Genomic DNA, 129294 nt, shown 5'->3' on the forward strand with positions numbered 1-129294 from the left:
TGCCTGAAGAACTATGGACTGAGGGTTGTAACACTGTACAGGAGGTGGTGACCAAAACCATCCCAAAGAAAAAGAAATGCAAGAAGGCAAAGTGGTTGTCTGAGGAGGCTTTACAAATAGCTGAGGAAAGAAGAGAAGTGAAAGGCAAGGGAGAAAGGGAAAGATATACCCAACTGAATGCAGAGTTCCAGAGAATAGCAAGGAGAGATAAGAAGGCCTTCTTAAATGAACAATGCAAAGAAATAGAGGAAAACAATAGAATGGGAAAGACTAGAGATCTCTTCAAGAAAACTGGAGATATCAAGGGAACATTTCATGCAAGGATGGGCATGATAAAGGACAGAAACAGTAAGGACCTAACAGAAGCAGAAGAGATTAAGAAGAGGTGGCAAGAATACACAGAAGAACTATACAAAAAAGGTCTTAATGACCCAGATAACCATGATGGTGTGATCACTCACCTAGAGCCAGACATCCTGGAGTGTGAAGTCAAGTGAGGCCTTAGGAAGCATTACTACAAACAAAGCTAGTGGAGGTGATGGAATTCCAGCTGAGCTATTTCAAATCCTAAAAGATGATGCTGTTAAAGTGCTGCACTCAATATGTCAGCAAATTTGGAAAACTCAGCAATGGTCACAGGACTGGAAAAAGTCAGTTTTCATTCCAATCCCAAAGAAGAGCAATGCCAAAGAATGTTCAAACTACTGTACAATTGCACTCATTTCACATGCTAGCAAGGTTATGCTCAAAATCCTTCAAGCTAGGCTTCAGCAGTATGTGAACTGAGAACTTCCAGATGTACAAGCTGAGTTTAGAAAAGGCAGAGGAACCAGAGATCAAATTGCCAACATTCACTGGATCACAGAGAAAGCAAGGGAATTCCAGAAAAACATCTACTTCTTCATTGACTACACTAAAGCCTTTGACTCTGTGGATCACAACAAACTGTGGGAAATTCTTAAAGAGATAGGAATACCAGACCATCTTACCTGTCTCCTGAGAAACCTGTATGCAGGTCAAGAAGCAACAGCTAGAACTGGACATGGAACAATGGACTGGTTCAAAATTGGGAAAGGAGTATGACAAGGCTGTATATTGTCACCCTATTTATTTAACTTATATGCAGAGTACATTCATGTGAAATGCCAGGCTGGATGATTACAAGCTGGAATCAAGATTGCTAGGAGAAGTATCAATAACCTCAGATATGCAGATGATACCACTCTAATGGCAGAAAGTGAAGAGGAGCTAAAGAGCCTCTTGATGAGGTGAAAGAGGAGAGTGAAAAAGTGGCTTAAAATTCAACATTCCAAAAGTAAGATCATGGCATCTGGTCCCGTCACTTCATGGCAAATAGACGGGAAAAAGCTGGAGAAGCAGTGATATATTTTATTTTCTTGGGCTTCAAATTCACTGCAGACGTTGACTACAGCCATGAAATCAAAAGATGCTTGCTCCTTGGAAGGAAAGTTATGATAAACCTAGACAACATGTTAAAAAGCAAAGATGTCACTTTCATGACAAAGGTCCATATAGTCATATATCTACTACTGTGGGCAGGAATCCCTTAGAAGAAATGGAGTAGCCATCATAGTCAACAAAAGAGTCTGAAATGCAGTACTTGGATGCAATCTCAAAAACAACAGAATGATCTCTGTTCATTTCCAAGGCAAACCATTCAATATCACGGTAATCCAAGCCTATGCCCCAACCAGTAATGCTGAAGAAGCTGAAGTTGAATGGTTCTATGAAGACCTACAAGACCTTTTAGAACTAACACCCAAAAAAGATGTCCTTTTCATTATAGGGGACTGGAATGCAAAAGTAGGAAGTCAAGAAACACCTAGAGTAACAGGCAAATTTGGCCTTGGAGTACAGAATGAAGCAGGGCAAAGGCTAATAGAGTTTTGCCAAGAGAATGCACTGGTCATAGCAAACACCCTCTTCCAACAACACAGAAAGACTCTACACATGGATATCACCAGATGGTCAACACCGAAATCAGATTGATTATATTCTTTGCAGCCAAAGATGGAGAAGCTCTATACAGTCAGCAAAAACAAGACCAGGAGCTGACTGTGGCTCAGATCATGAACTCCTTATTGCCAAATTCAGACTTAAACTGAAGAGAGTAGGGAAACCACTAGACCATTCAGGTATGACCTAAATCAAATCCCTTATGACTATACAGTGGAAGTGAGAAATAGATTTAAGGGACTAGATCTGATAGAGTGCCTGATGAACTATGGATGGAGGTTCATGACATTGTACAGGAGACAGGGATCAAGATCATCCCCATGGAAAAGAAATGCAAAAAGGCAAAATGGCTGTCTGAGGAGGCCTTACAAATAGCTGTGAAAGGAAGAGAAGCAAAAAGCAAAGGAGAAAAGGAAAGATATTCCCATTTGAATGCAGAGTTCCAAATAATAGCCAGGAGAGATAAAAAAGCCTTCCTCAGTGATCAATGCAAAGAAATAGAGGGAAACAACAGAATTGGGAAAGACTAGAGATCTCTTCAAGAAAACTAGAGATACCAAGGGAACATTTCATGCAAAGATGGGCTCAATAAAGGACAGAAATGGTATGGACCTAACAGAAGCAGAAGATATTAAGAAGAGGTGGCAAAAATACACAAAAGAACTGTACAAAAAAGATCTTCACGACCCAGATAATCACAATGGTGTGATCATTCACCTAGAGCCAGACATCCTGGAATGTGAAGTCAAGTGGGCCTTAGAAAGCATCACTACGAACAAAGCTAGTGGATGTGATGGAATTCCAGTTGAGCTATTTCAAATCCTGAAAGATGATGCTGTGAAAGTGCTGCCCTCAATATGCCAGCAAATTTGGAAAACTCAGCAGTGGCCACAGGACTGGAAAAGGTCAGCTTTCATTCCAATCCCGAAGAAAGGCAATCCCAAAGAATACTCAAACTACCACACAATTGCACTCATCTCACACGCTAGTAAAGTAATGCTCAAAATTCTCCAAGCCGAAAGGCTTCAGCAATACGTGAACCATGAACTTCCAGATGTTCAAGCTGGTTTTAGAAAAGGCAGAGGAACCAGAGATCAAATTGCCAACATCTGCTGGATCATCAAAAAAGCAAGAGAGTTCCAGAAAAACATCTATTTCTGCTTTATTGACTATGCCAAAGCCTTCGACTGTGTGGATTACAATAAACTGTGGAAAATTCTGAAAGAGATGGGAATACCAGACCACTTGACCTGCCTCTTGAGAAACCTGTGTGCAGGTCAGGAAGCAACAGTTAGAACTGGACATGGAACAACAGACTGGTTCCAAATAGGAAAAGGAGTATGTCAAGGCTGTATATTGTCACCCTGCTTATTTAACTTATATGTAGAGTACATCATGAGAAACGCTGGGCTGGAGGAAGCACAAGCTGGAATTAAGATTGCCGGGAGAAATATCAATAACCTCAGATATGCATATGACACCACACTTAATGGCAGAAAGTGAAGAGAAACTAAAAAGCCTCCTGATGAAAGTGAAAGAGGAGAGTGAAAAAGTTGGCTTAAAGCTTAACATTCAGAAAACTAAGATCATGGCATCTGGTCCCATCACCTCATGGGAAATAGATGGGGAGACAGTGGAAACAGTGTCAGACTTTATTTTTGGAGGCTCCAAAATCACTGCAGATAGTGACTGCAGCCATGAAATTAAAAGACGCTTACTCCTTGGAAGGAAAGTTATGACCAACCTAGATAGCATATTAAAAAACAGAGACATTACTTTGCCAACAAAGGTCTGTCTGGTCAAGGCTATGGTTTTTCCAGTGGTCATGTATGGATGTGAGAGTTGGACTGTGAAGAAAGCTGAGTGCTGAAAAATTGATGCTTTTGAACTATGGTGTTGGAGAAGACTCTTGAGAGTCCCTTGGACTGCAAGGAGATCCAACCAGTCCATCCTAAAGGAGATAAGTCCTGGGTGTTCATTGGAAGGACTGATGCTGAAGCTGAAACTCCAATACTTTGGCCGAACTGACCTGATGTGAAGAGTTGACTCACTGGAAAAGACCCTGATGCTGGGAGGGATTGGGGGCAGGAGGAGAAGGGGACGACAGAGGATGAGATGGTTGGATGGCATCACTGACTCAATGGGCATGAGTTTGAGTAAACTCTGGGAGTTTGTGATGGACAGGGAGGCCTGGCGTGCTGCGATTCATGGGGTCACAAAGAGTCGGACATGACTGAGTGACTGAACTGAACTGAACTGATGGTTTCTCCAGTAGTCATGTATGGATGTGAAAGTTGGACCATAAAGAAGGCTGAGTGCCAAAGAATTGATGCTTTTGAACTGTGGTGCTGAAGAAGACTCTTGAGAGTCCCTTGGACTGCAAGGAGATCAAACCAGTCAATCCTAAAGGAAATCAACCCTGAATATTCATTGGAAGGACTGATGCTGAAGCTGAAGCTCCAATACTTTGGCCACCTGATGCCAACTCACTGGAAAATACCCTGATGCTGGGAAAGATTGAGGGCAGGAGGAGAAGGGGACAACAGAGGATAAGGATGGCATCACCAACTCAATGGACATGAGTTTGAGCAAACTCTGGAGAGATAGTGAAGGACAGGGAAGACTGGCATGCTGCAGTCCATGGTGTCACAAAGAGTTGGACATGACTTAGCTACTGAACAACAACAAAATCTCCCAGACTGAGAATGTCACCTGAGACACAGGCTGTTTTATTTCCCTGTAGCAGAGCTGAGCTGGAGGTTCCCTGAAGACAGGGCCCAATATTTGGTTTTAACATTTCATCAAATGCTTCTACATGCCAGGCACTGTGATTTGTCTCTCTCTCTCTTTTTTTTCCAAATTAAAAAATAATCACAGAAAGTTGTGAAGATACTACAGAGAGTTCTTATGTATTTTTTGCCCAGTTAGTCCCAATGGTTAAATCTTTTGTTCCTCTAGTAGAATAACAAAATTGGGAAATGGACACTGGTGCAATGTGTGTATGAGTTCAATGCTATTTCATGACAGGTGTAACCACCACCTTGGTTAAGATCCAGAACTATTCCACCAGCACAAAAATCCCCCTCTAGCTTCTGTACAGTCACTTACTTTCACTTCCCTCCGCCTTCACTCCTAACCCCTGGAAATGACTTATCTGTTCTCCAACTCTGTACTTTTATCACTTCAAGAAAGTTACACATGGAATCAGGTTGTGTGTAGCCTTTAGAGGCTGGTTTTTTCCATTCAGCATAATGACTTTGATATCCATCCAAGTCATTGCATGTCTCTATAGTTTCTGGTTTTTTTTTTTTTCCATTGGTAGCTAGTGCTTTTGGTATCGTGTTTAAGAACTCTATCAAGTCCCTGGTTCTGAAGCTTTTCTCCTGTGTGTTCTCACTCCCCACTCTAGAGAATGGGAGAAACAAACCTTCCCTTCCCCCAAGTTCCACAGCTGATCCATCACAATGTCAAAGATGATCCCACCTCCTAACTGGGCCTGGTCCCTGGCCACCACTCTGCATGTTCACCGCCTGCATCACAGGAGACTTTCGTCATCACCTCCCACCTGAATGCCTGGAGCAGCTTTCCAACTGTCTCCCCATTTTTACTCTTGGCTGCCCCCCAAACTCAAGGCAAACTTGATTCTGTGTCCTGCCAGAAGTCCTTAAGTAGCTCCCCAAAGCTTTTAGTGAAGTGAAAAGTGAAAGTGTTAGTTGTTCAGTCATGTCTAACTCTTTGCAACCCCATGGACTGTAGCCCGCCAGGCTCCTCTGTCCATGGAATTCTCCAGGCAAGAATACTGGAGTGGGTTGCCATTTCCTTCTCCAGGGGATCTTCCCTACCCAGGGATTGAACCTGGGTCTCCTGCATTGCAGGTGGATTCTTTATCATCTGAGCCACAGAGAAGCCCAAGTTCTTAGGCCGCACCCTAAATCCTGTGGTCTGTGAGGCCCCTGTTCTCTGGTCCCTCTTTGCCAATCTCCCAGAACTCACAGAGCCTCTCTTCCCACTTCCCTCAGCCCCAACCTCTGGCCAGCTTTCTGTTCTTTGAAAGTACATGCCATCTGGCCTCTGGGCTCCCACGTGCAGTGTCCTCTCACCTCTCCACCTGGCCTACCTGGCCAAATTCTTCTCATTCTTCACGTTTCAGCTTTAAATATCACCTCTGTAAAGGCTTCCCAGACCCCTCCACTGAATGAGGGCCTCCCTATCAAAGTATTTAGCACAATCGTAATTAATTAGTTATTCACGAAAGGAATTAATCTCTGTCACGTCTACTGATTAGACTCTAAGCTCCCAAGGAAGCCATGGATATCCAGTTCACCCTTGAATTTCCAGCTCCCGGAGAAGTATCAGCTCTTAGCGGCTGTTCAGCAGATTCTTCTTGAGTACACGCATGAAGTAAAGTTGAAGCTGCTGGCCCTGAGTTACTGTAACTTTAAAAGACAGGGAGGGACTTGATGGAGCTATTGGGAGGCAGGGATGACTGAATAACACACTGGCTGAACAGCTGGTTGTTCGAGAGGCCTCCTCACTGTAACCTCAGCCCCCTCTTTCTTCCCTCTTCCAACCTCCCTTTACTGGTGAGAGGCCCCGAGAAGGGAGAAGGTTTTTATGAGGTGCTAGGGACCCATTTTTTGAGACTTATATGTCTGCAAAATGTTGGCAGTTTCTTCAGGACACTTAGATTTCAGGTTTGGCAGCGCTAACTGGAAAGCGTCCTAGGATCTTTAGGAGGTGGGGCGTGGCTTCTGGGTAAGAGAGGCCTCTTTTACTTACCCTATCCAAACAAGTCCCCCCTCTTCTCTGCTCCCCCATGAGGCTGTAAGCTCCAGAAGGGCAGACAGCCTGCCCTGTTCACCACTGTGCCTCCAGGGCCCAGCATGTGATAGGCGCATCACAAATATTTATTAAGTGAAGGAATGGGGAATGAATGAATGAACAAATAAATGGTTAGCTGAATTGCTGAAGGGACCACAAGTTGCCTGGAAGCCAAAACTGACTGGCCTGATTATATGCTCTTGTCCTCCTGTTTTTCTTGGGACCTCTGCCTTGTTCTCTCATCCCAGGCTGAGGGCATCCAGAGGGTGGGAGCAGTGGCCCCCAGGCCATCCTCGGGGAGGGTTGGCCCTGAACAGTTCAAGGCTCCTTGCTGCAGCTCCCCTCTCCCCCGACTCCCCCATTCAGCCCTTCCTGGCCTCAGAGTTGCTCATAGCTTTCCAAGTTGGCAACTTGCAAATGGATGAACTAATTCCAGCAAATAGTTTCTTATTCCCTCCCTCCCAAGCAGCACGTGCATTTTCATAGCTCAGTTTTATCACTGGAGACCTGGGGGTGGGGGCAACTGTGGAGAGATGTGGCGCTTGGGAAAGTGTCCAGACCGTCCCTCCCCCTGGCCGAGTGGGAGGTGGGTGTTGCTACCCACCCCTCCCCCGCAAGAAAGTAAGAAGAAAACACCCTCCCCACCTCATCCCAGCTGGAGGAGGTGACTGGGAAGGCCCTGGAGAGCCACCTGTGGGAGGCGCCCTCTTGGAAGAGACCCAAACCCCAAACTTGTTTCTCTGCCTTTAAATAGGTCACTGAAATGTCAGAGCTGGGAGACAGGGAAGCGGCCTCCCTGGGCAGCACCCCTCCGGGACAGGCCAGGCTGCCAGCAGCTCCTGAGGCTCAGCTTGGAAGTTGTGTGGAAAGGCCTGGCAAGGCCTTGCGCCATTCCCTCAGGAGAGGCTCCAGGTTGGGGTGGGGAGGGGCTGCATTTCCTTCATCTTACCTGTTACATTTGGACACCTCTGTGCTGTGGGACATGTCCAGCCCAGAAGCCTGGCCCCAGCTGGGGCACTGACTCATTCTCTGTGTGAACCTTACACAGGTCTCAGCCCTGTCTGGCTTTAGGGTTTACAAACGTAGAGCGAGCATGCTTCCTGCCCTGTGTGCTTCCAGAAGGCAATGGGAAGCAAAGGTGATAACAGAAAGGAAAGTCCGTCATCAGAGTGAGAAGCTTTTCTTCTCTCCCATCACTGCTGGTTCCCTGAACTGGCTGCTGGCCTGTTCCATGGGCCCAGGCGGGCTCTCTTTCCCTGGTGTCTCAGAGAGGAGTTTCATCCAGGGCAGGGAGCTCTCTACATGGGAGGCTACAGAGGGCCCTTCAAAGTCTCACCTTTGTCCTGGTGAGCTCTGAACCTTCCTTCTCCCCCACTGGAGCTAACCCCTGGCTTTACACATCCTTTCACTATCAGCATGAATGTGCCTGTGAGAGCTCAATAGCCCAGTCGTGTCTGACTCTTTGCAGCCCCATGGACTGTAGCCCACCAGGCTCCTCTGTCCATGGAATTCTCCAGGCAAGAATACTGGAGTGGATTGCCATTGCCTTCTCCAGGGGGTCCTCCTGCAACCCAGGGATTGAACTCATGTTTCCTGCATTGGCAGGCAGTCACTAGTGTCACCTGGGAAGCCCTGTCAGCATGAACAAGCGTGAACAAAACACTTGCTGGAGCAGTGACTCAGGCTAAGCCATGGCCCCCTCCTCTGGTCAGTAGCAATGAGGACAGGAAAGGAGAGAAACAGGGAGGAAGACCTTCCTTTTTGTGTACTGCTTTACAACTTACCAAGTGTTTCACATTTTCATTTAATCTTCAAATTTTATTTACAGTGATGAAATGGAATTTCAGAGAGGCTAAGCAATTTGTCCAAGGTCACAAAGCATACTAGAGACCAGGCTTCAAAGTATCTTGATTTTAAATTCAAGGAAGTTTGTCTATAAAAAGTTGCTCTTCTATCATCCCCAGCAAGCCCTTTTTGAGATATAATGGGAGACAGATTATTTCAGGGCCTTGACTATCCACTAACACCTCAGCATGGATTACTATAGTGGGGCCCATGAGAAGGGGACAAATAGAGCAACAGAAGGAACTTTTCTTTTTAAATGGCATTTTAAAAAAGTTTGAGAAAGGTTGACATGCCCCTGCAAGAAATAATACCAAGATCCCATTTACTCTTTACCCAGTTTCTCCCAATGGTAACATATTGCAAAAACTACAGGATAATGTCACAACCAGGGTATGGCATTAATACTGTCAAAAGATACAGACTATTTCCACTGCCACAAGGATCCCTGATATTGCCCCTTTATAGCCACAGCCACTTCTATCCCACCTCAACCCCCTCCTCATCCCCTGGCAACCACTTACCTGTTCTTCATTTCTATAATTCTGTCATTTAAAGACTGTTACCTGAATAAAATTATACAGTACGTGTAACCTTTAGAGATTGACTTTTTTTTTCACTCAGTATGATTCTCAAGAGATTTGTCCAAGTTGTTGCACCTATCAAGACTTGATTCTTTTTATGTCTGGGTAGTAATCCAAGGTATGGATTTTCAGTTTGCTTTTCCATTCACCTGCTGAAGGACATCTAGGCTGATTCCAGATTTTGGCTATTAAAAATAAAGCTGCTATCAATACTCATGTACAAGTGTTTGTGTGACTGTAAGTTTTCATTTTTTCAGGACAGATGCCCAACAGTGTAAGAACTGGGTCATATAGTAGCTGCATGTTTATCTTTTAAAGAAACTGCCAAACTGCTTTCCAGAGTAGCCAAACAATTTTATAGCCCCACCAGCAATATGGGAAAGTCACTCAGTCATGTCCGACTCTCTGCAACCCCATGGACTGTAGCCCACCAGGCTCTTCTGTCCATGGAATTCTCCAGGCAAGAATACTGGAATAGGCAGCTATTACCTTCTCCAAGGAATCATCCTGGCCCAGGGATCCAACTCAGGTCTCCTGCATTACAGGCAGAGTCTTACCATCTGAGCCACCAGGGGACGACAGAGGATGAGATGGTGGGATGGCATCACCAACTCAATGGACACGAGTTTGAGCAAACTCCAGGAGATGGTGAAGGATGGGGAAGCCTGGCGTGCTGCAGTCCATGGGGTCACAAAGAGTCAGACACGACTTAATGACTAAACAACAACATGCAACATATGAATGACTCTATTTCTCTAAATCCTCACCAACATTTGGTGTTGTCACTATTTTCTTTCATTTTAAACTTTCTGATGGGTATGTCACTGTGGTTTTAGTTTTCATTTCCCGAATAATGGCTAGTGATATTGGGAAAGTTTTAATGTACTTGTTGGCTATCTGTATATCCTTTTGGGTGAAATACCTGTTCGTGTCATTTTGGCCATTTTCTAATTGGATTGTTGTGTTTTTTTTCTGAAGTTGAGTTTGAGAGTTCTTTATATATTCTTGACACTAGTCTTTTGTTGGACATGTGCTTTGCAAATATTTTCTGCCAGTCTGTAGCTCGTCTTTCCATCCTTTTAACAGGGCCTTTCCTAGACTAAAAGTTGTTACTTTGATGAAGTCCATCTTACCATTTTTTAAATGGATCATGCTCTTGGTGTCAAGTCTAAGAACTTTTGCCTCACCCTAGATCCTGAAGATTTTCTTCTATTGGTTTTCCTAAAAGTTTTTTAATTTTACATTTTATACTTAAATCCATCATCCATTTTGAGTTAACTTCTTTGGGGGGGGGGGCCATGAATATCTACTTGCTCCAGCATCATTGCATCTTTATCAACAATCAGTTGACCATGTTTGTGTGACTAGTTCTAGGTTCTCTATTGTGTTCATTAATCTATATGTATATTACTCTGATTCCATCCACTTGTTATTTTTCTCTGCCTTTCCATATAAATTTTAGAATAAGCTTGCTGGATTTTTCATTAAACATATACATAATTTGGAGGAGATATGACATTTTTATTCTTTTAAATCTTCTAATTCATGAACACCCCTATATCTCTCCATTTATTTAGACCTTCAATTTCTTTCATCAGTGCTTTGAAGTTTTCAGCAAAGAAATGCTGTATATATTTTGTTGGATTTATACTTAAGTGTTTAAATTTTTGAGCAATTGTAAATGGAATTGTATTTAAAAATTTTTGTGTCCTTGCATTAATTACTAATATACGGGATTTTGTGTCCATGCATTCATTGCTAATAAACAGGAATATAATCAATATTTTTATTTTACTCTTCTATGTCATGACCTTGTGAATTCACATATTAGTTCTAGATTTTTTTTGTAGCTAGATTGGGATTTTCTATTTAGACAACCATGCCATCTGCAAATAGGGACAATTCTTTTTTCTTTGTTTTATAGCTGTGTACCTTCCCATGTGGCAGAGCCTTCTTACTGTTGGGCAGCAGAAAATTCCTCATTTTCCATTAGGTCTCCTCTGATGCCATCTTGGTGGGAGGTGGGGGCATCTCCTACAGCCTCCTGAGGGAAGAAGTATGGTCTCCTCACTCAGCCTTTGCTGCCTTTAGTGGGGATGGGGCCACAGTTTTTCTGTGCTGTCTGACTGGAGTAGAGTATTTATTTAAAATTGTTTTCTATCTTATGGCCTCTTCCTTTCCTGGTCCTTTGGCTAGCGAGAGCAGGGGCTTTTTTGGACTGTGTCTCTTGTCCTTTTTCAGTTGTCTTCTTTAGTCTAAAGTCTGAGATACCTGAGGCAAAAAGAAAGTCCAAGGAACTCCCTGCCATTGTTGTTCCTCATGTCTGAAGGCCTCCAGTCTGCCGTTTTCTCTCTATCTTTGAGTCTTTCTCCCCCTCCTCCTCCTTCTTCATAGTGTCCAGCATTCTTATTTGCATTTAGTTGGAGGAATAATGTTCATCTACTCAATCCTCCTGGAAGCAGAAGTCTCCACAGGAAGGTTTTAAAGTAGGCCTGAGAGAGAGGGGAAGAGATATGGAATTCGGATTTTATAGCTCCACCTAGGTATTGCGGGCCTGCCTCTGGGCTAGGTACATCAATCGGTCCAGGTCATCCCAACGGTCCCGGTTGCCTGAGGTACAAGGTATTGAGAGGAATGTATAAAAAGGCAGCTGGGAGGCCCCTAAACATGGCCCAGATCCCAGTTATCCAATTGCACTGTGCTGAGACTTCAGAAGGCTGGGGCAGGCCCCAAGAGCAGCTTTGGCTGGGATTCCAGAGTGAATTGACCAGACTCCCAGCAGCCTGTAGGTGGCACCTGGCATCAAAGAATTCAGATGTGGGCCTTCCAGGGAGTCCAGTGACTGTGGCCATGACAGTGTTGGTCCCAAGTGTGAGCTCAGCTGATTCAACCAGGTCTCCTTCCTTTAAGTCCACAGGGCCCTGCAGTGAGACTGAGTTCCTCCCTCCAAATGCAGAGACTACCCGGGACGTGGCTGCTCGGAAAATGGGAGCTTCTCATTTCAGTTTTTTTTTTTTCCTCTCATTTCAGTTTTAATGAAGGTTTGTTAAAGGAAAATGTCTGATTCATTGCAAATTAACTCATCAAGCACCAGAGCCTTTTGGTGTGGCTCCTCTTCCTTTATCCATCAGATATCATTTTGTACCAGGCTCAGTTGTAGACACCGTGGATATAAAACAGACAAAATTCCTTTTTCCAAGGAACTTACCAGTGGAATTATTCTTAAAAATTTTACGTATTTATTTTTGGCTGTGCTGGATCTTCGTTGCTGTGTGGGGCTTTTCTCTAGTTGCAGCGAGCAGGGGGCTACTCTTTTGATCCGGTGTACTGTGTGCTGCAGTTAGCAGTGGATGTTTGGGGATCAGAGAGAAGCTTATCTAGAATTTTTGTTTTCTAAGGAATTGCTTTATTTTTATTATTTTTAACCCCCCTCCCAGTTTTATTGAGATAGAGTTGACATACAGCACTGTACAAGATTATAGTGCCCAGATAATGGTTTAACTTATGTGGATCATGAAATGGTTATCACAATAACTTTAGTGAGCATCCATCATCTCACACAGATACAAAATTAAGGAAATACAAAGATATTTTTTCTTTGCGATGAGAACTCTTAGGATTTACTCTCTTTTTAAAAAAGTCTAGAAGTCTTCCCAGGTGGCACTAGTGATAAAGAACTCACCTGCCAATGCAGGAGAGGTAAGCGACCTGGGTTCATTCCTTGGGTCGAGAAGATCTCCTGGAGGAGGACATGGCAACCCACCCCAGTATTCTTGTCTGGAGAATTCCATGGACAGAGGAGCCTGGTAGGCTACAGTCCATAGGGTTGCAAAGAGTCTGACATGACTGAAGCAACTTAGCACACATTGGATTTGTTACAATATTGCTTCTGTTTATATTTTGGTTTTTTGGCCACAAAGCATGTGGGATCTTAGTTCCCTGACCAGAGATTGAACCTGCACCCCTTGCATTGAGAGGCGAAGTCTTAAGCCCCGGACCATTAGGGAAGCCCCCAGATTTACTTCCTTAACAGCTTTCAGTGATATCATACAGCAGTGCTAATTACATTTACCATATTGTACTTACATCCCTAGTACTTATTGATCTTATAAGCAGAAGTTTGTATCTTTTGACCACCTTCATTTAGTTCCCCTTCCCTCACCCCCACCTCTTTTTCTATGAGCTTGTTTGTTTTCAATGGATAAATGATGAACAACAGTATGTTAATTCCTCCTTCTGAATCACACAACATAGTGATTCAGTATTTCCGTACATTTCAAAATGATCACCACTAGAAGTCTAGCTCTCTGCTGTCACAATACAAAGATATTATGTAATTATAATTGTTTTAATTATTGACTAGATTCCTCATACACAGTGATCTACAAAGCACATGAATCCCACCTGCCTAAGGAAAAATGGACTTGGCTGCATTTCTTGCTCAGCTCTGTGCCTTTCCTCATACCCCTCGCATTTGTGGCTGGATCCAGATTGCCCTGAGGAATCTGCTGCTTCGCTAACACACGCATTTCTGGTTGTGCCCCACAGTGTGGCTACCCTTTGGCATCTGGCACCAGGCTCAGGGTCCAGAGGCAGGGATAGAAAAAGGATTCCAATAGACAATGGACTGTGTGGCTGGCAGGCAGTGAGTTGGTGGCGAGCGACTCTTTCTTTGCCACAGGTCAGACGGCTGGGATGCCGAGTACGCCTGCTGTAGCGCCCTCTGTAAGCGCAGCCCAGAGTGCATATGCCTTCATTTCCCATCTGTGGTTTCTCACAACCGAGCCTGTTCATCAAAGCCAGCCAGAGCCTGCTCCTGAAACCCTGGGTCCTGGGCAGAACAATGCAATTGAGAGAACAACAGGGCCAGTGTCACCCAGAAGGACTACTGTTGGAGAGATATTAATAGGCTCTTTGGACTCTGGGCCCAGATACACTTTGTCATCTGTTGACCCCTGCTCACCAGGCCCCCAAAGCCTGTGGCTCCTTGCAGATGTGGTCTTCAGGTTCCCAGAGGAGTGTAGATGTGACTAATGGCAGTGACTATGGCAGTGGGATCTGTTTTCTTGTGTAGCTGGACTTGGCCTGAGCTTGCTAGTTACTCCCTCCTTGTGTTTTTTGTTACATTCACTAAAGAAGTGTTTGTTTCCTTTTTAAAAATTTATCAAAGAGACACTCAAGTTTCTATGTAGGGAAAATCAGATGCCCCTTGTTGCTTATTTCCTAGGAGTTATGGAGATTTCTTTCCATCTTGTTTGTTTAACTGGCATTGTTATTGAGAACCACTTACAGGAAATCAAAGTAAGTTGCAGTATATATGTTTAAGAGCAGATTACAGGGTTCCACTCACAGAATTGCAGACTGGCTGGACTTCAGAGGGCATCCTTCGAGGGTCAGGCTGGTTAAAAATGTCTTAATACCATTCTGGATAGAAAAATCACTTAAAGAAATAACTAAAGTTATTAAAAACAAAACTAATTAAAGTGTAAGGATAGAGAAGAAGTAGGTTTCAAGAGGAGGTCATCTCTTCTCTATTTGTAGCTGGTGTAAGATTTCCATTTGGAGAATTTCAGGAAGGAATGAATTGCCATTTGACCATGAGGTGATCGTTCAGTGGAATCCATCTAGAGTTTAAGGCATTGTACTTGAAGTGTTGGCCACTGGATGCCCGCCCCCTGGTGAAGATTGGATGGGGATCAGTGGTAGGAGTGGGGTGGGATGGGGTGGGGGATGGGTCTTTGGTCGCTTCCCCTAAGGCCTAATGCACATCCACATGAACTTTGGGGGGTTGTTTATAGTCTAGCCAGCCAGAGAAAACAGTATGAATGAGAAAAACATTTACTGAGTACTACTTCTGTGCCCAGGTCTGGTTCCGAGGGTTTTGACCTAGATACAGGCACATCTTATTTAACTTATTTAACATGCTTATTTAACTTATATGCAGAGTACATCATGAGAAATGCTGGGCTGGATGAAGCACAAGCTGGAGTCAAGATTGCCAGGAGAAATATCAATAACCTCAGATATGCAGATGACACCACCTTTATGGCAGAAAGCGAAGAAGAACTAAAGAGCCTCTTGATGAAAGTGAAAGAGGAGAGTGAAAAAGTTGGCTTAAAACTCAGCATTCAGAAAACTAAGATCATGGCATCTGGTCCCATCACTTCATGGGAAATAGATGGGGAAACAGTGACAGACTTTATTTTGGGGGGCTCCAAAATCACTGCAGATGGTGACTGCAGCCATGAAATTAAAAGACGCTTGCTCCTTGGAAGAAAAGTTATCATCAACCTAGACAGCATATTAAAAAATAGAGCCATTACTTTGTCAGCAAAGGTCCGTCTAGCCAAAGCTATGGTTTTTCCAGTAGTCAAGTATGGATGTAATAGTTGGGCTATAAAGAAAGGTGAGTGCTGAATAATTGTTGCTTTTGAACTGTGGTGTTGAAAAAGACTGAGAGTCCCTTGGACTGCAAGGAGATCCAACCAGTCCATCCTAAAGGAAATCAGTCCTGAATATTCACTGAAAGGACTGATGCTGAAGCTGAAACTCCAATACTTTGGCCACCTGATGCAAAGAACTGACTCATTGGAAAAGACCCTGATGCTGGGAAAGATTGAAGACAGGAGGAGAAGGGGATGACAGAGGATGAGATGGTTGGATGGCATCACTGACTCAATGGACATGAGTTTGAGTAAGCTCCGGGAGTTGGTGATGGACAGGGAGGCCTGGCATGCTGCAGTCCATGGGGTCGCAAAGAGTTGGACACGACTGAGTGACTGAACTGAACAAGCACATCTCGGAGAGCTCTCCGGTTTTGTTCCAGATCACCTCGATAAAGTAAATATTGCAATAAAGTGACTCACACCATCTTTTTTTTTTTGTTTCCCAGTGCATATAAAAGTTATGTTTATACTATACTGTTGCCTATTAAGTGTGTAATGATAGCATTATGTCTAAAAAACAACGTATATACTATTAGTCACTCAGTTGTGTCCAACTCTTTGCAATCCCATGGACTGTAGCCTGCCAGGCTCCTCTGTCCATGGGGTTCTCCAGGCAAGAATACTGGAGTGGATAGCCATTCCCTTCTTCAGGGGATCTTCCCGACCCAGGGATTGAACTCGGGTCTCTTGCATTGCAGGCAGATTTTTTTTTTTTTTTTTTTTTACCATCTGAGCCACCAGAGAAGCCCTAACTAAAAATTACTTTATTGCTAAAAAAAAGTGCTGACCAAATGTTGTTGGCAAAATGGCACCCATAGTCATGCTCAATGCAGGGTGGCCACACATCTTTCATTTGTTAAAATCACAGTGCCTGCAGAGCGCAATACAGTGAGGTACAATAAAATGAGCTATGCCTGTAATCTCATTGAAACCTCACGTCAGCCCTCTGAGGGAGGGTCCACTGTCATCTTACGAAGAAGTTACAGTAACAGAGGGATCCATGCTGTAAAACCTGAAGGTGTGGCTAGGCCAGCTCTGCTGACTGTTGTAGGTTTAGTCACTTGCCAAGCAAAGGCTACAGTATTTTGGGGACTCATAGGAGGGGCTGCTTCAAGCTTCATAGGCATGAGGGGAGGTGAGGAAACTGTGCAGATGTTTGCATGTAGGCGGTGCATCACTCCTTAGCTCCTCCCCCCTGCAGGCTTCTTTATGGAAAGTCTGTTGGTGATTATTCTGATGTCTGTCTTGTTAACAAACCTCATGGCCAGTTGTTAGCTTTAAGAACTATCTTCCTTTAAAAAAAAGCATTCAGGAGATCTCTTTCTTTTTGCAAGCTTAAGACAGCAGGAAAGCAGGTCTGTTCATAGGATATCTGCTATATTTGAGTTTCTCTTTGTAAAGTGCTCTGAACATGGAATATAGGTGATAATTATCATTATTGTATTCATATTAGCTGAGTAATGCCTATTACTAGGATCAAATAAGTAGGCCTCCAGCTTCTGGCCCTTTATATACAGTAACTAGTTAGACACCCCTTACTCCCCTCATCCTCACCCCACCAACTACAACCTGCAGGGGCAGATCCTGACATCTTAACAAGACTATGAGTTCTTGACTAACTGTTCTATGACCTGAAGGAAAAGCAGGCAGAAAAGTAAATTGTTCTCTCTTGGCCTTTAGTGTGTCCACTGGCAGATTTAAGCGGGTCTAGGACAGTAGGCTCGGAGAAGGCAATGGCACCCCACTCCAGTATTCTTGCCTGGAAAATCCCATGGACGGAGGAGCCTGGTGGGCTGCAGTCCATGGGTCGCGAAGAGTCGGACATGACTGAGCGACTTCCCTTTCACTTTTCACTTTCATGCATTGGAGAAGGAAATGGCAACCCACTCCATTGTTCTTGCCTGGAGAATCCCAGGGACAGCGGAGCCTGGTGGGCTGCTGTCTATGGGGTCACATAGAGTCGGACACGACTGAAGTGACTTAGCAGCAGCAGCAGCAGCAGGACAGTAGGCTAGTTTAAGAAAAACCCAGCAGCTTTATTGAGATAATTTCTATGCCATGCAACTCAATCTAATTTTTTATAACTTCTTATTATGGCCATTTCTAAACATAGACAAAAGTACCTGGTGGCTCAGGTGGTAAAGAATCTGCCTGCAATGTGGGAGACTCAGGTTTGATCCCTGGGTCAGGAAGATCTCCTGGAGAAGGGAATGGCTACTCACTCCAGTATTCTTGCCTAGAGAATTCCATGGACAGAGGAGCCTGGCGGACTGCAGTCCATGGGATTGCAAAGAGTTGACTGAGCGACTAACATACACACACACACTCATATACATAGAAAACAGTAGAATGACTCCCCATGTACCCATCTCCCAGCTGCAACAATGAACAACTACTGGCCGATTAATCTTGTATCCATCCTGACACTCCCCACCCCCCATATACCCAGGAGTATTTTAAAACAAATCACAGAAAACATTTGAATTCACCATTAATATTCCAGTGTGTATCTCTAATACAGGAAAGATGAAAATAAAATAAAACCACAGGAGCTGATCTGGGTTCAGATTTCTATACTGGAAGTTTCTGTAATGTGATGGGGGGTTGGTGGTGGTGGTGGTGGGAGGGGGTGTTCGTGAAAGGCTTGGGAGGATCTATGTCCTCCCTGAAGCTATGCAAAACACTGTGTGTATTTTGTGAGGGGGCCACCGAAGGAGTATAGGCTTCTGTGTGGATATGTCTCAGGGAAGGAGGGGCAAGACTCAGACTTTCAACAAGTGTCAAAGTGGTGTATGACTCCATAAAGGCTTGGAGTCCCTGGTCTAGGGAAAGGGGCTAAGTAGACCTGGCATGGATAAAAGAGTCCTAGTTTTCAGTGGCCAGTAGTGGGCGGCAGAGTTGTTGGGAAGAATGCCACAGCATCGGGCCTGGTGTGGAGGCTTTAGCCTTTCGGTCTGCGCTCTACGCCAAACTCAGGGAGTAGCGTCATTTTGAGTGGGGCCCTAAATCTTCCTGGTATCTCAGAACCTCTTGGTGTGGTGTTTTAAGCATGCAGATTCCCTGGGCCCACCCGCCAGCCTTCTGAGTCAGTGGGTCTGAGATGGGGCCTGGGAATCTTCTGTTCACCAAGCTCCGGCTTTGAGAAACACAGGTTCTGTGGCTAAGAGCACCGGCTTTGGAGTCCCACAGCCTTGGGCCTGAACCTTGGCTGTACCTCCTATCAGCTGTGTGGCCTTGGGCAAGTCATGAGACCTCTCCTTAAAGTGGGCCTACTTATAGCTCCTCTGCCCCATGGTTGCAAGAAATAGGTTAGATAATACACATAAAATATGTGCATGGTGTCTTACATGAAAAATGGCACTCAATTTGATGGTAGTTCTTTTTCTTCTTTTTTTGTTAAAAATGACCAATAGTGACTGGGGCTTCTCTTGTGGCTCAGGGATAGACTCCGCCTGCCAGTGTGGGAGATGAGGGTTTGATCCCTGGTCTGGGAAGATCCCATGTGCCTCGGAGCAACTAAACCTGTGAGCTGGAACTGCTGAGCCTGTGCCCTAGAGGCCATGTGCTGTGACTACCGAAACCCTGGCACCCTAGTGACAGTGCTCTGCAACAAGAGAAGCTACCACAATGAGAAACCCTCACACTGCAACTAGAGAGTAGCCCCCACTCACAACTAGAGGAGAGCTCACGCAACAATGAAGACCCAGCACAGCCATAAATAAATAAATATTATAAAAAATAAAAATGTGCTACAGTAACAGGCTTTGAAAAGGCACTCCTTACAGCCCCCAGGATGATAAGGGTTTACTGTCCTTCTCATAGAATTGCCTAGATTTAAAAAGTATCAAAGTTTATATGATTCATGGGCTCTGCTGACTTCAGCTGATAAGAATGAAGCTGAGAAAACTGATGGGCTGAGGTGGTATTATCAAACTGCCTGGGCCAGAGTGGAACTGGAATGGTTTTTTTTCCCTAGGCACCTTCCTGGAGTTGGTGGTCATCTGGAGCATGGTGCATGGGTCAGGAGACCCTCCATAACAAAGCCAGCCTGATTTGGCAAATATGTTTCCTGGGCCACACTGAAGACTCTAGGAGAGAATGTGTCTGACTCAGGGCTGGTCCCTCTCACTTGGAGAAAAGGAATTCAAAGCTCACATCCAGCTAAAGGGGGAGTGGGGAGCAGTGCTGGGGTTGTCTCATTGTGATACCAGCGGCCTTTTCTCACTTCCAAACCCTGGTGGTCTCTGGGGACCCAGGGCTGGGAGGCACCAGCGCTGGGTCTGTATTTCTTTATACGAGGGAAAGGCCCTGCTAGGCTTCCAACTCTACGAGGGCAGGGCCCTGTCTAGGCCTCACCAGAAAACTGTAACTTCTACTCAGGTCCCCTGGCCTTTAAAACAGGATAATCTGCCCATGAACACTGAGGCCTCAACTCCCCTATGTCCAGCCTTTTTCAAGGTAATTGGGCTTTCTCACCTTGCTGTCACCCTTATTTTGCCAAGCTAACCTCCATTCTGGTGTCTACTTGGTGTCTGACTTTCCAGGTCCCATCTCTTGTTTCTGGCTCTGTGCAAGCCCTTGGAAATTAACAACCAGACACAGTCTTCTCCCCTCACCCCTGACCCCCACAGACCCTCTGATTTCCTGGGACATAGTTCATACTTTTTTAGGGACTTCAGGTAATTGTCCTGCCTCTGCTCTGCCTGGGCCTCCTGCTCAGGAGAGCTGGCCTGGTCACCTCCATCCCCAGACGAGTGGCCATATAAGTTGTGAATGCAAATGAGTAGTGATGGGCTCCAGAGAGCACTGGCTGTCCAGGTTGCTGTGAGTGGATGGCTGGTGAGGGAGGGAGTGACCCTTCCTTCCTCAAGCCAGTGCTTCTGCCTGTCAACTGTGCTCACAGGTCCAAGGACAGGCTGGTGGCCTTTTGGTCATGGAAGGAACTCTGGGGCCAGGTTGGGGCTGACTCCGGTTCTGTTCTCTGATGGCTGTCAAGCATGTAGGCCACTTTTCTGCCCAGAGGCCTCTGGCTGCAGGGTCTGTGGAGCCAGTGGGGAGCTAACTTGAGCTATCTCTGGCCTTCTCAGCAGATGGAAACTTGGACTGGTGAGAATCTTGGGGAAGGGACTTTGTGGAAATTTCTGGGAAACTGAGGCTCAAGCAGAGAGCCTATTTTGTCATCCTCCGTGTTGAAAGAGTTCAAAGTGTCTGAGGCCTTCTTCCTGAGTTCAGCCTAGTGGCTGTCATGAGCGTTTATGTGGTGCTTAAGCTTCCCAGCTAGCTGGGATCACTGCCCAGGCTGAGGAAAGACACCAGCAGTGTGTAATACTGTGACCCCAGCAGATGTCGAAGTAATTATGCATGTGTGTGTGTTTATGTGCACGCTTGTGTTTTGGAATGTTGCATTTTTTTTTCCCCTAAAGCAGAGTTAAAGAAAATGTTTGCACAGGGAACTCTGTTCAATCTTACGTGGCAGCTTGGATGAAAGGGGAGTTTGGGGGAGAATGGATACATGTATATGTATGGCTGAGTCCCTCTGCTGTCCACCTGAAACTATCACAGCATTGTTAATCAGCTCTACTCCAATATGAGCTCTCCATTTTGGAGTTATAGGAAGATAGGGAAGAAGGAATAGTTAGGGACTTTGGGATGGACATGTACACACTGCTATATTCAAAGTGGATAACTAACTAAGACCTCCTGTATAACACAGGGAACTCTGCTCAATGTTATGTGGCAGCCTGGATGGGAGGGGAGTTTGGGGGAGAATGGATACATGTACATGTATGGCTGAGTCCCTTCACTGTTCACCTGAAACTATCACAACATTGTTAATCAGCTATCCAGTTCAGTTTAGTTCAGTTGCTCAGTCGTGTCCGACTCTTTGCGACCCCATGAACCGCAGCATGCCAGGCCTCCCTGTCCATCACCAACTCCCGGAATCCACCCAAACCCATGTCCATTGAGTTGGTGATGCCATCCAACCATCTCATCCTCTGTCATCCCCTTCTCCTCCTGCCCTCAATCTTTCCCAGCATCAGGATCTTTTCAAATGAGTCAGCTCTTCGCATCAGGTGGCCAAAGTATTGGAGTTTCAGCTTCAGCATCAGTCCTTCCAATGAACACCCAGGACTGATTTCCTTTAGGATGGACTAGTTGGAACTCCTTGCAGTCCAAGGGACTTTCAAGAGTCTTCTCCAATACCACAGTTCAAAAGCATCAATTCTTCTGTGCTCAGCTTTCTTTATAATCAGCTATACTCCAATATAAAATAAAAAGCTTTTAAAAAAATATTTTTAAAAGGAGAGCTAAGGAAAATGCTCGAGGAGGCCCAAGTAATTGATTGAGCCTGTGTCCTCCTAGGAAACAGACTCTTCTGACCCAAAACTGTTTCAGCCAAGGATAATTTGGAAAATCAGACAAAGCAGCATTTAGGGAGGGCTGCCAAAGTCACCCCTCCCTTGGTACCATCAGCCAGTCTAACTTCAATGTGGCTTTCTGTGTTCACTTGAGTTTTCTCATGGAGAATAGCCCAGGAGCTAATCACTGAAGAAAACTTGATAGGGTGCTGCTGTGCTGAATGCTATGGGGTACACAGAGATTGAGGAAGAAAGAGCCCTTGTCATCAAATAGCCTCATGAGGAAACATGACAGTAGTGTGATACAGGGTAGTTTTGGGCTTATTCAGAGGCTTTTTCTGATTTTATGGGTCTAGGGTAGGGGCCCAGGAATCTATTTGATCACACTGCCCAGGAGGCTTGGCATTTATGGCCTGCTCTGATACTCTGAGATTCCCTGAAAAGCCAATTCACTAACTCCACACGGGGGCCTATAACGGGTACCAGACTTACCCAGACAGATAGCCTTTCTAGGAGCTCTGAGGATTTGGAATCCTTGTTGAATTGGGGGTGAGAATGGCCTTTCCTTGTCGCCAACAAAGGTCCATCTAGTCAAAGCTATGGTTTTTCCAGTAGTCATGTATGGATGTGAGAGTTGGACCATAAAGAAAGCTGAGCACTGAAGAATTGATGCTTTTGAACTGTGGTGTTGGAGAAGACTCTTGAGAGTCCCTTGGACAGCAAGGAGATCCAACCAGTCCATCCTAAAGGAAATCAGTTCTGAATATTCATTGGAAGGACTGATGTTGAAGCTGAAACTCCAATACTTTGGCCACCTGATGTGAAGAACTGACTCATTTGAAAAGACCCTGATGCTGGGAAAGATTGAAGGCGGGAGGAGAAGGGGATGACAGAGGATGAGATGGTTGGATGGCATCACTGACTCAATGGACATGAGTTTGAGTAAACTCCGGGAGTTGGTGATGGACAGGGAGGCCTGGCATGCTGCAGTCCATGGGGTCGCAAAGAGTCAGACATGACTGAGCAACTGAACTGAGCCGATGGCCTTTCTTCATGGAGACATTCCAGATGAGGCCTCAGAGGGTGGAATGAGGATTTGGAGAGTGTGGTGAAACTATGTGACCAAAGGTTCAAGGCTGTGCCGTGCTGCTCCTCTGTTTTTCTTTGTGCTTCTTATCGGGGACTGGCAATGGAAGAGTTGAGCTGGGGATAAGAAAGTCACACTGAGCACTGCTCAAGGCCAGATCTCAAGTCCCTTGAAATTTCTCAGATCCTGTTCCTACCGAAAGTCAGGGGACCCTCATTAGGTACTGACTTGTTGTTACTGGGGGGGTATTTTATGAGGTCATTAATTCATTCCATAAACCTTTACTGAATGCTTACTTCAGCTAGGTCTTTTTTTTTTGAGATATAATTGACATACAATATGATAGTATTTTCAGTTGTACAACAAACTGATGTGATATTTGTATATATTGCTAAATGATCACCATCATAAATCTAGTTAACATCTGTCACCATACATACAAATTTTTTTCTTGTGATGAGAACTTTTAAGATCTACTCTCTTAGCAACTTTCAACTCTGCAATACAATATCATTAATTATAGTCACCACGCTGTACCTCACATCCCCAGGACTTATTTATTTTATAACTAGAAGTTTGTACTTTTTGACCTCCCTGACTTGGTCTTGTGTTGAGTGCCAAAGCTACATAGATGAATAAAATGTTGTGCCCATCCTTGAGAGGCCTCAGTTTGAGCAGTCAATTACAATGAGATGGGTGCATCCAAGACCTTACATGGACATTAGTGAGCAGAGAGGCTGTGGTGGGGGAGAGGTGACAAGGAAGACCTCACAAAGGAGGTAGATATGATTCACCAGATTGAGGGAGGAAGAGGGGAGCACTTTGGAGTAGAGGTGGTCACTGCTAAGTCACTTCAGTCGTGTCTGACTCTGTGCGACCCCATCCCTGGGATTCTCCAGGCAAGAACACTGGAGTGGGTTGCCATTTCCTTCTCCAATGCATAAAAGTGAAAAGTGAAAGTGAAGTTGCTCAGTCATGTCCGACTCTTCGCGACCCCATGGACTGCAGCCTACCAGGCTCCTCCTCCTCCGTCCATAGGATTTTCCAGGCAAGAGTACTGGAGTGGGGTGCCATTGCCTTCTCCGGGGGTAGAGGTGGTAGAGAAGTGTAAAACCATATGGCACACCAGTGATGAATTAGCACAGCTTGACAGCTTGTAGGCCTATCACCTGTTCCTCCTCTAGTTGATATAAATGGTTTGAGGGCCCTATGGGAATGTTGGGGTGTTGAGTACAGTATAGCAGGGGCCATTGCTTGTGTCTCACCAAGTTTTCCCACTCTATCTTAAAAGCCCTAGGGAGGCAAGGGAGTGATTTGAAAACAGACATTGCCTTGGATGAATTTGAGTTTTAGAATTTTCCCTTTGGTGGTTTTATAGATGGTGGGGATGGAATGAGTTGAGTAATAGCCAGAAAACTATTGAGAATAAATTTCTCTGGTCCACTGAGAGTTGATGAATTGGGGCAGTACCCAGGAGACTGAGCTACAGGTAGACTGGAGATCTATTTGGTAGTTCAAATCTGTAGTTTATTGATTAGTTGACAGTGGGGGTGTTGAGGGAGAAGATAGAGCTGAGGATGACTTCCCAGTTTGTGACTGGGATCATTAGGTGGGAGGGGAAGGTTTAGGGGATTGTGGATTAAGGAGAGAAAACAAGTTCAGTTTTGGACAAGCTGAATTTGAAGTGTCTATGGGACATCCAGGTGGAGATGTCCAGTTGTTTTTGTTGTTTAGTCACTAAGCCGTGTCCGACTCTTTGTGATCCTATGGACTGTAGCCCACCAGGCTCCTCTGTCCATGGGATTTCTCAGGCAAGAAGACTGGAGTGGGTTGCCATTTCCTCCATGGGATCTTCCTGACCCAGGGATTGAATACACATCTGCATTGGCACGTGGATTCTTTATCACTGAGCCACCAAGGAAGCCCAGATATCCAGAAGGCAGCTGGATAGTGAGAGAGGTGCAGCTGAGAAATGTTTCTGAGGAGGGATTGCTGGATCCTGTGTTTATTTCCCCCCATATATTAAAAAAACAATATTTTTACTCTTAATACACTTCTAAGGACAGATTTTGGTGCTATATAAGGTTTAACACTTTCTCCTTCCCAATATCTACATATCGACCATTCATAACACATCACGTATCCACTCTTAAATTCCCATTATTTATATAAAAATTCCCCTAAATCATGAGGGAAATTAAAAGATCTCAGATCACTTCTTCCCTCCTTGCAGCCAAGTGTGGATATTCCAAAAGTCAACCAGGTGTTTTTTCAAGATTCTAGAAGGCATTTGTAATTTTCATGGGCTTATTGGCTGTTTGTATATCTTCTTTATAGAAATGTCCATTCAATTCTCTTGCCCATGTTTTAAATTGGGTGGTTTATTTTTTGTTGTTGAATTGTAGGAGTTCTTTATATATTCTAGATATCAACTGCTTATTAGATATACAGTTTGCAAATACTTTCTCCCATTCTTTGGGTACATTCATTTTTATAGAATGACTTTTCTTTGAACAAGGATCCCAGTCCTGTTCCCATAGTTCTACAATTGACTAAAATGAGGAGAACACACCCTGCCCTGCCCAATAATAATAACAAACACTTATCAAGCACTTTGATAAATGTCAGACACTGTTCTGTTTACACATATTAATTCATTTAATCTTCAAACAAAACTGTCAAGTAGGTACTATTTTATTTTCATCCTTATTTTATAAATGGGAAAACTGGGTTATAGAGAGTATGTGACTTGTCTGAGGCCAGTAGGTGACAGAGCTGAGATGTTACCAAGCAGCCTGGCTTTAAAACCCATACATTCATGTCTCAGGGAACTCAAACAGGGGCTTTGTATCAACCTAGAGGGGTGGAATGGGGAGGGAGATGGGAGGGAGGTTCAAGAGGGAGGGGACATATGTATACCTATGGCTGATTCATGTTGATGTTTGACAGAAAACAACAAAATTTTGTAAAGCAATTATCCTTCAATTAAAAATAAATAAACTAAAAAACAAACAAAAAAAAACCCATACATTCACCCATTTCACCAGGCCACTTCCCTTACTGTGCTCTTGTGAGGAGCCAAGGTGTGAGGAAGGCCAGAAAACTGGTAAGTGCTGTAAAGAGACAAGAGATGGTTTTCATTTCTGGGCATATTCAGAGAATAGTGAGGGTTCATTGACCTGGACAGGCCAGTTTGGGGGCACACTAAGATCATGGGGAATTAGGGAGAGGCCTGTGCCAGGCACAGGGCCCTTGGTGCAGACAGACCATGGGCTTTGGAGTCCAGCCACAAGACATGAAGAAAAAAGATGTGCCCTTCACATTGGACTCTCTCTGCCAGGTCTCCAATTGTTAATGTTCATTCCCTAGGAATGTGGGTCGCTAAGTCATGTCTGACTCTTGCGACTCCATGGACTGTAGCCTGCTGGGCTCCTCTGTCCATGGGATTTCCCAGGCAAGAATACTGGAGTGGGTTGCCATTTCCTTCTCCAGGGGATCTTCCCAACCCAGGGATCAAATCTGCATCTTCTGTGTCTCCTGCATTGTAGGCAGATTCTTTACCCTCTGAGCCATCAGGGAAAGCCCCATGTCCCCTAGGAATAGTTCCTTGTACCTACATAACACTTAAAAATTAAAACAGAGGTTTACACACATTATTCCACCAGATCCTTGTAATGACCAGTCAGACAGAAAGGGTGGGGATTATTGTTATTATTTTACCGATGGGAAAATTGAGACGCAAAGCTTAAATGCCTAATCAAAAGCCCCAGTTGGTGGCCAAATCAGAAATAAAACAATGATCCTTGAATCTTTTCATTCATTCAGTCAGTTCAGTCACTCAGTCATGTCCGACTCTTTGTGACCCCATGGACTATAGCATCACCAGGCTTCCCTGTCCATCACCAACTCCTGGAGCTTGCTCAAACTCACATCCATCGAGTCAGTGATGCCATCCAACCATCTCATCCTCCGTCGTCCCCTCTGTCATCCTCCTGCCTTCAATCTTTCCCAACATCAGGGTCTTTTCCAATGAGTCAGTTCTTCGCATCAGGTGGCCAGAGTATTGGAGCTTCAGCTTCAGCATCAGTCCTTTCAATGAATATTCAGGACTAATTTCCTTTAGGATGGACTGGTTTGACCTCCTTGCTGTCCAAGGGACTCTCAAGAGTCTTCTCCAACACCACAGTTCAAAAGCATCAATTCTTTGGCACTCAGCTTTCTTTATGGTCCAACTCTCACATCCATACATGACTACTGGAAAAATCATAGCTTTGACTAGATGGACCTTTGTCAGCAAAGTAATGTCTCTGCTTTTTAATATGCTGTCTAGGTTGGTCATAGCTTTTCTTCTAAGGAGCAAATGTCTTTTAATTTCATGGTTGCAGTCATCATTTGGAGTGATTTTGGAGGCCCCCAAAATAAAGTCTCTCACTGTTTCCATTGTTTCCCCATCTATTTGCCATAAAATAATGGGACCAGATACCATGATCTTAGTTTTTTGAATGTTGAGCTTTAAGCCAACTTTTTCACTCTTCTCTTTCACTTTCATCTAGAGGCTCTTTAGTTCTTTCATTCTTTCTTCTTGTCATTCATTCATCAATAAATCTTTTTGCACACAAAGGAGCCTCTTCCTTCCCTAGCTCGGGGGCCAAATAGACAGGAAAAGCTATGTGTGCTAACCTCTCCCTCTCCCAGAGAGAGGTGAGCCAGAGCCTGACCCCCGGTCTCCCACATGAAAGCTCTGTAGGTCACTAAGTGTTTCCTTTTCAGCCCACTGTTCATCAGCTGGCTAGGACTTTGGTTCTGAGGGTCAGTAACCCAAGAATTTATACACCCCTCTAGGTCGACATTGTCTCCCTTGTGTGATGCAACAACTCTATGAAAGAAGTCCAGAGGACACTATTGCCTCCATGGATAGATGTGGAAACTGAGACCTGGGAGGGTAAGTAACATGCCTGAGGTCATGCTGCTAATAAACGCTGAAGGATCTGCCTTCAATATCAGTATATTTTTTAAATCACTACAGCAAGTTGCTAAAAGGCCCCTGGGGTGGTTAATGGTTACAGACTTAACCATTAAAGTTCTGTATTATGATGTGGTTGTGCCAGTTCAAGTGCGCCAGTATACACATTCTGGGCTGCCCTGGCCAATAGCACGTAGCAAGCTTGGAGCAGGCAACCAGCAATGTGGTATGGCATTGTGTAAATAAACAAACACCACCTAAATGAGAACCAAAGACACTACTGATTCAGTGCTTACTACACCAGGGAGTCTGCTATCCTCATCTGGCAGAGACTCTGAGGTAGGCAGGGGAGGGAGAAAGCTTTACAGTGAAAAAAGGGGAAGGCTTCAGGTACGACCTGACTGGAGGCTGTTTCAGTGGGGAAGCTGGAGGTGGGCTAACTAGAAGCAGGACATCCTATACAATTGGTTTGTGAAGCCTATTTGGCTTCCTCTGGCTATTCCTGAGTTGGAAGTGTTGAGGGTGTCGGGGGTGGAATAGCGGCAAAAATAGGGAATATGGGCTGATTATTGAGAGCTCGTGGTTTGATGTCCCAGGTGGTTGTTACAGAGGTGTGGGTCACAGTTCTATTGTCATACACCATATGATCTGGCTATTGTCTGTTTACATATTCAACTTTTCAATATAAGGGAGTGAAAAATTGCCCTAACTGAAAAATCTACTGTAGTGGCTAAAATGTCCATTGTTGCTCTTCAGTCACCAAGTCGTGTCCGACTTTTTGCCACCCTATGGACTGCAGCATGCCATACCTCCCTGTCCCTCACCATCTCCCGGGAGTTTGCCCAAGTTCATGTCCATTGAATCGGTGGTCTCATCCAACTGTCTTATCCTCTGTTGTCTCCTTCTCCTCCTACCTCCAAACTTTCCCAGCACCAGGGACTTTTTGAATGAGTTGGTCTTCGCATCAAGCAGCCAAAGTATTGGAGCTTCAGCTTCAGCATCAGTCCTTTCAATGAGTATTCAGAGTTGATTTCCTTTAGGAAAGAAAGGATTTCCTTAAGACCCTAAAGTGTGTCTTTTCCCATAGGTTTAAGGTACTGAGATTTTGGACCTTTTTAACACCAACCCTAACAGGGATTTTGTTATTTCATTGATTTTGATTGACCCATATGTGCTTGTCACTGTCACCCATCAGAAGCTAGTTTGTTGTGTGTATAGGAAAAGAGAGTTCAGATAAAAAGTTTGGTGCAGGAGGGTGCGGGCAATGTCTGGACTCCTGAGGCTATGCTCAGTCAAATAAGACCAGGCTGGAGATCGGAGGAGGGCACTCAAGAGTGAGCACCCCCCAGATTAAACGGAATAGGTGTGAAAGAGCCTCCAAGACCTTTTTTCAATAGACGCCCTCCATTCAGAACACTTTTGCAGCATATCAGTTGTTTTAATTCACCCATACCACTTTCCACTGTGACTTTTTCCCATTTATTTTAATTAGTTTATTTTTGGTATAGACTTCCTTTTTTAAGAGCAGTGTTAGGTTCACAGCAAAATTAAAAGGAAGATACAGACATTTCCCATATACCCCCTGCTGCTCACATACACAGCCTCCTGCAGAGAGGTACATTTGTTAACGTTGATGAACCTACACGGACACATCATTATCGCCCAAAGACCATCATTTACATCATGGTTCACTCCTCGTTTTGTACATTCTATGGGTATAGACAAATGTATAATGACATGTATCAACCATTATAGTATCATACAGAATAGTTTCACCACGCTAAATATTCTCTCTGCTCTGACTGTTCACTGCTCCCTCACTCAAATCCTGGCAACCACTGATCTTTCACCATCTTGAAAGTTTGCCATTTCCAAAATGTCATATTGTGGGAATCATGAATCATACAGGATGCTGCCTTTTCAGATGCTGCCTTTTCTGCCTTAGTCCATTTGGGAAGCTATAACAAAATTCCAAAAACTGGGTGGCTGATGAACATTTCTCATAGTTCTGGAAATCCAAGACCGGAGTGCTAGTATGGTTGGGTTCTGGTGAAGACCCTCTTCCAGGTGGCAGACTGCCGACTTCTTGGTCTGTCATCGAACATGGAAGAAGGGTTGACCTAGTCCTGGGGCCTCTTTTATAAGGGCACTAATCCCATTCATGAGGGCTCTGCCCTCATGACCTAATCACCTCTGAAATGCCGCACCTCCTAATACCATCACCTTGTGCTTTAGGTTTCCAACATATGAATTTGGAGAGGACACAAACATTCAGACCATAGCAACTTACTTCATTAAGCAATATGAATTTAAATTTCTTCTATTCTCTTTGTGTATTGGTAGCTTATTTCTTTTTAGCACTGAATAATATTCCATTGTCTGGATGTACCACAATTTATTTATCCATTCACTCATTTTTTAAAAATATATTTTTTATTTGGCTGTATTGGATCTTAGTTGCGTCATGTGGGATCTTCCACTGCAGCACACTGACTCTCTAGTAGTGGTACATGGGCTCAGTAGTTGTGGCATGTGGGCTTAGTTGCTCCACAGCATGTGGGATCTTAGTTCCCCAACCAAGGATTGAACCCACATCCCCTGCATTGCAAGGCAGATTCTTAACCACTGGACCACCAAGCAAGTCCCCCCATTCACTTATTGAAGGATATCTTGCTTGCTTCCAAGTTTTGCAATTTTGGGTAATGCTGCTATAAATGTGTGTGTGCAGGTTTTTGTGTGGATATAAGTTTTCAACTCTTTTGAGTTGTATCCTACAATCTATAACAATAAGTGAAATGAAAGTCGCTCAGGCATGTCCAACTCTTTATGACTCCATGGACTGTCCATGGAATTCTCCAGGCCAGAATACTGGAGTGGGTAGCCTTTCCCTTCTCCAGGGGATCTTCTCAATCCAGGGACTTGAACCCAGGTCTCCCACATTGCAGGCAGATTCTTTACCAGCTGAGCCACCAGGGAAGCCCAAGAATACTGGAGTGGGTAGCCTATCCCTTCTCCAGTGGATCTTCCCAACCCAGGGATTGGACCCAGGTCTCCTGCATTGCAGGCAGATTCTTTACTGACTGAGCTATCAGGGAAGCCACTGCTTTAACTATAATTGCTTGTTAATTCCAGTAGTCTTTTTGTCAATTCTTTCAAATTTTCTACCTAGACAATCATGTTATCTGCAAACAAAGGCAGTTTTGTGTCTTCTTTTCCAATTTGTATACATTTTACTTCCTTTTTTGTCTTATGGCATTTAGCTAGTACTTCCAATATGATGTTGAAAAGTGGAGGTGTAAGAGGACATCCTTGTCTCATACCTGATCTTAGTGGGAAAGCTTTGAGTTCCTCATCATGTATGATCTTGGATTTAGGTTTTTTGTAGGTATGCTTTCCACAGTTTGTTGTGATCCACACAGTCAAAGGCTTTGGCATAGTCAATAAAGCAGAAGTAGATGTTTTTCTGGAACTCTCTTGCTTTTTTGATGATCTAACAGATGTTGGCAATTTGATCTCTGGTTCCTCTGCCTTTTCTAAATCCAGCTTGAACATCTGGAAGTTCATGGTTCACGTACTGTTGAAGCCTGGCTTGGAGAATTTTGAGCATTACTTTGCTAGCATGTGAGATGAGTGTAATTGTGTGGTAGTTTGAACATTCTTTGGCATTGCCTTTCTTTGGGATTGGAATGAAAACTGACCTTTTCCAGTCCTGTGGCCCCTGCTGAGTTTTCCAAATTTGCTGGCATATTGAGTGCAGCACTTTCACAGCATCATCTTTCAGGATTTGAAATAGCTCAACTGGAATTCCATCACCTCCACTAGCTTTGTTCATAGTGATGTTTCCTAAGGCCCACTTGACTTCACATTCCAGGATGTCTGGCTCTAGATGAGTGATCACACCATCGTGATTATCTGGGTCGTGAAGATCTTTTTTGTATAGTTCCTCTGTGTATTCTTGCCACCTTTTCTTAATATCTTCTGCTTCTGTTAGGTCCATACCATTTCTGTCCTATATTGTGCCCATATTTTCATGAAATTTTCCTTTTTCTCCTTTGCTTTTTGCTTCTCTTCTTTTTACAGCTATTTGTAAGGCCTCCTCAGACAGCCATTTTGCTTTTTTGCATTTCTTTTTCTTGCATTTCTTCTCCTATACAATGGCATGAACCTACATCCATAGTTCATCAGGCACTCTATCAGATCTAGTCCCTTAAATCTGTTTCTCATTTCCACTGTATAGTCATAAGGGATTTGATTTAGGTCATACCTGAATGGTCTAGTAGTTTTCCCTACTTTCTTCAATTTAAGTCTGAATTTGGCAATAAGGAGTTCATGATCTGGGCCACAGTCAGCTCCAAGTCTTGTTTTTGCTGACTGTATAGAGCTTCTCCATCTTTGGCTGCAAAGAATATAATCAATCTGGATTTCGGTGTTGACCATCTGGTGATATCCATGTGTAGAGTGTTCTGTGTTGTTGGAAGAGAGTGTTTGCTATGACCAGTGCGTTCTCTTGGCAGAACTCTATTAGCCTTTGCCCTGTTTCATTCTGTACTCCAAGGCCAAATTTGCCTGTTACTCCAGGTGTTTCTTGACTTCCTACTTTTGCATTCCAGTCCCCTATAATGAAAAGGACATCTTTTTTGAGTGTTAGTTCTAGAAGGTCTTGTAGGTCTTCATAGAACCATTCAACTTCAGCTTCTTCAGCATTACTGGTTGGGGCATAGACTTGGATTACTGTGATATTGAATGGTTTGCCTTGGAAACTAACAGAGATCATTCTGTCATTTTTGAGATTGCATCCAAGTACTGCATTTTGGACTCTTGTTGACTATGATGGCTACTCCATTTCTTCTAAGGGATTCTTGCCCACAGTAGTAGATATAATGGTCATCTGAGTTAAATTCACCCATTCCAGTCCATTTAATTCGCTTATTCCCAGAATGTCGATGTTCACTCCTGCCATCTCCTGTTTGACCACTTCCAATTTGCCTCGATTCATGGACCTAACATTCCAGGTTCCTATGCAATATTGCTCTTTACAGCATTGAACCTTGCTTCTATCACCAGTCCCATCCACAACTGGGTGTTTTTTTTTGCTTTGGCTCCATCCCTTCATTCTTTCTGGAGTTATTTCTCCACTGGTCTCCAGTAGCATAAGGGCATCTACTGACCTGGGAAGTTCATCTTCAGTGTCCTTTTCATACTGTTCATGGGGTTCTCAAGGCAAGAATACTGAAGTGGTTTGCCATTCCCTTCTCTAGCAGACTGGTCAGAACTCTCCACCATGACCTGTCCGTCTTGGGTGGCCCTACATGGCATGGCTCATAGTTTCATTGAGTTAGACAAGGCTGTGGTCCATGTGATCAGATTGGTTAGTTTTCTGTGATTGTGGTTTTCAGTCTGTCTGCCCTCTGATGGAGAAGGATAAGAGGCTTATGGAAGCTTCCTGATGGGAGAGACTGACTGAGGGGGAAACTGGGTCTTGTTCTGATGGTGGGGCCATGCTCAGTAAATCTTTAATCCAATTTTCTATTGATGGACGGGGCTGTGTTCCCTCCCTGTTGTTTGACCTGAGGCCAAACTATGGTGGAGGTAATGAAGATAATGGCGACCTCCTTCAAAAGGTCCCATGCACACACTGCTGCACTCAGTGCCCCCAACCCTGCAGCAGGCCACCACCAACCCATGCCTCTGCTGGAGACTCCTGGACACTCACAGGCAAGTCTGGGTCAGTCTCTTGTGGGGTCACTGCTCCTTTCTCCTGGGTCCTGGTGTGCACAAGGTTTCTGTTTGTGCCCTCCAAGAGTCTGTTTCCCCAGTCCTGTGTAAGTTCTGGTGGCTCTATGGTGGGGTTAATGGCGACCTCCTCCAAGAGGGCTTATGCCATACCCAGGTCTACTGCACCCAGAGCCCCTGCCCCTGCAGCAGTCCACTGCTGACCCATACCTCTCAGGAGACACTCAAACACAGTTCTGTCTCAGTCTCTGTGGGTCTCTGGGTCCTGGTGCACACAAGGTATGTTTGAGTCCTTTGAATGTCTCTGGTAGGTATGGGGTTTGATTCTAAATGTGATTTCGCCCCTCCTACTGTCTTGCTGTGGCTTCTTCTTTGCCCTTGAACATGGGTATCTCCTCAAAGTGGGTGTACCAATGTACATTCTTACCATTAGCATGGGAGAGTTCCCTTTTCTCCATACCCTCTCCAGTATTTATTGCTTGTCTTTCTTTCATTTCTGATACTAGTAATTTGTACTCTCTCTATTTTTCTTAGTAAGCCCTAGCTGTGACTCTGAGAGTTGTCCACATGAAGCCACCAATAATTTGTTCAGGTTTTCCTGCCCCAGCACTGGTTCCTGGAGCAGTTTATACCTATGAATCTTGGCTTTGGGGAGCCATCACTCCATGTACTTGCTTGTCTGTCTCTCCAGTCTTGGGGGCAGCAGTTTGTCCTGAGTCCTCCCCACTCTTATGGATCTAGGAAGAGTCAGTGATTTTATAGTTTGTTCAGCTTTCTACTTGTTAGAACAGAGTGGTGACACCTAAGCTTCTTATGTGCAGAACCAAAAACCAGAAGTCCTGTTGTATGATTTTTTTCAGTTGTATTGTGATATAATTGATATATAACATCATGAAAGTTTAAGATGTATTATGTGATGCTTTGATACATGCATATATTGTGAAATGATTACCACAATAAAGATAATTAACACCTCCATCACCTCACATAATTGCTTTTTTGTTTGTTTTTTGGTGAGAACATTTATGATTTACTCTTTCACCAACTTTCAAGTATTTCCATATGATGGGATTGAAAACCCAAACAAACTTTTTGGCCAACCCAATTTCTAATACAGTATTGTTAACTATAATCACAATGCAGTACATTAGATCCCCAGAACTTATTCATAAAACTGGAAGCATGTACTCTTTTACCACATCTCCCCATTTCTCCCACTTCCCAGGCCCAGGCACCCAGCATTCTACTCTATTTCTATGAATTCAACTTTTTTAGATTCCATATATGTAAGATTGTATGGTACTTATTATTCTCTGTCTGCCTTATTTTGCTAAGCATACCTTCAAGATCCATCCATGTTGTCATCAATGGCAGGATTTCCTTCTTTTTTCATGACTGAATAATATTCTTGTGTGTGTGTGTGTGTGTGTGTAACATTTTCTTTATCTATTCATCTGCTGGTGGACCCTTAGGTGCAGATATTTCTTTGAAATAGTGATTTCCTTTTCTTTGTGTATATACTCAGAGTGGGATCAATGGATCATATGGTAAAGAAAGAAAGTGAAAGTGTTAGTAGCTCAGTCGTGTCTGACTCTTTGTGACCCCATAGACTGTAGCCCACCAGGCTCCTCTGTCTGTGGAATTCTCCAGGCAAGAATACTAGAGTGGGTAGCCATTCCCTTCTCCAGGGGATCTTCCCAACCAGGGATCAAACTGGGCCTCCTGCATTGCAGGCAGATTCTTTACCATTTGAGCTACCAGGGAAGCCCAGATCATATGGTAGCTCTATTTTTAATTTTTGAGGAAACTTCATACTGTTTTCCATAGTGCTTATACAATTCTGTATGATTTTATTTATATAACATTCTCAAAATGACAAAATAATGGAAATGGAGAACAGATTAGTGGTTTCCAGGGCCTGAGGTAGGAGATGGGGTAGAAGGGAAGTAGATGTAACTGTGAAAGGACAACATGAGGGGTCCTGGTAGTGATGAAAATGTTCTATACCTTAATTGTATTGTTATTTCCCTGGTTGTGACATTATACTGTAGTTTTGCAAGATGTTACCATTGGGGGAAACTGAGTAAAAGATACATGGGATGTCTCTGTATTATTTCTTAAACTGCCTATAAACCTAGCTCAAAATAAAAAAAGAAAAGACCTTTTGTTCCTGTGTTTATCCCCTTCTCCTGGGCCCTCATTTGGGTCAGCATTGATGTGTAAAAGCTAAGTCATCTTGAGGCTGGTGGTAATTCACCAGAGCAGTTGAAGCTGGCAGTCAAGCAGGTGATGTATAGGAGGTGGCCTGAAAATCAACATCTTTCCTTCATTCCACCCTAACTCAAATAGCTTCTGCACTGGACCTACCATGATACCTAAGCCTCCCACCATTGATGTCACTCTTTGGGAACATCTCTTAGCATGCCTATGCTCTTTGTGGCTGAGACAAGTAACGTGTTTGTTGGCATGATTACTTTTACTAGCTATTGTCACCTTTCACACAGTAAGGTGTTGAGTAAACAGGACAGACTTTGGGACTGAGTATGTGAGAGAGGTCACCATGGCAGTTCTTAACTTCTTATTCACAAGGGTCATCTGAGAGTCTTCTGGTGAGCAGTTATCAAAGAAGGAGGGACAACTTCTTGGCCTGAGAGGGAGAGATTGCCAAGATTGCTTGTGTGCGTGCTAAGTCATTTCAGTGGTATCTGACTCTTTGCAACCCCATGGACTATAGTCCACCAGGCTCCTCTGTCCATGGGATTCTCCAGGCAAGAATACTGGAGTGGGTTGCCATGCCCTCCTCCAGGGGATCTTTCTGACCCAGGGATCGAACCCGTGTCTCTTATGTCTCCTGCTTTGGCAGGCAGGTTCTTTACCACTAGTACCACCTGGGAAGACCCGCGAGATTGCTTACCAGGTGGGAAAAAGATGAAAAAGCAGGGTAGAGCATGATTCATTTTTGTGTATTTGTTTGCTCTTTGTTTTTGTAAATAAAAAGAACACAAACCATATATGCAAGGAGGAGTCCAAGAAGTAGGATATGGACTTGCTGGGAATGAAGGGTAGAGAGGGGCTTGTAAGTTTCATCATTTTATACCTTTGTGTGCCATTAGAACTTTTCAACCACTTTTTCTTTCTTTCTTTGGAGTCTTTGGAGGCCAGCTGCCCTGGCTACATGCCTTTACTTATCGCACTGACCAGTCATTCAACTCAGGATGCCAGGGGCCTAGGAGGGAAGGGTTAGGAACCTCCCTCTCCAGGATGTTAATTAATGAAAGAAATAAAATGACAGCAGGAGGCTGTTTGGGTTGGCCTGTGGGAATCACTGATTCCAGACTGAGGGGTCGCTTTCTTCTCAGCTGCCCAGGCAAGGAAGCCAAAGCAGTTCCCTGCCTGGCTAGGTGGTGAAAATCCCACTTTCTGTGCCAAGCAAGTCTCCTTCCTCCAGTGGGGGTGGCATCTCTGGGCTGATGGCAGGGTGGAAGGGGGTTGCAGGCTCTGGACCATGATGCTTGTAGGGGAGGTGCAATTTGGCAGTGCTTCTGACCCCGGAGGTGGCAGCCAGGTGCCTCACACCTCCCAGCTCTGGGCTTATGAAAGTGTGAGTGATAAATGTGTGTGCTTTCTCTTTCCCCGTGATTTTCAGGTTGGAGGTCATTATTTTGGCCAAAAGGGAAGTGAGGGAAAAGAAGATTGGATTCCTCCTCTTTCCTGAGCACTGCTGCAATTCTCAGACTTGAGGGCCAGGGAGCTGGGGGTAGTGAGAAGGGGTCATTCTAGAGTTTTCACACAGTCAGGAGAAAGGAAATGAAGGCATCCAGTAAGAAACTGGAAATGGTCTCCCACTTCCTAGCAGCTTTGCTCCCAACACCATTGGCCCCATCCGAGCTCCAGTTCCCACTCAGGAAAGGGAAAATCTGAAACACAGGCAAATCAAGCAGGCAGGCAGATGGATGGGTGTACATTTAGAAACATTTTACAAAGCGTCTGTTTACAAACTCTTCTCATTTCCGCTCAGCCAGGAGGGTCTGCTAGGACCACACCTGGAGACAAGTTTGTGTTATTGGATACAGAGCCTGAAAGCAATAAAACTACATTCTAAACAGTTTATGCAGTACAGACTTCCTCCAAATCTGGAGTGTGGCAAGCGATGGTGACTTTCTTGGTTGTCCCCTCCTTCAGTCTGAGGTGTTGAGAGACAGAAGGAGATATTCAGTGACTCTGAAGACTGCTTGATGGGGGAGGAAGAGAAGGAAGGTGAAGGGGAGGGAAAGTGGATGAGGATTTGAAGGAAGAAGTTGACTACGGTCTACCATTAGCCAATGGCTTTTTAAGCATCATTATGTACTCATGCCTCCCTTTCAGCCCTCCAATTCCAGGGAGGCATTCTTTCCTCCCCCAACTCCCATCATAGTATCTTTCTGGCTTGCCCCTCCCCATCCCTACCAGCTCTGCCCTGAATGTGAATTTTGAACCTGTTTAAAAATGTTGAGGACTTGGGGATGTCCTTGCTCCACCAAGTATAGTTTCCCTCCGTTCATCTCCCTCAGAGATAGCTCTGGCTCTGTTGGTCTTTGATTCCTGAATCTCACCTGCCCCTAGACTCCCTAGTGTGTTGTGAGGGCAGATTTTCTGAAGGCACTCAGATGTCCGGGTGGATGTCTCCATAGAAGCCGTAAGTCAGCACTTTAGCTTATCCTCCCAGGCTTTCTGAGGTGTCACTCCATCTGAGATGCTGTGGTCAGCAAGTCATGTGGACTCAGACTCTAAACTGCTTTGTCTTTCTCTTTCCCAACCCCTAAACTCACCATTTCTTTGCCAGTCTTAGTGAGAACACATTAAGTGAGACACAGAAAATAGAGGGAAGAGAGAAAGAGCAAGGGGGGAAACAGAAGCCACAAGCCACAGGGACTGAGAGGAACCTTCTGAATGGTTTGCATCTGCTCAGAAGTGAGTGAGTCTCACTATTCTCTGTTTAAGGCCTTAGTGATTACAAATTTTTTTTTTCAAGAGCAAGATGTTTAAAAGTCTTGGTCTGATTTTAAAGTCCATCCTGAAGGTTTCAGCTGAATGTACCCAGCATGTTTTAGACTCACTGGAATCACTGATTAGAGCCAGGAAGCTCAGATTCCCTCCCAAAGCGATGGAGGCATTTATCTAAGAACTGGGGGAGTCACTTGCAGTGTTTGCACCCCTCTTTGGTGGGGAGGGAGCAGTTGTGCCCTGCTACCCCTGGAAACCTGTCTTATTGACCTGGCATCCTAAGGATGTGCCCACCTTGCTTAGCAGAAATCATCCTTATCCTGAAAGCCAAGTAATGGAATGCATGTCTTCCTGGTATTTACAAAAGGTGACACTTTCCCCCAAAGTCTGGATATGCATGAAGGTATCTACCTTCAATTTTAAGACTTAAAAAAACATCTATTTCCCAAATTGTTGTTTTTATAGTCGTATCTTCTTACTCAGCTCCCCTTTCTCTGTCTCTGCCTTATACATACACACACACACACCCCTACACATTTTTTCTGAACTATTTTAGCATAAATTGCAGACATCATTCTACTTCACCTCTAAATACTTCAGCATGAATCTCCTAAGAACAAAAGACATTTTCCCACAAAATGACAATACAGTTATTACACCTCAGAAACGTAGCCAGTCAGAACTTGACCCCAGCTCTGACTCCAGAGCATGAACAGCAAGTTCTGTGAGAGTTCAGCATAAAGAACCATCAGTGCAGTCTGGGAATCACAGGATGGATTTTCCATGGACTTTCTCCTCCTAATTATCCACAGTAAGGGAAGAAAGGAGTTGGCCAAATAGCTGCAAAGCATGTATAATCAAAAAACCAAAGTCCATGGTTTTCAGAGTGTGTTCTACTTGGGTGGGAGGGGAATGACACAGATTTGCCTTCCTAATTAGCTTCTTCTCTGGCCAATCTTAAAATTGGTCTTTCTCAACCACCCACTGACATTACAACTGGGGTAGCTACCCCAGAAGTTGTTCTTTGATGAAAACACAATAGCAGAAAATCCCCTAAGTGGGTAAGCCACATAACAGAGAACTGACCACAAATTCCAGCTAAAAAGGAATTCTAGCTAGACATGTTAGCCACAGATCAGGATTCAGTATCTACAATGCATTAAATAGATCTAGTCCTTGGTTAGTTATGTTAAGAAGAGAGGGTTCCATGCACTCCCCTGCTCACCCAGTGAAATTCCAGAAGCAGGCTGTTGCTCACTGCAGACTGAAGGAGAAAGCAGGCCCGGTGCTACAGATCAACCAAAAGCCTCTGACGGATTCTGACCTGGCTTTCTTCTCTCTGTTCAGGGAAGCCAGATTTAGACAGACTGTCAGATTAGCCCCAGTCCTGCGGTGCTTACTGACCTCCCTGAATGCAGGTCCAGGAGAAACCTTGACCTTTTAAAAATCCTTGATTTCGCTCAGTAATTTTAAGCAACCAAAAGCCTGTGTCTGCACTTGCTTCACTTTTCACGCTTTCACCAGCCATTTCACAAGTGAAAATCTTGCGGATCTCTGCATCTCTGATGCCAGGACGGAGATTCACAGAACTGGGATTGGGAGAGATACCCTCTTGCACTTTCCAGGTAGCCAGCATTAGGTCACACTTTGGGGCTCTCTCCAGACCTTTCGGTTTGGGGCAGGCACAATCTGATCAGCAAGTATTTCTGAATCCACTGAGCCACGATATAACTGGGATCCACTGGGTATATGCACTTTTTGGTGGGGACTTTTATCTCATGAGCATCACTTGAGATCGCACAACATTAAAGACATTTTTGCTCTTAGTGTTTGTGACCCCAGACTTGCTTAGGGAGTAAATGGTTTTCCTTAGGATTAAACAAGAACAAACGGGTCAAAAATAATGTTTTGGTTGAGATGAGAAGACTTGCACCCTTGCTATTCAGCCCCTTTGGGGCTTCACCTCTCTCTCCCTTCCTCTGTCCCTCCCTCCCCTCAGGCTGCAGATCTAAAATGCCAGAAAGCGACTTCTTTCCATTTTCTCCCCAAAGCTGTGGAGTGTCCTTCCCCGCCTGGATCAAAGTCTCTAACTCCTCAGGGCTTCCCCTCCGATTTACTCCTTACACACGTCAGAGATTCAGGGAGGCTAAGAAAGAGCATCTGGTGTCTTTCACTAAGGATGCTGTGGTTGTGGGATGTTGGAGGCAGAGGAAAAAGGGAGTTAACGGTTCCTAACCACTAAGGAACAAGCTCGGCCCTTTTTGGACCCAGTTCAGAAGACAGCAAGAAGCCTCTGAGAAGAAATTTATCTGTCGCTGATAGCGCTGGCCGACCTGTCTGGGGCTCCGTGCGCGTGAGCACGGGCGTATAGAGCTGCCCCCAAGGGCAGGCCCCCAGCGCTGACTCCTAAGCGCCCCAGCGGTTAGGGCGCGCAACTGGTCTCCGGCTCCCTTGGAGGCGCCAAGGCTATCTGTTCCTACTGCCTGAAGGCTGCAGAGTAAGTGGTGGGCGCCGTAAATGCTGCAACTGGACTGCACGGAGTGGGGAGTGGCACAGCGCTGGCCGTTGGTGCGGGCATCTCTTCCCGCCTGAGCCCGGCGCCCGCCGCCCACCGCGAAGCGCGGCCACTGCCAGGCACCCGAGGGCGCGCGGCGGGGAAAGCGCAGCCTCCGAGGCTCGAACTCGCGTCGGGGAAGAAGCTCCTGGGAGGGCTCATTCAGGTTTGCGTACCTGGGCCTGTGCGCGCGCGTGGGAAAGCGGTGGTCTGGGCGCGCGGTGGGCGCTTCCAGGACTCTGAGGTCTTTCGGAGGGGGCGGGACGGGGTGGGGCTCCACTTGCAGACTTTCTCTTTCCCGCCTCCCACCGCTGTCCCCACCTGGCTCACCTGAGTGTCCCCCCCCCCCCCCCCCCCCCCCCCCCCCCCCGGAGCTCGGGAGCTCGGGCTCCCCTCGGTAAAGAGAGGAGGGGAAAGGAGGAGAGAGGGATGGAAAGAGTGAGGGGGAATTTGGGTGAGTGGAGAAAATCACCTCAAAGTTTCTGAGCCATCTTCATTTGTGAAATCTGTTCCCGGCTGTACAAGGTGCAGCCTCCCAGTTACTGGACGTGGCGTTAGCTCCAAGCAGTTTAATCTCACTAGGTGTTCCTGGAGGTGTTTTTTGGATGTCATGTGTGCGTCTTTCATGCGCTACTGGACGTGGCGTTAGCTCCAAGCAGTTTAATCTCACTAGGTGTTCCTGGAGGTGTTTTTGGATGTCATGTGTGCGTCTTTCATGCAGTGACAACAGGAAGAAGCAGAATGGATCTAGTCATATGATTGATTTGTGGATGTGCAGTTATTTTGCATTTTCATTCAGGAAGCTAACACTCCTCTCCCTCGGCTCTCACAATCCAGAACCACGCCAGAAACTCACCTCACTCATGGCAGGTCTCCAATAGTCCAGAATTGCCGAGGGGGTGGGGGTGGCGGGGTGAGAACGCGGAGGGTGTGGGGGAGGTGGGGGGTGTTTGGCCTGGCCCCTGGAATCCTCTGTCCTTATAGAAAGGCACAGTGTGGACAGCGACTGGCGGCCTCTGGCCCGCAGGCCCACAGTTGTACTCCATGTGACTTTTAGTGGCACTCAATTTGAGGCACCCGAGAGGGGAGATTTAGGCTTGGAGGTGTGGGTAGGCTGGCTGCCCCTGTTACTGCTTCTCCAGATGGGTACCAGAGCACGCTCCTGTTCTTTCAATGGGGAGTGGACCTGGCCTCTTGAAACTTGAAAAGCATCCTTGCAACTGTTTTATCATCCCAGCTCCTGGGCTCACTGTTGTCCCCCTCAGCCTAGGGCCTCAGATGGATGACATGGAAATGACAAGGCTTTCTTTGTGGTACTCGCTGTAGCACCAGATCACGGACAGGTAGACGGCAGAGGCTTTAGAGTAGGAGAAGACGCTAACGGTGTTGTTATTGCTCCCAGGTGGGTGAGCTCCTTCCTCCGTGGGGCTCAGTGCTGGCTTCTGTTCGATCCTCCTGCTTGCAAACACACATGGGGCCCTTCATCCTAATGTCCACTTTCCATGCAGCCTGAGGTCTTTGGGGTGGAAAAGGGGGATTTAGTGGACCAAATGACCTCTTCCTGTGGCCACCATTAGAGGCCCGAGCTCATCTGATGATTTATGGAATCTGGGCTGAAGGCATAGGGGAAATGATGAGAGCATTTGAGGAGATAAAGGAGTTAAGGCTTCTATAAATAAGAAGCTTGGGGTCCCTCATAGGACCTATGGAGACTCAGGAGCCATTCAAAACAACAGTGCACCTGCTCTGTAGCAAGCTTTGTGCTGAGCATCGTGGAAGAAACTTATGCTTTGCCTTCCTGGAGCCAAGCAAGCACAGTGCCTGGCACTGATATTCATTGAAGGAACATTGTTGAGTGAACCAAGATGCTCTTGAGGAGCTTGCCTTTTGCGGGAGTGGTCAGCCTAGTCAGCAGCAATTTGCCAGAGGTGGGGTGAGAGACATAGGCTCCCTAGGACAAAAGGTAAAGGAGGACAGGAGTCTGGGGTGAGAAGTAGGGGCAGGGAGGACTGGAAGAAGGAGATGAGATGAATAGCAACAGAGAGCAGAATTTGGGTGAGTGGAGAAAATCACCTTACATTTTCTGAGTTGTCTTAATTTTCCAAATTTGTTCCAACCTATACATTATGCAGCCTTCAATTTATTTGATGTGGTGTTAGGGTCCCTTTTTTGAGCTTTTTCAAGGGCTAGGGGGAGAGACAAACCAGGAAGGAGATTGGGCTGCTGGAACATTCACTGCTCCTCCTGTGAGCCTTGGGTTTCCTGTCACTCTCCACACCTCCCTCCCATATGCCCCACAGAAGGGTTTCCTAGAATCACAACTTGGCCACCTTAGGAGGGTGGCACCCTTTCAAGGAAGCCCAGTAGACTTTGAAAGCTGAATTTGGGTGGAAACACAGGGTTAGTTCACAGTCTCCTCTGCAGATCACAGTTGCATTCTAGATATTTTATACAGGTGGGTACATTTATGATATGAGTTGGAGCTGTTTGGCCAGTGTTGGAAAAATGTTCAGAGCCATCCACATCCTTGTAGGCATGGCTCCATGCCACCAACCCCACTGGCCCCTCGCTCTAACCAGGTGAGTTGCTAGGGTACCAATTTTGGTGTTTAAATTCAGATCTAGCTCTTGCTTGAGATAGCTAGCTATTAGCTAGCTAAAAGTTCTATTCTTTTCATAGACAGAATGACAAGAGGTGACAAGTGAATTATCAAGGGAACAGTGGGTGTGCTTGCTGGTAAAGGGAGAAAGTAGTAGGCATCTTGAATTATGTGAGATTGTTTTGTGCAAGTACATGAGGAGATGGAGCAAAAGTGTAATACCTTTCTTAACCAGACAAGATCCTGTGATGGTGCAATGGGTGAACAGGTTTTTATTTTAAGGGTGAGAAAACCAGACACTAAAGTTGGGTCACACAGTCAATGACAAGTGTAAGATTAGAATCCTGGGTACCCTGTCTTCCAGTGTAGAGCTGTACAGTCGGTGAAAGAGGAAAAACCATCTTCTGAGCAAAGGATGAAAAGCCTGCATCATGGTGCTGTGACCCCTCGCAGAGGTCAATTCAGCCCAAAGCAAAATAGTGAGCTAGAGCAGCTTGGGTTTTGGCAACCTCAGTCTCCCCTGTCACAACCATTTCCCATTTCAGCCCCTTCCCGCTCTGGGTGTTCTGGGCCTGCACCTTGCCCTCCTCCCCCAGCCTCTGGTGTCCCAGGTTGTGGGACCCTCTAGGCTAACACACTGCCATCCTGTGGCCCAGGGGCTAGCTCCTGGCCAGACTGGCCAGTGGATGCTAGGTTGGTGGGCCTGGATGGATTACTCCTGATGATGTGCATTTCGATATGACCTGACTGCGTTTGTGTCACTCTGACGCTCGGGGCTCAACCGGAGGACTTTGCAGGTTGCTGAGTGCCTCACATCGTGCTGGGCAGCTTCTCCTACTCTCAGACAGGATGCAGGAAGCTGAGCACTTTTGCCATAAACCCTGACCCCTGACCAGAGAAGAACTATTGTAATTGATGGGCCCGTCTTCTCCCCTTGGCTTCAAAACTTCCCTGATGTCCCGCAAAGCAGTGGAGGCTGCTATATTTGAGATTAGAGGTCACACATGTTAGCTCTTTCTGAGTTCCAGTTGTTGGTATTCAAGGAGTCCATGCGTTCTCTTTTTTAAAAATGTATTTATTTTTGACTATGCTAAGTCTTCATTGCTGTGTTTGGGCTTTCTCTGGTTGAGGCAAGCAGGGGCTACTCTTCATTCAGTGCCCGGGCTTCTCACTGCAGTAGCTTCTCTTGTTGCAGAGCATGGGCCCTAAAACATGGGCCTTCAGTAGTGGTGACTCGTGGGCTCTGGAGCACAGGCTCAGTACTTGTGGCTCATGGGCTTAGTTGCTCCGTGGCATGTGGAACCCTTGCATTGACAGGTGGATTCTTAACCACTGGACCACCAGGGAAGTCCCACGCATTCTTTCTTGGCCCTGAGCACCCAAGTACTAGAGGAAACCCACCCCGGGTCCCTCCAGTGGCTGATGATCTCCAGGCTATCTCCCCTCTCACCTGTAGCCTGTTCTCCTGAACCCGAAGCTGACAGGCACCCGGGGAGCTGTGATGAACATGAAGCCTGGCTCCCTTTGACCTTCCAGTTGGGGAAGGCAAACATGGACGAGCAGAAAGCTCCTGAAATGTTTGTGGAGCTGCAGTCATTCAGCTTGCCAGCTCAGATCCACCCTCCACTCCTCACTGTTATTAAGAGTTTGGTGGCTCAGTGGTAAAGAATCTGCCTGCCAAGCAGGAGACTCGGTTTGATCCCTGGGTTGGGAAGATCCTCTGGAGAAGGGAATGGCAGCCCACTCCAGTATTCTTGCCTGGAGGAATCCCATGGACAGAGGAGCCTGGCAGACTACCAGTCCATGGGGGTCACATAGAGTCGGACACAACTGAGCGACCTAACAACAACAACAACAACAACAACAACAACAACAATATGGTCATTAGAGATCCCTGTGGCACTTTGCTTCCTTCTCTCCTTCACTTCTTCCATTTTTTTTTCTTCTTCTAGTTTTAGAAGAAAAACTATTAACTCCAGTTCCCCTGGCAAGGGGTACAGACTGGCTGTTGCATTTTGCTAACCTGCATTCACCCTGTGGCATCTGCCTGAGGGCTTCCCTGGTAGCTCAGCTGGTAAAGAATCCACCTGCAATGCAGGAGACCCAGGTTCGATCCCTGGGTGGGGAAGATCCCCTGGAGAAAGGAATGGCAACCCACTCCAGTATTCTTGCCTGGAGCCTGGTGGGCTACAGTCTATGGGATTGCAAAGAGTCAGACACGACTGAATGACTAAGCACAGCATAGCTTTCTAAGGAGTGCTGCATTTGTTGTAGGGAGGTTTAGTTTCCTTAGGCATGTATGAAAAATGTGGAAGAGTAATATTATTTCATCAGTAAGCAAATTTTCAGCATTTTGTACGGGAATGTTTACACTAGTTTCTTTTGAATCTTTGAAAGCCCATATTCTGTGGGGCCAACTTTAGAATTTTGGGGATTCTTTCACCAGTTTCTCAAACAACACAGCATTTTGTTATTTCTGGAAGTTAGTAGCCAAAATGCAGTGTGTGATGTAATTGCTCCTATTGTTTCCTCATTGATTTTCTATGCTGACAGTCCTTTAGCTTTTTTTTTAAGATTTTTTTTTTTTTTTGCTGTGGGCCATTTTTTTAAAAAGTTTTTTATAGAATTTGTAATAATATTACTTCTGTTTTATATATATATATATTTTTTTGGCCTTGAGGCATGTGGGATCTTAGCTTCTCCATCCCAGGGATCAAACCTGCACAACTTGCATTGGAAAGTGGTCTTAACCAGTGGACCGCCAGGGAAGTCCCTCCTTTAGCATTTTAAACCAATTCATTCCTTATCCTACCTTGACAACTTCATAGTCACGGTTAATGGAGAGGAAATTGGAGGGACTCATCATACAGTACATCACAGTGATCCTCACTTGGCATCTTCACACTCATCCTGCTGCTTTAAATGGTCTTCCTCTTTTAGGAAATCTTCAGTAGCTCTTAAACCCACTCAATGCAAATTACTGTAGACTGTGATTTACTAGAAAAAAATGAGTGTCAGTGAAATGGCTTGTTTTCAGGAGGCTAAGGTAAGGTCGTGATAAGATTTGCCATTTGCTAACCTTAACCTTAACCCAGAGGTTCTCACCAGAGGTGTGGGGAGCACTTCGGCTCCCCCAGGGGATGGTTGGTCATATCGGAAGACTTGTTCTGTTGTCAGAACGAAGGGCAAGGTGTGCTGCTGACATCTAGTGGGTAGAGGCCAGGGATGCTACTCGGCATCCCGAAGTGCACAGAACTGCCCCCACAACAAATTCTCCAGCCCCAAATGGCAGTAGTGTCAAGGCTGAGAAACCCTGCCTTCAATGAATAATATTTTAAGTAGAAGTCTGCTGCTGCTGCTGCTGCTGCTAAATCGCTTCAGTCGTGTCCAACTCTGTGCGACCCCATAGACGGCAGCCCACCAGGCTCCGCCGTCCCTGGGATTCTCCAGGCAAGAACACTGGAGTGGGTTGCCATTTCCTTCTCCAGCGCATGAAAGTGAAAAGTGAAAGTGAAGTTGCTCAGTCGTGTCCGACTCCTAGAGACCCCATGGACTGCAGCCTACCAAGCTCCTCCGTCCATGGGATTTTCCAGGCAAGAGTACTGGAGTGGGGTGCCATTGCCTTCTCCAAAGTAGAAGTCCAAGGAGGGGTACTATCCAATAAAAGTTTCTGTGTTGATGGTAATGTCCCCTGTTTGTACTATTCAATTCAATAGCCACTAGCCATGCACGGCTGCTGAACACTTGGAATGCAACCAATGTGACCAAGGAACTGAGTTTTTAATTCTATTTCACTTTAATGAATTTAAAGTTAAATAGCCCCATGTGGCTGGTGGCTTCTATATTGGACTCAACTTTATTTTTAAAAATATTTATTTATTTATTTGGCTGTGTTGGGTCTTAGTTGCAGCACTCAGCCTTTTTATTGCAGCTTTTGGGCTTCTCTAGTTGCAGTCTGTGGGCTTAGTGGCCCCCTTCTCTAGTTGTGACATGTGGGCTTAGTGGCCCTGTGGCATGTGGGACTCCAGATCCCTGACCAGGGATTGAACTCACGTCCCCTGCATTGGAAGTTGGATTCTTAACCACTGGACCACCAGGGAAGTCCCTGCACTCGACTTTAAAGGTTCTATAGTACAGTGGAGCATGGTTCTGGTATCAGACAGTCCTGGGGTTGGGTCCCTGATCTATCACTTTCTAGCTTTGTGGCCTCATGTATGTCATCTAAGCAGCTGAGCCCAAGTTTCCTCATCTGTAAAATGGGGGTAATAATGGGACCTAGTCCTCAGAGGATTAGGATAGCCACTGAAATAATGCATGTGATATGAAGCATGTAGTGCAGTGCCTAGCACAGCAAGCATTTGAGAGATGTTAATAGTTATTGCCAGAGATTCATGATTAATATAGTAATTGGCATCAAGGAAATGGGGCTTCTGCAGGGCTTACAAATGAGTCCTCCCATGGGATATTACTTAAAGGCCACTTTTGAGGCAGAGTCCTGACTCTCAGCCCTCATAGCATTACCACAGATGTGTCCCCATGCCTTTTTGGGGCCTTGGTTTTCTTATCTGTAAAATAGGAATAGTGAAAATAATGATGCTACTTCCCTTTTAAAATTATTTATAGTTATCTTCTTATTTATTTTTGGCTGTGTTCAGTCTTCACTGCTGCATGGACTTTCTCTAGTTGCGGTGCTTGTGTCTCATTGTGGTGACTTCTCTTGTTGTGGAGCGTGGGTTCTAGGGTGAGTGGGCTCCTGTAGTTGCAGAATACAGGCTTTAGAGTACTGGCTTCAGTAGTTGTGGTGCATGGGCTTAGTTGCCCTGTGGCATGTGGAATCTTCCTGGACCAGGGATCAAACCCGTGTCCCCTGCATTGGCAGGTGGATTCTTAACCACTGGACCACCAGGGAAGTCCTGCTTCCCTGTTTATGTCACAGAATTGTCTGGACAGTCAAATGGTTGTAAAGGTGCTTTGAGGAGCACAAGGCCCTCTCTAAGTATATGATTTATGAGTTTGCACACAAGTGTGCTTTTGCTTAGATTGGGTGCAAAATTCTGCCTTGGTAGAACTGTCTTCAGTTTGGGATTGGAGTGCCTGAATCGGGGCATTTGTATTGGGGAGCAGTACAAGCCAGGAGTTCCACACAATGTCAGGGCCTCCTCTGTCCAACACCTAGCCAGTAACGTGACAGGAAGCCCAGGTACCACTTTAAGGGTATGTGGAAGTTTGGTGTTTGGGATTGGGTCATCAGAGCAATGTGTAGACTGGCCTGGCTTGCAGGAAACTAATGAAGGATCAAGGCATCTAGCCCAAGGGAAGAGAAGAAGGCCCCTCCCAGCAGCTTACCTTGTCCTATCAAAGGCCATGCTGCCCCAAGGCTCGGCCACCTGGCATAGTATGTGGCTTGAGAGATACACATGTACAATTACTGAAAGTATTCGGCACCATATAGTAGAAAGAACATGGGGTTTTGGAGTCAGACATGGGCTTGCATCCTTACAGTGCTACTTACTAGCTGTGTGGGCATGGGTGAGTACCTGAGCCTTCCTGGGCCTCAATTGTCTCATCTGTAAAATGGAGATAATGACCCTACCTTGTAGGGTTGTCACACGGATCCACTCAGGTAACTCATAGGCACATAGGTTGCCCTCAGTAAATGTGAGTTCCCTTGCCACCTAATGTTGACAAACAAAGAACAGCTTTTAACCAACTAACGAGTCATACTCCCGTTTTTGTTCTTCTGAGATATAAGGAAAATGAGTTTTCTTCTCGTGACCTGGGAGAATTGTTTAGATTTTTTTTTTTTTTAACATTTTCTTCATGTGGACCATTTTTTAAAAGTCTTGATTGAATTCGTTATTATATTGTTTCTGTTTTCTGTTTTGGTTTTTTGGCCATGAGGCATGTGAGATCTCAGCTCCCTGACTAGGAATTGAACTCGTACCCCCAGCATTGAAAGGCGAAATCTTAACCACTGGACTGCCAGGGAAGTCCCTTGATCTTTCTTAAGAAGAGGAAAAGGGGAAAGGATTCTCCTTGCTGTGCTACTTCCCTGTCTGGAAGAGCAGTCTGAACTGTTTAGGGGTAGACGAGGATGAAGGCCAAAATACAGGGCTCTGAGTTAGTCATGAAACAGTATAAATGAGAAGCCTGAGCAGCCTCTCCTGGGCTGGGGAGTCCCCTGAGAGAAGTCATCATACTCTGTGTGCCAGAGAAAGGCTTTCTGAGGACAGTAGGTTTCCCAGGCATTTGGAATTTAAACTCAAACCATATCTGTGGCCACTTGACGCAGTGATGGCTAAAGAGCAAAGGACACAGGTTGGATGCAGTTGGCTTTGTCATCACATGGCCATGGCCACAGCCCCAGGCCCTAGGTCCCAGTGCACAGAGCCATTTGACAATGCTACTGGTCACCAGGGGGCTGGCTGCTGGAGAGTATGCAGATAATACAGGGAGCCTCATCACCTACTTCTGGGAAACCAGTGAAGACATAGGGGGGTCTTAGGTTATTAACGCCATGGCAAGGACAGTTTTCCCATGAAGAAGGGAGGGTAGTAATGATAGTTGTTGTTTAGTTGCTCAATCATGTACAACTGTTTGTGACCCCATGGACTGCAGCATGCCAGGCTCCTCTGTCCTCCACTATCTCCTGGAGTTTGCTCAAACTCATGTCCATTGAGTCAGTGATACTATCTAACCATCTCATCCTCTGCAGCCCCCTTCTGCTTTTGCCTTCAGTCTTTCCCAGAATCAAGGTCTTTTCCAAAGAGTTGGCTCTTTGCATCAGATTGCCAAAGTATTGAAACTTTAGCTTCAGCATCAATGAATATTCCAGGGTTGATTCCAATGAATATTCAGGGTTGATTTCCTTTAGGATTGACTGGTTTGATCTCCTTGCTGTCCAAGGGACTCTCAAGAGTCTTCTCCAGCACCACAATTCGAAAGCATCAGTTCTTCGGTGCTCAGCCTTCTTTATGGTCCAACTCTCACATCTGTACATGACTACTGAAAAAACCATAGCTTTGACTAGAGGGACCTTTGTCTGCAAATTGATGTCTCTGCTTTTTAATACACTGTTTAGGTTTGTCATAGCTTTTCTTCCAAGCAGCAAGTGTCTTTTAATTTCATGGCTGTAGTCACTGTCCACAGTGATTTTGGAGCCCAAGAAAATAAAGTCTCTCACTGTTTCCACTCTTTCCCCATTTATTTGCCATGAAGTGATGGGACCAGATGCCATGATCTTAGTTTTTTGAATGTTGAGTTTTAAGCCAGCTTTTTCACTCTCCTCTTTCACCTTCATCAAGAGGCTCTTTAGTTCCTCTTCACTTTCTGCCATTAGAGTGGTATCATCTGCATATCTGAAGTTGTTGATATTTCTCCTGGCAATCTTGATTCCACCTTAGCTACCATGTATTGAGAGCTTAGTATGTGCTACCCCTCGTGCCAAGAGCTTTATATGAATTAGTTCATCAAACTGTCTGTGAGAGCAAGCCCTTCTCTTTTTTGAGCACTATTCTGATTTCTTCTTAGTACATAGTAGGTCCTCAGCAAACAGTTATTGAGTGAAGGAATCCTCAGTTAACCGATGCTGAAGGTACTCTTAGCCCCACTGAACATATAAGGAAATTTCATTTCTGAACAGTTCAGTGACTGGCCCAAGATCACAGGCTAGTCATTGATAAGAGCCAGGATTCACACCTAGATTTGTCCTACTTTGTGGCCTAATCCTTTTGCCACTATGTCATGCTTCCTTCTCAGAAGGTCAAGGTGCCAGATTTCTCTCTCTGCGACAAAGGAACATCTGCTAAATTTCTTAATATGACAACCAAAGCATGATTTGCCAAAACATTTGATAAATTGGACTTCATTAAAATTAAGAACTTCTTCTCAGTGAAAGACATTGTTCAGAGAAGGAAAAAACAAATCCAGAACATGAGAAAATGTTTGCAAAACACATTTCTGAAAAATCATTTGTTTCAGAATATGAAAAGAACTCAAAACTCAAAAACAAAAGAAACTACTGGAGCAGAGACTCCAGGCCACTGCACAAAGACATGATACTGTGACAGCCATATTTCCTTCATCCCACCTACTTCCTCAATCACCCCAGTTCTGTCTCCATACAGGTTCATTTTGTGGATAAGGAAACGGAGGCATGAAGAAATTATATGAGTTGTCCAAGTCACACAGCTTGTTGGAATTTTATTAGTTTGGTGTTCTAGCCCTCAAAAAAAACTTTTTTTTTTTTATTATTTTTTTTTCCATTTATTTTTATTAGTTGGAGGCTAATTACTTTACATCATTACAGTAGTTTTTGTCATACATTGAAATGAATTAGCCATGGATTTATATGTATTCCCCATCCCGGTCCCCCCTCCTACCTCCCTCTCCACCCGATCCCTCTGGGTCTTCCCAGTGCACCAGGCCCGAGCACTTGTCTCATGCACCCAACCTGGGCTGGTGATCTGTTTCACCCTAGATAATATACATGTTTCAATGCTGTTCTCTTTCATTTTTACATCAATAAGGTCATTATCCCCATCCTATAAGCTGTGGGTCATGGTTACTTCCCCTTCCTTATTGCATCCAGCTCTCCCCTTTCCATTAGCCTGAATGTTCTGGAAAAATGGAAAGTATGTCAAGGGGAAACTCTTCTGAGCCCTATGGGGGTTGGGGAATAGAAAGGGTCCTCAGAATCAAGGCAGACCTGCCTGTTCACATTTTGAGCAGAGCCTAGTAGATAAGGCAGGAAAAGTCTACTCCTCTGGGTTTGCATAAAACATATGAACAGATTTCTGTATTAGTTCAGTGTTCATTTGTGGTACTTGGAGGGGATTTCTAGAAGCCCTTTAAGAGAATTAGATGAAAAAAAATTCCCACTAAATCTCCATCTTCTATTTTTGAAAGACATAATATTACTTTCACTTGTGAAGAATATTTGTTTCTTCTGTGCCTCTGGCTTCCGTAGCCAAATGTCAATGATCTAAAGACCTTATTTCATGTAGAAATGGCCTATGTTTGCTTATTCAGAGTTGGAGGAAACTCTCTGAGATGGGATAGTTAATTCTCTGATAGGGATTAACGCCTGATCTGAAAAAAAATTTTAATGTTTCACTTAAAGAGAAAGAAAAAATGAATGGGGAATTTTAAATCAGGTCTCCTGCAACTGTGTGTATTTTTAAAAATAGGGCAGTAGCTTAGGCTTCTGTACAAGTTAAAAGTAGGAGAGTTTTTTGAAAAAACAATAAGCTGCATTGCAGGCAGATTCTTTACCATTTGAGTTACCAAGGGAAGCCCAGATCATATGGTAGCTCTATTTTAATTTTTTGAGGGAACTTCTGAAGGCAGGTCCCCAGTTGGCAAACTCAAGCAAGGCTTATGGGGGCCTCTGCAAAATCTAGCCTCTCTAGGTCTGAACTGTGAACCCTGAGTGATTATCTCAGTGAATCATAGAATCCTGGAATGCCTGGGTTGAAAAGACCCCTTGATTCAAGTGCCGCCCAATCTCTTGCTTCTTAGGTGAGGAAACTGCAGCCCAGAGAGAGGACTGGGACTGCCTAAGGCCTCACAGTTAATTAATAGCAGGACTGAGGTGTCAACTTTCCCTAAGTTACTCTAGGACTCCTTGGAGGTTCAAGTCTTAAAGACATTCATTAGAAAAACAAAATGTCTTCCCTTGCAGTCTCAGTTCTCTCTAGTATCATTCAAGTTGCTTTTTCTTCACCACCATGTCCATTTCTTATGGCTCCCCATTTCAGCTTCTCTGTTCCAGCCAGGCCTGATGGGCACCCCTGATTTACAGTGGGGTTTCCTTAAAGTGAGGTGTTTGGACTCTGTACCTCTGTACCCAGGAGCTTACAGAACCTGCAGATCTCTGGGCCCCACCCCCATGGAAGAATCAGAATCCCTGGGGGCGAAGACCCCAGAATCAGTGATTTTTCACGTAGGTTGATAACTTCCAGCTCCCTCCTTGAATCCATTTTTTGCACCATGGTCCATGTATCTACTAGTAGTTTCAAAAAATGTACTATTTCTTTTTTTTTTTTTATTGAAATACAATTGCTTTATGAAGTTGTGTTAGTTTCACGTGTCCAACAAAGTGACTCAATATATATATATACATTCTTTTTCAGATTCTTTTCCATTATAGGTTATTACAAGATATTGATTATAGTTCCCTGTGCTATACAATAGGTCCTTGTTGTTTATTTTATTTAATCCCAAGTCCCCAATTTATTCCTCCTCTACCCCCTACTATTTCTTGAGTGTTCTCTTTGTACCAGGCGCTGTGCTATTTTTTATTCATTCCTCATATGCTGGCTGTGTGCTCCCCTCTCATCCTCAAGTGGACCACCTGGGAGGGGCCATGTGAGTGCCCGTACTGGGCACTGCTCCCACGGTGGCTTTTCCCCCGCCAGGCCATTCTGATCACAGATTCTTGCACCTTAAAGTTGAAGAAAGCCTGGTAGATTTTTGTCCTCCTGGGTCTCACTGCTACTTTTCTTTTCCCATGAGGTGGTTACCCTGCTGGGAAGAGCTTTGTTGCACACATCATTTACCTCTTCTTTTCTAAATAGCCTATTTTAAAAAATATTTTATTGGCATATAATTGCTTTATGATGTTGTTATTTTCTGCTGTACAACGAAGTGAATCAGCTATATGTATACATATAATCCCCCCCTCTTGGACCTCTCGCCACCCCCCACCCCTCTAGGTCATCACAGAGCCCTGAGCTGAGCTCCCTGTGCTATACAGCATGTTCCCACTAGCTATCTATTTTACGTATTGTACTTCTTCAAAGTAACAATCATTTTCTCTCTGCTGCGTGGGGGTGACAGCAGCCAAATGAGGGAATGAGCGTGACAATGCCCTGAGCACTGTGCCCGGGGATCTTCTCTGCATCTGAGGCCTGCAGTGAACACAGATGAGGACCAGAAATCTCTCTTCTGCCCTTGGCCATCTTGGCCTTTTTCTCCTCCTCTACTAGCCACCATCTAGCCTGGCCCAGCTCCAGGCTGTCTTTCAGGGGGTCCCTCTTTCTCCACCTTCTTGGTGTTCTGTTTAGCCTCAGGCTCTGGGACACTCCATTTTCCAATCCATTGCTATCTGATGTCCCTTGTCCTGGCATCTCCCTCCTGTGGCCCTGTCAGCATTTCTCTGGAAACTTCTGGGTTCTTTTGCAGGCACTGGACCAAAGAGGTTTGAGAGTCACGTGTGAGAGCAGACCTGACCTTAAGCGAAATGGATGTAGGTGAGCCAGGTACCACCCAAGCCTCAGTGCCCCAAGCACATCACTTTAAGCCAGAGTCCTCAGGCTCTTCCTGGTCACCCCAGGCTGGTGACTGTCACTTGCCCTCTCTGCCCCCACCCCCAGCTCAGCTATGCTGACACTCAGTGTCTCAGGCCTCAAGCTGTCAAACTTTTCTGCCTAGCAAATGGGCTTTCCGAATGTGGGCTTCCCCTCCCAGGCTTTTCATGACGACTCCAGCCCACACCGAGAGGTCCCTTCCAGTCCCTTTAGCTACTTTAACATGGAACCACCCACAGAAGTGCCCTCTGGAACCTCCTATGCTGCACTGCCTCCCACCTGTGAATCCTCCCCTCTGAGATTCTCCTTCACCACTCTCACCCTCCCTCTTCCTTGACCTTAATTACAGCTAGATCTCAGCTTTCTAGTACTGCCTTGCTGCTCCCTGTCCAAGTTGACTTTGTGATGTGTTCTGGACATACTTCTCCAGCTTAACCTTGGCTCTCTGCCTCCTTTCTGCCCCTCAGTCCCCTGTACCACACACATGTGCAGGCGACACACACTCTGGCTTCCTGTGCCATGACTGTTGGGCCCTGCAGAAGCCTCCTATATGGAGTCAATACCCAAGAGTTTATTTAGCCTTTGAGTCCTCATCTTCTTATGAATTCTTGTCCTAAAATATCATGAAAGAACACAAGACCAGTTTGTCTCACCTCCTCATTTTACAAATGTGGGAACAGAGGCCCAGCTATGGCTGAGGCGAGGCCGCAAAGATGAGCTGTAGAAAGGCAGAATCAGGACCCAGGCCTTCTGATTCCCAATCAAGCCCTGCTTTCCATTTTTCATGTGCATCTTTTTCTTTGTAATCAGGGAATGGGTCGTTTTAGCGTAGCGCTTATGGGCTCTGGAGTCAAATGACCTCAGTTCAAATCCTGCCCTCACCATGTACCTGCGTGTGACCCCCGGGCAGTTACTTAGCCTGTCAGTTTCCTCATCTGCCAAATGGGAGAGGCATGAAAATAAATAGCACCTACCTCACAGAACTGCTCTGAGGATTAAAAGGGACAGTGTCTGCAAAACACTTCAGACAGTGTCTGTACATACTGAATGTCCAGTAAATGTTCACTGTTTTATTTTATTATTGTCTCCATAGAGCCAAAACAGGACTGAGTACATAGTAGGACTGCATGAAGACTTTGTGGTACAAAGAGAGAGGCCTCGAGAAATAATAGTCTGACTTTGTTGTCTGGTCCTAATGGTGGGTTTAATGCTAATGGTGCTAATTCTAATGGTGGCTGTTTAAGGCCACAGAGAATGGAAAGATCTGGGGACCAGAGAGCACTTGGATAATTCTCCCTGCAGCTTTAGGTAGGCAGCTGCTTCTTTGCTCTGTTGCAGGGCTGTCTGTGGGACTAAGGGGTAAGGAAATCTGGGGCTTTAAAGATACCCCCAAATATGACTTTGACTGAGATTGGCCAGGACTCTCATATTCTTGGAAGCATATTTATTTCAATGGTCCTGGACCGCTTGGTGATGGCAGCATCACCCTTCCTTCTGTCCATTCCCTTCCTGTGGAGACATGGGACCTTGTTTTATTTCACTCCGGAACTGGGAGGCCAAAGGCTATTCATCATAGCCATGAAGTGATTGCCTCTCCAGCTCCACCCTGTGGGCTAAGGGGCCTTAAGATAAAACCCAGAAGTTACAAGTGGGCTTCACGAAAGTCACAGATAGTTCAGCTTGGGCTGAGGTGAGGGCCTATTTTTGTGGCTGAGTTCTCTTCCTTTTATCTCCCCTGCCTCCCCCACCAGGGAACCACTGCCAATGCAGGAGCCAGCCAGCCACAGAGAATTCACAGCCTGCCCCAGCATCACTAACCTCTTTTCTTCTTCTTTTGCCTTTTTCCCCTCCTTGAAGATTTTTTGACCCCCCTCCACCCACCTGATGGATTACTGACTGCTAGGAGCAATAGCAACTGCAACAAATACAGGATAAAATAAAAAGCCTCAGACACACTCTGCTTGGGACGCACTTGAGAGCTGGAGGGGAGTTGGGGTCTAGATCTCTTGGCACCCAACACACACTTAAAGCTGTGAAATCTATCCTCAGGGTCCCTTGACTCCGTTCTGGCTCTTCCTTGAGTCTCCCAGTGTTTCCATGTTTCCTGCTCCCCTTGCTGGTAACCCACTTCAGCCTGGCCATCCATGCTACAGACCTATCCTCTTAATATCGTGTGATCTCGTATCACAATATATGTACAGTGAGCCATTTTTGGCGGGACTCTGTTGTTAAAATGACCAGCAAATCTTTGCAAAGATATTAGAGGCTGATAATGACTTAGCAAGTTATCCTGTTTTCAAGTCCTATAATGAGCTAAGATGTGAGATTCTTTGGGGCAGGAGCAAGTGGGCATTTAATACCAGATTTTGCTAATTAAGGAGGGAGCAGCATGTAGTGGTCAAATCATGGGCTCTGAAATCCACCAGAACTCGGTTTGAGTCCTAGCTCTATTAGTTACTGCTTGTATGGCCTTGCCCAGATTACATAATTTCAGCGAGACTTGGTTTTCTCATCTGGGAAATGGGGGTGAATTTAAGAAGAACAAAATAACACAGCCTACTTCATAGGGCTCTTGTGATATTCAATGAAATAACGCATGTAAAACCATTTTCAGAGTCAACCTGGCACAGAGTAAGGACTCAGCAGTTTGATTGTATTAATTGTGTCATATGAATTGCCCCCTGACTGTGCAAGAGCAGAGCTTTTAATCATAGTCTATGTAGATTGACAAAACAGAATACAACTCAGCTAGTCTCTGAGGCCACCAGGGAGATAACAGAATGAACTTTGAAGCCAAGTTCTCTGCCTTTTTATTTACTTATTTTTGACTGCACTGGGTCTTCGTTGCTCCGTGGGGGCTCTTCTCTAGTTTCAGAGCATAGGCTTCTCATCGTGGTGGCTTCTCTTGTTGCAGAGCATGGGCGCAATGGCTTCAATAGCTGCGGCATGGGCTCAGCAGTTGCAGCTCACAGGCTCTAGAGCACAGGCTCAATAGTTGTGGCACATGGGCTTAGTTATTCCACAGCATGTGGGATCTTCCCAGATCAGGGATTGAACCTGTGTTCCCTGTGTTGATAGGTGGATTCTTCACCACTGGATCACCAGGGAAGCCCAATCTCTGCATTTTTAACCCGCACCCCCAGTGTGCTAAGTCACTTCAGTTGTGTCTGACTCTTTGTGACCCCATGGACTGTAGCTGGCCAGGCTCCTCTGTCCATGGGATTCTCCAGGCAAGAATACTGGAGTGGGTTGCCATGCTCTCCTCAGGGGATCTTCCCAACCCAGGGATTGAACCTGCGTCTCTTACATCTCCTGCATTGGCAGGTGGGTTCTTTACCACTTGTGCCACCACGTCCCCAGCAGATCTAAGATGTTAGGAGCCACATGAGTTGGGTCTTTCTGTGATTCTCCTGGTTTACTAGAGGGGTGAGGTGCAATGAGGGGGAAAGGAAGGCAGAACCAGAGCCTTTTCAAATGGAAGTGCTGGAGGAGGAAAAGACACAGAGAAGGAAACAAAACAAAGAAGAGGAGGGTGGGGGATGGAGAACCTGCAGCCAGTGTGGCTGTGGCAGCTGTTTCTTGGAGATAAGGAGCGGATCTTTCCAGTTCCTCTCTTCTCCCACTGGAGAGATGATGCTCTGCAGACATTTTGAGCAGGTTTCCAACCAAGACAACCTCTTCTTTTGAGGTTGCCAGGATAAAGACATGCACTCTGGATGACGGCGATCAGGGTGTTGACAGGTATTCCTGAAATGGGCTTCCATGTGATGGGGCAGTGGAGAGTGGTGGGTTGTCATTTTCCTCTGGCCTCCAGGAGTGGAAGAAAGGCCTGGGGGATAGTTACTCTGGATCAGGTGTCCGAGGCAGGAGTCCCCTAGAGGGTGTGTCTGGGTGTCTGCTTGATGGTTCTGGTGGCCACGTGCCCACGAGTGAGGGCGTGGAGTGTGGAGGAGCAGCCCTCTAGCCCTTGAACAGCTTCCTGTTGACATCCGTGGGCATTTGCAGGTTGGCTTCGCAGAGGCTGCTGAAGAGGTCTTTTCAAATAATGAACCACCAAAGCTTCCCTGGTGGCTCAGATGGTAAAGAATCTGCCTGCAATGTGGGAGACCCAGGTTTGATCCTGGGTCAGGAAGATCCCCTGGAGAAGGGAATGGCAACCCACTCCAGTATTCTTGCCTGGAGAATCCCATGGACAGAGGAGCCTGGCAGGCTGCAGTCCATGGGTCACAAAGAGTCGGACATGACTGAGCAACTGACATATTCGTTTTCAAAGCCATGTATCAGTTTCTGCTTTGGGCAGAGACCCACCCAGGGCCCTCAGAGCCAGTATAGATGACTGTCAAGATTGTTCTCCTCAAGTGTATGGGCACCAAGTAGGGGAAGAGGGCGGGTGGGATGAATTGGGAGATTGGAATTGACATATATACACTACTATGTATAAAATAGATAACTAATGAGAACCTATTGTATAGCATGGAATAGAGTGCTCTGTGGTGACCTAAATGGTAAGGAAATAAAAAAAGAGGAGATGTATGTATATGTACAGCTGATTCACTTTGCTATACAGTAGAAACTAACACAACATTGTAAAGCAATTATACTCCAATAAAAATTAAAAAAAGAAAAGATTTCTCCTAAGTTCAGCATCCCATGAGGGGTGGGATGGGATCCTCTGCACCCAGGAGCGTGAGCAAACAAAGGTTCCAGAGCTAGCTGGTTGGCCTCGAGCCTGCTGAGACATGCTGCCACCCTGGCCCCAGCTGTGAAAATGCCAGTCATGCTGATGACCTCAGAAAGCCCTGATTCGTGCATGGAAGTAGTCAGAGCCTGGGTGGAACTCAGCATCACAGCTGCACTACTCCGAGTGAGTGCTGCCAGTCAGTGGGGTGACTGGCCATGTCAGAGTCATTCTGATAACTGGTGGGCTTGCTAGGTGGGACTTCTAGAGCTCATTATGTGATTTGAGGGGCAGCTGTCTCCATCATGGAGTCCAAGGGCCACATTTCAAGAATTGGCCAAATCTTTGGTTTTCTCCTGCCAATCTCATGCAAGGAAAAGAGGAAGGGGGAATGATCACGCTCCATTAGAGGTTAGCTTATTTTACAACTAGTAAGGGGAAAGGGGGCCCTTTTTCATACTTTTATTTCAGGGGGAGCCCTGGTTCCTCAATGAGTTGGCATCCTGGCAAAAGACATTTACTCTAGAAGTAGCTGGGCACTTCCCCTCCCCCTTCCCGGGTCATGCCTCAGAATGATTGGCCCAAGACTCTACATCCACTGGTTGGTGGTTACACAATACACACACCTGGCTGAGGGGACAGAGTATAGACATATTTGAAAGAAGTTGTGACATTCTCTTACTAAGGTGAGTCTTCAGGGTTTTCACCTGTTCTAATATTTGGCAAGGTCTATCTAACCTGCTCAGCCGACAGGCCACTTGAGAGAGTGGTAACCTATGTTCTTCATAAAGAAGTGCTTGTGGTGAAATGGGTTGGGGAAGGGGATAAACAGTCCCCTCATGGACCTCTTACCAAATTCTGCCTTGTGGCTTACATGGCTCCAAACCTGCCCCACTTTTTACTTCCTTCTCCATTAGAGCTGGGGCCCGTAGGACTTGTATTTGTATTCTATTCATATTCATGTTCATTGCTGTGTAACAAATGCCAAAAATTTGAGTGTCTTACCACACAAATTTATTATCTCTCAGTTTCTATGAATCAAGAGACTAGGCATGGTTTATCAAGCCCTCTGCTCAGGGCCTCACAAGACTGCAGTCAATGGATCAGAGAGGGCTGAGGCCCATCTGAAGTTATCTTCCAAACTGACTGCTTGTTGGCAGAATGCAGTTTCTCTGAGGCTGTGGGGTTGAGGTCCCTACATCCTTGATAGCTGTCAATCAAGGTTTGCCCTTAGCTGCTGCCATTCTCTGCCACTTGGTCCTCTCCACAAAATGGCAGTTTGTTCCTTCCAGGCCCACAGGAGAGTGTCCACTGCAGATTTTAATCTCTCTGACTTCTGTATGTGATCTCTATACCCACTTCTTTTTTTTTTTTTACTTCAGACAGCAAAGAACATTTATTCACTAAAATAAATATATTGGTAAAGATGCTTTCAGATTTTTAAGAAATTATTTCCAATCATCTATCTGAGACATTTAATAATTGTTAAATGTCTGTTAAACAATAAATAATTGTTACATATATTATAGTGTACAGGTAAATCTTACCACTGTATCGCATGCGTACATGCTAAGTCTCTCAGTCGGGTCCAACTCTTTGCAACCCCATGGACTGTAGCCTGCCAGGCTTCTCTGTCCGTGGAATTCTCCAGGCAAGAATACTGGAGTGGATTGCCATGCCCTCCTCCAGGGGTTCTTCCTGACCCAGGGATTGAACCCAAGTCTCTTGCATCTCCTGCATTGGCAGGCAGGTTCTTTGCCACTAGGGCCACCTGGGAAGCCCCTACTGTATTAGCTATGTCATTTTGAAAGTATTATTGTGTAACCTTTTTAACAAAAGTTCTGCTAGAAAATTATGCCCTAATGTCCTAAGGCACACTATATAAAAAGAATCCCATGGCTGATTCATGTGAATGTATGGCAAAAACCACCACAATATTGTAAAGTAATTAGCCTCCAATTAAAATAAATAAATACATTTTTTAAAAAAGAATTAACTTCTTATGATCCTCAGGGGAATTGATAAAATAGCCATTCAAACATTGTTTGTAAGGCTTGTTTCTGGCTAAATCCCAGTTTAGAGGGTCCATTGATGACCAATGACTTTGGTACTGTTTCTTCTAAGCTATCTAAAAGTAAAGATCAGCATCAAAATATTGGGCAAGCCAATGTCTTATTGACGATATTGTATGAAATATGAAAAACTTTTTAGCTATACCTTTGGGGTGAAGGACTGAGATCTAGAAAATGAAATGTGGAAACACTAGTCAAATTTTATGATCACATTCATAGACCCACTGTTTTTTAATTGGAGGAAAATTGCTTTACAATGCTGTGTTGGTTTCTGCCATATAACAATGCAAATCCAGTCATAATTATACATATATCCTCTCCCTCTTGAGCCTCCCTTCCCCCTCCTATCCCATCCCCCACCTCTAGGTCATCATAGAGAATGAGGCTGGGCTCCCTGTGCTACATAGTAACTTCCCTCTAGCTATCTATTTTACATATTGTTGTTCAGTTACTAAGTTGTGTCCAGCTCTTTGTGACCCTATGGACTGCAGCATGCCAGGCTTCCTTGTCCTTTACTGTCTCCTGGAGTTTGCTTAAACTCATGTCCATTGAGTTGGTGATGCCATCTCATCCTCTGTCACCCCTTCTCCTCCTGCCTTCAATCTTTCCCAGCATCAGGGTCTTTTCCAATAAGTCAGCTCTTTGCATCAGGTGGCCAAAGTATTGGAGCTTCAGCTTCATTATCAGTCCTTCCAATGAATATTCAGGGTTGATTTCCTTTAGGATTGACTGGTTTGATCTCCTTACTGTATAGGGGATTCTTAAGAGTCTTCTCCAGCACACATGATAGTGTATATATGTCAATGCTACTTTCTCAATTCGCCTACCGTCTCCATCCTCCACTGTGTCCACAAGTCCATCCTCTATGCATAGATGCACTTTTAAAAGAGATCACCTGATTAGGCCAGGTTCACCCACACTCAAGGGGTGGGGTTTTATAAGGCATGCAAACCAGGGAGGCAACAACCTTGGGGGTCATTGTAGAATTCTGCCTACCACAGACTCTATGAAAAACATTTTATTCTATCAATTTTTTAAAATGAGGCCAGCTGCTTCTCATTAGCATTCTCCACTCTGGGAAGGCAGCAAAGCTGTCTAGCAAAGTCTACTGATCCTTAAACATGACCAGGCTGTGGTTAAAACATTTCAACAACCTTGGAAGACAGGCCTTTTTACTTGTTTTTTCTCTCCTCCCCTCATCTCCCCAGAGCCCTTGTTCAGCTCTTAAGTCAGATGGTTTGAAAAGGAAAAGGCTGTTCTGGGGCTTCAGCATCTGGGACTGGCCTAGAGAGATGTGTGTTAGTTGCTCAGTCGTGTCCAACTCTTTGCAACCCCATGGATTGTAGCCTGCCAGGCTCCTCTGTCCATGGGATTTTCCAGGCAAGAATACTGGAGTGGATTGCCATTTCCTTCTCCAGGGGATCTTCCCCAACCCAGGGATCAAACCCGGGTCTCCTGCATTGCAGGCAGATTCTTTACCATCTGAGCCACTAAGGTGCTAGGTGCTGGGAATCTCCAGATAAGTGAAATGGGGTCCCTGTCTTCAAGGGGATATCAACCACGACAGACACGTCCAAGGGGCAAGGGGCAAGGGGCGAAGGCAGAGGGGCAAGGGTGTGGGGTGAGGGCAGTATCTTTGAGTTGGATTTTGAAGAATGTGTAAGATTTCAAGGATGCGGGACCAAGGGAGGTGGTGTTCCGGGCCAAGTGGACAGCTTGTGCAGAGCACAGACAATGCAAAAGAACACAGTGTGGTCAGGCAGTGATGAGTGATTTGGGGAGGTCAGATCATGAGGGTGTGAGTGGGGGTGGACTACTGGAGAACAGAGGGGGTGGGGAGCACCTGCTAACTGAGAGCTGAGCACCTGCTAACTGAGAGCTCTGAGTGTTAAGATCTTGGCTGTGATCCCGCAGGCAACAGGAGGGGGGTGAACTCATCTAAGCTCATGGTCAGATTGAGATAGCACTGAGGTGACAGCAATTTTTGCTAAACGTCATAAATAAAACTATAGACAAGCCGGGAAGCAGTGCCAAGGCCACCGTTAAAGAGCACCGGTATAATTAAGGAACACTTTAAACTTCTATTAGCCATAATGAGAAACATGAAAGAAATGCAGTCTGGGACTCCCCTGGCATTCCAGTGGTTAGAGACTCTACGCTTCCACTGTGGGGGGACATGGGTTTGATCCCAGGTCAGGGAACTAAGCTCCTGCATGCTACGCAGTGCAGTCAGAAGAAATAAATTAAAAAAAAAATACAGCCTTTCTGCCTCTCTGAAGAGATACTGGGGAAACAAAGCTCTGGTTAATAAGCTCAGCCTGGGGAAACTGGAAAGAAGTTTTGCCTATGGTGGTGGCTGGGAAGGAGGATGAGGCAGACTATGTTCCCCTGAAATCTCATCAAAGAGGACCTGGGCCTCGCCTGACTGAGTGGGGCTCCACACACAGGCATCTCGTGCCTGGGACACCTGGGAGCAGAGTCTCTGTGACAAGGACAAGAGCACTTGGTTCTGTGCAGGTGGATAACCTAGTGGTGGGGCCTGTCTTGCTGGGAGCTGCTAAGCTAATGAATAAGAAGTTTCCTCTCCCAGGACAAGTCTTCCCTTGCCTCCTGTAGCATGCTTCGACTTCTAAGAAATTTCTGACCAAAAAGATGGTTCTTTTGTTACTTCTCCTTTTATTAAATCTAGGCATTCACTCCACAAACATTAATCAAGTGCCTTATATATCTGCCTGTGATGCAGGAGACCCAGGTTCAATCCCTGGGTGGGGAAGATCCCCTGGAGGAGGGCATGGCAACCCACTCCAGTATTCTTGCCTGGAGAATTCCATGGACAGAGGAGCCTGGCAGGCTACAGTCCATGGGGCTGCAAAGAGTCAGATACAACTTAGCGACTAACACTTTCACTTTATATATGTACCAGGTACATTCCAGGTGCTCGGAGATCCAATGATGAACAAAACAGACAAGGCCCCTGCCCTAATGGAATTTACACTCTAGCAGAGGAGACAGATAAGACATTGTAACTAAATTAATATAGAATATAATTTCAGATAGTGATGACTGCTATAAGATGTGAGCAAAGGATAAAGTGACAGAGAGAGACTAGAGGCTTTAACTAGAATGATCACAGAGGTTCTGTCTGAGAGGTAACCTTGGAGCTGACTTGACTTCTATAAAGGAAGCATTCATGCAACCATCTGGGGAAAGAGCCCTCCAGGCAGAGGGAGCAGCAAATCAAAGACCCTGTGATTGAAAGAGGCTGGGCATGCTGGGGATTAGCATGAAGGCCAGTGAGGCTAGAGCGGAGGAAGAAAGTAGGAGGGTAGTAGGATTGGTGGTCAAGAGGGGCATGGTTGTGGGACCAGAGCACATAAAACCCAGGAGGAATGTGAGGGGACCCAATCATCTGATACACACTGTTAGGTGGAAATGTTGGCTGCATGCATGCGTGCTTAGTCACTTTGGTCATCTCCAACTCTGTCTGACACCCTGGACTGTAGCCCACCACGCTCTTTTGTCCATAGGATTCTCCAGGCAAGAATACTGGAGTGGGTTTCCATGTCCTCCTCCAGGGCATCTTCCCCACCCAGGGATTGAACCCATGTCTCTTATGTCTCCTGCATTGGCCAGCAGGTTATTTACCACTAGCACCCCTGGGAAGCCCCTGGAAATGTTGGCTACACAGATGCTATAGGAATGTGGAGTTCAGGGATGAGGCTCAGTCTAAAGACAGAAGTTTTGGATTCTAGTGTCTACATAGTATTGAGAAAGTGTGAATGAGATCATCTATAATATGGATGGTGAAGGAAATGGCAGCCCACTCCAGGATTCTTGCCTGGGGAATCCCATGCACAGAGGAGCCTGGTGGGCTATAGCCCATGGAGTCACAAAGAGACACAACTGAAGTGGCTTAGCACACAGAGTATGGTAGTCAGTAGCCCCATGGGACTACTGAACATTTGAAATGTGGCCAGCCCAAATTGAGAAGTGCTAGACGTGTAAAATACAAACCAGATTTCAAAGACAGTATGAAAAAAAAAGAACATAAAATACCTCATTGATATTATTTTTATAATGATTACGTGTTAAAATGATAAGACTTTGGTTCTAAGTTAAATACAATACATTATTAAGATTAACTTCAAAAAAAAAAGATTAACTTCACCTGTTTCTTCTTGCTTTTTAAAATGTGGCTACTAGAAAATTTTAAATTACCTCTGTGGCTTGCAATTGTGGCTCCTGTTAACATTTCCATGTGATGGTGCTGGTTAGAAAATCACTGTAGATAAAGGAAAGGACCAAGGGTAGAGCCCTCAAATGCTACAACATTTCACATTCAGGGAAAGGAGGAAGATACAGCCAACGGGGGTGAGAAGGAACAGCCAATGAGGTAGAGGAAAATGAAGGGAGTATGATCTGATGTTCAGAAAGGCAAGTGATAAAATTATTCAACAAAGAGGGAGTGTCAGATGCTGCTGGGAAGGCAGGTCAAGCAGCAGATTGTTGGATTGAACATGAGCAGTTTTACTGCAGTGGTTTGGAAGTAGTTGGATTTGGAAAGCTGGTTGGAGAGAGCACAGAAGTGAAGACATAAGAGTGGTAAGTTAAGAGATCTCTTTAAAGTTTGGCTTTAAAGAAATGCAGAGAAATGGGTGGTAACAGGAAGTGGATTTCAAATCTAGAGGAGGTTCATGTGTTTGGTTGTGGTTGTTGGCTTGTTGGTTTGGAAGGGGAGACAGCTCTGCTGATGGTGGTACTGCCCTTGGGGCCCTCAATTGGGGAAATAAGGCAAGTATGCCAGAAAGAATTTGAGACAGTTGAAACTCAATTATTATTTAGATTGAATGATTTTCTTAGACCTCTAGGAACACAGATGCCGGCAGGACGCTTTCTTTCTTTGTTTTACCTTTGTCTTTCATCTTTTTCTTTTTGGTTGTCCTTCCCCTTCCTTCTTCTACCCCTGACAGGGGTGGGTCAAAAGCAACGTTAGCCTGCTGTGGCCTGGTATTTTGGAAAATGGTCTCCTTTTCCATGGGCTTCTTTAAAGCTCAGAGATAGTTTATTTCCCAAGTATCTAAGAAGCCTTTCTTAGTTGCAAGGGAAAGGGTACTTCCATGTTTATTAAGACGTCACAGGGACTCATCAGTGATGTGAATTGTTCCTGGCCTAAGGAATTCTCCTGTTCTCCTGTTGAATTTCTGAGGGGCTTCTGAATTTCTCTATCCCTTTGCTCCTTCCAGATCTCCAGATGGAACTTGTGTGTGTGTGTGTGTGTGTGTGTATGTGTGTGTGTATAGTTTGTGTCATAATTAGTGAGTACTGTGTGGATCTGGAGTTGTCATCTTCAGGCAGAATTGTGATATTGGATCATAGAGTTTGAGTAACTTGAATAAAATGTCAATACCTTTCAGTCAAAGCCCTGGAACACATCTGCCATTGAACAAGCTGGTTTTATTATTCATTGCAGTGAGAAAGAACACACACCCCTGGGGAACCATGGGACTTCTCAGTGAGAAAGTCTCAAGTCATTTTGATACCAGGACCCTGTCAGCTTCCCATGTGGTTTGGAAACTTTTGCTTGCCAAGGCCTCAGTCACTCTCAGTGGGTGACCGTTCAAGTTCGCCTTCACCTCAGAGCCTGTGGTCACCCCTCTCTAGCTCCAGAGAAATATCAGAGCTTACAGCTAGAGGGCAGTGCAGGCTGGGCCTGGAGCCCATCCATGAAACAGCAATGGTGGCTTGACTGTTTCTGGAAGCAGAACAGATCCAGGGTAGGGAGAGGGGATCCACAACCTACTTAATTCAACTTGATGGCACTTGAATCAAGACCCCAAGGGAAGCTATGATAAGGAGCTATGATAAGTCTCTGCCTGCCTCTCCACAGTGCTCCTGCTGTATGTGAATATAGCATCCTTTCTCTGGGTTATGGTACTGATTAGAACCCTTCCCCTCCACACACCAACTCCCATTAAAAATGTCAGTATAATTTAAAAAGTGCAATTATCAATTGACATGCTTCCCTAGACGTATCATCTCTAGCTTTGGCTAGAAAATGTGAATGGAAAATGTATGGTATTATGATTGAGGTTAATATACAGGAAAAAAATCTAAAGCATTATATTGTTGTTGTTTTAGTTGCTAAGTCATGTCCAACTCTTTTTGACTCCATGGACTATAGCCCTCCAGGCTCCTTTGTCCGTGGAATTCTCCAGGCAAGAATATTGGGTGAGTTGCCATTTCCTTCTCCAGGGGATTGTGCCTACCCAGGGATTGAACCTGGGTCTCCTGCATTGGCAGGCAGGTTCTTTACCACTGAGTCACTCGGGAAGGCCAAAGCATCACATAGGAATACCTATATCTTGGCAGCAAAAACAGTACAGAAGATGAAAAATAATACGAAATTTTAGAGTATTATTTTTAAATATGTAAGTAATTCCTTATGCTTTTGAGTCAATAGAGGCTAAAATTTAAACAAAAAGCTTGTTGAAATTATTGCTATTATGCATTATTTCTTTAAATAAAAAATTTGAGACTTGCCTAAAAAAAGAAAATGTACAGTAGACTCTCAGTTGATTATCTGCACTAATGGAAAGGAGGCCAGGGACAGATAATTCTCCTATGACATAGAATCAGAGTCAAGGGAGAATTATACTTTTGATGGTCACTTTGGCTGTTTCTCATTTTGGGCTACTTAAAACAATGCTGTGAGAAGCATTCTTGCATGTATATTGTTGTCTGCAAGTGTGAGTATAGTTACAGGGTAAAGTTCCAGTTGTGATGTTATTGTATCGAAGTTATTGTGTATTTTTTTACTTTGATACTGTGAAATTGCTTATTCAGAGAGCAATTTATACTCCATAATGTATGAACGTGTCTATTTTTCCCATCTTTGTCAGCATGGAACATCAAAATTAAAACTTCTTGACAATCTGACAGGTGAAAATGTTGGCTTGATATTTTTATTTACATTTCTTTAATTATGAGCATTTCTTTATGTATTTCTTTTTTGATAAACTTCCGATTGTATCATTTGCCCCATTTTATATCAAGTTGTTTGTCTTTTATTGATTTATATGCACTCTTGACAATTAAGAAAATCGACCCTGAAGTCTATATTTGCTGTAAGTATTACTTCCTAGTTTGTTATTCTTTTGCTGACTACTTTTTTTGGCCAAAAGTTTAAAATTTTTATGTAATCAGGTATCTCAATTTTTTCTTTATAGCTATCTATATAGCTATAGCTATATCAATACAATTCTGTCTGCCTGGGTACACCCATGAATAGTAAAAGGCCTCCAAATCTAATGGGCCCACACACAAAGCAATAGATCAGGTTTTGTATATTTGTCTTTTATTTTTTGGTAACAGCTTTATTTATTTATTTATTCTTGGCTGAGCTACATGGCATGTGGGATCTTAGTTCCCCACCAGGGATCAAACTGCACCCCCTGCATTGGAAGCATGGAGTCTTAACCACTGAACTGCCAGGGAAGCCCCAGTAATAGCCTTACTGAGCTATAATTCACATATGATACAATTCACTCTTTTAAAGTATGCAATTCAGTGCTTTTTAGTATATTCAAAGATTTGGAGACTTCCCTGGTGGTTAAGAATCTGCCTTCCAATGTAGGGGACTCAGGTTTGATCCTTGGTTGGGGAACTTAGATCCCACATGCCACAGAGCAACTAACCTGCAAGCCACAACTAGAGAACCCTCACACCACAGTAAGGATCCCAGGTGCCACAACTAAGACCCTAGGCAGCCAAATAAATAAAATTTTTAAAAACCAAAGATTTGTATGACTATCACAATTAATTTTAGAATATTGTTATCACCTCAGAAAGGAATTCTGTGCTCTGTCACTCAAAAAAAGCACCTCTAGCCCTAAGCAAAACACTTTCTGTGTTTACCTATCTTGTACATTTCATGTAAAATGGAATCATTGTCTTTTTTAAAGGACAAATAGTTCTCTCTAATGGCAGTTCCCTTTGTATATCTTTTCTTGCATAGTTTAAGAATCTAACTGGAGGATAAGGAGTCAGGTAAAATGATTGTGTAATATACTGGATATTGAATGTTTTTTTTTTTTGGTTTCTTACTCTATATTTTATTTTAGTGAACCAATGATGGCTGAATCACTAAGTGAAGTTTCTGGCAGTGTGGAAGTTCTGGAGACCAGTGATGAGGGTAAGTAACCTAGTAAAATCTTGATAACTAGAACTAGATTTGTTTAGTGTGCTTAACCCCTAGAGGAAAGAATCAAGTCACAAGAAGACAAGTTCATTTCAAATTTCTAATGACAATAGACTCAGTCCATATTTACTTTTCCATCTTCTAAGCTCTTCTCTTTCATCTCAATCTCTGATAGTCTAAAAAGTTTTGTCTATACCGTCCAATCTTCCTTGAAGATGGTTGCCAAGTTCTGTTTACTAAGGCAAGAGAAGCATTTCTGCTTAATCAGAAAAAGAAATCAGAACAGGCCATGATCTGAGAGGTTCAATTGAGGTTTTGCCATAGATAGTAATCCAGATTTAACCAATAGATAAATTTGTAATTTTGAAGTGTAAAGGGGGTATAGTAACAAAAGACACCATCATAGGCTTCTATTAAATGGGAACAATTTACAAAAATTTCTTTTGCAAAACCTACTTAGATGTGTATACATTTAAATTATAATTATAAACTATGAATAACCTGTGAGTGATAGGAGACCATGAATGGGGTAATAGGCAAAGGTCACTAAAAATGATAAGTTTAACTGACACTGAAAAAAACTGTGGGGGGCGGGGGAGGAACCCTAAGATATAAGGTGAGACATTGAATTTAAAGACAGAACTGAATTGAACAGTTCACTGGGTTGTTCTTCAATGACTGCTGAGTTTTCTTAGTAGTATGTGGGGCAGAAGACTTGGTCTGGAAAGACAGAGAACAGGGAACCTTCTTGTGGCTTCCCAGAGGCCTGACTTCACTAATGAAGTGAGTAGGAGGATGCTGAACATGGTGCATGGATCCCTGAGGGCAGGGCTTGGGTCTTCATATCTGTGTCACCATTGTTCAGTATTGGGCCTCAGAGAGCGTGATTAGATACTCAAAAGTTTTTAAGAAATGAATGAATAAATAAATGTATGACAGGCCCCCTCACCAAAGCAGCCCCAACAACCAAATGAACTGACCTATCCTTTTGGATACGAGCTAGACAGATGTCTACCAAAAAAAAATGGCAATGCAGTGCATCTTGATGAAGAGTAGAGGTAAGGAAATACCCTTTCTCTGTTCACAATCCTTTTTAAGAGACCAAACATTTGGGTACATTTGTAGTATGAGTCATTGCCAGACAGAGAATACAGTGGCTGTTGGGAAGTTGAAGGGAAGAAAGGCTAATTAGAAGAATTTTCTTTCCAAGAAGCAATGCAAGAGAACGAGGGCACCATTATGTGCCTTGCATTTTGAAAGCTCATTAAGTTCAACTCAGAAGGGCTGCCTGTGTGCATGGTAGATAAGCCAATACACAACCCGAGGCAATAATTTCTTCATTGGAGTTGTGTTTTTTTCTCTGGGGGAAGATCGGGGGATGGCTTCCATGGGCTGTTTCCTGGCATGTGACATACTGCCGGCCCTCAGTGGATGGGGATGTTGAAAGCTACTGCCTGTTTGGAAATATGTAGTCCTTGGACTTGGACAGGGAGGCCAATGGCTTTGTTACAGGAGAAATCCAGACAGCTGTCAGCTCACTGACCACCACCGCTGTGCCTTGTAGGGGAATAAGTTACCCAGTGTGTAGGTGACCTACATAAGTGTTGTTGTTGTTTAGTCACTAAGTCATGTCCAACTTTTTGTGACCCATGGACTGTAGCACACCAGGCTCCTCTGTCTATGGGATTTCCAAGGCAAGAATACTGGAGTGGGAGGTGGGCAAAGCTAGAGGATTTCAAGTTGCAAACCTGCTTCTTACATACCAGCAAAGAGAGACAGGAGAGAATCAGCAGGTGGCAGCTAGATCCGTGACACAATATACAAACACTTAATAACTGAATAAAAACACTTCCAATAAACTTTTCAGGCTGTAAAACTGAGGTGGCACTGCCCAGTTCTTTGTCACTGGGCAGGAATTATTTAGTGGTCTGTTGGAGCTGGCTCATGCTGACTTGAGAGGCTGTGCATGTCTGTTCCTAAATGTCATATTACTAGCTTGAAATTGACCGCAATGGGAGTATTTACACCACAGTTCAGTTCAGTTCAGTTCAGTCGCTCAGTTGTGTCCAACTCTTTGCGACACCATGAATCGCAGCACGCCAGGCCTCCCTGTCCATCACCAATTCCCGGAGTTTACTCAAACTCATGCCCATCGAGTCAGTGATGCCATCCAGTCATCTCATCCTCTGTCATCCCCTTCTCCTCCTGCCCTCAATCCCTCCCAGCATCAGGGTCTTTTCCAATGAGTCAACTCTTCGCATGAAGTGGCCAAAGTATTGGAGTTTCAGCTTCAGCATCAGTCCTTCCAATGAACACCCAGGACTGATCAGGGCATTTACCCTGAGATCTAATTGGTAAATACATCCCAGTAAAAAACTGAGTATAGTCCTTAACAGAGTATAGTAATCGGGATTTTACATAAAAATCTCCCCATTTCATGGATTTTAGAAATCCTTAGGGGGTGGGAAGATTAAGAAAGCTGGGGAGCAAAATGCAGATTATTTTAGAGCCAGCCTACTCTGTCCTGTATACTTTTCAGCACTTCCATGTTGAATCCTCACAGTAGTTCTATGAGGTCAAACATCATTTTAAATAATTCATTATCCTAGAAATTCATTTAATTTTCTTCCTTAAAAAATTAAAGAATGGAACTTGGAAACATAAATATTTCCTAATGTGTCTTCATGCTTTATTCTGTCTGTCTCAAGGTACACTTGCCAAATTTATCCTAACCATGACCCTATGTAGGTATATCCTAGTAAATGAGAGATTCCTCAGACCATTCAGAACTGAAGTTACTTAAGCAGCGATTATCAAGCATACATACTACCATCTTCCTTCATTGCCCCAATGGCGCTTCTCTTTATCTATAGATGGTTAGATGGTTAGAATTGATAGATCTGTTTTACAGATAGAATTGAATCTGGTCTTTTTTTGTCATTTATTTTTATTAGTTGGAGGCTAGAATTGAATCTGGTCTTAATAGACAATTATTGATTCCTTAATTCTAGCTCATTTATTAGCATTTACTAGATGCCAGATCTTATGCCAAACTCTTTACCACATTATTTACAATTTGTATCAATCCCGATAAGGGCCAGTATTTAAATGATAGGATGCTTAAGAATGGCTCTGCACAGTGATCTCAATTTAAGGGATGTGGCAAGCTATGTTGGTTTTCTGCACCCCTCAGTGGATTCAGTTGTCTCTGGAGTGTCACAGTGTGTTTGCACTGTGCTAGTTGCTAAAAAGGATGCTTAAGAGGGCCTGGCTACAGCCCTGAGGTGGGGGACAGTAGCTAAGACATAGAACCGCATTTTATTCCTTTCTCATTGATACGCAAAACATAGTAAGTGCTTGACCTTAATAAATGTTCGCTGAATAGTTGAATGAATGAATGAATGCACAGACTAGAGAACATTCAGATGCAAAATGTGTGGTGCCAACAGTCAAGTTTTAAGTGTGCAAAGAGGAGCATGAATTGTAGTGGTGGTGGAAAATTGGACTTAAGGCAGGCCTTGAGGTTTAGAAACCTTTCTAAAGTTTCTATTCTAGGCAGGCCCAGGAGTAATCAGTACACAGACAGGCCATAGTATTTCAGCACTATAAGGAGCCCTACTTCAGCATTTGCCTAAGTGTGTTTTGCTAGACGTTCTGCATACATGCATTGGGGAGACAACATTGTTACCCAGTTTCTTGGCACTTCACCATCCACATAGGCATGTTGAAGTTTCAGAAAAGTTTTGTTGGAACACAGACTGCTAAACTGTGTTTAATCAGCATTTTCCAGATTGACTAGACTGCAGACCCCCCTTTTCATGCAACAGACCTATGAGCATCCCTCTGAACACACTTTGGGAGACACTGATTAGCATGATCCCCTCATTTTCCAGCTGAGCCCCAGAGAGGTTGAATGACTTACCTGAGGTTACAGAGCTAATCTATAGCAGAGCCAAACCAAGCTCAGGATTCTAGAGTTTTCTTACTCTCTGGTGGTGTTTTCCATCACATCACTAAGCCTATGTTGTAACAGTCTTGTTGGCTTCTAGAGACCAGGCTGTTGGGAATTGGAATGAGACACCTGAGTTGGTAAATTACTGCATGTGAAGCAGTAAGAGCAGGTTCCTTCTCACGGATGAATGCAGCACAAACTCCTCTCCCCTTCCCCTCTTCTGAGCCTGGAGAAGGATATATGTACTTATTAGGAAACTCAAGAAAACCCAGAGAGAGCCTGAGGAGCATTGAAAGCTGCCCTGGTTTTTTGTGTTTTTTTTTTAAATGATAGTAGAACAAACTTTCAATTATCTGCATGTGCAGAGGGCAGTAGCCCTGTAGCTAACCTGAACCAATCAGCAATAATTGAGGAACAGTGCACATAATTCACCCACACATACACACACACACACACGCACCCTCCCTTGCAAAATTCTTTGGTTTCGTTGTCACGCCTTTTGCACAAGGTGCTTCTTTGCCCAGCACCCCTTTCTTCCCAATTCCCGGCCCTCTCCCTTCCTCATAAAGCCCTTCTTAGAAGACATCTTCCATGACCACACCAACCCCCTGCACTTGTTCCTTGGGTCTGCATCCTTGCAGCACACAGGTTGGGCAATACCAGCTCCCACATGGATTTCCAAAGGTCCTGAAGTATCTGTCACATATGGAAGCTTGGTTTCCCAGCTGGATCACGAAGACTCCAGTGATCAGGGTACCAAGTGCTTATGTTGGCTCAAAAGTTGCTGCGTATGAATGAACTTCTTAGGACCAGGAAAGAGGTGTGTGTTAATGGTTGAAATTGAGAGGCAAGTGAATGCAGAGTGAGTTGAGCCTGAATAGAGGCTGCCCAGAGGCCACAGGCTGGGGTCTGAGCTTCTGCTTTCACCAGAAACTTGGATATTTTGTTGGTGAGTTCCTAAGAAGAGAACAAAGCAGATGAATGATGCCAGGGGCACTGGTGTGAAAGCTAGGACCCACAAGGCCTCTGGGATCCTACTCCTCATTCCCATCATGAAAGCCATTTCCTCTCCTGTCTTCCCTTCCACCATCATACTCTGCCTCAATTGCATTTCTAACTTCCAGGAAAAAAGAAATCCAAATTTAAAGTCTTCAGGAGCTTCTTTGGCAAGAAGAAGAAGAAAGAGTCCAAAGATGCCCAGGGAGGGATACGGCTCAAACAAAGCTTGTCCAGCAGCAGTATTGACATCTCTTCTCTGAAGTCAGTTCAAGAAGGTCAACAAACCAAGGCAGGGTAAGCTCAGGAGGGGTGGAGGCCAGGGACAAGGCAAAGGGCAGGGAGCTACATCCAGGTCCTCCTTTGGTGGCTGAATCATCACTGGCCTTTGGTCCCCAGGGGCTCTTGGTCACCCTGCCTGTGGGAGGTGGGTCTGCAGCCATTGCCAGTGCAGCCACATCCTGGGGGGTTTCCCCTGTGCTCATAGATATATGCTTGCTGTCTGGGCTTCACAGCTCAGTGGGTTGGATGGGGCATACCAAATGCATACCCCACTCCCCTAAGAGCACTGGGTGAGAGGGTGTGGGTAGATCAGGGCAATCCTGCTGTGTCACAGTTACAAGCACTTGAGATGTGGAGCCTACCACTAGAGAGGAGCTGGTGGCCTCTGTTTCATAAGTGAAGGATAGTCTCCATCATTTTGGAAGCTTGATCTGATTTGCTTGCCCAACCCTCAGACTCCAGATCTCACAATGTGTGATTAAAATCTTAGATGGTGAAGCCATCTAGCTGGGTTGGGACATAAGGATGAAATCACTGTGTTAATTTAAAAAAAAAACAAGCAAGCAAGGAACCCAAGTCTATTTCTCCCTCCATCCCAAGAGACTAGGGGAAATGCTGTAACTGATCATATAAAGTATGGGGAAGACTGTTTCTCAGCCACCTCTGCCACTCCTATTCTTATTTTCATCTTTGAAGACCCAAATTCCACATCCTAGAAATGTGGAAAATCTGGATGCCCAGTATCCACCCAGCTCTTTCTGGATCAATTGAATTCCCCTCTATGGAGTTCCACTTGGGCTTGTTCCCCTGGCCTTAAACCCCAGACTTATCTGAAATCCCAACAGAACTCAAGTGTCCTGCTATCCATTGCCTCAAGGCTTTGCTTGGAGGTAATGAAAGCTAGTAGAGGTGATGGAATTCCAGTTGAGCTATTTCAAATCCTAAAAGATGATGCTGTGAAAGTGCTGCACTCAGTATGTCAGCAAATTTGGAAACACTCAGCAGTGGCCACAAGACTGGAAAAGGTCAGTTTTCATTCCAATCCCAAAGAAAGGCAATGCCAAAGAATGTTCAAACTACCACACAATTGCACTCATCTCACATGCTAGCAAAGTAATGCTCAAAATTCTCCAAGCTAGGCTTCAACAGTATGTGAACTGAGAAATTCCAGATGTTCAAGCTGGATTTAGAAAAGGCAGAGGAACCAGAGATCAAATTGCCAACATCCGTTGGATCATAGAAAAAGCAAGAGAGTTCCAGGAAAACTTCTGCTTTATTGACTACGCCAAAGTCTTTATGTGGATAACAACAAACTGTGGAAGATTCTTAAAGATGGGAATACCAGATCACCTTACCTGCTTCCTGAGAAATCTGTATGCAGGTCAAGAAGCAACAGTTAGAACTAGACATGGAACAATAGACTGGTTCCAAATTGGGAAAGGAGTACATCAAGGCTGTATATTGTCACTCTGCTTATTTAACTTATATGCAGAGTCAGTTCAGTTCATTTCAGTTGCTCAGTTGTGTCCAACTCTTTGCAACCCCATGGACTGCAGCACACTAGGCCTCCCTATCCATCACCAACTCCTGGAGTTTACTCAGACTCATGTCCATTGAGTTGGTGATGCCATCCAACCATCTCATCCTCTGTCGCCCCCTTTTCCTCCCACTTTCAATATTTCCCAGCATCAGGGTCTTTTCAAAAGAGCCATTGGAAGAGACCCTGATGCTGGGAAAGATTGAGGGCAGGAGGAGAAGGGGAAGACAGAGGATGAGATGGTTGGATGATATCACTGACTCAATGGACATGAATTTGAGCAAGCTCCAGGAGTTGGTGATGGACAAGGAGGCCTGGAATGCTGCAGTTCATGGGGTCGCAAAGAGTCAGATGCAACTGAGCAACTGAACTGAACTGAACTAATAAGGCAGTTAGCAAATGTGTTATACTGCCTACTAACAGCACAGAGGTCTCTTTAAAATAGACCTTAATGAGTGCATTGAATGTGAGGAATTTCAGATAGCTTTACTAGGGAGGGAGATGGTTTTGCACTGAGGGGCTTGCTTCATACCTCACAAACCATACATTATAGACCATTGCCTTATAGGTCTCAGTCAGTTCAGTCACTCAGTCATATAGATATAAGGAAGACTAAGATTAGCTCTACTACAATCCAGAGGGTGGGGTGGAAGAGGGAAGATCTTTTATAACTTTCACCTTAATAATAGCAAGACTCGGAGTCTTCCTTCCCCTTCCACAGTGTTGTCACTGCTGAACTGTATACTTTCAGTGGTGAATTATATGGTATGTAAGCTATATCTCAGTAAAGCTATTTATTAAAAAATGTGTGGATCATTTGAAAACATTAAAATTATGCAGAAGTACATAGAGTATAAAATGAAAGTACTTCTGCTCTTCCTAGTGCCATTCCTCAGAGGGAAACACCGCTAACAAATTGGTGGATATCCTTCCAGACTTTTCTCTGTGATCACAAACTATATATGTATGTAGTATATGTGTGCTCAGTCACTTCAGTCATGTCTGACTCTTTGTGACCCCATGGACTGTAGCTCTCCAGGCTCCTCTGTCCATAGGATTCTCCAGGCAAGAATACTGGAGTGGGTTGCCATGCCCTCCTTCAGGGGATCTTCCCAACCCAGGGATCGAACGGGAGTCTCTTATGTCTCCTAAACTGGCTGGCAAGTTCTTTACCACTAGCGCCACCTGGGAAGCCCATGTCATATATGTATATATATTAAATGGGACCATACTATTCTTTATTTTTTTCACTCAACATCTCACGGAAGACTGTGTGTGTAAGCACATATGCTTCTGAGGTGTCTGTGGTAGGCCATAGTATAGATACACATGTATCTTTGGTTCCCTTGGCTGCTTTCATAAGACTTTTTCCTTCCTGGTCAGGGCCAAGAACAGAATTGGGACCAGAGCCCTGTCTCATGACAGCATCTTTGTGTTGAAGCCTGACGCTGAAAGATCAGAAAGGAAGCTATACCCCTCTCCAGAGATCCCAAGAGGCAGACCTTTGCAGGTAATGGTGAACTCGAGCAGCAGTGCATACTTGTACTACTCCTGACTCCACCCCCACTGTTGTAAACGCTGAATGAGAGAATATCTAAGTATATGATGTGCTTCCCTAGGTCCTGACACACAGTATTGGCCAGGATCACCATATTCACTTCTCTTTATGCTCCCCAAAAATGCTCTGAGTATTATAATGGTGACATTAATGTGCAGGCATTCCAACCCCCATGTTTTTTCTTTCTTCCACAGAGATCTCCTGTTTTTATTACTCCGCCTAGAGCTGAGATTGGTAGCATGCATGAAGCTGTGTTTGGAACTGTGCCAAGAGGTAGAGCCAGAAGTGAATTGTGTGTTGCAGGCTCCAAGACCACCGAGGTAATAAAGTAGAATTGTTCAAAGTCAAACAGACAGACCTATGCTTGAATCCCTGCTCTATTATTTATTGGCCCTGTGACTTTGGGCTGATTACTTAATCTCTCTGAGCCCTCCTTTCTTCATCTATAATGGGTATATATAAATATCTAGTTCAAAGGGTTGCCTGTGAGGATTGAATAAAGACTCAGAGAGATTAAAGAAATTGTTCCAGCTTACCATATAGTTAGTGGTAGCCCTGGAACTCTGATTCAGATGTGTTGACCTCCAGCCTTTAGTCTTTCCATTAGCCCAGTCTGTAAGATAATGAAATTCTCTGGCCCTGCCTCAACAGGAAGGAGGGTACATCTTTGGTCTCCATTGTCTGAGGAGGCCTCACAAATAGCTGAGAAAAAAGAGAAGGGAAAGATAAGGGAGAAAGGGAAAGATATATCCATCTGAATACAGACTTCCAGAGAATAGCAAGGAGAGATAAGAAAGCCTTCCTCATGATCAATGCAAAGAAATAGAGGAAAACAATAGAATGGGAAAGATTAGAGATCTCTTCAAGAAAATTAGAGATACCAAGGGAATATTTCATACAGAAAGATGGGCTCAATAAAGGACAGAAATGGTATGGACCTAACAGAAGCAGAAGATATTAAGAAGAGGTGGCAAAAATACACAGAACTGTACAAAAAAGGTCTTAGGTAACCACTATGGTAACCACATTGGTGTTACCATCTATCGCCTAAAGATAGATAGATATCCTGGAGTGTGAAGCCAAGTGGGCCTTAGGAAGCATTACTATGAACAAAGCTAGTGGAGGTGATAGAATTCCAGTTGAGCTATTTCAAATCCTAAAAGATGATACTGTGAAAGTGTTGCACTCAATATGCCAGCAAATTTGGAAAACTCAGCAGTGGCCATAGGACTGGAAAAGGTCAATTTTCATTCCAATTCCAAAGAAGGGCAATGCCAAAGAATGTTCAAACTACCACACAATTGCACTCATTTCACATGCTAGCAAGGTTCATGCTCAAAATCCTTCAAGCTAGGCTTCAACAGCCTGGAATTTCACACTATGTACTCCGCATATAAGTTAAATAAGCAGGGTGACAATATGCTGCCTTGACATATTCTTTCCCAATTTGGAACCAGTCTGTTGTTCTGTGTCCAGTTCTAACTGTTGCTTCTTGACCTGCATACAGGTTTCTCAGGAGACAGGTAAGGTGGTCTGGTATTCCCATTTCTTTAAGAATTTTCCACAGTTTGTTATGATCCACACAGTCAAAGGCTTTAGTGTAGTCAGTGAAGCAGAAGTAGATGTTTTTCTGGAATTCTCTTGCTTTTTTCTATGATCCAATGGATGTTAGCAATTTGATCTCTGGTTCCTCTGCCTTTTCTAAATCCAGCTTGAACATCTGGAAGGTCTCAGTTCACATACTGCTGGGGGAGAAATGGAAACAATGACAGACTTTATTTCCTTGGGCTCCAAAATCACTGTGGACAGTGACTACAGCCATGAAATTAAAAGATGCTTGCTCCTTGGAAGGAAAGCTATGACAAACCTAGACAGTGTATTAAAAAGCAGAGACATCACTTTGCCAACAAAGGTCTGTATAGTCAAAGCTATGGTTTTTCCAGTAGTCATGTATGGATGTGAGAGTTGGACCATAAAGAAGGCTGAGTGCCAAAGAATTGATGCTTTTGAACTGTGGTGCTAGAGAAGACTCTTGAGAGTCCCTTGGACTGCAAGATCAAACCAGTCAATCCTAAAGGAAATCAACCCTGAATATTCATTGGAAGGACTGATGCTGAAGCTGAAGCTCCAATACTTTGGCCACCTGATGCGAAGAGCCAACTCATTGGAAAAGACCCTGATGCTGGGAAAGATTGAGGGCAGGAGGAGAAGGGGGTGACAGAGGATGAGATGGTTGGATGGCATCACTGACTCAATGGACATGAGTTTGAGCAAACTCCAGGAGATAGTGAAGGACAGGGAAGCCTGGTGTGCTGCAGTCCATGGGGTTGCAAAGAGTCAGACACAACTTAGTGAGTGAGCAACAAAAACCAAGTAAAGCCTTCCGTAAAAGTTAGCTGCCATTAGTACAGTGATTATTATTATAATTGTGCTTTGGAATTGTTAATCCCCAAGCTTTGTTCTTAAGAGCCCCCAGAGGGGCCTAGTAGTCATAAGAGGGCACCTTAGACATTGGCCAGGAGTACCCCACAGGCGGAAACTCAATGTGGCCCCTTTTCTTTGGCTTTGAGAGTTTGATACCCATCTGTCCTGAGCAGGAGCAGAACCTATGATGGAATCAAGCATGTCAGTTCCATGTCAACGAGGATTTTGTTTTGTTTATTGCTGTAGACCCAGTGCCTAGAATGGGTGTGGCACATTGTACATGCTTAGCCAGTATTTGTTAAAGATAAAATTGGGGGTTCTGATACACATCAAGAGGATCATGGCAGGGGCCAGTGCCTCAAATTCAAGTATAACATGAACTCCTAACTGGAATCAACTAAATCAGCCTGCTGATGCTCAAGGTAAAACCAAATGAACAATTTTTATCCCCTTCAGAAAACTAGTCATCCAGTTCTAACCAGGAATAGTTGTGTAGATTTTCTAAAATTGCCAGAAAGTCAGTCTCAACAGGCTTAAGATAAGCAACCAACACAGTCAAGATTCCATCCAGACAATTCCTGGACAGAGAGAATGATAGAAATAAAGATTGTAGCCTGGATGCCAAGCCCAGAACATAACCCAAAGGCTCACCTCCCCAAGATATGGACTTCCAAAGACAAGACCAAAATCAAAACAAAGATCAGACTCAAATAAGATTTCTAGTTGGCATCAGTAGGAGATAACACCAGAATTCTGGTTTTGAGCAAGGAAGCAATTTAAAGTTTCTGTCTTTGGGATTGGCAAAAGTGTGCAGCAATCCAGAGGGTGAACCCAGGCTATTTATTAGTCTTTGGTTTGAGTAGGTACTAGAAGTGAAGACAAGGAAGTGGGAGATTCTTTCCTTGGCTCATTTTTCTTTTTTCCCACTTTGGGTTCTTAACCCTTCAACCTTTGAGCAACAGGTAGTTTAGGGGAAGGCACACAAGTTTTTAACTTTTTCTTTCTATACTCTTCCTTGACAGATCCCACTACTGCGTCCATGCCAACGCAGCATCAGCTCACATCTCATTCAATCTGACACCATCTCTAAGGATCTTGAAGAAATGTCTGTTGATTATGAGCCACTTAAGAAGAGTTCATCATACAATATCTTGACATGGGAGAAGGTGAGTGTTAGTTCTGGCTGAAGTTGCAGGTTATGGGCGGCGGGTGCACAAGTCAGAGGCATAATTTCTTCTTGCCTATCTTTTTTCCTGCTGTAGCTCAATACTAAGGGGATGTTTGGGGAAGGAGCTGCCATTTTTGGCTTTTAATTTGCTTGTTGGTTTACATTTTCTGTCCAATTCTAAAAACCAAATAATCAGCACTCTAATTTATAAGGTATGGGAGACAGTATTTCTGGAAAAAAGAGTTTGCAGATATATTCAATTCTTTCATGAAGAAAACTAATAGAGATTTTTATGGAAGTAAAGCCTCTACAATTTCAAATGCCAAAAATCCCAAAGGTTAGGGCACATAGTTTGGTTTGATAAACACATATCCATATGAAAAATCATTTCATATGAGAGGGCATGTATGTATATTTCATGCATCTAGCTTTGCCATCAACAACTGGAAAATCAGTAGACTGTCCTCATTAACACTTCCATTCACAAACTATTGTGTGGTTAATTGGATTGGCTTTTTCTACATCAATTGTGATGATCATATTATTTTTCCTTCATTCTTTTAATATGTTATATTACATTTGATTTTCATAATATATTATATAGTGATTTTCATATGTTAAACCTCCTAATTCTGGGATAAATCCCAGTTGCTCGTCATGTATAATTGCCCTTAAAATGCTGTTGGATTTGGTTGGCTAGTATTTTGCATGTGTATTCATGAGGGATATAGGTTATAGCATTCATTTCTTGTGATGCCTTTATCTGGCTTTGGAGTCATGGTAATGCTTGCCTTGTAGAATCAGAAAGTATTCCCTCTTACATGTGTTTTGAATTATTTGTGAAGGATTGGTATTATTTAAAAGTTTGGTAGAATTCACTAGTGAAGCCATCTGGTCCTGCTTTTTTCGTTGTTTAGAGGTTTTGATTACTGATTCAATCTGTTGCTATAGGTGTATTCAGGTTTTCCATTTCTTTTTCATCCAATTTTAATAATTTGGATATGTCTAGGAATTTATCCATTTCATTTAGGCTATCTATACAAGTATTCATAGTACTGTTTTATAATCCTTTTTATTTCTGTAATGTTGGTAGTAATTGTTCCCTTTCAATTCTGATGTTAATAATTTGTGTCTTATTTTTTTCTTAATCAATCTAGCTAAAAATTTGTCCATTTTGTTTTACTTTTCAAAGTACCGACTTTTGGTTTCATTGATTTTCCTTATTGTTTTTCTATTCCCTATTTCATTATCTCTGCTTTAATCTCTATTATTTCCTTCCTCTTGGTAGCTTTGGGTTTAGTTTCATCTTTCTGGGTTTCTTAAGGTGGAACATTAGGGTAGTGATTTGAGAGCTTTCTTCTTTTTTTAACAAGCATATACAGCTATACATTTCTAAAGACTGTTTTTGCTGTACCACATAAGTTTATGTTGTGTTTTATTATTAATTCATGTCAAAGTATTTTCTAACTTTCCCTTTGATTTCTTCTTTGATCCATTCATTGCTTAAGGGTATATTGTTTAGTTTCCACCTATTTGTGAATTTTCTAGTCTTCCTTCTGTTATTGATTGTATAGTTTTGTTCTGTTGTGATCAGAGAAGATATTTTGCATGGTTTCAATCTTTTAAAATTTATTAAGACTTTTTTGTAGCCTAGCATATGGTTTATACAGGAGAATGTTCCATGTGCATTTCAGAAGAATACATATTATGCTCTTGTTGAATGGACTATTATATATATATATATATGTTAAGTTTGCATTATTGTTTCAAGTCCTCTATTTCTTTATTGACCTTCTGTCTAGCTGTTTATTCATAATTGAAAGTGGGATACTGATGTCTCTATTATTGTATAACTGTCCATTTCCTCCTTCAGTTCTGTCAATTTTTGCTTCATGTATTCAGGAGTGGGTCTGTTGTTCTGTTTATGACTGTTCTATCTTCCTGATGGATTGACCCTTTTATCATATATATTATCCTTCTTTGTCTCCTACAACAATTTTGACTTGAAATGTTTTGTTTGATTTTAGTATAGCCACCTCAGCTCTCTTTTAGTTATCATTTTCTTGGAATCCCTTTAATCATCCTTTCACTTTCAACTTGTTTGTGTTTTTAGATCTAAAGCGAGTCTCTTGTAGACAGCATACAAATAGATCATGTTTTTAAAATTCATCTTGCTAATTTCTGCCTTTTGATTGCAGAGTTTAATTAATTTACATTCACAGCAATTACTAATAATGAAGGACTTCTGCCATTTAGCTCTTTATTGTACCTCGGTTCTTCCATTACTACCTTATTTTGGATTTTTTAAAAATTTATTTATTTTAATTGGAGGCTAATTACTTTACAATATTGTAGTGGTTTTTGCCATACATTGACATGAATCAGCCATGGGTGTACATGTGTTCCCCATCCTGAACCCCCCTCCCACCTCCCTCCCCATCCCATCCCTCTGGGTCATCCCAGTGCACCAGCCCTGAGCACCCTGTCTCATGCATCCAACCTGGACTGGCGATCTGTTTCACATATGATAATACACATGTTTCAATGCTATTCTCTCAGATCATCCCACCCTCGCCTTCTCCCACAGAGTCCAAAAGTCTGTTCTATACATCTGTGTCTCTTTTGCTGTCTCACATATAGGGTTATCATTACCATCTTTCTAAATTCCATATATATGCGTTAATATACTGTATTGGTGTTTTTCTTTCTGACTTACTTCACTCTGTATAATAAGCTCCAGTTTCATCCACCTCATTAGAACTGATTCAAATGCATTCTTTTTAATGGCTGAGTAATATTCCATGGAATACTTTGTACAGTACCACAGCTTTCTTATCCATTCGTCTGCTGATGGACATCTAGGTTGCTTCCATGTCCTGGCTATTATAAACAGTGCTGCAATGAGTATTGGGGTACATGTGTCTCTTTCAATTCTTGTTTCCTTGGTGTGTATGCCCAGGAGTGGGATTGCTGGGTCATATGACAGTTCTATTTCCAGTTTTTTAAAGGAATCTCCACACTGTTCTCCATAGTGGCTGTACTAGTTTGCATTCCCACCAACAGTGTAAGAGGGTTCCCTTTTCTCCAAACTCTCTCCAGCATTTATTGTTTGTAGATTTTTGGATAGCAGCCATTCTGACCAGAGTGAGATGGTACCTCATTGTGGTTTTGATTTGCATTTCTCTGATAATGAGTGATGTTGAGCATCTTTTCATGTGTTTGTTAGCCATCTGTATGTCTTCTTTGGAGAAATGTCTGTTTAGTTCTTTGGTGCATTTTTTGATTGGGTCGTTTATTTTTCTGGAATTGAGCTGCAGGAGTTGCTTGTATATTTTTGAGATTAATCCTTTGTCAGTTGCTTCCTTTGCTATTATTTTCTCCCATTCTGAAGGTTGTCTTTTCACCTTGCTTATAGTTTCCTTCATTGTGTAAAAGCTTTTAAGTTTAATTAGGTCCCATTTGTTTATTTTTGCTTTTATTTCCATTACTCTGGGAGGTGGGTCATAGAGGATCCTGTGTTTTGCCTATGTTTTCCTCTAGGAGTTTTATAGTTTCTGGTCTTACATTTAGATCTTTAATCCATTTTGAGTTTATTTTTGTGTATGGTGTTAGAAAGTATTCTAGTTTCATTCTTTTACAAGTGGTTGACCAGTTTCCCAGCACCACTTGTTAAAGAGATTGTCTTTTCTCCATTGTATATTCTTGTCTCCTTTGTCAAAGATAAGGTGTCCATAGGTGCGTGGATTTATCTCTGGGCTTTCTATTTTGTTCCATTGATCTATATTTCTATCTTTGTGCCAGTACCATACTGTCTTGATGACTGTGGCTTTGTAGTATAGTCTGAAGTCAGGCAGGTTGATTCCTCCAGTTCCATTCTTCTTTCTCAAGATTGCTTTGGCTATTCGAGGTTTTTTGTATTTCCACACAAATTGTGAAATTATTTGCTCTAGTTCTGTGAAAAATACCGTTGGTAGTTTGATAGGGATTGCACTGAATCTATAGATTGCTTTGGGTAGTATACTCATTTTCACTATATTGATTCTTCCAATCCATGAACATGGTATATTTCTCCATCTATTTGTGTCCTCTTTGATTTCTTTCATCAGTGTTTTATAGTTTTCTATATATAGGTCTTTTGTTTCTTTAGGTAGATATATTCCTAAGTATTTTATTCTTTTCGTTGCAATGGTGAATGGAATTGTTTTCTTAATTTCTCTTTCTGTTTTCTCATTGTTAGTGTATAGGAATACAAGGGATTTCTGTGTGTTAATTTTATATCCTGCAACTTTACTATATTCATTGATTAGCTCTAGTAATTTTCTGGTGAGTCTTTAGGGTTTTCTATGTAGAGGATCATGTCATCTGCAAACAGTGAGAGTTTTACTTCTTTTTTTCCAATCTGGATTCCTTTTATTTCTTTTTCTTCTCTGATTGCTGTGGCCAAAACTTCCAAAACTATGTTTTGGAATAGTGGTGGTGAGCATGGGCACCCTTGTCTTGTTCCTGACTTTAGGGGAGAGGCTTTCAATTTTTCACCATTGAGGATAATGTTTGTTGTGGGTTTGTCATATATAGCCTTTATTATGTTGAGGTACATTCCTTCTATTCCTGCTTTCTGGAGGGTTTTTATCACAAATGGATGTTGAATTTTGTCAAAGGCTTTCTCTGCATCTACTGAGATAATCATATGGTTTTTATCTTTCAATTTGTTAATATGGTGTATTACATTGATTGACTTACAGATATTATAGAATCCTTGCATCCCTGGGATAAAAAACCACTTGGTCATGATGTATGATCTTTTTAATATGTTTTTGGATTCTGTTTGCTAGAATTTTGTTAAGGATTTTTGCATCTATGTTCATCAGTAATATTGGCCTGTAGTTTTCTTTTTTGTGGCATCTTTGTCTGGTTTTGGTATTAGGGTGATGGTGGCCTCATAGAATGAGTTTGAAAGTTTACCTTCCTCTGCAATTTTCTGGAAGAGTTTGAGTAGGATAAGTGTTAGCTCTTCTCTAAATTTTTTGTAGAATTCAGCTGTGAAGCCATCTGGTCCTGGGCTTTTGTTTGCTGGAAGATTTCTGATTACAGTTTCGATTTCCATGCTTGTGATGAGTCTGTTAAGATCTTCTATTTCTTCCTGGTTCAGTTTTGGAAAGTTATACTTTTCTAAGAATTTGTCCATTTCTTCCAAGTTGTCCATTTTATTGGCATATAGCTGCTGATAGTAGTCTCTTATGATCCTTTGTATTTCTGTGTTGTCTGTTGTGATTTTTCCATTTTCATTTCTAATTTTGTTGATTTGATTCTTCCTCCCTTTGTTTCTTGATGAGTCTGGCTAATGGTTTGTCTATTTTATTTATCTTCTCAAAGAACCAGCTTTTAGCTTTGTTGATTTTTGCTATGGTCTCTTTTGTTTCTTTTGCATTTATTTCTGCCCTAATTTTTAAGATTTCTTTCCTTCTACTAACCCTGGGGTTCTTCATTTCTTCCTTTTCTAGTTGCTTTAGGTGTAGAGTTAGGTTATTTATTTGACTTTTTTCTTGTTTCTTGAGGTAAGCCTGTATTGCTATGAACCTTCCCCTTAGCACTGCTTTTACAGTGTCCCATAGGTTTTGGGTTGTTGTGTTTTCATTTTCATTCATTTCTATGCATATTTTGATTTCTTTTTTGATTTCTTCTGTGATTTGTTGGTTATTCAGAAGCATGTTGTTAACCTCCATATGTTGGAATTTTTAATAGTTTTTTTTTCCTGTAATTGACATCTAATCTTACTGCATTGTGGTCAGAAAAGATGCTTGGAATAATTTCAATTTTTTTGAGTTTACCAAGGCTAGATTTATGGCCCAGGTTGTGATCTATCTTGGAGAAGGTTCCATGAATACTTGAGAAAAAGGTGAAATTCATTGTTTTGGGGTGAAATGTCCTATAGATATCAATTAGGTCTAACTGGTCCATTGTATCATTTAAAGTTTGTGTTTCCTTGTTAATTTTCTGTTTAGTTGATCTATCCATAGGTGTGAGTGGGGTATTAAAGTCTCCCACTATTATTGTGTTATTGTTAATTTCCCCTTTCATACTCATTAGCATTTGCCTTACATATTGCGGTGCTCCTATGTTGGGTGCATATATATTTATAATTGTTATATCTTCTTCTTGGATTGATCCTTTGATCATTATGTAGTGTCCTTTGTCTCTTTTCACAGCCTTTATTTTAAAGTCTATTTTATCTGATATGAGTATTGTGACTCCTGCTTTCTTTTGGTCTCCATTTGCATGAAATATTTTTTCCAGCCCTTCACTTTCAGTCTGTATGTGTCCCTTGTTTTGAGGTGGGTCTCTTGTAGACAGCATATATAGGGGTCTTGTTTTTGTATCCATTCAGCCAGTCTTTGTCTTTTGGTTGGGGCATTCAGCCCATTTACGTTTAAGGTAATCATTGATAAGTATGATCCTGTTGCCATTTACTTTGTTCTTTGGGTTCGAGTTTATACACCCTTTCTGTGTTTCCTGTCTAGAGAAGATCCTTTAGCATCTGTTGGAGAGCTGGTTTGGTGGTGCTGAATTCTCTTAACTTTTGCTTGTCTGTAAAGCTTTTGATTTCTCCTTCATGTTTGAATGAGATCCTTGCTGGGTACAGTAATCTGGGTTGTAGGTTTTTCTCTTTCATCACTTTAAGTATGTCCTGCCATTCCCTTCTGGCCTGAAGAGTTTCTATTGAAAGATCAGCTGTTATCCTTATGGGAATCCCCTTGTGTGTTATTTGTTGTTTCTCCCTTGCTGCTTTTAATATTTGTTCTTTGTGTTTGATCTTTGTTAATTTGGTTAATATGTGTCTTGGGGTGTTTCGCCTTGGGTTTATCCTGTTTGGGACTCTCTGCGACCCTCCAGTCGGATGTCAACTGTCTAGAATCCCAGGAAGTCTTGGTTAGCAACTGGGAGCCTGCTCGCAGTTTGGTAGAGGATGCTGTCTCTGGGGCCAAGTTTGCCCCTGCCTTCAGGCTCTGGCTGCCCCTGCCTGCCTCCCTGCCTCTGGTGGGGGATGGGCCAGTCCACAGCCAGCTAGCTCTCCTCTGGTATTTGCTCAGTCCTTTGTTCTGTGAGTGGGCCTGGCAGTGCCTTAGGTTAGGGGTTTTCGCAAGATAGCTCTGTCTCTCTCTCTCTCTTTTTTCCTCTCTCTCTCTGGCTATCCCACAGTTTGGGTTGCTATCTCACGTTAGCTCCCTCAGATTGCCCTCAGGGCATTCAGGCCCAGTCCTTACCCTAAGCAATGCAGCCCGTGCCTCCCTGTTCAGCCCCCGGCTTGCTGGTTGGTGGATGCGAGCGTCTGGGCTACTTCTCTGCTGGGAGTTGCCATTAGGCACATAATCTGTGGGTTTTATTTATTTATTTATTTATTTTTTCCTCCAGTTATGTTGCCCTCTGAGATTCCAAAACTCCCCACAGACCCGCTGGTGAGAGGGTTTCCTGGTGTTTGGAAACTTCTCTTTTAAGACTCCCTTCCTGGGATGGGTCTCCATCCCTAACTCTTTTGTCTCTCTTTTTATCTTTTATATTTTGTCCTACCTCCTTTTGAAGACAATGGGCTGCCTTTCTGGGTGCCTGATGTCCTCTGCCAGCGTTCAGAAGTTGTTTTGTGGAATTTGCTCAGCGTTCAAATGTTCTTTTGATAAATTTGTGGGGGAGAAAGTGGTCTCCCCGTCCTATTCCTCTGCCATCGTAGGACTGCCCTCCCTTATTTTGGATTTAATTAAAAGGTTTAGTGTACTGTTTTCATTCCCTTATCATTTCCTTCTTTATATATTTTTAAGTTATTTTCTTAGTGGTTACCTTGGGGATTACACTTAAGAAAATTAACATTTTAAAACATGTAGTTTTCTCTTTTTTTTAATTTGAGTAGGCTAACTATATATTTTATAGATTAATGAATAGAATTAAACTATTTATAGTCAACATTTCCTAACATCAGTCTAAACATTTGTCCTGCTTAATGTAGTAAACTCTCTATTAGTAAATTCAAGAATTGAGTCAAGTTGTTATGGGTTAAATATTGGGCTTACAGGCAGAAATTCTAATCTTTGATGTTCTCCCAAGCATGAGAGTTTCTTAGCTATTTCTGCTAAGTTATTGCCCTGGTTTATTAGTTCAGGAGAGTGAATACAAGGAGGGGGCATGTGGCAGCAACAGTAGCAATAGCAGCAGCAGTAGCATCCCATGAAGGAGCTTTAATCACCATCCCAAGCAGATGTGCTGGCCTGGATGCTTCTCTGAGCTTCTCATAAATTATGACACCCCAATCTCTTATATCCCCAAAGGCCTCCCCACAAACCCAGCTCTGACTGCCTTCTCACTAAACATCAAGTAGGGAGCTAGGCAGAAAACCAAATCAAATAGATAAGTCAGACTAAAAGATGACCAACTCTCTATCCTTTCAAAGAGTCTGCCTGCAATACAGGAGAGCTGGGTTCAATCCCTGGGTTGGGAAGATCCCCTGGAGAAGGAAATGGCAACCCATTCCAGTCTTCTTGCCTGGAGAACTCCATGGACAGAGGAGCCTGGTGGGCTACAGTTCATGGGGTCACAAAGAGTCGGACACGACTGAGTGATCAACACACACTACCCTCTCCGAGTCTTTCCAAGTTTGCTGTTTTCTTCTTTCTTTTCTGAGCTGCTGCCTCCTACTGGTGACACAGGGAAATACATGTTATCTCTCAAGGACCCAAAGCTTACTTTTTCCTCTAAAATCCCTGGGGCAGAATGGGAAGGACTTCCTTAAGGCCTTGTTGTCTAAGACTACTTATTCCACACTTCCTTGGGTAAAGAGATGTGTGCCTTGTCCCTTTCAGTTCCAGTTTAGCAAGGCCCCCTGTTTCTTCCCCATCCTCAGACCAGAGGATCCTCCTACTTAGAGCTTCCCTGACCCCTGCTACCTTCCCAACCCGGTTCATGTTCATCAATGAGTCAACTTCATATTCCCCAATGAGTCTGTAGAATATTTTTCCTCAATATGGCTTTTTATGGAGAAAAACAATTGTATGGAAAAGAAGTCATGCATTTTCACTCTTGAGAAAGAGCTGTATCCATTATTTTGGTGCTTAAAGTTCGAGCTGATTAAATGCCTAGACTTTAGTCCCATTGCAGGATAAATGTTGCTAACGTTTAACATGGTGGGGGTTAAGTAGCTTACAGTTATTCCACTGTATGGGCCAATGAAGAGTTCATTTAGATTGCTGAAAGGGTCTCCCCTTATCATGTTTCTTGCTTTGCCCATGATGGCTTACTTCATAATTCACCATTATTATTTACAAATAGGTCTCCAAAGCCCAGAAAAATATTCTTAAAAATCCTCTGATATATCAGAAGAGAGTATAATGCCCACTTCCCCATTGCTGCATAGAAATTTGTAGCTTACAAAGTTATTTTGCATAGATATAGGTGCATTTCATTCTCTCAAAAACTCTGAAATGTAGATAGGGAAGATACTATTATTCCCATTTTGGGTGGAAAAAACTGAGGTTCAAAGAGGTGAAATGACTTGACCAAGGCCACAGTGCCAATCAGAGATACAGCTGGGACTCAGACTGAGGATTCCTCCCCAAATTCATACCAGTTTTCACTCAGCCATGTGGACTCTAGCAGTTCTCTAAATTTGGACAACCAATGTCCACCAATAACAATAACAACTAATGCTTGCTCAGACTTTCCTGTGTAAAAGGCAATTCACATGTATAATTTCATCTAATTTGAAAAACAGCACACTAAAGTGTATATTATTATTATCCCTATATTAAAGACATAGAAACTGAGGCTCAAAGAGGTTAAGTAACTTGTCCGAGCTCAAACAGTTTTAAAAATGGCTTGGCTAGGACCTCAAATTCAGGCCTCTGACTCCAAAGTTCATGTTCTTATTCTCTATACTACTTAAGAAATTGGGGAGCTTTAGAGAGCAGGGAGCTCCATGGGATATGTGAAATTCTACCTCCTACAACTTTCAGGATGGCAAAATGGCACAACACCTTTTATGAAACAGAAATTGAGTGAAGTTGCAGTTGCACAGGAATTCCCAGGAATGAGCACGCAATGCACTTTGACACACTTGGGAAATTAAAGTCCTAATAGCCAGTCATATCCTGTGCCAGCATACCATGGCAGAGAAGTCTCCTACTGAGAACCACTTTTCTCACCAAGAGCTGCTGCTTCTTCTGGAGTTGTTCCAAAGACTACTTGCCTTGGGAGCTTTCAGCTGAATGGCTCACACAGAACCTAGGTCCCTAGCATGCCAGTGTCAGAACCTCCCAGATAGTTTCAGAGTGAGCTTTTTTCCTAAAGTGACAGCTTTTCAGGCCAAAGGCTTGATAAAATCTGGCCTAAATAGCCACCAGGTAATGCCATTATTTAAGACACAATAATTGGGAACAGATAAGCTATCTCCTGCACACACTGAATCTAGAAATTGGTAGAATTTTGCTGAGCTTGATTTGTTTGATATTCCAAGAAGCAGCCAAACTGCTCTCTATCCCCACTCAAGTGTTTCTTATCAATAGTTAAAAGAAAATGGGAAAACCCTGGCACCATACAACATACAAACAAACCATCAAAAGGATGATCAAAAGGGTGCATGTTTGATTGAACTATTTTATACAGGGTCAAGAAACATGACAGAAAGGGGAAAGGAGCTAAAATGTGTTTTAATTGTTCAAAGAGCACTTCTTACCCCCACTAACAGCATATCACTGTCCAGCACCACCCCCCAACCAGTGCTGAAGGATCCCCTCCCCTGCCCTAAGTCCTGACCCAGGTTCCTTCCCCAAGAAGGTTCTGGGTTAGTAGCCGCCAGGCCTGGCACATCTCTCAGATGTTGAGGTGAAAAGAGCTCATTTCACTCCAGCTGTTAATCAGAAGCTGTCTGTGCTAACTCCCCTCTAAATCACAGGAGAAGAAATGAAAACGTCTTGGCCTTCCTGAATAATATACACCTTGGGTGTGTTGGCTCTCAGAGTGCAGGGAGGGAGGAGTGGGGTTGCAGTAGGGTTGGTGAAGGAAAAATAGAGGAAGGAGTCCCATTTCCTGCACTTGCTTTTCTTTCAGAAACCTGCCAGGAAAGGATTCAGTTTGTTTTTCCTGGGTAGCCTGGAAAATCCTGTGGTTGATTCCTGTGGTAACTTTTCTAGGTTTCTCCTGACTAATATGGCTGGAGGAAAAAGCAGGGCCTAAGAAGGAACCCCGCTTCCAGAGGGAACAGATATGGGTGCCTCCTGTTCTAAGGCACCTGATGTGGTTATTTAGGAGCTTGCTGTGCTGCTGTTTGAAAATAGGAGCCTTTCTCTTCATGGCAGAGGACTAGACAGTGGTTCACAACTCTAGCCCCCACAAGACTCACTTGGAGAACCTGTTAAGCCTATTCTAAGGCCCCTTCCCCTGATAGTATTATTCATCAGATCTTAATGTGTCTGTAAAAGTGCTTTTTTAGCACTCACTCCAGGTGATTCTGATACTGGGATTCCCAGACCATATTTTGAGAAATATTGCCCAGAATTCCAAAGAGTTTATTTGAATAGTTTATTTAATTCACTGGTGAGTTTAAGGGAAGTTGTAAAATATATACAACTTACGTACTCTAAACCCAACCACAGAGATGCTCTTAGGCCAGTTTTGAATCACATGCCTGAGCTTGAGTGCCATAATCAGGTGGAGATGATGCTTGATGGATTCACAGTCTCATTTTTAGTCCAGGTTTGAGGGTAGCTGTGGGCCTGGGTATAGACTGAATGCTCAAATATTCCTTAATGACAGTCCATCAAGCATAAGGAGACTAGTGGCCATTATTAAGTTTGTTGGACTCTTGGCTTAGGCTGTGATTGGGTAAGCTATCTCCTGCATACATTCAATCTAGTAATTGCTAGAATTTTGCTGAGCCCGATTTGTTTGTTATGCTATAGAATGTGTTTCATGAAATGGTGCTTATATCTATAGTGTTATGCCACAAAATTTGGGATGACAACTGAATTGAACATGTTTCTTTATTAAGTGTGTATTTACTTGATGAATAGGCATCATATGTTAGTTTTCATGCACAGTAGGTTACATGGTATCCTCTAGAATACCATGACATCCTCTAGCAACTCTATTTCTAGATCCACAGACTGCTGAGACTTTTTCCATCTATATTTGGCTGGAACTAGTGGGTCTCAGAAAAAATAACTAAAATGATACAGAGAACAGAACAGCTTTCTCTGACGACCTCTCAGAAGGTCAATGTCTCTTTGGAGCTTTTAACATAATTAATTCACCCTGTCAACAAACATTTATTGAGCAACTACTGTGTACTAAGCACAGTTGTAGGTGTTAGGAATACAGTAGTAAATAAAACAGATGAAAACTCTTCTTTATGGAGTTTATATTGCAGTGGGGGGGTGTGATATCAACAATAAACAAGAAAAACAGGCAAAATATACAGTATGTTAGACAGTGATAAAAAGTGCCAAGGAGGAAAAAAATAACCCAGGGAGGGAGATTGTGAAGTGTCAGGTAGAAGGCTAACATTTCAAATAAATTGGCTGGGGAAAGTGTCACTGAGTAGGTGGCTTTTGTATCCAGACCTGAAGGGAGTGAGTGAGCTAACAGGCACATGGGGAAGGAGCAGAAACAGCAAGTGAAAATGCCTTGAGGGAAGAGTATGCAAGGAATGTTTGAGGAACAGCAAACCAGCACTGGATCTGGAACAGAAAGTGGTAAAAGCCACAGTCAGAGAGGCAGTGGAGAGACAGATCACATAAAGTTAGTGGGGGCATAGATGTTGCCATCCAGTCCCCAAAGACCAGAACGTTAAGACCACTCTGAAGCATGAAAAAAGAAATATTCAGAACAATAAAATAAGAGCCACTAGTCTGTATACTGAGTATTAAGTTCATAATTCCAGGAGATAACACAAGCTAAAGATAAATTAATAGTATCAGGATGAGGTGCTATATAAATTCATGGATGGCAGTTACCTAAAGAAGTTAGAAAAGGCTTGGGGCCACTCTATATTTTGTGTGATGGGCCCCACAAAGATAACTGTATCATTCCGCTCCCTTTCCTAGAATCAACAAGAGGATGGTGAGCTGAATGTATCATCAGTCTGACCCGCTAGCTATGTTAAGTCCCCAGGCGTTGGAATCACAGGCCATAAAAGAACCATATTGGGAGCTAAAATAGTAACTAAGGTTACCACTGGAGCAACATATAATGGTCGGGGGGAAATGTGAAGGGATGTTAAGGCTGCAAATACCCTAGCACTGCATAAAGCGAGTTTGGGAAGAACTAGTGAGTAAACACACATGGAAGTTCTGTCTACCTGCTAAACTGCATCATTTGCCATTGACATCCAGGAGAGAGAGGGGTCATCACCTTGCCTTCAAAGGGGCTTCTGCTAGCACAAATACTTGAAACTTCTTAGAAATAAGAAGGTGCTCTGGGGTGTCTCCTCAAGGTGTAGTAAAAGCCATGTCAAGAAACCTGGAGCTGTAAAGCAATTATCCTTCAATAAAAAAATTAATTAATTAAAAGAAAGGAAGCCCGGAGGAGACTATTTTGAAAGTCCTACAGAGGAAGCCAACTAGGAGCCCCCAGGCCAGATAGTTTAGAGGTATAGAGGCCAGCCATAGCGAGGACAAGGCGACAGGCTCCATCCCCACCCCAGCGGTGGTGGCGCACTCCATCCCTCTGGGCGCTGCCATCAGCCTTGCATCCAGAAACCATAAATATAAGGTAGTGTACTGTTTGTGCAAATGCAGCTTTCAGAAAAACCCTCTTCCAACCAGATTTCTTCCTTCCTCCGAGCACTCCTATGGAGAAATCGCTGAGCCCTAATGGGTTTTACTGACATAGATTGTGCCTCTCACCCCAGTCAGCCCCTTCTATTAATATAAGAGGGGTACAGGACAAGAGAACATGCAAAACCTCTGACTTTGTGAATGTTGTATAATCGTGGGGTTCCTATCCTGAGGGCAAAGGAGAGCTCCTGAATGCATTCTAAGCAGGGGAGCAACCTGAACATCTTGTTTCTTGTTTTCACCTGCAAGGGAACTAGTTGAAATTGTGCACCTTGCCTCCAATGAGTCCATTGACCAGAAGCTTGACTCTAGCTGTAGGAAAAAGGGACAGCAGATCATGAAAGAGTTCTCTAGGAATATTTCTTCAGCCAGAGGAATTTCTAACTTTGAGACCAAGGCCAGCATACAAAGCTGACTCATTTCTCTTTTCCTACTCTCTCCAGAGTGCCTTTGAGCCCTCGTCTGGACTGGTTCGCTCACAGTCCTTGATCACGTTTGCCATGCCCTCCTTGTCCAGCAGCACCCATTTGCCTGTTGGCTTCAACACCCCAGCCACCACCCAGAGCTGTTTGGATTTCTCAGCTGCTCAATACAAGATGGGTTTAAATTCCCGGAAACAAAAGAGCATCCAGATGACAGTAAGTCCTTTATGAGGCCTGGGAATACACTCCCATATAAGAAAATATGAGTTCCAGGAGTTCCCTGGTGGTTAGGATTCCAGGCTTTCACTGCTGTGGCCTGGGCTCAATCTGAAGTCAGGGAAGCAGAACCTGCAAGCTGTGCTCATGCCCCACCCTCCAAAAAGATGAGTTCCAACCTTTGCAAACTGCTCCTAGGGAAGTGGTATGGTTTGAGGGATCCATAACCTAAGTAGGGATGGTAAAGTCAAGGACACTGTCCTAGGTTTGACAGCCCCGGAGAGAGGGGAGCACACTTGTGTCTAGTGCCTGGGATGTCTACTGTAGATGGAACTTACATAAAAGGGATGGAAGAAAGCAGAAACAGTGACCTAACTCTTAAGAAATTGCTTACTGGCCTTAGTATCTGGGAATTCACTCAGCGGTCTTTGTAGAAGATATTCAATCATAGCCCAAATCAGGATTCTTTTTAATTATGAATCAGATAAGACCCATAAGTTACAATTGGCAGCACTGTCCCACTTATTTGGAGGTCAGGCTTCCAGCAATGCCAAGCATTCAGAACTCAGCTATTAACCCCTCCAAAGACCTCTCCATGTCACATACAGGTCGCCAAGTTCTTATGCTTTCTAGCACACTTAGGCAAGCCAGTTATGTTTAAAACATGGCCACAGACCAGAATCAGATCTGATACCAAAGAGAAGTGGCAGTTGATAGCAGAAAGAAATGACACAAACTACCTGGGGCCATTTAGTATAGGGATCAAGAACCTTGCCCACCTGTATCAGGGCCACACTGTATCAGCATCCAGTGTAATAGGACATGTTCACTACTCATCCAAATCATCAAGAAAAGTTGGACTATATTCCCTGATCTGTGTTTAGGAAGATAGGGAAGTAATTCCTTTGAAAAAGATTTTTTTTTTTTTTTTACTAAAAACTAAGAATTAAACCAAGAACTTCCAGATGTACAAGCTAGATTTAGAAAAGGCAGAGGAACCAGAGATCAAATTGCCAACATCCGTTGGATCATAGAAAAAGCAAGGGAATTCCAGAAAAACATCTTCTGCTTCCTTGACTGCAAAAGCCTTTGACTGTGAAAATCACAACAAACTGTGGAAAATTCTTAAAGAGATGGGAATACCAGATTACCTTACCTGCCTCCTGAGAAATCTGTATGCAGGTCAAGAAGCAACAGTTAGAACCAGACATGGAACAATGAACTGGTTCAAAATTGGGAAAGAAGTACATCAAGGCTGTATATTGTCACCCTGCTTATTTAACTTATATGCAGAGTACATCATGTGAAATGCTGGGCTAGATGAATCACAAGCTGGAATCAAGATTGCTGGGAGATATACATATCTATGGCTGATTCATGTTGATGTTTGGCAGAAACCAACACAATTCTGTAAAGCAATTATCCTTCAATTAAAAATAAATAAATTTTTTTTAAAAAAAGGTTGCCAGGAAAAATACCAACAACCTCAGATATGCAGATGATACCTGCTAAGGGCAGAAAGCAAAGAGGAACTAAACAGCCTCTTTGACAAAGGTGAAAGAGGAGAGTGAAAAAGCCGGCTTAAAATTCAACATTCAAAAAACTAAGATCATGTCATTTGGTCCCATCGGCATTTCCCTTCATGGCAAATAATGGGGAAAAAATGGAAATGGTGGCAGATTTTATTTTCTTGGGCTCCAAAATCACTGTGGTGAGTGACTGCAGTCATGAAATTAAAACCCTTGCTCCTTGAAAGCTATGACAAACCTAGACAGAGTATTAAAAAGCAGAGACATCACTTTGCTGACAAAAGTCCATATAGTCAAAGCTATGGTTTTTTCCAGTAGTCATGTATGGATGATGTGAGAGTTGGACCATAAAGAAGGCTGAACACCAAAGAATTGATGCTTTTGAACTGTGGTGCTGGAGAAGACTCTTGAGAGTCCCTTGGACAGCAAGGGGATCAAACCAATCCTAAAGGAAATCAACCCTGAATATTCACTGGAAAGACTGATGCTGAAGTTGAAGCTCCAATACTTTGGCCACCTGATGCAAAGAGCCGACTCATTGGAAAAGACCCTGATGCTGGGAAAGACTGAGGGCAAGAGGAGAAGGGGGTGACAGAGGATGAGATGGTTGGATGGCATCACCAACTCAATGGACATGAGTTTGAGCAAACTCCAGGAGATAGTGAAGGACAGAGGAGCCTGGCATGCTACAGTCCATGGGGTCACAAAGAGTCAGACACGACTTAGTGACTGAAAAACAACAACAAAGAATTTTAAAAATTTGGTATTTTAAATAATGTGTTAGTTAGCTGGAAGATTCACTTGGCTGAGTCTTAAGCCTCAGTAACTCTGGGCTATAAGTAAAGGGCTATAAATCAAGAGATGGAGGAGATGAAAAGATTTCATAGTTACAGGCATTTTACTGGGAAGGACATTAAAGCACAAATAGATGTCCAAGGTCAAACACTCTGGTAATGGCAGAAGTAGGACCAGAACCCCATCTTCTGACTTTCAGTTCAGTTCTGTTTTCACCCCCATCATGTTGCCCCTAGCTTAACCATTATAGTTTTGCTTTAGAAAGAAAATAAAGTATAATATCAAAGAACAGCTGGTGGAACGGTGGGCCTGGGAGGAAGGCCTTCTAGTAACACTGAGAGAATCTCCTTGGTTCAATGTCAAGCAGAGGGTGATCAATCACTAGGCCATATACATCAAGTCCTGTATATGCATGATCACCTGTACACTTCACCACAAACCTGGACACATAGGGAATGTTGATGAAAGAAGACTTAGCAAAACCCTTCTTTCTGACTTTCTTCTTTCTGCATAGCCTAATTGAGGTAAGGTCTGGGTAGCATTCTCTAACAGGGTCAGGGCATCTACTTCTTCCTTTTGCCTCTCTCCCTGACACATGGATGAATGAAAATAAAAGTGTTCAGGATCCTTTATGACAGAGAGGCTGCTGCTACAGGCTCTCTGCTTTGGAATTTCTTAGATCTGCAAGTCCCACAGAGAGTTCCCCTTATTCTTAATTTATAGATGTGGACAGAGATATAGAGTAACTTGCCCAAGATCATACAGAGAGCACATGATGGAGCAGAGATCTGAACCCAGGTCTACCTGACCTGATCCATTCAAAAGTAAATAATTTTGAGCTGAGTCTGTTTACTGAGGCACTTCAACTGGGAACATAGAGCTGTATGTTTGCCTTTAGATGTATATCATGATTGTTGTCAGGCCCCACAGCCCCATTGTCAGATTGATGGCCTTGCAGTGTAGATCAGTGGTTTCTGGGGTATTTTCAAGAGTTCCCTGCAGTATATCATTCAGAGACCAGAAACTTCAAATCTAAATGAAGTACTGCCAGTAGGTAAAATGATCATCAGGTTATGGATGCTACTAAAATAATTTCCATTGTGAATGGTATTGTTATGCTCCCAACACAGCCATTTGGATAGCAAGGACTTTTTTTTTCCTGATGCTTTTTTTCTTTGGCAACCATGTAGGGGTGGGTGGAGAGCATTTCAGCCTGATTCAAGCTCTTTCCCTCTTCTAGGAGAAACCAAAACAGGAGGAGCCAAGCCTCCCAGTGGCTTCTGAAGAAGAGAAAAGCACAACCAAACCGAAAGAAGCTGACCAAAAGAAGCCGAAAAAAGACAGCGCAGGTTGGCATATCTTTGCCGTTACCCATAAACACATACTCAAGCTTAATGGCACAGTGCTATGTGACAAGAACTATATAATGAGAATTGCCCAGGCCTGCTATCCTTGGTCTTCTGAGGGCTTTAAATTTAAGATGCATATTAATATGGTCCAAGTTTCTCCGTTTGAACTGCCCATTTAATATAGTTGCCACTTGTGTTAGGTAAAGGGCCATACCTGGATTCCTATTTTACCTAAATGAATTTCCAACCAGAGAGGTGTTTTGTGCATATTTGTTTGTCAGTTTGTTTAATCTTCTCCACATCTAATGTCCATGCCAAGTTCTTCAGTGAGCCCAGACATCTGAGGGCAGCCAGTGATTTCCCCTTCAGCTTTCCCCCACAGCAACAGAATCAGACAACAATAACAGAATTGGTGGAAAAAAGCCTGTTTGTTCAAAGTTGCTTTTCTCTGCTAGTAGAGAGAAAAGGTCTTGTGTTAACAGTGAGATCAGTTCCCCTATCCATGGGCAAAGAGGGCTTGGACAACTGCAGACAGATGCCCTTGGCAGTCAACACCTATCAAACCCCCAAACAAAAAATACCACTGGAGTGAAAAATCACACTGTGTGTTTGTGTGTGTGTATTGGCTCCATCTGATGGCAATCTAATTTCAAGCAACACTTGGTAAATCAAAATTCCTGTTCCACAAATTAAGTCAAATAGTTATTTCATATTTTTGCCATAAAGGGTTTCACATGTGGGTTCAAAGTCAGGATATCTCTAAAAACATTTTCCCATGAAGAGTAACAAAACCACAAAACTCTTCTATATAACAACAACAAAGAAATTAGATGAGTGACTTTTAACTTTCTTTTTATCCTCTTTTCATATTTATTTTTAATAGCTGTCTCTTTTACATAGAGGATAAAACTTACTCGGTGTCCATGAGGGCAGATACTTTGATTTTCCATGTCATGGGAGTGTTTTGGAATGCAGCTCCACCCCCCCACCCCCCCTAACTGTGCCAAGTTCTAGATTCTAAATGTGCAACCACTAGATGGAGCTAGAGACCAGTGGATGATGAGGGAGGGGAGGTGGCCAAGGCCCTCTTACCCAGGGATTAGAGTGAGTGGTAAAAAAACAATACTTTGGCCACCTGATGCAAAGAACTGACTCTTTTGAAAAGACCCTGATGCTGGGAAAGATTGGAAGGACAGGAGGAGAAGGGGATGACAGAGGATGAGATGGTTGGATGGCATCACCAACTCAATAGACATGAGTTTGAGTAAACTCTGGGAGTTGGTGATGGACAGGGAGGCCTGGCGTGCTGCAGTCCATGGGGTCACAAAGAGCCAGACATGACTGAGTGACTGAACTGAACTGAACTGAAAAAACCCACCTGCCAGTGCAGGAGACGTGGATTCTCTGGAGGAGGGCATAGCAACCCACTCCAGTATTGCCTGGGAAATCCCGTGGACAGAGGAGCCTGGAGGGCTACAGTCCATGGGGTTGCAAAGAGTAGGACACGACTGAACACACATAGTAAAATTACTAGGGAAGAGAAGACCAACCTGTAGAACTGCTGCCTTGTGTTTGACCTGAAGCCTGTGGATAGGTGCAAATGTTAAGGCTTTTTAAGAATTTCTTTGCATGTATATTATGTCAGATTATTTTAATAAAGAGAGTTGAAAGCAGAAGAAGTGGGGAAGCATAATCCTACCTTGCAGATAACCCCTGTTGACACCTTTCTTAAAAAAATAAAAATATCTGTATATCATGTTAAAATTAAGTAGAATTAAGTAGAAAATATAAATACTAAGGAGGAAGTAAAATTTCCCTTCACCTTGCCCCAGTCAGTCTCCTAAAAGGTAATCACTGTTACAAGTTCAAAAATTGCTTTTTGATGTGTCTCACTTCTAGTGGTAGAACAGACTGTTGATATGATGGTGATGTGCCAACCTTGGAATCAGTTCATAAAACTGAATTTCACTTAGATTTAACCCAGAGGGATCGGGTGGAGAGGGAAGTGGGAGGGGGGACCGGGATGGGGAATACATGTAAATCCATGGCTAATTCATTTCAATGTATGACAAAAACCACTGCAATGTTGTAAGGTAATTAGCCTCCAACTAATAAAAAAAAATAAATTAATTAAAAAAAAATTTCCAACTGCAGAAGGCTAATAGTGACCTAGTCGTTCTCTATCTTCTGAGTAGCTACTTCTCTACACTAGGGAATTCAATAGCAAATAGGTACCCATTGGGCCAGGGCAGAGTATTCTTATTTTAGAAAATCAAAAGAACACATTTTTCCTTTCCTTCTGTTTGGTACAGGTGCCTCAAGCCAGGAACAGAGCAACAAGACTGAGATTGCTAAACAGAAGACAATGGATCAGGCTATAAACACAGATGCTACTGAGAGTCAGAGATACCCATTTCCAGCAGCATACATGAAACGCCGTGAAAAGAAAAGCTCAAGTACTTTAGGAACGAGCGAGAGTGGATCCAAAGAAAGAAGCTTTAAACAATTCACTGGAGTGCTTGGCCTAAGTGATGGAGCTGGGTCCCCACCTGATGATAAGAACGCCAGGGACTGCCATTTCTGGCAACTGTCCTTGGAGAAGGAAATCATGGAGCAGCCCACACCACCGCAGACAGAAAGCACTACTCAGGAGCTGCCGTCAGGTAAAGATGACCCAGGAAGGGGAATTGCTGGGGCAGATTCTGAAACCAGAAAAGCGTTAGCATCACAACTCAAGCCTGAAGACATGGAAGAGCCCGTGGTGGCTGGTCTGTCACCATCCCATGAAGATGGGACTTCTGGAGCTGAGAAGCCAGAAGCCAGGGCTGCTCTATCACATGTGGCAGGAAGGCCATTTACACCCCAAGATACTCTCTTGGTGGCAGTGGATGATCAGATGTTTATGGAGCCTTCTCAGAGCCAGCCAGAAAGGGAAGAAGCTTCTGGCTTTGATGTGAGAAGTGTCCAATTTAAAATGAAGTCCGCTCAAGAGACCCTCAAAGAAAAGCCTCCCAGAAGTGTTCTGCAGGCCTTAACAGCGAGGATCTCCAGGAGCGTGAGTGCCTTGGTAGTGGGTGCCCTTAGTGCCAGGAAACCACCTCCCAGAAGCCTTTCATGGTCCTTCGGGAAGTCAAAAGCTACAGTCATCATCTCAGATCCCAAGAGCACTTCAGAGGAGGACAGTGATTCTGAGCAACAGCTGGCTCCTGGACATTCTCCCCCACCCTCCAAGATGCACAGGAATGAAGAAGTCTTCCCAGAATCAAAAGCTTCAGCTGTGGAGCTGAGCAGTCCCGAGCAGCAGCAGGCCCCTAGGTATTCTTCACAGTCCTCGGGGGAGTCTAAAGCCACAGCTGTCTTCTCTGATTCCAAGAGCACTTCCAAAGAGGACAGTGACTTTGAGCAGCACCAAGCTCCCACACCCTCTCTCCAGTCCCTGAGCAAGTCCAAAGATGACCAAGAAGTCTTCACAAAATCGGGTTCCCTGGGACAGATGAGTGGTTCCAATGAGCCGCTGACTCCCACATGTGCTTCCCGGGCTGTGGGGGAGCCTGAAGACAAAGTCTCCATGGGATCAAATAGTTATGTGGAGAAGTACAACAGTGCCAATAACACCAAGGAAGAGGTGTCTCCTGGACCCTCTGTCCAGGTCATGGGACCCCCTAACCAGGCCGTGGGATCCTCTGCCCAGGCTGTGGCAAATCCTAAAGAGCCCAGAGAAATCTCCCTAGTTTCAAAGACCATACATGAAGTACAGGGTGCTTCTGTGTGGCAGGTGCCTCCCAGGGACACTTTCCAGTCCTGGGTGAGCCCTAAATTTGAGCAATCTGCCTCCACAGGCCCAGAGAGCGTGGCCATGGAGTGGGGCATTTCCATGGAGCCACTGCCTCCCAGAGTGTCTTCTAAGCGCCTGATGAGGCCAAAAGTTGAGCCACCAGTCTCCTTGGATCCAGGAGTGATGACACTTAAAAGGATGTCTTCTGAGGGGGTGCTGCCTCCGACACATCCTTCTCAGCCTTCAGTGAAACCAGCAGCTCAGCAAGAAAGCTCCGAATGTCCAGAGAGCCCCGATGTTAAGAAGACCACACCTGCACACTTGCTAACTCTCCCACGTCCTCCCCAGGCCACGGTGAGGCCATCAGCTGAGTACCAAGACTCCACAGGTGCAGAAAGCACTGTGGTTGAGAAGAGCATTTCTACAAAGCCACTGCTTCCCAAGCATCATTCTCAGCCCCCGATGAGAGCTCTGGCCCAGCAACAAGTCTCTGTGACTTATTCTGAAGCTGAACAGAGTGTATTTGCAGGTTTGGAGGGTTCTGTTGCTCAGAAGATCATTCTGGTGGAGAAATTGCTCCCCAAATATTCTCCCCAGTCCTTGACAAATCCTCAAGCCCAGAAAACCTTGGAGAACACTACTGTTCAGGAGGGCAGCTTTGTGGAGGTGCCGCCTCTCCAGCTCTCGGTGAAGTCTAAATTCCAGCCACAGAGCATTCCGCTGGAGTCCGTGAGTGCTCCCACAGTGTGGAGCAGTCTAGGGGTGCCTGTGCCTCCCAGGCCCACCATCCAGCAGTCCTTGGAGATCCCCATGTTTGAGCAACCAGCCTCTGAAGATCCAGAGAGTGCTGCCATTGAGTGTGGCATTATCATCAAGCCGCTGCCTCCCAGAGGGACTTCTCAGGGCCCGATGAGAGCAGAAGTCAAACAAGCAATCACTGAAGGTCCAGAGAGTGTCAACACTGAAGGGGATGCATCCACTGAGCTGCTGCCTGACAAACATCCCTACTCCATCGTGAGACAGAAAGTCCAGCAAATATCACTGAGCTTTGAGAGTGCTGCTGCCAAAGTGGGCATTTCTAGAAGGTCACTGCTTCCCATGTATCCCAGCCGAGCGCTTAAAAAGTCTAAAGTTCTGGAGATGTCCTCACGTCTAGAGAGCATGGCTGATAAAGAAGTCATACCTAAGAAATCAGTGATTGTCAAGCGTCCTTCTCAGTCATTCGTGAAGTATATGGCACAGCATGTCTTTTCAGAGAGGCCTGCTACAGAGGAGGGAACTCGCATGGTTCCTTCATCTTCAAATCCACTTTCCAAATCATTGAAGCCTAAAGTTGAGCAGCAAGTTTCCTCAGGCTGGGAGAGTACGGATGTTGAGGGAGCCATTTCTTTGAAGGAAGCGCCCATCAAAAGCCTTTTGCCAAGCTTGGGGAAGCCCAAAGGCCTGCAAGAAGTCCTCTCCCATTCAGAGAGTGCTCCTGCGAAGCTGAGCAGTTTTAAAGAGCAGCTGCCTCCCATCCATCTTGCCCACACACTGGGGAAGCCTGAGTACCAGCAAGAAACCTCCTCAGCTTCTGAGAGCTCTCCTGAAGAATGGAAGAGTTCTGAAGAGTGGCTGCCTGGCAAACACCCCAGCCAAGTCAAAGATGGAGCTGAGTTTCAGCCACTGATGCTCTCAACGGGCCCAGTGAGTGCATCTGTGAAGCAGAGCGATTCTGAGCAGCACCTGCCTCCCAAACAAACTTTTCAGGCTCCTGCAGACTCTGAACACCAGCAACAGGTTTATCCAAGTCCCATGAGTGCTGCCGCTGAGGAAACCACTTTGGAGAGTGATCCTAGCTGCTGGTCTCTACCCAGAGACCTGGCTTCTCCGAGCAAAATCAAGAAACCCAGCCAAAGCTCTGAAGACCTCACTGAGAATGTCACAACTGCCCCTACCAAGCCCATGCTGGCCGCTGCTCCTGCCTTGCAATCGCCCACTTCTGGAAGCAGTTCCTCTCAGGAGGAAGTTCCTGAGAGCGATGATCAAAATAACAGCCGTTCAGATTCATCAAACAGCGAGACTGATGTTGAAAAGCTTTTTGGAGTCCGACTGAGAAGAATCTCTTCCTCACAGAAGTATAAGCGTGGGAAACAAGGTTTTACCAAGCTTTCTTCATCCTCTTTGGGCTCAGTGTCACCCTCTGTAGTTACAGCCCAGCCAATCAGAAGGGCTTCCAAGGGGGCCCTGGGCACCAGGCAAAACCTCACCACAGCATCTGACTTGGCAGAGAAGCAACAGAGGAGGCCCAAATCTGAAAGCCTGGCCAAGAAGCAACCTGCTTACAGGACCCCAGGTGAGTCTTTACCTTCCCACATGGGCAGCAGGTACCAAGAAGAGAAAAGAACCAGAAAGCAAAGTCTTGAATGGGAGGAAGTCTGTTCTAGCCTTGCCCATTACCTTGTGGCTTTGATAGGGCTGGCTTGGGGATTTAGGGGCAGAATAAGGCTCTATTCTAGATAAATAGATTTGGAGATGGTTAACTTGGAGTCTTCTCTTTCCCAAGGGGGTCTCCTTTGAACATTTGTCCACGTTCTGTAATGGACACGTAACCATCTCCCCATCTCCCTTACACCATATACATGTAGATGGGATTTTATCCCTTTCTCAAAATACCTTTACATGTATTATGCTCCCTTCAACACCACGTAGCTTTCTATTATTTATTTATTTATTTTTTTGCTACTCAGCCCATGGGATTTTAGTTCCATGACCAGAGATCAAACCTGCTGTAGTGGAAATACACAGTCTTAAGCACTGGACCTCCAGGGAAGTCCCCCATGTATATTTTTGAAGCTAACTCATTAATAGAGCACTATGTTCAGACTCTCAGCTTGAAGTCTTAATTTATTGTAAATGTTTGTACTTCCACAGCTTCTTAACTCACCTGAAATGTCTAAGAATCAAGAGCTAGGTGACTTTTTGAGCATTTATCTTTCTCAAAGCCATTTTACCTTCAGAATTATCATCACATAGTCTTGTACATGCCTATAACCATATCCATAACCACACACTTTCATTAGAGACCATGAAGTAACAGATGCAATAAGATTTTCCTTGGAGTTAGAGAAATGACATTCAGTGGCCTAATCATCTGGCCTCCTAGGAACTTCTCTAGCCCACTTGGCAACCATTGTCCTACCTGAACTGGGGATAGAAAGAGAGATGGACAAGGGAGGGAAAGGGACCAGTAAGAGGACAGCTGACAAACTTTGAAGTGCAGCTTATCTACTCAAGGTGTTCCTGCCTTTCAAAGTTGTGGGGAAGGCACTAAAGAATGGGGCCCTTCTCTATATGTTGTTTCTTTTCATTTGGCAGTTAACAAGGATCCCATTTGAGACATTATTGTAGGTAGGTCCCAGTCAGTCTCAAGACCCAGCCTGCCTCACTTTAGTTCTATCTTCTTTTATTCCTTTCTCAGGAAAAGCTCCTGGTCGATGGTCAGAGTATGCCGCCTCAGAACCAGCTTGGATGACCACGATAAAGCAGGAGCAGGGGAGCTTCCAGGCCAACATTCCTCCCAAAGAGCCAAGACTCAAGAGTAGAGCTGCAGCCAAGGCTGAGATGAAGGAACCCAGACATGGAGGAGGACCTCGAGCAGCCTACAAAGCACTCCAAAAGGTCATTGCAGCCGATTGATTAAGCTTGTATTAGGAACTTGGCCAGACATGCAGTTCCCCACCTCTTTGAGTGCATTAATCAAAGCAAAGGGACTGTTGGGGGGAAACACTTGGTTTGTACTCATAGAAAGGTGCCCCCACTTTATGTTCCTAAAGGATTTGTGAAAAGTGATGCATAGAGAAGATTCTTTTTTTTTTCCATTTATTTTTATTAGTTGGAGGCTAATTACTTTACAATATTATAGTGGTTTTTGCCATACATTGACATGAATCAGCCATGGATTTACATGTGTTCCCCATCCCGATCCCCCCTCCCACATCCCTCCCCATCCCATCCCTCTGGGTCTTTCCAGTGCACCAGCCCTGAGCACTTGTCTCATGCATCCAACCTGGGCTGGCGACCTGTTTCACACTTGATGGTATACTTGTTTCAATGCTGTTCTCTCAGAACATCCCACCCTCGCCTTCTCCCACAGAGTCCAAAAGTCTGTTCATAGAGAAGATACTATAAATCAAATCCTGTTCTAAATATTCTAGAACAGGATTCCTCCAAATTGGTCGAGGCATAAGTAGATATAAGAAAACCCTAAAGGTCACCACTGGGGTGAGTTGAGTAACTATTCTTACAAATATTTTAGGCCTCTAAATATGTATATGCATTTAAGAAAATATGAGTGGAATTAAACTATATTCTTTTTCACTTAACATTTTATTTCTGGGCACCTTTCCATTATCAGCACATAATGATTTACCTTTATGTAAATAAAGGTAATGTTTGGTGTTCGGGCTTCCACATATTGATTTGGTTTGGTCTGGCACCTCCCTATAGATTAAAAGTGAAATTATGTGATGAACTAGGCTAATGGATCAGAACATGATAGGATGACGTCTTGCTTTTAATGTCCCATTTGCAATGTCTTTGGAAGTTTTAGAATGAGGACCCCTCTTGTCAACACTGCATAAAACTGCCTCAAGAAAACTCAATGAAGTTTACATAACAAGAGATGTCTAAGTTCCTATACTTTTAAGTGCTTACAGAATTTGTTGAAGGATCATGTGAAAAACTGCTTTCACTTTTTGCTTTAAAGATCTTTTCATTTCATCGTTATTATTTTTATGGGAGCAGGATCATACAGGTAGAGAAGTCTACCTTGGTTAAAGTTTTGTCAGAGGGAAATACACTGGGATATGTAAACTAATTAATTTAGATCAGTTGTGGTGAGGTTAATTTGAAAAGCTTAAAATGTACCATTTTGAAAAGACCTATAGTTGTATCATTTTCTAATGCAAGGCATGAACACAAGATGTAAACAAGTTTTGTTGTGTAGAAATCTATGGAAGCCAATTAATTGATAAGATTTGTTTGCAACATTTCGGTTAGCTTTCTGTTAAGTGCTGGTAAACTGCTAGAGAAAAGATTTGTTTGCTAGAGATAAGATTTGTTTGCAACATTTCGGTTAGCTTTCTGTTAAGTGCTGGTAAACTGCTAGAGAAAAGGTTGTAGTCGGGCCAAGGAATTCTCATGTTAACCTGTTTACACTGTTTATATCATTAGATAACCTTTTCTCCCAGCTCAGAAAGGTGATAAAGTTGAACCAGCTTAGATTTTGTGATCCTAAATTCTGAACCTAGGTGCTTTCTGTGCTCCTTCCATCCTTACCTCTCTCTCTTTCTTTTTGGTTAATGTTGAACTTATAATACCCAGGACGGGATGTGCACCTATGATCTGAGTAAGTAATTTGCTAGTTTCATGTCAGGACTTATAAGATCTTTCTGTTTTCATTTTTGTATTAAAGAGAACTGGCCTTGTAAGTGAAAGCCAACCAAGAATGGTTCTCACTTCTGATGTCAAGAGACAAGAGAAGATGGCACCGACAAAACCTCCGAAGTCTACCAAAACAGGTAAAACAACAACAACCAAAAAAAAACACCCTATCCCTCGACTCCCAAAAGAGCTCTCACAGAATGTGAAACTTCCCATTTCAAACTCAGGCAATACATGTCTCTTCCCCCAAATCAGCTTGTGATTCTCTCATAGTACTTCCATTAGATACAGATATTAGCTTGTTTTAGGAAAATCCAACTATTATGACTAATATAAGTCAGTCCAGTGTGTAACTTTCAGAGGGCCTCAGTCTTTTACCCCATCAAGGAATCTGTATAGGAACAAAATTGTGATCATGCACTAGAACGTTCCTGTGGCTGGTATTCAAAAGGAGAGAATACCAAGCCACTTTATAGCTCACAGCAAAGCTGTATTTTCTCACCCTCTACATTCCCAGTGAAACTGTGAAAAATAATCTGGTATAAATGCCCAATAGTATTGAATTTTTAAAAACTATTTAAAAGGCTTGTTTCAGCTCCTCCATATTCTGAGCATAGGTATGACAGGTGGGGCATGTTGAAAGCTGAGAAAACCACTGTGCTGTGATAAAATCAAACGAGGTCTCATCAGTAGAGTTATGGGTCAGAGGGATTTTTTTTTCCTAGAAAGAGCAGGGAGAGGGGAGGATAGGTTTATATTGAGTCATCTTTGTTCTCTTCCTTAGTCCATCTCATGAAGAAATTAGACTAGGAATTTTGGAATCCACTGTCTGGCCATGATATAGCAGCACTTGACCTGCTTAGGTCAAGTGACCTAAGCCTCTCATGGGCATGGTACTCCTATCAAGTGGTTTTCAACTCTTACTATGTATTAGAATCACCTGATGTGATTTTTAAAAAATTGTAGATAGTCCTGGATCCATTGCTGGAGATTCTAATTCAATTAGTTCATGAAATAGCATGTGCATTTGTATTTTTAAAGAGACCCTGAAGTGAAGTGAAGTCGCTCAGTTGTGTCCGACTCTTTTGGACCCCATGGACTGTAGCCTACCAGGCTCCTCGGTCCATGGGATTTTCCAGGCAAGAGTACTGGAGTGGATTGCCATTTCCTTCTCCAGGGGATCTTCCCAACCCAGGGATTGAACCCAGGTCTCCCACATTGTAGGCAGACACTTTACCGTCTGAGCTACCAGGGAAGCCCCAAAGAGACCCTAGGTGGTTCTAATATGTGATCAGGGTTGAGAATCACTGGCTGACTAAGCCACTAAGTCAGTCAACCGTAAAGCAGGATGAGGGAAGGAGGTACTTTTAGAACTGGGGCATAGTGAGGTAGTCTGCTTAGTAGGAGCAGTTGATATAATGTTATTTAGCATAGACTTTTCCTGGGTGGACCTACCGAGTCATAACAGTGATTTCATACAACATAAGGGATTGGCAAAACAAAATCAATATTACCTTATTTGAAATTTTAAAAACTGAACAGATACCATATAACACGTTTCTGCTCTGGTCTCAGTTCAAAAGTATAAGACAGTCCAATAATAACGACCCAAAGATTGGCAGTTACAGTTGCAGGTATTTATTCTCAGGCCTTCCAATGTCCAGGCCTCTGTGGTACTAGCCATATTGACATTACTCCTTTCACATACCACTGCCCATGCACTGACTTTTAGAAACCAGAGGAAACCTAAAAGGAAGAAAATTTTTATTGCATCCCATAAACATACTTCAGTATCCCTGGGGCTTCTTACTGCTTATGCGTTATTTGCTATGGTTTGGTTACAGTTGGATTTGAAGGTGAGAAGATATTTCAAGTACCTTCGATGGAAAAAGAAGCCAGGTCTGCTACACTTCCAGCCATGCTACCACAGCCAGTTGAACCGGCTGAACCGGTCTGGTTCTCCCTGGCCAAGAAGAAAGCTGAGGCATGGAGCCATATAGCAGAAATAATGCAATAAACCACTCCTGGGTGGAGTATAAGCATTTCAAATTATAATTGCCAATAGCTATATTAATGCCATGTAGTGAATTATTTACTGTAGCCATTTTTATTAAGCATAAGAGCCTTAAAATGGGCATTAAAGCTAATAATTATTTGAATGAAATAGATGCCATGAATGCCTAGCCTTCAGTACAGTCACTGCCAGCATCTGAAAACCCAGCATTTCCTTTATAAAAACTATGTAAAATGTTTGCTCTGCTGTTGAATTGAGAAATCTTTAACTTTGGACCATGGGCTGTAGAAGGGAGAAAGTTAAAACATTTTGTTGGAGCAACTAAGAGGTAGGCATTTCCCCTGATCAAATAAATTCATTCTAATGGAAATGTCCAGATGATCTGGTCCAAGGATTGGCTTGTATGTTGTATGAGCCTAATTAAATGCTTCAGTTCTTTCATTGCTGCTGTGAACTTTGTAAAGCTTCCTAAGAAGAGGGGCTTCCCTGGTGGCTCAGACAATAAAGAATCTGCCTGCAATGCAGGAGACCTGGGTTTGATCCCTGGGTCAGGAAGATCCCCTGGAGGAGGGCATGGCAAACCCACTCCAGTATTCTTGCCTTGGGAAATCCCCCATGGACAGAGGAGCCTGGTGGGCTACAGTCCATGGGGTCACAAAGAGTCGAACACAACTGAGCAGCTAAGCACAGCACAGCACAACAGAGGCCGAAAGCTGTGCTTTTAGTCAGGCAGATGGGAAGCCTTCCACGAAGGAAGTCTGGGGCTCCTGGACAGCTTGTCTTAAGCCCTGGCTCCCAGTAGCCCAGTTTCTTGTTGCTTTCCCTCAGCAGCCTCTGTTTCACAAGATTTGGGCTCAAAGCAAGACTGAATTCTCAAAGCCATAGGAGAGGTGGCTTTCTGCTAACTGGAAGCCTGGAGTGACTGAATTAGCCTTTCCCTGCCCTCATTCCTAGAGGCACACACACCCAACAGTCACTAGGCTGGACAGCTCCTACCTCTCCAGTGAACCACTCACTCCAAGTCCTTGCCCTCCATTCCAATCACCCCACCCCACACACACACCTGCCACACACACACACACACACACACACACACACACACACACAAAACACTAAGGGAGAGCTCCTTCTGGATGCCTGGACAGTACCTGGCTCATTTTCTTAGGGAACCCAGAAGTGTCTTAGTATTATACCTTTCATGGTATCTGCCTCTGTCACCGTGGAGCTACTTTGTTTAAACAGAAATGCAGCCCTAGACATAACTGTGCCTTTAAATTCTGAGTAGGGTGCTGCCTTATGCAAGAAAAATTCAGAGGCTGTAGGGTGGCAGAGGTAATTTCAACCCTTGGTGCTTGGTTTTCCTGATGATGGTATAATGTGATACTGTACAATCATTTGCTGGATTTTGCATTTTCTGTGTAAAACAAATATTTTTCCTTATACTATATTTTTGCCTTTTTGATAATGCTAGGTTTTTGATTGATTGATTGGGTTTGATTCTGTTGTATTTCCATAGTGAACAGTTCATTAAGGTAGATACCTTTACCCAGGAAATCCTGGTAAGTTAACTGTTACACCTCCCTTCCCCCTTTTCTCAGGCTGGACCACAATTAGGTTATTCTCACTCTGAGAACTCTCCATTAACAATTTCTTTTTCACAGTTAACAACAAAAAAATATGTTTTAAGTAAAGAGGTTAAGTCTTCTTTAATGCATAAAGGCACATTTTGTTAAGTTTTCAGCTTCTTTTAGCATTCTTGATTTCTGCTGTATGCAAAGCAAATAAATTCAATAAAGCTTGTCCTATAGTTTGTCTCTTCTGTCACACGGGGAGGGAAATTGAATAGGTTATTGACAATTTAGACCCAAGGGTTGTCAGAAGAGCAAATGATCTTGAGAGGTTGTGTGGAGCAGAAAGGACCCCTACGCAGGTGTGCCTGACCAAGCTGATGGCCTCCAGGTGGGTGTCTATATGAGGGAGTGGTAGTACTGAAGAGGAGGTTTTCACACGTGTAAACACATAAGGAGCAAAGAGATGGGTGGGAGAGAAAATGCAGACAGGTGAGTAGAGAGGGCAAGATGGAGGTTGTACTGCAGCCTGGTTCAGGGACTAGGTCTGAGTCTTCCTGCAAGATGGGCTTCTAGAACAATCCATTATCAAAAGGAAGGGGCCCCGCCATGCTCAGGTAACAAAGTGTAACACAGAGTGAGCAAGGGGAAAGGGTAATAGAGCAGATATTTAATCTGGCCTGTCCATAACATTTGTCCTATTTGCAAGGTTCAGAAAAAGCCTTCAGTTAGGGATCCACATGTCTAAAAATATTTGAAATGTTCAAATCAAATGATAAACCATTAAATATGTTGTATCTTCTTCCACGACAAATGTAACTTCCTAATGACCTGAAAGGCCAGGTTGGGATTTAGAATTCTCAGACTCCTCTAAGTTCTGCCCTGATGATGTGGAAAGAGCTGCCCTCCCTCCCCTCCCCCTGCCCATGCCCTGGCTCCTAGGCCAGGCCGCATCCCCTTCTGGGCCTACAACCCCTCCTTGGGCCTGGGAGCACCCACCCCAGCAGTGAGTGTAGTCAGCCCTCCCCAGGACAGGTCTAAGAGGAGCACACGGGCCCTAGAAGCAGGCTAGGGACTGTTCAGGGCTGCCAGGTACCTGGAGCATGGGCTAGCAGGGACACACCCCTTGTTCCCATAGGCTGGGCTCCTGGCCCTGGAAGGAGGGGTGCAGCTGGAAGAGGACCAAAGTGGCCCTGTAAAGCATAGACCTCTTCAAGACAGAGATACCTCTTGCCTGGGACTGGAAGCAATACTGTTTTAACAACTAGCACCGCAGAAATACTAACAAATCAGAGCCAGTTTGAAGGTCCTCAAATCCTACTAGTTGACCTGCCCTTTCAGTTGAAATAATGGTGACAGGGAGTGCTTTGCCTTCTGTCTCACCATGTGGTTCTAGCCATAAGGAATAATATAACACATTTTAAAATGTCAACATCGATGACAAAAAAAAATGACAGTGTAAGTGTTAAGTTTACTTTGACAGATATTAGTGGAGCACCTACTAAGTGGACAACTCAGTGCCTATGACTTTGGGAAAGATAAAACGTTTTAAGGCCCAAACCATTCAGAAGTTCACAGTCCTGGGGGAGGTGAGGTGGGGGCAGGAGATACACACATATATAAATCATGCACAAATACTTGGACACAAATGTTCATAGCAGCACTATTCACAATAGTCAAAAGGTGGAAACAATGCAAATGTCTACCAACAAAAGGAATGGATAAACAAACTGTGGTATATACATACAACAGAAATATTATTCAGCCCTAAAATTAAGTGCTGATACATGCTACAATGTAGATGAGCCTTAAAAAACTATGCTAAGTGAAAGAAGCCAGACACAAAAGTTCACATATTGTATGGTTTTCTTTATAGGAAATGTCCAGAATAGGTGAATTCATTGAGATAGAAAGCAGATTGGTGGCTGCCAGGGAATTGGAGGGTGAGGAAATGGTGAATGACTGCTTAATAGGTACAGAGTTTTGGGTTGATGAAAATGCTCATCAAAAGATGTGGTTGCACAAAATTGTCAATGTCATTGAATTGTTCACTTTTAAATGGTTGATTTTAAGTGAACTTCACCTCAATTAAAAATGCTCTTCCCCAGTGGCTCAGAGGTTAAAGCGTCTGCCTCCAATGCGGGAGACCTGGGTTCGATCCCTGGGTCGGGAAGATCCCTTGGAGAAGGAAATGGCAACCCACTCCAGTATTCTTGCCATGGACGGAGGAGCCTGGTGGGCTACAGTCCACGGGGTCGCAAAGAGTTGGACATGACTGAGCGATTTCACTTCACTTCACTTACCACAGAATATGAGAGAAGGTATCAGTGCTACCAAGAGAGCACTTAGGAAGCTTCAACTAAATGCAGAAATGAACCTGTCTAGTCTCAGGTCCCCAGGCCCATCCCCTTCTCTGATCCACTGATCAAATATGACTTATCCTTTATTCCCTCTTAAACAGAGTCTAGATTTTAAGCTTATTCTCTCCCTTTCCTTATTTTACTAATTTTTAATTATGAAATATTTCAGACCTACACAAAGGTATAGAGAATAATACTGTTGACATCTATGTATATACCACCCAGCTTAAGAAATGTAATATTACAAATATAGTTGAAGCCCACTGTGGATCCCTTCCCAATAGGATTGCCATCCTTTTCTTTCCCCAAGGGGTAGCCACCATCCTAAATGTAGTGTTTATCTTTCCACTGCATGCCTTTCTGTATGCTTGAGTACACACACATCCTCACAGGCATTGCCTTTTACTCTGTGTGTGTATCCACCATCCATACCTGGTGTGTGAATGTTCTCTTAGACCTCATATACCCGGTATCATGTCTGTGACCTTCTGAAACCAGCTCTGTCCCTTGGTTATTTTTCTGGAAGTGTTAGTCATTCAGTCGTGTCCAACTCTTTGTGACCCCATGCACTGTAGCCTGCCAGGCTCCTCTATCCACGGAATTCTCCAGGCAAGAATACTAGAGTGGGTTGCCATTCCCTTCTCCAGGGATCTTCCCAACCCAGGGATTGAACTTCGGGGTCTCCTGCATTGCAGGCAAATTCTTTACCATCTGAGCCACCAGGGAAGCCATCCCCATCCACAGCCTCTCTGTGTCTCAGCCCCTGTGAATCTTAATCTCCTCCCCAGTTCAGCTACTACCATCCTGTTCAATTTATCTCCAGCATCCCCAAGCCAGTGAATGAAGGCTGGTCCCACCATAGGTGGGTCTCAACTTTGCCCCCTGTGGCTCTCAACCGGTGCTTCTCAAACCTTGGCAGCATCAGAATCCCCTGGAGGGCTTGTTAAAACAGACTGCTGGGCTCCACTCCCAGTTTCTGATTCACAGGTCTTGGGTGGAGCCTAAGAATTCATGGGTGATGCTAATAATGCTATTTTAAGGACCAAACTTTGAGAACCAGTGCTCCAAATCAGTGTCTGGGCTCAGGCTCAGCAGCACCATCTGGCCTCCAGGCAAGTTGGACCATCCATCAGGTTTCCTTCAAAAGCACCCAGCAGTACTATGAAATACACATATAACACAAGTCATGTGTAATTTTAAATGTTCTAGTAGCCACACTTAAAAGTAAAAAGAAAGTGGAGAAAGTCATTTTAATGCTGTATTTGTTTAATACTAGATTATCACTTCAATGTGTAATTAGTTATTAATGAGACTTTCCATTATTTTTTACACTTGCAGCATATTTCAACTCAGGTTAGCCACCTTTTGAATGTTCTACAACTACACACGGCTAGTAACTAGTGCAGTAAACAAGCTCAGTTCTAAAGGCTTGATCTCCATTTCTGGCTTTACAAAAATTGTTTTAAACTTGATATTTCAATTTATTTGGGGCTGCAATAACAGAATTTAAAACAGGCTTACCAAATGGTGGAAAGTGATGCCTTTCAATGAAGGTAAAGTGTGTCAAACAAAAGTGAAAGATTTGAGTCAAGATTATTTATCTAAACAAAATCTGCCTGCATTTCAGCTTATTAATTTAAAACAAACTTATTTTTAACTAGAACAAATGCTATCAAATATATCTGTAGAAGATAAAAATCATATTTTATTGGATATCGCTTTTAGGGAAATGAATTTTGGAATGGAATCAGCGTTAATAACATTCCCATGGGCTTCTGCAAAATGAAAAACCTAAAAATCTTGATCCTTCTTTCTCCATCTTTCTAGTCTTCCAAACTGCAGGATGAAATGAGAGAAAATGAACAATTATACAGCATTAACCAGCACCAGAGACTTTCTTAATCTAAGATAACAGTTGGCCCTATCTATATTTGATGCTATCTATATCTGAGGGCTGTTATTTCAACAAGTATGGAAGAAAAACATATTTTCCTCTTGTAACCTGCATCATAGATACTGGTACAAATACAACCTGATGGCTTCAATTATGTGATCCTATCAACCTTGTCTCCCTCTTGCCCAACACCATAAATGTGTTTTTTTTTTTTCCCTTTGAGAGGCTATTCTGGGACTTAAATCACTCTTTTCACCTTAAAAGTCTGTGCTCAGTCCACAGATGATACTCCCTTACCCTCCTAGACCCTCAGTTTCCATATCTACCATATGAGAAAGAGGCTGTTATTATGAAACACACCACTATGAAAATGAGGGAAAAAACGTTAATCATTAAAGACAAGATATATCTTATACCTTCATTACCAGCTCACTGATAAGCAACAGTCATACTATGACAAAGTTGCTCTTCTTTTAACTGTCACATAAAATTTAAAAATCTCCAACTGAACAAACGTTTGGCTATTAAACACTAAATGTGGTCCCTACTTGAAATTCTGAACTTTTTGCTATTTGTAAGTAGTCACATTCTAAAAGATGTCATCTCTTAGTGCAGGAGACTTCACTTCTGTGGTCAAGGAATAAACACTCTACTAGTTCAAAGCCCAGTTACTTTCGCTGCTGCTTCTAGTAACGGTTTACTAAACAAATACTGGTCTTAGGTACTGATGCATTTACAACTTGTTAGGAGTCTTACAGATAGAGGACAAAAGACCTCATAAGAACAAATGAGAAGCCATGAAGTATATTTCACTTCATGCTCTTTGTATTACTGGGTGCAGGAATGTTCTATAAACATTAGGTAAATTTGAGTTGTTGAACTAATTTTAAACAAACATTTTCTTAATTTACTCTGAGAATTAAAAAGCAAAAAAAATTTGTAAATGCCTGGGAATAGCTGGGTTATTTTTAAAGCTATACACCAATACCTGGACTTTCTGGGCCTGTCCTTTGCTGGGTCCAGATCCTTTTCTGGTTCTTCTTGTTTTTTGTTATACTCCTTTTCTTTCACCTCACTTTCAGTGTCTTGGACCTCTTCTTCGGAGTTCTCATCCTGGTACTTAGTTATTTCTTTAGTGAAGAATAATACAGAGTTTGGAACCAGACGTTCACAGGAAAAAAAAAATCCCAACTCATAAGGAATAGCAACAGACATCCAGAACTCTACTCTCAGGAAAAGGATAGGAGCAACTAAGAAAAGAGTAACTGGGGGCCTTCCTTCTGGTGGATACACCACTTCCATGGCCCTCACTTTGCTGCTGCTTGATCATTTTCGCAATCACATTATTCATTCTTTTCTAGTAGATCTGTCACCCTGTGCTACTGATTACTTCTGGTCAAGGATCAGAATCCTTTGGGTCTGATGCATTCTATATGTTTTGGTCAGAACTTTCTCACCAAAATATGTTTGTCTCAATGACAAATTCTATGGTGAAGGTCATTAGTTCCTCAACCCCCTGAATACTTCATTTTGACCAAGTGCTCCTGTATCAGTTCATAATATTTTGGGATCAACTTTCCAAGAATCTTGCCATTTTTAAAAGCTATGAATCAAATATGAGGTATGCCATTTGCTTGTTCTCTTCCATGTCCTCCCAAACTCTCTCGAACACCTGCCTCCACTGACCTTCACCTATGGGCTCATAACTGGCACCAATCATCTCAGACCTCTTACCAGGGTTGGTAGAGTGCAGCTTATTTTCCCCCCGGACCAAAGAAGTTGTTATGGAGTTGGGCTTCTACTGGGCCCCTCTGGCCTTCGATTCAAGGAGGCCCTGATTCCCAGCCTCCCCTCCCGAGCCCCCCCCCCCCCGCCCCGAGCCTGCCCCCTCCTCGGGATCCCTGGTCCCCAGACCCAGCCTGCAGATGCCAGTGTCCCTGTCCCCACCCCCCAACATCCCCCGCCCTCCTGAAGGCTCACCCTCAGGGGCAGCCAGCTCCTGCGCCATCTCCCACAAGCTGGACTCCTCAGACTCCTCAGTGGCTGTCTCCCATAAAGAGGTTTCCTCGGCTTCCTCTGCCTCCTCCACCTCCTGGGCTGGGGCCTTCCCCGCCGGCCCCTCCCCCGGTCCATCCGACGACACCCGGAGCTCAGAGAACTCGGCCACCTCGGCCGAGCCTTGATCAGATGAGTGCTGCTGGGCCCGGTGCCGGACTGACATGTGGCCTCCATGAGGCTGGACTAGGTCGTTGCAGAAGATGCCGTTCAGCAACGAGCGCACCCGGTCGAGGAACGTTAAGCGGAAGCCGGCCATGGGGGAGTGGCGCACGTCCACTATGAGGTCCAGGCCCCCTGCCTGCTCCTCCTCCCCGTCCTCGGCCGGCCCGATGTCCGAGTCCTCCTCGGGGCTCCCCCCTTCCAGGGCAACCTCCCTTGGGCCTCCCGAGGCCCCGGCGATTCCGCCCTCCCCAGCCTCAGGCACGGCGTCACCCCTGCGAGGCCCGGAGTTGCGGTCCACACCTTCGCGGGCTCTGGCCGTTCCGGTCTGCACCCCCGCCATGCCTGCTGGGCCTTCCTGCCCGTCAGGGGCTGGATCTCCACCCCTCGTAGCGGACATGGCACTCGGCAGTTACCTCAGTTGGGCGGGTGATGACAGCAACAGCGCAGGTGGTGGCACCTGAAGTGGCTGTCCTGAGGGGAGGCTGAGGGTGGTGGGACAGGACGAGGCGGCCACTGAGGGGACGACAGAGGAGGCCCCACGACAGGGAGGGTAGGCAGCCAACAGTGGGAGCGTCCCACCGGAAGCTGGGTCTCAGGCAGTGGAGACAGGCCTGACGCAAAAGATTCCGCTAGGCCGCAGATGAGGGGCGGGGCCATAAGAGTAGCCAATAGGACATGCCCTCTCGTCACGAGCTCTGAGCTCATTTGCTGACAAATAAGGATTGACGTGCCCTGTGTCCAATGAACAATCAAGGCACTTAGATTGTAGAATTGTTCACAATCGTCTCCTGGTTCTTTTGACGCCCTGGGTTTGCCTCTAGCCTACGTTTAAGTCCGGAAGGTTCATGTCCTTTTAGTTTTACGATTGTCCAAAAAACCCACAATGGTGCAATATATTGATAATGTGGGTTGAGGAAACTTCTGTAAAAGGCAGAGAGTTAACATTTGGGGCTTGGAGGTGCTCAAAGGTAAAATCAAGGTTGTTATTATGTAGGTACTTACATAACAGAAGTCCACAACAAATGTCCACAAATATTGCTGAAACTAAAAAATATTAATAATTGCTTACAATGTTAAATAATATAGGTCTATTAGTGAGAAGAATGAAATTCTTTTGGCAGAATATCATTTTGCTTAACTGAAGATCAAAGTGTTCTGTCATCAAAACTGCATATGTTCATCTGTTCTGTAATGAAGTTTTTTACATAGTTCACCTTTGCAAATGTCTTTTCACACAGATATTGGCAAATACTGGTATCAGTCCATAAGATAAGTACTTCTAAATACTGGTATCAATCCACAAGCATGTGATTTTAATTTAGCATATTCATTATTTGGAAGAAAATTATAGAATTCTATTAGGTTCTTTTGATATTTGCCTTTTAGCATGTCATTACATTGCAGAGTAATCACTTTCATTTGAAGTTTATGTGGAAGCTCCTAAACTGCACAGTTTAGTGGATCTGAAATATGGAAATTTCCTTTGTACTTGCATGGTGGTGGTGGTGGGTTAGTCGCTAAGTCATGTCCGACTTTTGTGACCCCATGGACTGTAGCATGCCAGGCTCCTCTGTCCATGAGATTCTCCAGGCAAGAATACTGGAGTGGGTTGCCATTTCCTTCTCCAGGGGATCTTCCCAACACAGGAATCAAACCCGGGTCTCCTGCATTGCAGGCAGATTCTTTCCCAACAGAACTATAATGGAAGCCCTTGTACTTAGAGGACCAAAAAAAAAGCCCTTATACATAGAGGACTGAAAAAAAGCTGCTGGAATTATAGTATGAGCTTGAATATATATCTACTGCAAATTTGTATGTGAATAGAGAGCTCCCTTAATTTAACTTTTGAAAGCATCTGAAGAGTATAAAGCAGTCTGACATTACTTTGATTCAAATAATGTTAATTATCATTGAAATGACTTTACCACAATATGTTTTTTTAACATAAGCACTGTTTGCTTTGTAATTTTAGGTTTAGTTCATTAAGAAATATTATCAAACCTGGAACGAAAGCTAATTTCCAAAGCCATTCAGTGTTAAATGGTAATTGAGGGAGATGTTCTCAATAAAAAATAATTCAATCTCCACCATGAGCTTAAAAAATCACATACACATGGACATACACACACAGAGTGGTAGAGAAATTCAGGATATCCAACTTCTATTTCTGACAAAAGTTCACAGAACCATGATGGTTAAGTTCATGAGAGTGAATTATGTTTCCCGGGGGAGGAGCCAAGATGGCGGAGGAATAGGACGGAGAGACCACTTTCTCTCCTACAAATTCATCGAAAGAACATTTGAATGCTGAGCAAATTTCACAAAACAACTTCTGATCGCTAGCAGAGGACATCAGGCGCCCAGAAAAGCAGCCCATTGTCTTCGAAGGGAGGTAGGACAAAATATAAAAGATAAAAAGGGAGTCAAAAGAGCTACGGACGGAGACCCGTCCCGGGAAGGGAGTCTTAATAGAGGAAGTTTCCAATCACCAGGAAACCCTCTCACTGGCGGGACTGGGGGAAGTTTTTGGCATTCTAACTGGGAGGAAAAATTAAACAAGGCCCACAGATTACGTGCCTAAAAGCAACTCCCAGCAGAAAAGTACCCCAGACGCCCGTACCCGCCAGCAACAAGCGGGGCGGAACGGAGAGGAGCGGGCGGCATTGCTTAGGGTGAGGACTGGCCCGAAGACCCTGAGAGCAATCGGAGGGAGCTTTTTTAAACTGTGGGATAGCAAGGGTCAAAATTAACCGGCCCGAACACACTGCCGGTGGTTCGCAAAACAAAGGGACTGAGAATCTCCAGAGAAGAGCCGGCCCATCCCCGCTGGAGGTAGGAGGCAGGGGGGGAGGGGAAAAGGGCAAACTCAGCCCCTGAGAAGCCACCCCCTCCCACACTGCAAACAGGCCTCCGGGTTCTAGCTAAAGACTTCCTGAGACCCGACTGGCGGTGCGTGCTGGGGCCGCGGAGGGAAAAAGTGCGCCGTACCCGGGGAGATTGCGCCCAAGCCTCTGGCTGCCTGGGCCGCTCGCCGCGGAGGGAAAAGGCGTGCTGCACCCGGGAGAGTACGCCCAAGCCTCTGGCTGCCTGAACCGCTCAGGCCGGGGAAGGCACAAAACGCAGGAGCAACCGAATCTGCGCTTTTGTGGAGTACCCGAAAACTGGAACCGCACTCAACGCAGGGCCCGCTCCATATAGAGCAGCCGGGAGCCTGAGCAGTGTAGACGGCGAAAGCACAGACACCCGTGAGCGGGGCAAACCCAGTGTGGCCGGAACACGGTGAGCGCTATCCACACAGAGCGGTATCTGTCTGCAGTGCCCCGCCCTCCCCGTAGCAGGACTGAACTGAACTAGCGAACCTAAATAAGAGATCACCTCTGCCCGCCTGTGTCAGGGTGGAAATTAGACACCGAAGAGACAGCAAACAGAAGCCAAATAAACAAAGGGAACCACTTCAGAAAGGACCGGTGCAACAGATTAAAATCCCTGAAGGTAACACCGACTACACGGGAAGGGGCCTACAGATATCGAGAAGTATAAGCTGGAAAGAGGAGCTATCTGAAATTGAACTGAACCTACGCTGACCGCAACAACCCCAGAGAAATTCCTAGATATATATGTACATATTTTTTTTTTTTAATTTAAAAAAAAATTTTTTTTCTTTCCTTTTTTTTTATTTTTTATTTTTTCTCTTTTATTTTCTTTTATAATTCCCTATTACTCCCCCATTACTCCTCAACTTTCATTTTCATATATTTTTACGATTTTTTTAATTAGGGGAAAAAAATTTTTTTTTCTTTTTTTTTTTTTTCTTTTTCTTGTTTTTCTCTCCTATTTCCTTTTAGAGTCCTCTAATACTCCTCTATTATTCCTTAACTTTCATTTTCATTTCACGATAACCTTGCCAAAAAAAAAAAGAGAGAGAGAGAGAGAAACCCTATTTTTAAACTGAACTTCATATATAGTTCTAAATTTTTTTTGTGTTTTTGTTTTTGTTTTTAAATATTGTATTTCAAAGAGTCTAACCTCTACACTAGATTTTCAATCTCTGTTTTTCAGTAGTATGTGATATAAATTTTGGTCATTTAAGAATCCAATATTCAGTTCCCATTTCTATTCAGGAGTGTGGTGATACTCTCCCACTTTTGACTCTCTGTTTTCTACCTCAGAACACCTCTATTTCCTCCTTTCCCCTTCTTTTCCCAATCCAACTCTGTGAATCTTTCTGGGTATCTGGGCTACAGAGAACACTTTGGGAACAGATAACTGCGTAGATCTGTCTCTCTCCTCTTGAGTCCCCTTTTTCTCCTCCTGCTCACCTCTATCTCCTTCCTCCCTCTCCTATTCTTCATGTAACTCTGTGAACCTCTCTGGTTGTCTCTCATGGTGGAGAATCTTTTCACCATTAATCTAGAAGTTTTATTATCAGTGCTGTATAGTTGGAGAAGCCTTGAGACTATTGGAAGAATAAAACTGAAATCCAGAGGCAGGAGACTTGAGCCCAAATCCTGAGAAAACCAGAAAACTCCTGACTACACAGAACATTAAGGAATAAGAGACCATCCAAAAGCTTCCATACCTACACCAAAACCAACCACCACCCAAGAGCCAATAAACTCCAGTACAAGACATACCACGCAAATTCTTTAGCAACGCAGGAACATAGACCTGAGTGTCAACATACAGGCTCTCCAAAGTCACACCTAACACAGAGACCCATCGCAAAACTCATTACTGGACACTCCATTGCACTCCAGAGAGAAGAAATCCAATTCCACGCACCAGAACGCTGACACAAGCTTCCCTAACCAGGAAACCTTGACAAACCAATTGTCCAACCCCACCCACCGGGTGAAACCTCCACAATAAAAAGGAACCTCAGGCCACAAGAATACAGAAAGCCCACTCCAGACACAGCAATCTAAACAAGACGAAAAGGCAGAGAAATACCCAACAGCTAAAGGAACATGAAAAAAGCCCACCAAGTCAAACAAAAGAAGAGGAAATAGGGAATCTACCTGAAAAAGAATTTAGAATAATGATAATAAAAATGATCCAAAATCTTGAAAACAAAATGGAGTTAAAATAAATAGCCTGGAGACAAAGATTGAGAAGATGCAAGAAATGTTTAACAAGGACCTAGAAGAAATTTTAAAAAGTCAATTAAAAATTAATAATGAAATAAATGAGATCAAAAACACTCTGGAGGGAACCATGAGTAGAATAACAGAGACAGAAGATAGGATAAGTGAGTTAGAAGATAAAATGGTGGAAATAAATGAAGCAGAGAGGAAAAAAGAAAAAAGAATAAAAAAAAATAGGACAACCTAAAACCCCTCGGGGAAATTGAAACGCCCAAACATTCGAATAAAGGGAGTCCCAAAAAGAAACAAAAAAAGAAAGGCCAGAGAAGATACTCGAGGAATAATATGAAAACTTCCTAAAAGGGGAAAGGAAAATAGCCAAACCAAGCCAAGAAACCCAGAGACCCCCAAACAGATAACCCAAGGCGAAACACCCCCAAGCCCAAATTTTAATCAAATTAACAAAGATAAAACACAAAAACAAATTAAAAGCACAAGGGAGAAACAAAAAATAACACTAAAAAGGGATTCCCCATAAGGATAACCTGATCTATCAATGAAACCCTTCACCAAAGGAATGGGGGACATACTTAAAGCAAGAAAGAAATAACCTACAACCTTATTACCTACCCCCAGGATCTCATTCAGATATAAGGAGAACTCAAAAACTTTTCAGACAAGCAAAAGCTAAGAATTCACCACCACCAAACCACCTTCAACAATACTAAAGGGGTCTTCTCAGACAGGAAACACAAAAGGGGTAAAAAACGAACCCCAAACAACAAAATAAATGCAACGGCCAACCTACAATAATTTCCCTTAAAGTAAAGGGTTGAATCCCCAACCAAAAAAACAAAGGCGGGTGAATGACCCCAAAAGCAAGACCCCTATAATGCGTCACAAAGGCCCACCTCAAAGCAAGGGGCACTACGACTAAAATTAAGGGCGAAAAAATATTTCCCCGCAAACGGAACCAAAAGAAAGCAGATCCAATACCAATCAATAAAAAAACTTTTAAAAAAGTCTGTAAAAAACAAAGATGGACACACATAATATCAAAAAGGGCAATCCAAGAAAAGATATAACAATTAAAATTATATCACCAACAGGACACTGAAATATAAGGCAAAACCAAAAGGTAAGAAAAGGAAATTAATATAACACAATAAAAAATAGGAACTTAATACCCACTCACAACTATGGGTAGATCAACTAAACAAAAAAGAACAAGGAAACACAAACTTTTAAAAGGGAAAAATGACCATAACTAATTGAAATCTATAGGGCGTTTTACCCCAAAACAATCAACCTTCACCTTTTTCTCAAGTGCACACGGAAACCTTTTCTAAATAATCACATCCTGGGCCATAAAACTATCTTTTAAATTCAAAAAATTGAAAACATTCCCCCTCACTTTTTTACCACATTCATAAGATTTTAAACTCAATTTCAGAAAAAAATTTTTAAAAATCAAACAAATTTGGGGGCTAAACAAACCCCCTTGAAAAAAAAACCAACAAATCAAGAAAAAATCAAAAAAGAAATCAAAATATGCATGAATTAATGAAAAAAAAAAAAACAACAACCCAAAAACCTATGGGGCACGTAAAAGCATCTAAGCAAGTTCATAGCATTACAGGCCTACCTCAAAAAACAAGAAAAAAGTCAAATAAAACCTAACTCTACACCTAAAGCAACTAGGGGGGGGAAAAAATAAGAACCCCAGGGTTTTAGAAGAAAAAATCTTAAAAATTTGGGCAAATAAATGCAAAAAAAACTAAAGAGACATAGCAAAAATTAACAAACTAAAAACGGGTTTTTTGAAAAAATAAAAAAAAAATTGGGGCAAAACCCCTTGCAAACTCATTAAGAACAAAGGGGGAAGAAACCCAAATTTAAAAAAAATTTGAAAGAAAAAGGGGAAGTCACAACAGCAACACTGAAAATACAAATCAAAAAAGACACTAACACCACTAGCCCAAAAAAAGGACAACTTGGGGAAAAATGGACAAGGGGTAAGAAGTATAACTTTCCAAAAAGAAACCCGGGGAAAAAAAAAACTAACAAAACGATCACAAGCAAGAAATCGAAACGTAATCAAAACTTCCCAAACAAAACCCCGGGCCAATCTTCACAGCTGAATTCTACCCAAAAAATTTAGAGAAACTAACACCTACTTCTCAAACTCTTTTCCAAAAATTGCAGAAGAAGGTTCTTTCCAAACTCATTTTAAGCCACCTTTAACCCCCAATTTTCCAAAAACCCCACAAAAATGCCACAAAAAAAGAAAAAAACCCGGCCAATTCCTGATGAACTAGATCAAAAAACCTTTAACAAAATTCCAGCAAACAGAAAACCCAACATATTAAAAAATCATTCTTCATTACCCGGGGGTTATCCCAGGAAGCAAGGATTCTTTAATATCCGCCCCAAGCAATCAATGTAATACACCACATTTAAAAAATTGAAAGATAAAAACCATATGATTTTTCAATAGATCGAAAAAGCCTTTGACAAAAACAACATCCATTTAAAAAAAACTCTCCAAAAGCAGGAAAGAAGAACATACCTCAACATAATAAAAGTATATTGACAAAACCAACAAGCTCCCCTCAATGGGAAAATTTGAAACTTTCCCCCGAAACAGAACAAGACAAGGTCCCACTCTCACCACTACATTCAACATAGTTTTGGAAGTTTTGGCCACACAATCAGGGGGAAAAAAGAATAAAAGGAATTCAATAGGAAAAAAAGAAGTGAAAAATCCTCGTTTTTCAGATGAAAATACCCACATAAAAACCCAAAGACCTACCAAAAATTATAGAGCTAATCAACAATACAGTAAGGGGGGGTGCAGAATAAAATTTAAAACACAGAAATCTCTGCTTCCTTAAAACTAACAATGAGAAAAAAGAAAGAGAAATTTAAGAAACAATACCATTTTACCATTGCAAAAAAAAGAAAAAAATACTTAGGGTATACTACCTAAAAAACAAAAGCCCTTTCATAGAAAACAAAAACACGATGAAAGAAACAAAAAGGCACAAACAGATGGAGAAATATACCGTGTTCAGGGTTGGAAGAATCAAATTGCCAAAATGGTCTACACCCCAAAGCAATCTATTAATTTAGCAATCCTACAAAATACCAACGGATTTTTTTACAGAACTAAACAAATAATTTTTACAATTTGTATGGAAATACAAAAAACCTCGAAAAGCCAAAGTAATCCGGAAAAAAAAATGGGAAATGGAGGGAACAATCTGCCTGACTTCAGACTCTACTACAAACCACTCATCAAGACATATGGACTGGGACAAAGACAAAAAAAATAAAAACAGAAAGAAAGCCCAGAAAAATCCACGAACCATGGTCACCTTTTTCTTCGACAAAGGAGGCAAGGGTAAACAATGGGAAAAAAATAACCTCTTTAACAATGTTCGGGGAAAACTGTCAACCACCGTAAAAAATAAACAAACACTTTTTAACACCATACCCCAAAATAAAATCAAAAAGGATTAAAGATCTAATTAAACCAAAACTATCAAAATCCTAGGAGAACATGGCAAAACACTCTCCGACATAAATCACAGCAGGATCCTCATACCCACACCCAGAATTTAGAATAAAACAAAAAAAAACAAATGGACCAATGAAACTTAAAAGCTTTTTTTCACAAAAAAAGAAACTATAACAAGGTAAAGACAGCCCCCCGATTGGGGAAAAATAAAGCAAACAAGCAAAAACAAAGGATTAATCTCAAAAATAACAAGCAACCCTCCAGCTCAACTCCAGAAAAAAAATGACCCAATCAAAAAAAGGGGGCCCAAAAACTCAACGACATTTCTCCAAGGAAAAATACAGAGCTAACAAACACATGAAAAATCCAACATCACTCATTATCAGAGAAATGCAAATCAAAAACCCCAAAAGTACCATTAACGCCATCAGGATGGGTGCTATCCAAAAGTCTACAAGCAATAAATCTGGAAGGGGGGGGAAAAAAGGGAACCCCCTTACACTGTTTGGGAAAGCAAAATTGTAAGCCACATGGAAAACAGTGTGGAATTTCTTAAAAAACTGGAATAGAACTGCCAATGACCCACAATCCCACTTCTAGGATCACACCAAGGAACCAAAACTAAAGAGAACGTCACCCCCCAAAGTTTTCATCGCAGCACTGTTTTTTAAAAGCCGACATAAGCAACCCGATGCCCATCAGCAAAGAATGATAGGGAAATGGTACATAACACCCTGGAATATTACCCCCATTTAAAAAAAATTTATTTAATCAGTTTTTAATAATGGAAAACTGGGGCCCATTATACAAGCGAAGAAGCCAGAAAGATAAAGACCATTACAGATACAACCATAAAATTTGGCTTAGAAAGATGGTAACGAAACCCCATATGCAAAACAGAAAGAAGACTCAAATGTATAAACCATGTGGACCGGGGGGAAACGAGGGGGGGATGTTTTAAGAGAACACATTGAAACATTAGTTATCAGGGGGAAACAGACACCCCCCCCAGTTGGTGCATGGACAATGCTCGGGGCCCGGTGCCTAAACCCAGAGGTCGGTGGAGAGGGAGGGGGAGGGGGACCGGGATGGGGGAAAACATGTAAAACCCTCAAATTTTTTCAATGATGACAAAAAACTGAATGAGTAAAGTAATTTGCCCCCAACTAATAAAAATAAATAAAAAAAA

General features: G+C 43.5%; 2 protein-coding genes across 4 annotated transcripts; one reads left to right on the forward strand and one right to left on the reverse strand.

The window, feature by feature from the left end:
• Positions 1–41126: 41126 nt before the first annotated feature.
• Positions 41127–111932, forward strand: KIAA1210 (KIAA1210 ortholog). Of its 3 annotated transcripts, none has more exons than XM_070463007.1 (12): positions 41127–41292; positions 70128–70198; positions 75281–75449; positions 78355–78481; positions 78724–78849; positions 81976–82119; positions 96379–96573; positions 100138–100246; positions 102559–106356; positions 107482–107681; positions 109477–109582; positions 111290–111932. In XM_070463007.1, exons 2-12 carry the CDS (start codon positions 70135–70137, stop codon positions 111460–111462), a joined length of 5211 nt encoding a protein of 1736 aa, XP_070319108.1. In that variant the 5' UTR covers positions 41127–41292; positions 70128–70134; the 3' UTR covers positions 111463–111932. The 3 variants fall into 3 exon arrangements, with proteins under 3 accessions (XP_070319108.1, XP_070319109.1, XP_070319110.1); XM_070463008.1 differs by lacking the exon at positions 41127–41292 and adding an exon at positions 68513–69131; XM_070463009.1 differs by lacking the exons at positions 41127–41292; positions 96379–96573 and having other exon boundaries at positions 69457–70198.
• A 5134-nt stretch (positions 111933–117066) lies between these two features.
• Positions 117067–120550, reverse strand: CT47C1 (cancer/testis antigen family 47 member C1). Its single transcript, XM_020904154.2, has 3 exons — positions 119262–120550; positions 118270–118411; positions 117067–117223 (listed from the first exon to the last, which is right to left on the reverse strand). The coding sequence occupies exons 1-3, from the start codon at positions 119896–119898 to the stop codon at positions 117211–117213; spliced, it is 792 nt and encodes a 263-aa protein (XP_020759813.2). The 5' UTR covers positions 119899–120550; the 3' UTR covers positions 117067–117210.
• Positions 120551–129294: the final 8744 nt, after the last annotated feature.

Source organism: Odocoileus virginianus, unplaced genomic scaffold (assembly GCF_023699985.2).
Source record: "Odocoileus virginianus isolate 20LAN1187 ecotype Illinois unplaced genomic scaffold, Ovbor_1.2 Unplaced_Scaffold_20, whole genome shotgun sequence".
In the NCBI taxonomy this organism is placed as follows: domain Eukaryota; kingdom Metazoa; phylum Chordata; class Mammalia; order Artiodactyla; family Cervidae; genus Odocoileus; species Odocoileus virginianus.

Excerpts from the sequence above, each read along its gene's own strand:
- CT47C1 (XM_020904154.2), bottom strand. The coding sequence starts at position 119,898 with ATGTCCGCTACGAGGGGTGGAGATCCAGCCCCTGACGGGCAGGAAGGC. Across the intron at positions 118,412-119,261 it reads GGAGCTGGCTGCCCCTGAGG|AAATAACTAAGTACCAGGAT; the intron begins GTGAGCCTTCAG and ends TCTTCACTAAAG.
- KIAA1210 (XM_070463007.1), top strand. The coding sequence starts at position 70,135 with ATGATGGCTGAATCACTAAGTGAAGTTTCTGGCAGTGTGGAAGTTCTG. Across the intron at positions 70,199-75,280 it reads TCTGGAGACCAGTGATGAGG|GAAAAAAGAAATCCAAATTT; the intron begins GTAAGTAACCTA and ends TCTAACTTCCAG. Across the intron at positions 107,682-109,476 it reads CCTACAAAGCACTCCAAAAG|AGAACTGGCCTTGTAAGTGA; the intron begins GTCATTGCAGCC and ends TTTGTATTAAAG.